Source organism: Pelodiscus sinensis, chromosome 1 (genome assembly GCF_049634645.1).
Source record: "Pelodiscus sinensis isolate JC-2024 chromosome 1, ASM4963464v1, whole genome shotgun sequence".
Classification (NCBI taxonomy): Eukaryota; Metazoa; Chordata; order Testudines; family Trionychidae; genus Pelodiscus; species Pelodiscus sinensis.
The window spans coordinates 167,944,693-168,088,871 of record NC_134711.1 but is presented as its reverse complement, the minus strand read 5'-3'; positions in this window follow the sequence as shown (position 1 = coordinate 168,088,871).

Here is a 144,179-nt window from a genome sequence, read left to right as displayed (position 1 = left end):
GAACACCCAGCCCCCTAAGCTGCCACACAGAAGCTGGCTTCAGCTCTGGCAGCCGCCACATGGCAGCTGGATGCCACAGCTGAAGCCAGCTGTTCACAGTGGCTCTGAGTGGTGAGGCTGGGGTACACCTCAATCCACTGAGCTGCCACACAGCAGACGGCTTCAGCTCCACATGGCAGGCGGCTGTGGGAGCTGATGCTGGTTGTTTGCAGTGGTTCTGGAGGCTGAGGCTTTTGGTGTATAAGTAACATTGTATTTGCATATTTGTGTATTCGTTATTTGCATAATAAATATGTAAATAAAATGTTACCAGTATACCAAAAGTCTATGAATTGGTTTGCCAGTCTACAGTATAAAAAACGTTGGGAACCAATGATTTAAAGGATCCAGGACTCTGGTCACTGCCACATCTGCTGCAGTGGCGGCTGAGAGACCTGACCCTTTTGAATAGCCGGGCCCTTGGGCAACTGCCTCCTTTGCCCCCCTGTGTTGGTGGGCCTGGTCAATACTTTGCAAGGCCTGCTACAAAAGTACCATGCAATGCCTGTTCTCTCTTTCAGGGGACATTATAAATAAGAAGAGGACAGCCGTACCTCCCATCAATGAAATAAACTTGTTTGACTTAGCGTTTGACAGACTATGAAGTAGGGATGACTGGACCTATAGACTTTAAAATTTTATATTGTTTTGTTTTTTAGTGCAGTTATCTAACCGAGTTACATAAGCATTCTTTTTAACAGCAATTATTTTATGAGTTAATCATGTGCGTTAACTGCAATTAATTGACAGCCCTAGCATTTACAGAAATTTTGATATCATTCACTGTGACGGGGACATGTATTGCTCAGACCCTCAGATGGTGTTAATTGGCTTAGTTTCAATGATGCTACTATGATTTACATCAGCTGAGGATCTGGCAGTATCTTTTTTTTCTAATTTACCTGTTTTATGAAGAGCTTATCACTATAGAATATATATGCTAGAAATCAGGATAGCTGAAGTTCTTATCTCTCATGATATGCAAGAGATAACTGACCCATACTTGTTAATATTTCAAATGGCTACAAATATAGAATTTTGCCTGGTTTTGAACCTTACAAAAATGATTCGGGAGGTCTATAGAAAAAATACTTTTATAGTCCATCCCTAAAAAACGGAGCTGAAAGCACCAAAACTAATCACAGTTTAGTTTTTCATAAAATATAAAATGTAAATGTTTACCAATAGCTTATGACTCCTTACTCTACATTTTGTGGGCCAAACTTTAATGTCACCTTTCTCCATGAATTGGTCATGCAGCAAGGTGCTATTAAATGTGAGCAAGAGAATCAGAATTTAGCCCTACCCATAGTGGTGCCAATTTTCACATGACAGTTTGGCATGCTCATAATTTCCAAAATGTATGTGCAAGTCAGGTTGCATATGAATATATCTGGTGTGTGTACACATATAAATAGGAAGTATGAAAAGCTGCGCAGGCACTTCTGAAGATTCAGACCAGGAACTAGTCTTTTACCAAGTTGAAAGCATGGTTTATCTTCTTGAATTTGGAAAGACATTGGCCACATGAAAAGTTAAAAGCTTTCACTATTAAATCCCACATCTTTTTGTCAGTATGCTTCATCTTCCTTCTATTTAGCAGAAATCAGGTTTTTTTCTTTGGTCTAAATGACAACACTCACCTGCATTTAACTGCACTTGATATCTACTTCATTAACTCACCGAAAAGGAGGATCTCTCTAGTTCTCTTATCTGCTTGAACTGTTCTGTAGCATTGCCATTATTTCCAGGCTAGTTTCATCTGTGACTTTTCAGGGATTTGTTCAGGTTGTATGCTCAATTCATAAATAATAAAAAAATCTGATTTAAACATGAACTCTTCCAGTGGCTCTGTATTTCCACCCAGAAAATGTTTTATTGATTACTATGCTCTTTATCTCTTACCCTTTAGCTACTTGTCTCCTATCTTATCATTACTCCTATCCCTTGACAATAATACTTTTGAAAAATGTTAGCATTCTCTGTTAGCTCACTGGCACTATTCTTCTTTAGGATGTTGCCTATCAAACAAAACCATTCTCTACCTGTGGTAAAATGGGTGTATCTCCCATTCTAGGTCATTTACAGAGGTGTATTATGTCCTTTGTTGAATTGATAGTGTAATTTGTGGAATGTTTTACGAGACTTTAAATATGCTAAATTGTATCATCCTTCTCTTCCACAGCAATCAGATTCTCTCTATAAAATATTCCTAAGGAAATGAATGAGGCATAATAATTCATTGTGATTTCTTTTTTAACTTCCTACCTATTCATTCCATTCACTGAACAAAAAGATCTACTCGCCCTGCAAACCCAGCAAAGCAATATCATAGTGTGGTGATGCCTGCTGAAAAGGAACCAAGTCATTCATTTTCAATTCAAATTTCTATCAACTTTCCTACACAGATGCAAGTCCCAAGTTACTCTTCTATGAATGATACTATATGGCTAAAAGACAGATATACTTTTTTCTTGTCAGTTCAGAAATGTTATGTTACCTTGGTGGCACATGTATAGTTTGATTCTGGAAGATGCTGACCAAACTCGACAAACCAATTAACTTCAGTAGGAGATGTGGAGGATCAGATTCATTCATGGTATGTGAATTACCCACTAGTCCCCACCCCCAGCCCTGCTGCCTCAGGCTCCACCCCAGCTTCCAGATCCTGCCCCAGAGGCTTGTCCCCCTTAGCCCTGGGGCACTGCACTATGATGGTGGGCTGCCCTGGAGCATAGCAGGGTAGGCTGCATAGCCTCAGCCTTCTCAGCCCTGGAGTGCTAGCATGGGCAGCATGGCCCCAGCCCCAGAGCACTAGGAGTCTGGATGGTGTGGACCTGCCCACCCCTAGCCCTGGATACCGGGAGGGTAGGCTACGTAGTACCAGCCTGAGCTGTAGATAATGCACAGAAGGAGCTGCAGAGAGAGATGTGGAGGTGGAACATAGACAAGACCATGCCTGGCTGTTTGGGGAGGCATAGCCAAAATCCATGACAAAATTCATACCTGGTTTACCTCTATTGAATATAATAAGATTACACCAGGGAAATTTTATCTCAGTATTTCTCACCTATTGAAAGTCATTCCTGTTCATAGAACTCATAATTGTAAGCTACTAGGTGAACAGGATTTGACCCCCCCAAAACATAACCTTCAAAATACTTAGTCCAACTACAACTGGTCACCTCGTTGGTGAACCCAGCAATGTAGGAGCCTGATATGAAAGGTTGTAACTAGTTTTTCTTTGGGGCTAAATGGTCTGAAAAACCTGTGGCCCGGCATTGCTTCATACAAACTAACTGAGGCCTAGAACTGCAGCTCCACGGGGATTGTGTCCTAGGCAGGCACAATTCTGCCTATTGAGTCCCAATTAACGGGATATTGAAAATGTGTATGGCAATAGTGTGGGATGGGTAAAGAAAATCTGAGCCACGAGCTACCCTGCTCCAGCCCACACCATTAACACAAATGGCACCTGAGGCTGTTTAAAGAGGCAGTTAAGGAGTCCCTCTGGCCATGTGGGAATCCTCAGACGGAGTGTACCCAGAGTAGATTGCTCCATCCCCCTACACTTAGCCCTCTTTGTTGATGGTGAGTCTAGGGGAAGGGGCCATAACGGTATTGGTGTGGTCCACTGGCAACAGCTGCAATCCGTGCAACTTTACAGGGTGCTTTAAGATGCATCAGTGATCAAACTGGAAGCCTGATAGCTCCAGAATCGGGGATCCACAAAGTTAATTTGCCTGTCTTCTCCCTAGAAGTGCTGGATGGAATTCAGTTTCAGTGGAGGACTGAGTCCAGTACTGTAATGCATCAGTAGGTTAGAAGACTGAGTCCAGTTCTTGTGGGCATAATTCAAGAAGGCTGTTGATAAATTAGGGAGGTTTCAGAGAGGAGCCATGAAACTGTTTAAAGGCTTGGAAAATATGCCTTATTATTGATAGTCAAGAAGCTCAATCTATTTAGCTTAAAAGAGAGAAGGGCATAGGGGTTACTTGATCATAGTGTATAGTAATGCATAGAGGGCTACGTCTACACTGGCCCCTTTTTCGGAAGGGGCATGCTAATTTTGAAAGTGGGAATAGGGAAATCTGCGGGGGATTTAAATATCCCCCGCGGATTTAAATAAACATGTCCACCACTTTTTTTCCAGCTTTTCCCCAAAGTAGGGAAAAGAGATCCTCCGGAAGAGGGCTTTATTCCGGAGGATCGGGCCAGTCTAGACGCTTTTTTTCCGGCTTTTCCCCAAGCCGGAAAAAAAACGGCGGACATGTTTATTTAAATCCGTGGGGGATATTTAAATCCCCCGCGGATTTCCCTATTCCCACTTTCAAAATTAGCATGCCCCTTCTGAAAAAGGGGCCAGTGTAGACGTAGCCGAGGGGTTAGTAATGGGCTCTTTAATATAGGAGAGAAAAGGTATAACAGGATCCAATAGCTGCAAGCTGGAGCTAGACAAATTTGGCTGGAAATAAAACAAACATTTTTAATAGGGAGGGTAATTATCCACTGCAATAATTTACTCGGTGTAATTGTGGATTGTCCATCACTGGCAAGATTTACATCAAGACCGGATGTTTTGCTGATAAAGGTATGTGTTTCTATGGTCTATGATATAGAAGAGGCCTTAGTAGGTGATCACAATTATCCCTTCTGGCTTCAGAATCAATGAATGTATGAAAAGATGACATATATCAATAGGCCATTTTCTCGCACACTTTAGAGTGTTCACCACGGAACCTTAATGTTCTGCTTGTCATGCATTTGTAATATTTCTCATCAGAAACACTGAATCCGTTTTGATGAAACTGTAGAGAATGGATGAGATCCTGATTGACTTGCTCACATGAATGTTATTTGTTAGTACAGTACCTGCATAATATTTCTGCACTATGTATGGGGTTCTTAGGCACTCCTAGAATAAAAAAACTTTAATAATAATAATAATAATAATAATAATAATGCTTTCATTTACCTGAGTTTACTTCCCCCGTATTTGCAAGATAACTACTTTTTTTCATGTGTTTCTCAGGTTTACACAATGTGTCAAACACTATAAGTCTTTGGAGGTATGCTTATGACATATCATATCAAAAAGCTATACAATAATATTTTATTACAGATTAGAACATTTTATTGAGTACCCTTGTGCCTATGACCTTGAACAGCAACATACCATGTTCTCTAATACTGACAATAAAATCTGGAAACTACGTATCCATCTTTGTGTTTAAATCAAAGGATAATAGAAAGCAGACCTGGTTTGCTCATTCAGTTTCTCTCTGCAAGTACAGCATTGTTTCCTGTAGTTTGTTTTGTTATTTTTTATAGTCTAATATTACAAATCCAAAGTGAAGTGATTTCATTTTCTTATTTTGTATAGAGGCACTGCCTGAGTTACAAGCGTCCGACTTACAAACATCTACACAAACAAAGGCTCATCTGAAAACTTAGGCGGAGATGGCCTTAGGATTTATAGGGCCCTCCACAGTATTACAGGTTGGATGTCCCTGGTCCAGCACCCTCAGAACTTGAACTGGTCCTGAAAGAAGGGGTATGTGGACCTTGGAAGGTCCATTTCACCCTTTTGCTGATGGACTCCATGCTCTATTGAGCTCCGACAACAGACCTGCCCAGACTCCTCTCCTGGCTGCCAGACTCCCTTTCCCCTGCCAGCTGATGCTTCCAGCTCCACAGCTAGCCCCAGGTCTGCCAGGGCTCCATTGTGGCTCTGTTGTCTGTCTGCTAAGGCTCTCCTGCCTCCAGGATCTGCTGTAGCTGCCAGTGCGCCACTGTGGCTCCACTGCTCTATGGCCCTAGAGCCAAGAGGGCTCTGTGGCCTGCCCTAGAGCTGACAGGCCTCCGGACTCCTGGCTCCGCTCTCTGCCACTGGGCTCCACGGGCTTTTAAGTCCTGGGGTTCCCTGATTGGGCAACATCTGTGGTCCTGCTGGAGCACGGATGTTGCCAGAACAGAGAGTCCTGGTTCAGAGAGCATTAAAATACTGCCCCTATGCTCAATGGCAGCCCAGGAGGGATAATGATTTTATAATATTCAGCAACACACTAATGAAATATTTTTAAAACAAATTTTAAACAAAGGTTCTATGGATAAATATAGAAAATTCAGAAACTGACAGTATATACCTGGGGTTGGCAAATGCCTGTTAAATGGCTTCATTACCATGTCTATGTCTCTTTCACAGGCTCAGTGTGCTGCTAATAAGTCTAACAGGCTTTTTCACTTTTAAGTAGGAAGTAGAGCTGCTTTTTCACTACTCAGAGGAAGTAGAGTTGCCGGAAAAAGATAGGAAGATCTATAAAGATCCAGGGTGCCCCAAATTTTTTGATGCCCTGTGCAGCTGCATATTCTCCGTATGAGTAAGGATGGCTCTGGCAGCTCTTTGAAGGGGAAACCACAGCTTCTCTTAAGTCACCAGCTGCACAGCCACCTCGTGCTCCTCCACAGTCCTTTGGCTTGTGTTTACACTGCTTACTGCCTCCAAGTGACTATGTACTAGGTACAGTCCGTAGAGAGGGGATGGCTGGGGAGTGGGGCTAGTGGCAGGAGCTGGAACAGAACTGTGGGTGTGTGTGCGTATACATGCACATACACACCAGAGGGGGTAATGCCCAGGAATCCTCTTCAGAATTTACACCTACTTCTTCATTCTCTAATTAAACCTGCCTTTCTGAAAACACCAGCATTCAAAGATAAATACTAAACTATTTCTACGATTTTTCATGGCAAATATATAGTATTTTAGCTACATTCTGGGTTAAACAGGCTTTTATGGGCTAGCCTTGGAACCCAACTCCTATTTATCATGTTATTTCTGTGGGAAAATGCATCCCAAGTTCCAAACAACTGACTCCACTTTTGGAACACAACCCATTCACAAGTTGCGGACTTCCTGTAGTTTAGTTTAAAAAATCTCAAGTGAAGATAATTTTGTGTGTGACTATTCCACAGCCTATTGCAGATCCTTCTGAATGTTATTAATCTTCATAACTTCTTTCCCTTCCCTTAGTTATTCCTCCAGATAATACACTAGGAGCTCATATACACAATGCAGAAGATTGATGCTGCTGCAGTTGATCTTCTGAGGTTCGAATTAGTGGAACAAGAAGTAAGGGAAGTCAACGGGAGCATTTGCTCCTGTCAATCTCCTGCTGTGTGAATGGCACAAAAACACAATTTAAGATACTTTGACTCCAGCTACATAATTAACGTAGCTGGAGTTGCGTATCTTAAGTCAATTTTCCCCTTTCATGTAGACCAAGACTCGATAGTTTCTCTTTCCTTGGTGGAAAAACCTTGAAATATGTATGTTGTTTTCCCCCTTACATTGCTCTCCTCCTTTTGTTGTCATTTAACCAGATTATAGTTTTCATTTGAGATTCTCAGCTTGGACAGAATTCTGCCCATTACGATGTAGAAGTTATTGTCCTATGAGTTTTGTACCTCCCAAAATACAGAAAACTAGAACGTGATCATTTTTTTTCAAAGATTCATTTCAGTGACTCAGGTCTGCATCCTACAGAGACTTATATATATGTTTAATTTTACATTCTGTGAGTAGTCCCATTGACTTCTATGGAAATACAGTGTGTAAAGTTCAGGGGAGCTGACAGTCTTTCAGAGTCCTTGGGCAATGTGTGTGTGTGGGGAGGGAGGGAGGTTGGATACCTGCTCCTGAAAAGAGTTAGAACTATTCTGGAAAGGGAGAGGGATAGGACAGCCAATCCCCATTGCCCCCTGGATGCCCACCAATGCCAGCCTTCAGAGCGGTGATTCTAAAGGGCCCAGGGCTTCCAACCACTTCTGTAGCAGCAGTGGCAGCCAGGAGCCTCAGGCTCTATAGAATAGCTGGTCCCCAGGGTACTTGCCCCTCCTCTCCCTTCTCCTTTCCATTGGCAGGCCTAGTAAAGATAAGCATATGCATAAATATCTGCAGAATCAGGGCCTTAGCCACAGATTCTCAAAGGAATTTAGGCATCTAATTTGTTCTGAAATTCATACCTTTGAGAACCTAAGGTCTTAGGCTATGTCTACATTGGTGGCTTCTTGAGCAAGAACTGCTACTCTTGCGCAAAAACTACACTGCATGCGTGGTCTTGAGCAAATAAATTTACAGTACTGCGTTGGAAAACAGGGCTTCTTCCAGAAGAGTTATTCCTCTCCCCAAGAGGAATAAGCCCTCTTGCACAAGAGCTCTTGCTCAAGAGGGCAGTGTAGACAGGCAACATGAATATATTGCGCAAGAAACATCTATGGCTAAAATGGCCATCAGACCTTTCTTGCGCAAGAGAGTGTCCGCACTGCCATAGACGTTCTTGCACAAAAGCACATCTCTTGCGCAAAAGCACATGCCAGTATAGACGCACTCTTGTGGAAGACTTTTTGCACAAGAACTCTTGTGCAAGAAGCTGCCAGTGTAGACGTAGCCTTAGTGTATAACCCTCAAGACAGGCTCTACAGATCTTTGAGGAATCATAATATGTGATGAATGGCACAAAATTAAGTGTGACCAAAACAGAATGCACTACATAGCCAAGAATTGATGAAATCAAGAGCAAAAGGTTATGAATCAGGACATTACTGTGAAGCTATAATGAGCCAGAGTTCATTAATTTAGCAATTAATTAATTTACTTAAAATCCACAAAAACAAAACCTGTTTGACATAGCTGTGAAATATTTTATCTCAAAGTTGTTGTAGTGACAGGGTTAAAGACGCCAATGCAAGGTGAGCCCTAAAAAAGAAAAATGGCCTGACACGATATAGGGCCAGGTTCTCAGTTGGTGTAAATCAATGTAGCTCCATCAAAGTCAATAAAGCCAGGTGAATTTATACCAGCTAAGGATATCACCTGTAGTGTGTAAAGCATCATTTTCTAATATAAAAATGTAAATAGTTGTCTCTATCTTCTATTATTTGACTTTTATTAAGAATTTATTTCATGGTTACAAAACAGTTTTCTTTTGGCATGTATTCTCTATCATTTTTTCTCTCTAAATCAATGCACCATCAGTATATGCTTTTCTAACACTGGTCAAAAAATCTGTTATATGCAATTGAATACTAAATCCATTCAAGTGCTGAAAAGCCAAAATGCTGAAGCGATTGAAGTAAGTTGAAATGTTTTGAATTATTTCTGCTATTGAAATAAGTGCACTGTATCTGTGAAAAAAACAGCACCCATTTTTCTCACTGTCAGTCTTGTATATGATTTGTGTGTGTGTGTGTGTGCACACTCACAAATTTCAGATCGGACAGAAATAAATTTCCTACTTGGGTAGTCCCTAATAATTCAATCTCCTTCTAATATTTAGGAGTTTTAGTCATGGTCATGTTAATACAAACTTGAAAATTTAGATTAAAACGTATTTTAGTGCATGTTTTATGGTTCATAACTGACCAAGTATCCTGTTTTATATACATCCACTCTGTGTGTGTGTGTGTGTGTGTGTGTGTGTGTGTGTGTGTGTGTGTGTGTGTGCGCGCGCGCCAAACAGGGAATTTAGTGGTTTAAGGGGAAGAATTTAATCTGCATTTAAGATTTCACAGACATTTAAGACAGGAAACCATAGACATTCTCTCTCACTTAAATTAAAAATCCTGGGTCAGATCATTCAATCTTCATTTAAGCAAAAATCCCCATTGCTTTCAATTAAATGTTTATGTGCATATGAGTCTACAGGGATGGAAAGAGGAATTGCAGAGAAATAGAAGGTACTTGGAAAAGGAGCTATTCTTTCATTGTCACTTGAAAATAAGCTAATTTTAAAAACCAAAATGATGAGCACAGGTTATGTTTTGCTGTAATTCTGACCTAAAATTATAGCTCTAACCCTCAACTAATTTTGTTCTTCCTTAAACCATTTAGCCACATTATATTTTAATTATTTAAATTACACTCCTTTTAGTATGACCTAAATTAGGTCCCAATTTATCGCAGAACTTGAAAACATTAACTCTGACTATATGAATAGATCCATTAAAGTCAATGAGCATTTGTTTAAAGTGAAAAAAGGGGCTTATGTGTTTTCCTTAATCAGGGTCATAAATGGAAACACACTCAACTAACATGAATTAAAGTCTAAAATTTTGACCCTTACTTTCTCCTCCCAAGAACTTGGACATCCCAGAACTATCTACTCCCAACAAATTGCTAGACTTGGAATTTCACAGCTCCAGCTGAAAGGGAAGAAAAGAGCATGAATAGGCCCCTATGTTGTATTTGAGGGGCAAGGATTGTTGCTAGGCATAGGTGTTTGATCTAAGGGTGCTGCCACAGCTGTGGTTTTCATCATAAAAAGGGTTTACAGTTTGGCAATATGATTCTGAGTGCTCCCACTAGACAAATTGCTCTAGCATTCCTATTACTAGAAGCTCTTTACCTATTCAGACTTATGTCGGCCTTGAGTCCCATCTTGGGTCCCTGATTAACAGCACCTTTTGAAAGGGCAAAACTGTATTTACACATGAACGATTTCGAATTCTATTGGTATAATCTGCATAAAATAGTGGCAGGACAAGGCTCTGCATGTACTCCAGAAAAGGTGACACACACAGGAGTTGCCATGTATAGTTTGACTTTAAAAGCTGTCAATGTCAATTTAAGCCACAAATTCAGATTTTACAAACCTTACATTGGATAGAAATGTTTATATGCAGGCATGCCTTCTCTCCCTTATAATTGAAATAATTTGGATTTTAGTATAAATATGCACTGTTGCAGACCAAATATATGTGCTTGTCAGGTAGCAGATGGAACAGACTGAAGACTAAGAAAAATTATATTGGACTACTTTTTGTCTTCTTTCTTTAACATGGGAAAATGCAAAAGAGGAGCTAATAACAATAATAAGGAAAATAGATGTTTAATATTGGTCAGTTTTAATAATCTAAGACAGTGTTAATATCATTATGGATTTTTTAAAAAATATATATAGTTGCATTGTGCCATCAACCTTAGTGCAGAATTTTCCATTGAAAATCAATAGCATGATATGGCCCATAATTTGCAACCTGCCAGACTCCTTTTAAATCAGAGAGTCAGTTGTATAAGTTGGGGATAAGGGAGGGAGGAAAAGAGGAAGAGAAGAGAGAAAATTCATACCAAAAAACACAACAAGTTTTCTTTAATATTTTGTATAGCACCAAGCACAAAAGGTCTATGACCAGGGCTCGTAGGTCATACACTATCATAATATAAATGAATAGCAATAATGTATATTTAGTATGCAAATGAATATTTAAATAGAATGCATTTTATAATTTGAATTTAATTTTCTTTATTTCTGTTGTATGTTTAATTTTACATTTTACTTAGAAGTAATTTTACTTTTATTTATGACCACTTTCAAATTCTCATGTTACTGTATCAGGATTTTTCAGAACACATATTCCTGCTCATCCAGAAATGTAATTTATGCTATCATGTGCTGAAAGTGTCCATCTGCTATGTACATTGAGCAAACGTCTCAGACACTTTGCCAAAGAGTCAATGCCCACAAAACAGATATTAGACAGGATCACAAAGAAAAAAGTTTTTTGCCATTTCAACCAGAAAGGACATTGTCTCAACGACTTGATTACCTGCATCCTGCTTCAAAGACCTTTTAAGACCACACTGGAAAGAGAATCCTCTGAACTGACATTCATGCTTAAATTCGACACTTTACGCCTAAGTTTAAACAAAGACATTATCTTACCATTACAAAGATAGCTTCCCCAATTATCACCTCTAATATCATTAGCTCACAGACATTTACCTTCCCCCTTCCATCCCCCTTCTGTTCTGAACTTTGATTTGTCCTTTTCATATGTGTTCACTTTTTTTTAATTGTATCCTTTGGTATATATGGTTGTGACAATTTTCTTCCACTAAAGGCAGTCCCCGACTTACGCGGATCCGACTTATGTCGGATCCGCACTTACGAACGGGGCTTTTCTCGCCCCGGAGCTCACGGGCGGCGGGTCGCCACCCATGTCCTCCAGGGCGAGAAAAGCTTCTCCCGGTCTCCCTGGTCTGCTGGGGGGGGGTCCAGAAAAGCCACTGGACCCCACCCCCAGCAGACCTGGGACACCCGAGCAAAGCCGCCGCCTGGGCGGCTTTGCTCGTTTGCCCGGAAGCTAAGCCGCCCAGGCGACGGTTTTGCTCTGGTGTCCCTGGTCTGCTGGGGGGATCCAGCGGGTTGGCTGGACCCCCCCAGCAGACCAGGGGGACAGGAGCAAAGCCGCGGAGCACACCCACAGTGGGACAGCCCGAGCGCGCCTGGGCTGTCCCGCTGCGGGCGTGCTCCGCGGCTTTGCTCTCCGTCTCCCTGGTCTGCACCAGGGAGGAGCTCTCCGTCTCCCTGGTCTGGACCAGGGAGGAGCCGCGCTACTGGAGCAACCCAGCAGCACCCCAGCTGCTCTGCCCCAGGCATCCCCAAGTCAGCCGCTGCTGAAACTGACCAGCGGCTGACTACAGGAAGCCCGAGGCAGAGTTGCTCTGCCCCAGGCTTCCTGGAATCAGCCGCTGATCAGTTTCAGCAGCAGCTGACTTGGGGACGCCTGGGTTTCTTAAGTTGAATCTTTATGTAAGTCGGAACTGGCATCCAGATTCAGCCGCGGTTGAAACTGATCAGTCCCTATCTTGTACGTAACCCGGGGACTGCCTGTATTTGATCTGAGGAAGTGGGTCTGGCCCATGAAAGCTCATCACCTAATAAACCATCTTATTAGTCTTTAAAGTGCTACATAGTCCTGTTTTTTGTTTCAGCTACACCAGACTAACATGGCTACATTTCTATCAGGATTTTTCAGTGTTAATGTTGGAAAGACTAGAGGAAATGTTATTACTCTAAATTACACTATTTCTCATTGATGTTTTGTTAAAAATATTAAGAAACATTTTATTGATCTTAAGGTTTGTTTCTTTATTTTTTTTAAATCTTTTTTTGCCCAAGATAAATTGGTAGTGTCACAATAGATATTTGCAATTTAAAACAGCATGAGAATGATGGAATATAGAAAAGAAACAGACTTAGACACAAAGAAAGAAAAATTGTATATAGTGTTCTGTTGAATGAAATGTCTATTACAAAGTTTGGTACCTGCAAAATGTCGAGGACTCATTTATTACATACATAAGAGCATAGCAAATTTTGCAATTTTTTTATGTCTTATAACCATCAATCAGAATTTTACTGTTTAGAATGAATTGATTGGATTCTGTCATGCTAGCGTTATTAAAAGAGAGTGTGGAAATATAAGACCAAAGTGACTCTTCTCAAGAGCCTGAACAACTGGATCACTTACCTTTCCCTTGATGGAAGTTTAAAAAAAATTGTGTTACATTTTCACAAAGTGCAGTGTTTCATTTTTTAAACATAAGCCAATTACCCAGCCAATGATAAAACTTAACATAATAATAGTAGTAATAATATTAAGGTTGATAGCCAAGACAGAATACAGCAACATCTTTTACAGCTCAATTATTCTATAAATGTCTTCTACTTGCACAGTATTATACATTGAAACAATCTTGGACTTTATTCCACAGCACCATAAACATATATTTTTATATCCAAGTTCACAGCAAAATGATGTTCATCCAAATGGGTCCTGCTTCACCAACTTCAAGACTAGAGAATATTTATTTAGTCCTGCAACAGCCTCTGCTAATGGCCCCTTATTATAGTTTCAGTGATCCGAGCTTTAGCATAACATCTTATTACCATCATCCACTCTCAGCATTTTAGGCCCCCAGTCTCACAACATATAATGTGCAGATGGACTTGTGTACCTGTCTGGAACACAGATTACTTCCCTGGTGCACTGCATGGAGGCATCGGTCTGCCCATGTGTTTTATAGTGGAGGATGAGAGTCTAAGGCCTCAGGCTGACATAAAAGCTGTTACAGGTTCAACCCTCTCAAACAGGGCTGGATTTAGGGGGGGGAGGCTAGCTGGGCAGCTGCCCAGGGCGCTAACCTCCGGGGGGTGCCTGATGGCAGCTGTAAGAGGTGCTGCGCACCTTGCCACACAGCACCCCTTAGAGCTGCCATCAGGCGCCTCGCGCCCGATAGCAGCTGTAAGGTGCACAGCGCAACAGGGGCGGGGCCGTGCATGCGTCGCACGCCCGCTGCCTGGGGCGCAGGAATGGCTTGAGCCGGCCCTGCTCTCAAATCCAGGACTCTGCTCTGGGAATATCTGTGGTCTGGGAGGTCCAAAAAGCTCTGGCCCTTGGCCAACTTCTCAATAGAAATGCTGCACTGGGGTGGTTTAAATGTAAAACATAACAAAGAGAGAGAGGTTTAAAGTAAACTCATGTAAAAGGGATAGAGACAAAATGAAAACCAGAAAATAAAAATAAAATAAACTTTCTAATGACTAACATTTATTTCAACAAACTGCAGCCTGAGTTAAAGATAGATTTTTAACCAATCTTTCTACTTCCAAGCTGTGGCTGACTTTCTCTCAATAAAGACCATCTATAGAAATACAAGGAGCTGTTTTCCCCTCTCTTCTCAGATAAAAGATATGTTCCTAAGAAGATTTTCACTTATATTCAATTCCAAAAGTCTCCTTAGGTTGAGACACAGTCTTTGCAGCTTGCAAGGGCTTTGCCCCCTTATGTCTGCCCATAATGGATTTTTTTCACAAAAGTCACTGTTTTGCCACCTGAATCAGGATGACCTCATTCTGTTCTTCCCTTCCTGTGGTCTTTCCATTCCCATGATGATTTGCATGTAAATAGAGTTTCCTTTAAAAAAAATCTTAATTTACATCGGAAACAAGTGATAGCTAGCTTCCCTCCTATTTGGGAGGAAACAATTTCGCTCCCTTTGATCACAGACTTTAGAGTATAATATTAATGTGCATCTGTAATTGCTTGTATAGTGTTAATACATACATTTCACAGTTATAACACTCACCAGCATGTCACCATTTTGCATGTGATATCTTACATATTCCATTTTAGCTACAGATTATAAAATGAGTTGGGGTACACAGGGCTGGCCAGGTCCTCTACATACCTGGGACTCCCTTGCCATCTAGCACTGGGGTGCTTTTTGGGTCACATATCCCCCTCCCTTACAAACTGACCTTCAGCCAGCCTAGAGACTGGAGTCAATAAAATGGCCATTGCACTCAGAGCAGTGTGGCCTAATGGCCAGAGTCAATAGTGTTGTCCACCTCTATTGGCCAGTTGGGTAAGCGGAGCACTACATAGAGGTGTGTGGCACTAAGGGGAAGGGGATTCACCCTCCCTGTTTCTTCTGAGTCACATACAGAGCCCTTGTGTCTGCTGCGGAGTGCTCACCATCGACTCTGCAAGGATCCTCCCGAAACATGCTGTCTGGTTTCCTAGTTCATGCACTGGAGAAGCATTTGATTCTTGGCTGGTTCTGACCCTTCCTCTCTAAGTCATGCTCCACATTTCCCTGGGTCTCTTAGATCCTCAAGTGGTATAGCTCCTGCTGGCAAGGTATCTTCCCCAGGCTGATCAGGCAGCCTTGAGTCCATGTGCGTGCCATGGCCCTACAGTCAGAAAAGAGCATGTAGTCTGTGTCCTTCAGCAGCCTGCCCAGACTGACTTGGGCTGCTTTCTTTCATACTGTACTGTGTACGGCCAGCCTGGAGGCAGAGGCAGAGGAGCAGGACTTCCTCAGTCTGCAAAGAACAGTTAACCCGTATAGGCCTGAGTCAGCTAATTTGGGTTCACAGGGCTCAGGCTATGGGGTAAAAAATTGTTGTGTGGAGGTTCAGGCTTGGGCAATTTTTTCAGCCCAGAACCCAAGTCCAGTGACCCTGAGTCAATTGATTTGGGCCACTCATGGGACTTTTTGTCCCTGTATACCTTAAATGTTGTTAGGAAATATTGCATATCTAACATGCATTTGTAGACTGGAGAATTTTGCAACATCAATGAAATGTATTGCATGCATATTTGGACTTTATACTGCATCAGGTACTGAGCTCAGAAGCATTTATTTATATGTAAATGTGCATATTACAATGGAGGACTTAATTGACTTGAGGAGGAATCTGTACATTATGTAACAATCAGTTAAACATTTTGGCTACGCCTTCACTGAGTATCGTTGTGCAAGAAGATATGCAAATGAGGCATGGTGATGAATATCATTATGCCTCATTTGCATACCTAATAAGCCACCATTTTGTGGAAGGGGCTTTTGCGCAAGAAGGAGCTGTCTACACTGCTCCTTCTTGCTCAAAAAACCCCTCTTGTGCAGGAGCCATTCTGCTGCTTATTTACAGGAAGAACGGCTCCTGCACAAGAGGGTTTTTTTGCAAAAGAAGGAGCAGTGTAGACAGTTCCTTTTTGCACAAAAGACTCTCCTGCAAAAATGGCTGTTCATCAGGTATGCAAATGAGGATATTCATCACCACACCGCATTTGCATATCTTTTTGCATAACAATGTACAGTGTAGACGTAGCCTTTGTATACCTAAAAAAAGGAAAGGTGAAGTAAGCAACTTAACATCTGTAACTTTGGAAAATTTCTGCTAATGACTGAGATCCAGATTTTTCAAGCAATAAACTAGTTAGATCAGTGTTTCTCTAACTGTGCTCTGCGGAGCCCCAGGGTTTCACGAAACATCTCCAGGGGCTCCGCGAGGTTGACAAACTGGAAACATCAATACATACACATACAATCAGTGGACCGCTGAGGCTCCACATAAATTTTTTACACAAGTAAAGGGCTCCAGAGCCGAAAAAGTTTGAGAATCGCTGGGTTAGATTATCCATGAACAAAAATAGGATCCTCTTTGTTCTAACTGTAGAATAGATTCAGGGGTTCGGGTCTCTTCCTGTATTTTGTCATGAAATAATGAGATATACTGCTTCATAAATTATAAACTAAGCACTGGTTTTTAAGTGACATGAATTTTGAAATATTTCTGTTGCTTGTATACTGTCAGAGAAAAACCCAGTGTATTCATTTACCTGCAAAGAATGTACTGGGGATTTTGTACTCAGAACAGCCTCAGTTATTAATGTAGCTTGCTGTGTTTGTACTTCTTTTCCCCTTTGCTTTCTCCCTGAACCTATTGCAATGAGGGCATAATCCTGCATGGTGTCAAGCATCTTGTAGGTTTAAATTCTGAAAAAGAATTCCACAGACCTTGACAGTCTAAGAAAGGGTTTATTTCTTCCTTTTCCCTGACTTGCTTTATACAATTAAGTTGATTTGGGAACCATATTGATCCAAAAAAAAAAAAACCTTGATCAAACTAAAATTAAGATGGAACTGGAAAGGGATTGGTTCTTATTTCCTTCTTCAGATTGTTTGGTATCTAAAGATGAAAGGTTAGGGAAATATTTCCAATACATAGTGCTTTTTGATAGTAGATGAAGCGAGCTAGTTTTGAGGTGTTTATGCTGCAACTAAAAGTTACCAGGATTGAAGCTGGACATAGTAACAACTGGATGGAAAACAGCAAAAGACTTTGGCACTGGAGAAGAGACTTAATGCAGTCTAGTTAAAGAAGGTTCTGGATATTTCTGTTAAAATATTCAGCTGTGAAATAATTGTGGCATTAAAATGGCGGTATGTAAATTTCAAAGTTTACCTATTGAAATGAATGACACGTCTCATGGCTCAGAACCATTGTTTAGTTGGTGTGCTTATCCAGAATGGCAACACCGAATCAATTTGTGCTTTTTTCATATGTTGGGTTTGTCAGTAATGTTGATAGAGCTAGCTCCATACCTTTTTTCAATTTACACTTGAGATTCTGGAGCACAGATCTGTGACAAAGGGAGAATTCCACAGTATGTTTGGTGGCTGAGAAATACAGCCTAGGCTATGTCTACACTACAAGGTTTTTGCACAAAAAACGGCAGAGTATCCTCACCTTGATCACGTTTTTGTGCAAGAACATCAACAGAACAGAGGGCTTTTGCTGGTAGAATTATTCCTTTTCCCATGAGGAATAACTCCTTTTTGTGCTATAGCTCTTGTGCAAAAGGGCAGGTGTGGATGCTCCGGAGGGGTTTTTGCGCAAGAAACCCCTATATGAAAAAGCACAGGTGCTCTGATGGCCTTTTGTGATGTGCTTGGAGGTCTGGATGCGCTTTTGCACAAGAAGTTTTTGCACAAGAACTCTTCTGCAAAAGGCTTCTTGCGCAAAAGCCCTGCAGGGTAGACTAAGCCCTAGTAGATGTTGAAAGAATATAAAATGAATGTCTCTGTGCACATGAGCAGTTGTATCTGTGAGTGAATAACAGAGAAGGAGATTAATATGTATGTGACTTTAAATAAAGGGTATTTGGCCTAACTGCTGCACACACGTAAGTGCAAAGAAAAGGCAGAACTGGTAATTAGAGAGGAGGGCAGGATATGAAGGAACATTTTTATGTGATGAACTGGCTTATGTCAGTGGTGTTTTGTGCTACAGCATCACACCTACAAGGAATAAATTAGTTACTTTTCACTTACCTTGTACAGAGTTGTGATTTATTTGCTTTGCATTAAATTGAGAAGCGGTTTTCATTGACTCCTAACCAGGCACTGTAATTCAAGAATGCTGAAAAAGGGCCATCTCATGCTGTTATGTCTCTATTCCATGGAGGGTGAGAATAACTCACTTAATAGTCTAATTCCATGGTCACATAACGCCTCATTCCTTCTTACTTCATTACTGCAGAATACATTTATTTTCATGGAAAACTACTTACACTGCTAGCTCTAATGCAATATGAACATTTAGTTCCAAGTATGCTTCCTTCCATTTCCTTTTAAAATAAATCCCCATACAGAGTAGCATTCCCTTTTCTGGGGGCTTTCAATTTATTGGTTAACAGAACATTCAGAATAGTTTAGCTTACTCTGCCACATAGTATAAAAGCTCTTTACCAATTACAACTACAATACAGTCTCAATAAGAGCTTATAGTCAGTTATCCTCTTTAACAGAATCCTCTTGTTGTATATTAAGAAACATCAGACTGAATGCCAGTCTTAGATTACGGGGAACAGTGTATGCTTTAATTTAACCAGAAAATAAATGTGTGGTATAACAATTATCTGAGAAATAAAATTATGCTATGCATTCACATAATTAAAGACTGTGGGCTAGAGCTCTTTTGGCAGTATAAATCAGCATAACTCCACTGAAGCTGATGAAGCAATATTGTTTCACAACTTCTTAAAAATCTGTCTCCCTGTCCTTCATTTATACCATATTAAGTGCTTTTCTTGACACACTCCCACCCTGTATGTAAATGTCAGCCCTCCCCCCCTCCTTCCATGCCCCTAGGATGCCACACTTGGGGAAGATTTAACTATTCTACCATGATATTTATACATCACAAACCTGATTCTCTTCTTAGTTAGACTGGTTTTAATTTAGTGGAGTTTTCCATGATTTTTGTATGTCTGTGAGAATGGAGAATCAAGGCCATTGTGTCTAATTTACAGTACTGTTAAATCACTCAACATGTGGCACCATTTCTGTGTACTTCAGATTACTTTATTCTATTATGTTGTTGCCATAGCACAAGGGGGAAAATATGTTAGTACCAAAAAGATTAAAAAGAAGAGACATAATAGAAAGGAGCTTGTCTCTATGTCAAGTTTTGTACGGAGCCTCCATTTAGACTTTGAAGTAATTTAATAAAAAAAGAAACAAGACATAATCACTTTCTCTCCTCCTCTCTTTTCAAAGGACTTCAAACAATATTTACATCAAGGTTTGCTTACAATGAGTTCCTGCATACTTTCTATTGTCTATCTGAAAATAACTAGTTGTATGCATCCCTTTGGAGTTGTTGTTACTGATGTACACTGTTACAGAGGAAGAAATACATAGAGGCAGAGAAAGAGAATACACAAATGACAAAATGCTTTTGAAAGCACAGATTCAATATGTGTAACCACAAATGGAAAATATTCTTCTAGACACCTATTGGAATTGGGTGCCAATGACCTCCTAACACCTTCAGTCTCAGAATAATACAGTACCAGTAAAAGAATATAATTTCACACATATGTTTGTGTGTTTGTATAGTGTATACATCTTATCTTAGCAGTGTAATATCCTTTTTTTTTTTTGAAGTGTGAGAAAAATGTAATACAACAGAAATAACATTCCACCTATTAGGACTGTGGTTTAAAAAGTAATCAAGTGCAGGGCAGGAAGACTGGAAGTACTATCAGTACCGTTAGCTGCAAGTATTCAAAATTCATGAGGCAGGCTTCATAAAATCATAAGATAAAAAATGGGTGTTCTTTGATCTTCTGGGTTTTTTGTGCCTTTCAGGAACACTCGGGTCACATTTTCAGATTTTTCTCTGCCACACTGAGGGCAAGAGACTCACTTAAAAAAACCCCTGAAAAGATGAGATAGTCAGCTTGGTCTAGGCTTTAATATCATGAGAGCTGGCAACACTGGTTTCCATCTACCTACCATGACTTGTTGATAGCTGTCTTAAAATGGAATTGTAAGTTGAAATGATGTTATATTTTTGTTGTGTTTTTCTTGATTAACTAACAAACATATTGTTACAACAAAAATCACAGTGTAGCAGGGCAAAAATGCATTTTGCATATTATGCTAGTTAAACAATTTTCTATGAAATGCTTATCTTTTTATATGGTGTTATACTAATTAAATGCCTAAATATAACTCAGGACCCCTGACTATTAAATACATACATCTCAGACACCTGAGGACCTTAACAGTTGGCAAAGCTTTATATTGATAGTTACCATAAAGTCTTCTGAACTGTGTTTACAGCTCATGCCTCTGAAGCTGCCAAAGCCCTTCTGTGGGATGAAATGTGAGACAAAGACCTGAGATGAGGCACTCTAACAAACTGATATGTGCAGGAAAGTTAAAAGGAAGTGCTATGGAATTCAATATCTTACTGCAAATATCTTACTATGATCTCAGTTTCATGATTCTCTATTTCTGATGTAAGTTATTTCCAATATCAGAAGTGAGGGGGCACCAAATTTGTGCAGAACGCGGGTAATGGTGAGTGATGAATATAATGAATTAACCCCCTTAAAATGACAGTGCTGGAAAATATCCATGAGTGGCTGGAAATGCTACAAATGTTCCTTCTTCAGGGATGGAACTTGGCCTCTAATTATTTCCAGCTAGTTGGTTCACATCCCAATTCCCATGGATCTTGAGGCATCCACAAAAGGCTGTGTGCCTTTGAGGTTCCTTTCATTGACCCACTAACGTAGCTGGCAGAGTAGCACACAACCCAGGATGTCCAAACCCAATGAAAGTGAGACTGATGCAGAATCAGTTTCGTCTACTTCCTTAAGCTAGAAATAACCCAAATTAAAATCTGCCATTTGATTCTATATCTGATACCAACTGTGCAATCCTCATCTTTACCTTAGAAAATGTCCCTCGATTACTATATGCTTTCGAGCAACATATTTCAAACTTGTGTCACGGGGCCGCCATGATAAACCTCTGGTGGGCCCACCCCACATTGTTTACTTAATGTGTCCATAGCCACAGAGTCTTGCAGCTCCCATTGTCTGCAGTTCGCTATTTCCAGCTATCCCTTGGCTAATGGGAGCTGCGAGGCAGTATGGCTATGGACATGTTAAGTAAACAAAGCAGCACAGGCCCACTAGCTGCTTACCCTAGTGGCCCCACAACTCAAGTTTGAAAAATGCTGCTTTAGAGCTCCAAATAAAATACTGACCATGCAAACTCCATTTCAATAAGTGGCTATAAGAACATAGTAGTTAATCAATGTGCATTGGCAGAAGGAGGGTACAGGGAGAGACTGGGACAGGCCTGCCATAGACAGGGACTGCTCCAGCTAGCTGCAGCAATGGTTGGGAGGCCTAGGCCCTATTAAACTGCCAGGTCTTGGGGCAGCTGTTCCTTATATCCCCTGCCCCTGTTGGCAAGTCTGTCTGAGACTACCTAGCAGATAAATGTGCACAGGTCAGGCATCTCCATATTCACCCAATAACTATTCAGGGCTTTCACCTGTTCCCCATCTTTTTCTGTCCAGGTCCCCCAGCCAACCCATTGCTAGGTCCTTACCATGTACCCCCTCTCACAGAAGAGTTAACATGAGCTATAACTAGGGGGGTCGACTCCCTGTCATACCAGTCATAAGAGCCTCAACCACCCCATTCTATTATTTTAACCAGCACTTTCTTTTTTAGTTCCTTTATCAGGCCATTTATCTGGTAAAAGTGTCCCTAGCCTCTCTTTGTCAGAAGCTGGGAATGAGCAACAAGGAATGGCTCACTTGATGACTGCATGTTCTGTTCATTTCCTCTGGGACACCTGGCATTGGCCACTGTTGGAAGATAGGCTCCTGACTCAGTATGGCCTTTCTTATGAATTATGGTCACTGGATGCCTTCCCTCTGGAGTACCTGCTCTTGACATCCACCCCACATTTACAAATTAGGTTATGACATATAATTTACTCCCTTTCCTCCTCAACACAATAGGCCCTCTCTGGTACCATGGTGTAGAATGCAAAATGAACAAACAAACAACTCCCGAAAAGCAAAAACAAAACCACTCCAGCTAAGCCAATATGAGGGAAAAATATTCATTCCCAGCTCCCCCTAAAAAGGAGCAAGTAGCATATTTCCCATAACAGTCCTAATCAATCCTGATATTCACACCTCAAGGGGAGGGAGGGTGGGTTCTGCCTTGCTTTCTGCCTAAAGAAAGGGCTTCTAATGTTAGGGCTTGCACCTGTTTGAAACTTTCTGCTGTTATGTTCCCAGGGTATGAATCAGAATTACCAGGCTGACCCTCACCCAAGGTTTGGAAGCAGCTTCTGACTTCCTTCCTTATCCTTCCAACTCAAACTGTTACTGCTACTTTCCTTGGTCAAGACTAGACAATACCCCTGCTTCAGGTGCAGTGAAGTCAAATCCTATTGTTCAAACAGCATCCAAGGAAATGTAGAAAGCAAATCATTATTGTAGATAACAAGCAAGAAGAACAAATCTATCTTGGAGGGGTACCAGAGTAGATATATTTTGATACCAGAGAGAGAGAGAGAGACAGAAAGAATATATGTGTGTGTGTATATATGTGTGAATACACACACATAATTATATAAAGCCATATCTCCATTCAATTTCATTGCAAAATTGCAATCAAGTTAATTATTTAGCTCAAAGTAGATATAAATTATAATAATTCAGTTACACACATGCAAAACCTGAATCTATTTGAAGTCAATGGAGTTAGATTTTACACCAGCATTAGTGAGGTCAGAATCTCTCTGAATTAAGACACAAGGGAGTTTGTACTCTATAATTATGCATATTATAAATGCCTTCCTTGACTGACTGTAACAGGTTCGGTCCTGTGTGCGAGCACCCTTTGGTGGCTGAAAGAGGGTCTTGCAATATTTACTCATCTATCTGTGGGTAAGTCAATGTCCAGTCCGTGGCTGGGGTTCTGGCCTCTTCTTTTATCCTCCCCCCCATTGATCGGGTGTGGTTTGCAGGGAGCTGGGGGGGGGGGCAGGGAGGGAACCCAGGCCCACCCACTCCTCCAGGTCCCAGTCCAGGAACCCTATACGCAGCAGTTATCTGCCAAGTTTCAAAGTCTGTAATTATGGTGATGTCACTGGGCCACTTCCCCGGGATGCCATTTCATCCAGCCCTTCTCTAGTGCCTTGTTGCTGAATTCCTCTTGTCTGGGGTGCTGCAGAGTTGTCATTGGCTAGCCTTTAGCTGCACGATCTCAGTTACAAGGCCCAGCTCCCATTTAGAGCTGTTCAAGGTTCTGGTGTTCCCCAGTCAGCCCAGAGGTCTGCTTAGGTTGAGCTCCAGGAAGAAACTGACAGGCCTTACCTAGCAGCTCCTTATATAGCAACCTGCCACATCCTGATTGGCTGTTGTGAAGACTGCCCCTCTACCCTGCTCAGAGGACCTCTCCATTGCTCCTGATCCACTGCTCCTGGACAGGGTGCTGAAAGGCCTCCAGCAGGGAGGTAGGGTTTTGTCTGCCCCATCACACTGACATTATCCTCATTTTCTGCACAAGAGAATTTTACGTCTAGAATAGTGGTGGGTAAGTAGTGTGGTAGGTGACAGTGTTCTTGTCATGTACGTACAAAGTCCGTTTCACTTACGAGTGACTTTTCTGAAAAGTATCCCATAACAACAAGATTTTTATTTTATTGCAGATAACTTCATAAGTATTTGGTAGCCTGGTGTAGGTATCAAAATATTTTGTAAACAGAGATTAAAATCATTACTATTGCTGCTTTCTGCACTGCCTTCAGTGGTACACAAATTCCTTATTACTATGGATTTCATAAAATTGGATATTATGTTTTTCCTATGAATGTGCAAAGCTAAGTTTCCATGATCTATCTCTACAGAGCATTTGTCTGGGCCAGCTTTTATCACAACATATTGTACATGCTGTTTCTTATGTCTCAAAGGGAAGGTTTATTCCATCCCCAAAATAGTAACAAAGCTCTTTTCTTCTGGTATTATGAAAGGAGTACCAAACTTTCAAAAGCCAATGTTCATAGAAAGGAAACATGCTCACTGAGCCCTTGGAGATTATGCTTCATTCGATCAGAGACATTTAGGTATGCTGTCATTTTGTTCCGGCATGTTTTGCAAGCCAGAAAACCCAAGAGTCACCAATCATCCTGATAAATCTCTTTCCTGGACACTTCATTGTGAACACAAATAAAGAATGAACTGATCTGATATACAACAGCACAAGAAGTTGCATAGATGCACTGTTGAGCCTTACAAGGGGATTCTGTCCATATCTAATCTAATTCTCATTAGATACAGCTACTTCACAGTCTGCAGACAAGCTCTGGAGAAAGATACTGAAATCATTGGACAGTTTTGCTGAAAAAGGATTATAATTGTTGGCTTAAGGAGACAAAAAATAAAAAATGGACAGTTTTTCTTTAGACATTTATTTAGAAATCTGTTTTCTTCCCTTGATGTACAAGCATGTAAATCTTGTAAAGGATGTGTCTACATGGGAGAGAATATGGACACACAGGGTATTTTCTCTAGACCATCTGCATGCTTCATGTGGTACAGGAGAACACACCTGAAATTAGAAAAATGCTGTCAAATAGAATATTTTGATTTTAATACCACATGCCTAAATAAGGTGGAAAAATATTACAGTGCATGATTCTCAATAGTATTTCTTCTGGTTTAAATTTCCATGAAAGGAAAAAGCATGTATAAAGATGCCATTATTTAAACCCTCGCCCACACACTTTTCATTTGATGTTTGTGGGAGCCAAAAATTATAGTTAAACCAAAGAAATGGGCATGTACACTACAGTCAAATTGTGTAAATGCATGTGTGGAAAATATGAGATTGAAATGTACAGATCTTGAAACAAACAGCAATGTGCCTGCAATCCCCAGGGATTGGCCAGGCTTACAGTATTTTGAATCAGAAATATAATGCTCTGAAGGCATTACAAATCTGTGATTTTTACATTCAAAACTTATAAATAAAATTTAACATCATTAATAAAAGAAGCAACTTTTTAAAAAGTATAAAAAACCTTTAAAGTGAAAGTTAAAAGCAAAGGTGGCTTTATTGAACGAGATGCACAGGAGTGGAAATGGAGGGCTAGATCCTCAGTATAAATTGTTTTAGCTTCACTGACTTTTTCTTTGCCCTTGATTTTGTCACATGTATGATCTTTTATTTGTTCTTTTCTAGGCATTTCAACTCTGCTACAAATGAGCCTGTAGGATTTAGAACTCAAACACATGGAATTTGGCACTTAGCTCCCTTAGATTTTTTTTAATATACCAGCTCAATTTTAATATTTCCATCAAACTAATTACACCTCTACAGCACTTGACATTTTTGGCTTACTTCTTTCAGAGACTCTACAGCATAGTCTTTCTCCCCTACAATTTGGCTGTACCAAGCAGTACCACAGAAATCAGTTCCATTGTCTTCAAAGTGAGGTTCTTGTAATGCAGTGCTAGAACCAACAGATCAAATACTGCTGTCAGTGAAAATCTGAAATAAGCCCATGAAAGTGACTGTCCAGCAAAGAAGAAACAGTTGGGGAAGAAATAGTCCAAAAAGAAAATGCTTGGATGTAGAAAGAGGAGAAATAGCATAATATGCTATAGAAACAAGTCAGCAATAGAATTTATTTGTTTAAATGTGATTAACTGTAATAGCAAAGTTAGAGCTATTGCTATGCTCATAGTTACAGCCAAAAGTAATTCATTTGGGAGGGACTTCAGTTTCTTGAATAAAAACCCAAATACATTAAAGAAAAATGTTGACTTTTGTTTTAAAGTTGACATTTTTCACTGATATAAAATAATTTCCTGACCTTTTATGCAGAAATATATATTTTTCCATTTAAACAAATGATACTACATTGATTTATGCAAGATGAAGATCTGTCCTAGTTTTTTTCAGTCCTCCTTCACCTTGGGGAAGCTTCCTGGTCCTTTATAAGAATAGCTGAAGAGTGTGAAGGTTACAGGGAGAGACAAACACAGAGCACAGAAAAATATATTTAGAGCTGACTGAAAAATTTCAGATGGAACTAAAAATATTGATTTGATAGAATCAATGCATTTAACAGTTGTTGGTAAGACTTTCAAAACTTTTGATGGAAACCAAGTGAATCTAGTTACCTGCCTGCTACATCAGAGCTCTTATCAGATGAGCCTAGTTACCTATTACATCACAGCTCTTAAAATAGGGCTTCAGATTGTGTAAGCCCTTGAGATATTATGGCAAATCTAGTTCTATGAGGAAAAAGGGATGTTCTGAAAGAGGCTTTTTTTCCCCAACAATCGGCCCAGTGTAGATGGGCCAATTGTTAGAAAAGTCTCTTTCAGAAGAATAGCAGGAAAAGATATGCAAATTGCAGTTTACAATTTGCGTATCTTTTTCCGATAGAACTTTGTAGTCTAGACTTGGACTGAGAGAAGAGCATCCTCCCAAATATTTGCCCCTCAGTCCTGACCTGACATACCTCTACCCTTTCAGTATTAGTGTCCCTTGATTTAGCTATCAATCATGCAAATGAAGGTCTGAAAAGAGATTAGTACATATTTTTACATTGAGACTCAATTAGGATTTGAACTTGAATGTCCAGTGGTGAAATACTAGTATATTAACACATCTTGGCCCCTCATAAAAAAACAACAACAAACCCCTTTGCCAGTTTCTCCTTAAACTATATAAAATTTGATCTGGGTTATTCATCTGATCCTTAATCTCTATTTACCCATTCTATGAGAAAGTAGACTCTTCACACAAACAGACCAAGTTGATATTTATTGATTCTGATAATGTGAAAAAAGAGCCCATATTAGAAAAGATGTATAAAGGACTAAGCTGTTGTTTATTAGTAATACACCACACATTGTCAAAGCACAAATCAAATATCACGCATGTGTAACAGATGACAAAGCCAATACCGTTACAATATCCCAAAATGTGTTCAATTGTTTTTTCCCAAAAATGCCTAATTTAGAGTGCTCCCAATAAACATATCAATAAAGGTGGAACTGAAAATTAGGGGCTAGGAATATTGCAGAAGAGTTAAGATTTATGTTAGTGTGATATTTCTTTAACAATATATAAATATACACGAGGGGCAATCTGGTTAGTTTGGTATCTTACCTTCCAGATCAGCCATGATTTCATAAACCCTGACAAGAGAGCTCTAATCAGTGGCCCAGCTTTCAAAATGAAGTGCCTAAACTAAAGTTATTAGGCTGAAAGCTATATTTAGCAGGAGGAGGAAAATCCTATTGACTAGAAGATTGGGTTCAAGTACAAGTGCTATCTGGGTAAGTAAACAGACAAAGAGAACTGGGAAGGCTGGGTGTTATCAGGCAACACAACCACACTGAGATGTCAGTCAGAGAAGAAGGAGTGGACAAGGGGGAATGAATCAAAGAGAAGAGAGCAGCTTAGGGGATTTGGAAAAAAAAATAAAAAAAAGGGCATTGAACAGGGCAACAGAATTGAGCTGTCAATCAAGCAGTTAGAAACAGACCTAGCTGATGTATGCCACATTAATGATGCTTTTGGAGAAGAGCAATTTAGGGTGCCCGAAACAGAGTCTCAGTTTGAATTAGCTGACTTTTACTTCTGTGACTACAGGTGTATGGTGACTGTTCAGGAGAGAGATGGGCTCTCATCTATCTTGCTGTGCTCAGGTAAAGTACTTTAATAGTTGATTTTCCACAGATGTAAGTAGGTTGTGTAGCAACTTTCTGAACATTGCAAATTTAGCATCTGTTACTATTGAGGACACAACTAGATTTGATTTTTAAGTAGATAATATGGTTTGCACTGCCAAAGTCAGAGGAAGGTGAGACAATGACTGGTCTTGAAGATTTAAGATGCAGTACTCACACTTGAGTATCTACATAAATAGAGCAAGAATGTCTTAGTGTGGAAAGAAAAGCACTGAAAGGAAAACTCCTGAATGCTAACACCAATGACATATTGGAATAACCAAAGGAGGAAAACAAGAGAGCAGAGGAAGCGGACAAAAACAGTGCAATGAAAGACCTTAAGAAGAGTTCTGTGCAGCTTAAAAGATTGTCTCTCTTAGAAACAAAAGTTGCTCCAACAAAAGATATTATCTCACCTATCTTGTCTCTCTAATATATCCTGGGCTCAGCATGGCTACAACCATACTGTATACAACAAGGAAAGATTAACAGAAGAAAGTTGAAGACCTAGCTACTGAAGCTGAAACAGCTGCTATAATAGGCACTACAGAGACATTTATGAATTGAATAAAACTCGGTGTGGAAACTTCAGAAGACAAAATGGCCAATGAAAAGTAACATATGGAAAAAATGCTCACAGCTGAGGTAAAACAGAATAACAGATGGATAAAAATAATTTCACAGAAGTCCTCAAAAACCTGAGCCCTACCTCAACACACACATTTGATGAAACAATGTGAATTTGATCATTGTGTTATCAACGCTGGTCCAATAGAGACATTGGAATTAGAGGCTAGACTCAAGAAGCTGAAAAACAACTAAGCAGAGGAAGATGATCAAAGTACACTGGGAATGCTTAAGACATTTGATACCACCACCTAATGAAAATGACAGAGCTATTCAATGAAATCTGGAAAGAAGACACCCTCCTATCAAACCCATGGAAACATGGCAGAACTATCAGAATACCAAAAATTGGTATTTTGTAGTATTCTGTTGTGTGTTCTAAACAAGTTAAAAGAGGCATCAGCTGCAAACTTAGGGAAGAAAAGACTGGATTCAGGTCCAGAAGATCTTGTATTTTAGATAGTTGAACTATGTACTATCATAGAAGAATATTCAGAATAGCTGGCTCACCTTATAATCAAGTTCATTGAATTCCAAAATATATTTGATAGCCTACATAGGCATTCAGTGTCTAATAGAATTTCAGCTACATTAGCATCTTCAGGGTTATGTACAGCAATGCAAAATGTTCTGGCAGGGTGAACAACCAGACACCAGAGTGGCTCAATTGGCATGAAACAGAGCCACATTATATGTCTGCTATGGTTTGGCAATGCTATAAATGGGATAATAAAGAAGAATCTTAAAACCTAAACACTAATGTAACATGGATAGATCACAAATGCCTTAGAAGATCTAACTTTTATAGAAGTTGTAGACCTAGACAGTGAAGTTGACAAAAACAGCAGGCCAAGCAGGGCTCAAAATCAGTTACACCAGAACAAATACCCTAGAAACCAAGACAATAATCTGTAATATTCCTCTAGAATACAGTGGTGCCAGCTGCCTCCTTTCCCTTGAAATGCTGAAGCTCAGCTCCACTCCAGGGCCAACCACCACTTGACCTCTTTCCCCTAAGTCCCATTCCCACCCTGCCTCTTCTTTCCCTATCCCACCCTATCTTTTCCTATCTTTTTCCAACCTTTCCCTACCCTCACTCACTCACTTCTCTCCAGCGTTTCCTGCATGCCACTGAACAGCTGATCCTCAATGGGTAGGAGGCATGGAAGGATGGAGCAGAGCTGATCTGGGTGGCCACTGGTCAGCAGGAGGTGCTGACACTTTAAATCTAGATAGCATAAGTGGAATTGGGCTTGTTCTGTTCTTTAGCCACTTGAAATGGTTTACAGTTCCAGGTTGCTTCCATTTACCTCTCCACCCCCCATCCTTTAAAAAAAAATCCAGGTTTTCACTTGCACTGCTGATTGGTCATCTTGTCTCACTCTATGCAAGTATAGTGAGGAGGATGCTACAGCCGCAGCCAGGTGCATGTGCATTCACACACGCATGCACACGGTGGGGAGACGATGAGCGTGCACATGCCACCTGTAGCATGGAGCCACCAAATGGTGGGCTGGAGAGGAAAAAGAACAAAATCACAAAGTCAAAAGTGGGGGGAAGAGGAGCTGATTGCTGTTTGATGCTGAGCACCCACTATTTTTTTTTTCAGCCTCGGAGCACCTGTGGCGTTGACACCTATGCATTAGAAGACAAAAACATGAATAACACAGAACTATTTATGTATCTGGGTAGCACCATATGATCCAATACAGCCCTCAAGAAAGAATCTACATCATGAATAGGAGAGGCACACCTACCTAAACTCAACAACAATGAGTGCCGGAATTAGTGATTCAGAGAATGCTATAGCAACCCTTGGCTTGAAGTGGTTTCCAATATATACAGGGTTTATAGTTTGATTCATTGGCTCTTTCAACCCTTTTGTAAATCAAGACAAAGTACCAAAATGAAACAGAATTTTTGACTCAGATGTAATCACAGCACTAATACGTGAAAGATGTATTAAAATGTTGGTGGAAAACCAAACATCTTGGGGAAAAAAGAGTAGGAATTTGATAGAGACACTGTCACCAATTGAGAGATCCAAGAAATTACTGACAGTGTGTCTCCACTAGAATCAGAAGGAAATGCTGGATATATCTGGGACACATACTCAGTTGCCAACAAACAGATTCCCACATGAAGCTGTCAAGTGAAAACCAGTTGTGAAGAAATGAGAATATCCGAAGAGAACACTAAGAAGAACTGTTAGCAGGGCAGGCATGACAGCCTCTCTCAGCACCAAGGAGCAGATGGGAGCAGCAGTTAATCACAGAGAGAGAAGGACAAAATTAGTTTCCACCCTGTGCAACAACATTGATGAAAGAAGGCTGTAACTATAATAATAGTAACAAGGACTTCAGGCTATAAGCCATGTGAGGCACATAACTAAAAAGCAAACAACAGTTGTTTATTTTTCCAGCCAAGGTAGAGTAGAAGGCTAGTTTCTATTTGCTTGAAGGGGATCAGGAATAAAATCAATTTTGAGGCACAATCACAGGGAACACTCAATGAATCACAGGAGAAGAATATGAAATTAGTGGTGTTCAATATAACCAGTTCTAGATTTCAAACCAGAAAGGATTAGACGTAATATTATTAGAACCTTAGCCTGAGACCTGGATTTGAGACCCTGCTTTGCCACATATTTCCTATGTGATCTTGTTTCCATCTGAATATGGGGATAACTGCACTTCTCTACTGCACATAGGTGTTACAAGGAGATTATGAGGCATTCAGGTACTACTGTAATAGCAGCATAAGTACTGAAGATAAATGGATATTCAGTTGTGTGGTGGAATTTTTTTTCTTACTTTATAATAATTTATTTCAATCTCAGTTCTGGCTCAGTATCTCAGGCTGGTGGTGACAGTGACAATAGTCACTGTCAACCCAGTGACAAATCTTAATGTTATAAAGCCCCGTGAAGACAAAAGTCCTTAACTCAAGAGAATAAAAATAAGGATCCTCTAACAAGGATCCAAACCAAAACAGCCAAAGTGTAGAGAAATCCCTCTGAATAGCCAAAACATCAATAACATTTCATTTTAATTAATTAGAGAAATTGTGACTATAGCCCCAAGACAATTAAGTTTTCTTGAGTAACAGTCAAACAGAAGTCTTAGTCACTCACAGAACCTAGACCAAGATGTGTTGGAGCTGGAGACAAAGCATTGCTAAGGAATCTGATCCAGCCATGGCATAAACTTTCAAAGGAAATAGATTAATTCAGTGTCCTACTCTTCAGTAAAACCTCTCTGATAAAGCTTTTCTACCATCATCAGAACACTACTCAAAGTATTAACCATATGCTTTTGTCCGCAGTTCCCTGAAACCACCTAACCCACAAACCTCAAACTCAGAGCTGTTTATAACACAAAAAAGAAGAGCAGAGAACCTGTTAAATTCATTCGGGATTTTGACATTGCCATCCTATTTTATATTGAAGGAATTCAGATACAATGGTCATGGGCAGCAGTACAAAAACATAAGACAGATAAATATTCTCCTTCCACACTCCCAAATCTAGTATTCAGGCACTCAAGTGCTGATCATTTTCATAAATTAGCAATTAGATGTTTAAATATAGATTTAATTGCCTAACATTATGTAAGCAAATTTGAAAAGTTGTCCTCAATTTAGTATTAATTGGTCAACTTGGACATTCAAGTCTACTCTTTCGAGCTTGGCTGTTTTTCTATCATATATTTGCACAGAAGAAACAGCTTTTGTTTTATATGAGAAATTATTGTGGCTCTAATACTAAATTCAACTCATTTTTGTGAGCTATTGCTCTTCTGGACATTTAATAGAGCTCTATTTCTCAATGTTGACATATATATTTTCCTTGTATTAGTTAGTGATAACTCTTTGTCATGTAGTTTAACATTATATGTAGCAACACTATTAATGACAGAGTAAATAGTTTCTCATATTATATTGATTATACAGGTTGAACCTCTGTTAATCTGGACTCCCCTGTGCAGCAACATAAGTGGTCCGGCAGGAGCACGGATGTTCTAGGACCAGAAAGTCCCTGTGGAAGGCTAGAGGCTGGGCTCCTCACAGCTGGGCTGCTACGTTCAACCCATCAGGGATGCCCGGCACATCCAGGAGCCCGGTGCACTGTAGCATGGCTGTCCGGCACATCCAGGGCAGGGAAGGAGGGGAGGAGGGAGGAGAAACTGGCAAGGGGGGACAGCTAGGATGTTGGCAGCCAGCCCAAAGCTAGGGGGCCAGTAGCAAAGGTGCAGATATGACCTCCTCTGCAAAATCCCTCCTGTAGGATTGGTCAGGTCCCAAGAGTTCCAAACCAGGGATGTCCAACCCTGTATTAAGATATAAAAGTATGATTGAAGACATGTTTGGAAAGAGGTTTTTCCTGGTACATAGAACATAATATATCATTAGTTATTAATTCAAAAGATTCAATTTAGATATCTATCCACTAATTAAATGACAGAGTATTTATTTATTATATCCATTAATGGTTTAAATGGTCCTTACTTAATTTTGGCTACTTGATCATTTTTCAAAGTGAATGAAAATGAAGTAGGAGTAAAAGGCTAAGCTAAATAAAAAGGAAAAAATTAGAAGTAAAGGGCAAAAAAAATCACACTTCAACCAATGCTGTTTTGTGATTTATGTTTACATCAAAAAGCAATTTTCTTCAGTAAATCAAAGGGAAAGGAGAAAAGACAGTTTAAATCCAGCTTTCTGTGCCACTCAGTCTTAATCTGAGTTTTGTCCGCCTAGTTCCCTGTGCTCAGAGCCAGAACGCTATGACCATGGAAAGTAAAGAAGGCAGCATGAGTCCTAGAGAAAAATCAGAAGAATATTTTTTATTATTACCTTTGTTCAAAAAAGGTCAAACATTCTTAATGTCTGTGGGTCTGTGCTATATTTTTATACTGTTATTTAGCAATTTCGAAGAGAGACTGTCCTGTCTTTGTCTAGTGATCAAGGAAATGGAGTCTCCATCTCAGCTATTATAATAAAGAAGAAGAATTGTAACGCTTATAGTTATTTGGAGTCTCCACCTCTTGCATGAAACACACACACACAACTTATTTGGTAGAGAAGAACATTTGAAAGACATGTGGACCATAGAGTTTTAAATGAAATAGGCAAATAAAGGAGCTGAAATTTTTAGCTTGAGGAAATTAGGCTATGTCTACACTATGAGATTATTTTGAAACAATTTATTTCTAAATAATAACTCCTGAAATAACAGTTTTGAAATGGGTGTTATTTCTCATCAGAAGAAGGGGTTGTGGATGATCACCTTCTTAAAAAAAAAGGGGGAGTTATTTTGAAATAACGTCCCAGTGTAGACATGACCTTAGTGTAGAAACATTGACTTGATAAAAGAAGGGTTTTAAAACTAATTTTCATTAGACATACTGCCCTTCACTTTCCAGGAACTTTGTCTCATGTCTCTGAAGTAAATAAAATAGTCAAATAATCTGAATAAAACTCAGATTAAAATTGAGTGAAACCATCAAGTCTTTGACAAAAAAATGTAGGCTGAAGTCAATGGAGCTATGTCGATTTACACCAGTGCAAGCTGTGCACAGGCTGAAAAGGAGAAGAACAATGGCAAGAATACTGCTGAAAATACCCAGCACATAAATCAAAACACACATTATTTGCTACCTGTTGTACTAGCTTTACGTGCTGTTATTCTGTAATGCCACAATGAAAGTACTTTAACTGACAAAAATAGAGGACATGAAGGAACAGAGAAAATGGAGGAAAACATATTTGCCTTTACCAGTACACATGCTGACAAAATTTTAACCAAATGGTATAATGACAATTGTAGAAATGTTGCTATAACATAATCCGTTATGTATTATGAATAAGAAACTTGGGGTATGTCTACACAAGCTCGTTAATTCAAGTTAGGTAGGCAAATCAGGCAACCGAAGTGGCAAATGAAGCCCAGCATTTAAATATCCAGGCTTTATTTGCATGTTTCCGTCTGGCTGCCATTTTTAAATCCCCCTTAGTTAGAACAAACTGCCTGTGACTACACACGGCAGTTTAAAGTTAATCCGAACTAAATCTTTAGTTCGGATTAACTGTTACTCCTTGTGGAATAATACATATTTAAATCCCGGGCTTCATTTGCAACTCCGGTTGCCTGATTTGCCTACTTAGCTCGAATTAACGAGCTAATGTAGACATACCCTCGGGGTGCTTCCTGTGACTCCTTTCAAGACTCCTTACTGAGTCATTCATTAAAACAAATTATTTTAGGTTCGGATGCATTTCCTGTCTCCTTTGCATGAAGTTAGGAGGATATTGATGAGACTGCTTTTTATTTAATACATAGAAATTATAATGGTAAAAAGGAGACTTCTCTTGCTTGCTATTAACATATAATCCATCATTTTAACATGTATTTGTTCCAAAAGTAATGTGCATGTTGTCAGCCTTTGCCAATTTCTAACACCAGAGCTCTCCTCAGTTGGGTACCTGTCTGTTTCTTAAGGTGCTTAAGTACCTTTAATAGCTTGACCATTAATTCCTCCGTGCCTCAGTTTCTTCATCTACTATATATTTTTGAAACTTGTGTGTATGTCTGCCTACCCATCTGAGAGTCTAAGAACTCCTCTCAAACAGTAAGAGTTAGGACCACCAAATTTGGCATGAAGCTTCCTTTTATCATAACTTAAAGCAAGGTAAGGGTTTTGTTATTCCAGGACAATGGGATTTGCCTGGAATTTGAGCGTTTCTCATAAAATGGAAAGGGAGGGGTCTGGTAGGAGGGACAGTTATACTAAAAATGACCACATGGGGGCAGCAAGTGGCCTAGACTAGCAGGGGCAGGGATGGAGAAAGGAACAGCTATTTACTATGTATTTCAGAGAGTTTGTCTGTGTATTTGTCTGTTCCCACCAGCCAGGAGACATGCATCCCTCCCCCGACTGTGCCTGCTGCAGCGGCCATGGACAGACACTTCTCACCTGGCCCTAAACTGCTGCAGCAAAGGAGATCTGGGGATATCCTTTCTCCATGGGGCAGCCTGCATGATGATCCTCTCATCCCCATCCCCACCCAAGAGTAATGATTGAAATGAAGAAAAAAAGTATTTGAGTTAGGGACCCAAGTAACGCCGGGTGAATCTTCTAATCCATATAATAAAGACAGTAATATACAAGAATAGCAGTGGACATCTTTTTGAAAAATTGCAGAAGGAGAAACTAGAGGTCAGAGAGGTTAAGGATGAAATTTTCCAAATTGGCTATTGATTCTTCAGTTTCATTGTCACTTAAAATAAAGCAGGAAGATTCTGAACTACTCTCAAAAGATTTGTGGTCTACATAGTGTCACCCTTCAGTTATTGTATGCCCTGATATTATACATATAATACGACCATAGCTGAGCCTAATATTATTTGAATCATGTATATGTCTATCCTGAAAGACCAGGTTCAGTACAGATAATCTGAAAGTTCCCTTTATCGAATAATATCTTACAATGTTATATCAAAAAGACATATAAAAGGCCAAAGAGCACGCAACTCCTATATTCAGTGTTGTGTCAAATCTATCACCAAGTAGTTACACTCCAAAGGAAAGCAGAATGGTTTGCAAAATTGTGTGCACTGGTATCCATGGTAGTAAAGTAAAAGCTTGTCACACACCTGCTTTTCAGATATGACATGCTTTTGTATAGCCTGAAACTGTGTCATGTTGCTTCTTACTTGTGAAACATGCAGCCTGCAATAGCCAAACTGACAGATTTTATGGACAGAAGAGACTGTTACAATCACCTAATCGCATGCCTGTTTAACACAAGCCATAGAATTACACCCACTGGTTTCTGAATCATGCTCAACCTTAAGCTCAGAAGTTCTCTTTTCTAAAAGCATAATTTAATTTAGAAAGATTTAAAGATTTTGGAGGAAATCCTGACTTCGTTGGGTGTATGTCTACACGACAGAATTAATTCGAAATAAGAGCCCTTATTTTGAATTATCTGTAATAGCTGTCTACATATACAAACCGCTATTTCAAAATTAATTTGAAATAGAGGAGCGCTTATTTCGAATTAGGTAAACCTCATTCTAGGCAGAATAACACCTAATTCGAAATAGCTAATTCGAAATAAGTCCTCTGTAGACACTTATTTCAAATTAGCTGGCTTCCAGCCCTTCCTGGGAGCCCTGGTGGCCACTCTGGGTACAACCAGGAAAACTTGTCTGCTGCCCACCCCCCCCCCCCCCCCAGCCCCAGAGCCCTTAAAGGGACAGACTCTGGCCACAGTGCCTGTGCCAGTTGCCATCCTACCAGCACCCAGCCGGCAGACCGTGTACCTGGCACAGGATGAGCCAGCCACCCGCTGCCACCCAGCCCTCCACCTCTCCCCAGGACCAGGCTGGTGGCTCCCAGGAGCCTGCCAGGGGCCACAAAAGGTGGGCGCCTTCCTAGTCAAGTGTGGAGATCGTGGGCCTCATTGAGATTTGGGGGAGGCCTCCAATACCCACAATCTCCACACTAGGCACACGAATGCGGCCGTCTACAGCTGCATGGCTGCCAGCCTGGCCACTAGAGGCCACATGCGGACCCAAGAGCAGTTGCAGAGCAAAATTAAAGAGCTGCGGCAGGCCTATACCAGGGCCTCCCAACCAGGGGTTGACCTGGAGGTCTGCCCTCACTTTGAGGCACTGGACTGTATCCTGGGGGTTCAGACGGTCTGTGCCCCCCTGGTCATCATTGACCCCGGGGCAAAGGGCCCTGCCCCTGACACAGGGGAAGAGGAGGAGGAGGACGACAGCAGCCAGGCACCTGCAGGGAGCCTGCCCTGCATCCAGGAACCCCAAGCCATCAGCAGCCTCATCTGAGGCCAGAGAGGCCTCCACATGTGAGTGACATCACGGTCCCCTTATGTGGGGTAGGGGGCAGTGGGAGCACAGGGACCTTACCCCGGGGAGACACTCTGCACACTTCTCTCCCTCCAGATGTCCCCTCTACACAGAGGCAGGGCACAGCTTCCCTTCCCCCTCCCCACCACACTATAGGCAGTACAGGGGCTGGGGTGCAGTCCTTGGCCAGCTCACACTCCCGGAGATAGCAGGACATGATGGTGCGGACAACTGCCATTCTCACCTTGCAGAGGTGGGCTGGGTTTCACCCACTGTGTCCAACAGGAGAACTGACCACTTCTCTTGTTTCACCACAGCCACAGCCCCTGCGAGAGCAGGATGCACCAACCCACCTGGACCATCCACCCGCACCATTGAAGGCCTGCCAGGATAGGCTGAGGTGTCCCGTGTAGGGCTTCATCAGCCAGGATAGTAGGGGGTAGGCTGCATCCCCCACCAGGCACACTGGCATGTCCACGTCCCCGACCCTGATGTGGCAGTGGGGGAAGAAAGTCCCGGCATGCAGCCTATGGTACACGGAGGAGCTGCGGTGTCGTGTGCCTTGCCGGACCAGCCCACATTGATGTCCATGAACTGGCCCCGGTGGCCAGACATGGCCTGAAGGATCACCGAGAAGTACCCCTTCCTGTTTATGAAGAAGGAGGCCTGGTATTCCGGGGCACAGCTGGGGATGTGCGTCCCATCGATTGCCCCCCCCCACAGTTGGGGAAGTCGAGGGTGTCCAACCCCTGGATGACCGTGTCCAGGTGAGTGAGGCGGATGACTGTGCAGAGCAGCACCCTGTTGATGGCCTTGACCACCTGCAGAGACACACAAAACTGAGGGTCACTGGGGCACCCAGGTGGTTGGGAGTGTTCGTTCCCTGCCACTGCCCTGCGCCCCACTCCCAGGAGCACCCCCCGCTGTAATACTGGCTACCGTGAGCGGTCTGTAGCATGGCCAGGATGGATTGACCCCTTCCGGAGAAGACAATTACACCACCTCCCCCCCATTTTCCCTGGGGCAGCCCACATCCTCCTTTCAGCCCCGCCTCCTGGCCCAGTGGCCGGTAAGTGCCGTATCTGCATGAGCACCGCTCTGACAGTGGATCTCCCCATGCCAAATCCCGATGGATCAGTAGCTATCCGGCATGGAAAGCTTACAGAGGGCGATGGCCACCCGCTTGTGGAGGGGAAAGGCGGGCCTCATGCCTTTGTCCCGTTGCTGCAGAGCAGGGGCGGGCCACTCACAGAGCTCAAGGAAGATGTCCTTCTTCATCCTGAAGTTCTGGGTCCACTGTTGGTCTCCCCAGCACTCCATGACAATGTGGTCCCACCAGTTGCTGCTGGTGTCCAGACGCCAGATGCAGTGGGGCATGCTGGCATCCAGGCACCGCTCCTCCAGGGCCCCCGGGGGGACAGAGGAAGGCCAGGGGACTGTCCTGCAGAAGAAGGTGCCAGGCAGCCTCCCGCAATTGCTTCCAGGCTTGCAGCAAGACGTTCAGCATGAGCACCAGAGTGCTCCATGGTGCCGAGTGCTGTGGTGTCCCAAAGGAGAGTGACCAATACAGACAGGCAGAGAGGAAAACGCTTTGCTGTCCCTTGGCGAGGTAGGCAAGTGAGCGGGAAAGCTGAAAACTGGCTGTCCGGGGGGGTGTCCCTTTAAGCACGAGCCTCAGATAGCCTCAGACAGCAGCCACACAAAGCAACTACTGACCTGATGCCCTGCTGGAACCAGTTTCAGCTGCCCTTAAATGTGATCCAGCATCCAATCAGTGTGGCCGCGCTATTTCGAAATAGCAAAATGCTATTTTGAATTAGTTTTTGTGTCTAGATGCATTATTTCAATTTAGCTTATTTCGAATTAACTAATTCGAAATAAGTTAATTCAAAATAGCGCTGTAGTGTAGACATACCCTGGGAGATTTAATATTCACATTTGTGGACCTATGATTTAACCCTAGACTTGTTACTTTACTGCAGTATAATATGCTACAAAGTGATGCAAGTGATTTTCAAATTTTGACAAAAATATTTTCTATACTAGAGTGAGTGCTTTGTGTTCAGAATGAGTGTGATAAAGAAAAAGAACCCTTTTGTTCAGCTCAAATGATTCAAAGGATGATTTTAAATTAATTTTCTTATACTTGATGTTGCTATTAAAGGCCAAGGTGTACAAATTTTACACACGGTTGATGAGCACCTACATGTTAGAACAGTTGCACTGAACTTCATACAGTTTCACTTTAGATAGCGTGGACAATCTAGAAATAGGAACGCATCAGTTGGAATGGCTAGATTATCTGTTTCATTACAGAAACACACTTTCAATTAATTCACTGTCAAGACATAAGAATTTAATTTGATTGTTTTTTAAGGGAAAAAAATATTTTTTGTTTTGAAAAATCCTTAACCTCAATGTAAAAATGGTGCAAAGCTGAACTACAATGCTATATTGTCATATAGAAGGAGTTTTAGGATTTCACTTACGTGCTGAAGCTGTGATTAATCTGCTTATCTGAAGCCTGCACTGCAGAACTGATTTATGTGTAAGGTTGAATTTATAGGTTTGTGAGTTTTCTTAAGAACAGCATCTTTGCAGAAAAAAAATTCCATGACCCCCTTTCCTTATTTCTATTAGACGAAGAGTGTAGTCTAATATGTTCATTACTCACAGATAAAATTACTATATCATAGAAGGAGGAATTCTATATAAGGTATGATTTGATTTATAAAAAAATCTCATCCAAGTAATAGGCATGCTTCTACCCATGAAATATTCCTGCAATCTGACATACATCTGTGGTTTATGTATGACTTACATGGATTCTGCTGGGTCATCAGCACTTTTGAAAACCAGGTGACTTTTTTACATATCTTAGTATGAATTTAACAATATTAACTTTCGTTTCCTATTTGGAGAATCTTAGCCAACTTGTATCCATCTATAACAAATTAATATTAAACCTGCACGATACATTTCTTGTTACTTATCTAAAATGATTTATTTTGTGTTACTTTTATCCAGGCATATATGAAAGTATCCTGCACTAATGGATTATCCTGGAAAGTTTTGCCAAAGTAAGTATTAAAAAGGCATGTTAATAAGTAGAGTATAATCAAGAGACTGGAGGTCATGAGCTGGGGACACTTAGATGGTAGGCTTCCGAAAATCAAAGTAGAGAGTAGGAAGAAATACGAGAAGGGAAGGCTGTGACAACCAAGCCATTTGGAAATTTTTCAACAATTTTTTTCTTGGAAAATACTCATTTGTCAAAACTGAAACTGTTTGCAGAAGAAACTGGTATTAATGGATTTCCTGGTTTCAAAGAAAAGGACTTTTTAAAAAATTCAATATTGTTGTAACCTAATATTTTGACCATTTCTGAAATGATAAAAGTTCTGAGTTTTGGATGGATATTACCTTTTATTTCATAATTTAGGTTCATTTATAATTTTAAAAAAATCAAATCTTCTGAAATGCTAAAAAAATGGGTTTGATCCGATCTGAATTTTGCCTACATTTTCCTTTCACAAAAATTATAAATTTTGACTTATTGTCCTGATTTAGGACAAAGCCTTTTTTTTAAATCACAAAAAATTTTCATGGATGTGGAAAAAGAAAACCTGTTTCTCACCTAACTCAGGTTAAGAAACTTAGCAAAGAGTAGATGTTGCCTTTATCTGAATATATGAGTAATCTGGACTGAACAATGAGATAGGGTGGGATTTTAAAAAGCTGTCAGTCAACACAAGACTAATTCTTCTGCCAGATAAATCAGTGTTAAAATTTGCATTGGGGGCTTTACTGACAGCATGGTTTGAATAAAGTCCAGTGCTTTATAAAATCTGATTCTTAAAATTTCTACTTTTTGTAATTTTATTAAAAACTCGAGAGACTTATTGGCTGTGTCTACACTGGCATGAATTTCCGGAAATGCTTAAAACGGAATACTATTCCGTTTTCAGTTTTTCCGGAAAAGGAGCGTCTACATTGGCAGGCTGCTTTTCTGGAAAAGCCCTTTTTCCGGAAAAGCGTCTGTGGCCAATGTAGACACGCTTTTCCGGAAAAGAGCCCCGATCACCATTTTCGCGATTGGGGCTTTTTTCCGTAAAAGACTACTGGGATGTCTACACTGGCCCTTTTCCGGAACAGTGTTCCTGAATAAGGACTTATGCCTGAGCGGGAGCAGAATAGTTTTTCCGGAATAGCGGCTGATTTTGTACAGTAGAGCGTTGTTGCTTTTCCGGATATTCAAGGGCCAGTGTAGACAGCTCGCAGCTTATTCCGGAAAAGCGGCTGATTTTCCAGAATAAGTGGCCCAGTGTAGACACAGCCATTGGTTATTTCCAGTATTTTCATTAGGTTACCATGTCTGCATACGGGTTACCATGGTTCCTGACCCTACTGGAAGACAAAACAAGATTTTCCATTGACATAAAAAAGGCTAGGCTTTTATATTTGAGTTTTAAGGGTGGTAAAATTTGTAAGAATGCTAGAATTAAGCAGTTGTATGTCAGTGTAAATCCATTGATTATTGTAGTGTAAGTGAAAAAGAGACCTACACAGTTTTCAGAGTTTACTGAAACTAAATCTCTGAATGCTTTTAGCCTATTGAGTATCTTAAGGATATTGGCAATTAATTTATGAATGAATTGTTGTAGTTACTTTTTGTACAGGGCTTAAAAGAGCAAAGTGTATTATAAATGCAGTAAAGTGTTATCATTTTGAAACAGTGACTTTTAGAATCCATATGCTTTATTCAGCAGCTGAGGGAATCTCCAAATTTAGCAAAACATATGTTTGACATCAAAACAGAATCTTATAATTTTCAGTTTTTCTATTTAAAATCAGATGAACATGAAAATAATTTACTAATTAAAAATGTTTACATGCCAAAATTTGCAAACCAATTATTTTGTATCTGGTTACTAAACTTGGTTAAATATGAAGTATTTTTTATATTGTTTCCTGAGCCATTTTGATCTTGTATCCCTTCCAGTTATTAGGTATGACATATGTGCATATCTTATTTCATACACTAGCAGAACCAAAAGGGCACTGAAAGGTTTTAGTTTTTCCAATTCCATGAAAAAAGCTCAAAGGATGATAGATTTTCATTTCCTTATTAACAAGCAACTTTCACATTCCACTGGAGTCACAAAATGTGTGGCATTTTAATGTTGGCTATGTATTGTAACAGTCATGAATTTTCATGACTAGTTCTTAAGCCAATATCCCAAGAGAATAACAGAGCAAAGCTGTGAGATAAAGCAGTAGAATAAGGAAGTATTCATAGAGTTGCATCTCCCCACAGCAAAGATTAGCTTCATTCTTTTGGCTGCAAGCTGAAGAACCAGAGCTGGTCAAAAAATAAAAACTCATTTTTAATAAATATGCAATTTAGAAATTGCCATATTGATATGTACAAAATGGATTCTTTTTTCTTTAAAAAAAATGTCAAGCATTACACATAAATGTTAACTATTTTGATAACATTTTCAATAATGTTTTCAATAAACACCTGAAAACACCAAAAAAGAGATACAGCATTTGTTACAATTTTTGACAACACAGACAATTTTTCCTGAATTTTCTGAAAGGGTCATTTTTTTCGATTAAAATATTGTTACTTGATTTTTTTAAATTGGTTTTTTAAATTATCCTTAATATAAGACACTAACATTTCATTTCTGGAAATCTATTGTTCCAATTCTGTTTAAGTAAAAAGCACAGTAAAATAATGGTGTAGAATAATGCTGTAGAATAATTAAATTTTTGTTAGTTTGTTTTTAGGAGATAAGTGAAGTGAAAATGTGTTTGGACTTATTCTATTTCATAGAAAATATATGTTCACATCATAAAACCCACAGCATAATTCAACACTTCTTAAAGATTCTGTTCAATAGGTGTCCATCTTAAACGGCAGGACTTAGGTGAATTGCCAGGGATGTAAGGAAACTCGCATACTGACTGCCTATACTATTCCAGAGTTTAACAAGCAATAATAGCCCCACTATGTAATGAGCAGTAAGTTCACATGTATACAATTTTTAAAGAGCATAAGAATTGGAGCATAATTGGTTTCTCTCTCATTATTTACCATCACTTATAAGTTTCTCCCTGAGCTGCATGGTAAATACCACATCATTATCCTAATTTGATCATTTAAATAATCAAAAAATGACAGGAAATTTGCAGAAAAACAAACTGATTTATTGTTAATTATTGACTGTTGTTAATAAAAACCATATTTTGACAGCAATATCACAAGCTAGACTAACACATTTTAATGTTTTTTCAACATATATGGATTGACTTTCCCACACATGTATACAGTAGTTAAAATAGAAAGGAAGGGCTCAAATCCCTGCTATATTCTTGGTTCACTTTTCTGCTACCAAGAGAGTTTTGCATATTGGAGGTGTTTGAACTCAATGCAACAGGGGCCAGGTTTTTAATCAGTGGGCCTCAGGTGCCTAAAATATTTAAAAAACTGTTACTTGGTGCTCTCAACTCCCATGGAAGACAACAGAGATAAAGGAAACTTGACTCATTACACTGCTGGGCCTCTTAGCAATCAGTGATAAATTTATTTCCTGATAAAACCACAAAATTGAACTTACTCTTATTACTGGATTCTCATTTCTAAAACCACCCTACAGGGAACACCATGCGAGCAACATAAACATGAAAATAATTGCAGCACAGAGAGAGACTTCCAGTCACCAGCTTCATGAATATTTAGCATTCACATCAGTGCTATAATCACACATGCAATTACAAACATTCCCAGTCATTCTAGAAGAATAAATGACAGGCATAGATTGCCCTTTATCCTTCAAAACAATGCTGTAAAGACTGCAAGGTATTCTGAGGGTCCCATAATTTCTGATCATCCCATGCTACAATTGTCAATCCTCCCACTTTTGCTAGGAGTCTCCTGAAATTGGGCTTAATCTCCCAAAGACCACTAAGCCAATCTAGGACATTTGAACTTCTAAAAGTCCAGCAGTGCAGATGGGCTAAGGCCTCATGCACTCGTTGCCTGCCCTGGTTTCACACACTCTGGGAAGTGTCTGGCACATCTGTGCAGTCCATAAGACTGAAATGTGCTAGGCGATGATGAATGCCTCACTCTTATCAAGGAAAATGAGAATTTAGGCACTCAGCACCTTGCAGGATCAGACCCACTCTATGTAAAAATAACAATCAATTCAATACAAAATGAGAACCATGCCACATAAGGTTTTTAAGACACTTCATATGATTTAATTGCGTACAATCGGCATATTCCTAGGCCTTACTATACTCATAGTCAATTCAGCTGAAATTAGGGATGCAAAAACATTCTAAGCTACCTATCTGCCTCCCTCAGTTGTGCAGCAAGTGCAGTGCCAAGCCTGACCTTTGTGTTAGTTAAAGCAGCCGCCATACTTGTATAAATTACACTGGCTAGAAAAGTCCCAAGAAACCATGCATCAACCAGGACCTGACATAGTTCAATGACCTTTATACTTCCAGCACCCAACCAGCCCCAATTCCTAACATGCCTCCTGCACCAGAGGGAGATTTAGACAGGAGAGGGTTGGCATAAAATGGGCTATGACAGGTTTTCACTAGCCAGGCATTTCTGCACACTGAATAAATCTTTAAGGTCATTTTTAACAGTTGCAACAGTGCAAAAAATGACGTGAATGGCACTGAGCTTTCAACCCTATATCATGGAATTGTATAGATTGCCTCAGAACTTACAGAAAGGGTGTCATTCCAACTCTCTATTAGGTTTTGATAATACTTTCCAGAGAATTCCATTTGATTCTATAGAAACCTGTTGTCTTTATTTATATTAAATTCTACAGTAATTTCTTGCAGGTGCAGACTAATTCCCCAGCATGCATATGAAATTCTCATTTCTATTCAGGCACAGGAGTGGAAAGCAGAAATGTGGCAGTTGCAGCAGCTCCTTTAGGTTTTGGGCAACCTGACCTTGCAGCCCAGCCTCCTAACATCCCAACAGCCAGGCTTGCTGTTACCCAGGGATTCTGCTGCCGGTCTTGGGTCCCGCTCAGCTGCAGGCCCAAGGGTCCCACTCTCCAACCCCACATGCAAGGTCACAGTCACCGGCTCCAGTTCCAGAGAGTGGTGAGGGCTCAGACTGGCATAAGGGGGGAAAAGCTCAGTATCCCCACTCCGTAAACTTTTCCAGCACCACTGTATTAATGGGGGTTTTGCAGGTGGCATTTGTATTTCTTTTCACTTATCCTTGTTGTGTTGTACTGAGATTGTTATTCAAAGAAGAATTAAAATCTTTGTTTCACACACAAAAAAAGATTGAATGTGGGGCAAAATTTGTGGTAAATCAGAACTACTTCATTGGCATCAATAGCCTTGGGGGTTTGCAGTCCTGCTACAAAGGCAGCTACTTCCTCTTTTGCACCTCATGTAGTGTGCCAGTGGGAGCCCAAGGCTGACAGAATTTAATGCCTAATTGTCTTGCTTTGTGTAGTTTGCATTGGTGGGATATAATTAAAGTTGCTGAGCATGAGAAGTAAATGTAGTGTTTGTTGAGTATAGTAAATTGTAGGTGCTGGTTATGCAACAAATATTACTTCCTACAAGCAGGTGAAAATATATATGTTATACTTTACATTATAATCACCTGTTCTTATTACCAGTAGTCAAACCTCCACTCAGGGGCAAACATTATAATATATGCAGTATAATATAAGCATTATTCTTTATATTACTTTACATTTACATTATAATCACCTGTTCTCATTTCCAGTAGTCAAACCATGCCTGTGATTTGTTTCTAGTCTCTCCCCTGCAACTCAGAAGTTTGTTTCTCTTTATACAGGGTCCCCTGGTCACATTACCCCCTATTCACACCATATTGTCCTGACTACAAAGCAAAAGGTGTTTTACAGCCCTTTAAAGTACCTCATCAGTGCATCACTCAGGTAACAGGTTTTACTGCCTTCATGTTCCTCAGGTCAAAATCTTGCTATTCTACCTCTGCCTGGATCATGGGTTGTCATCCCCCTTATTTTCAACCATATTATCCTGGTAGGCCAAACTGCAACTAGTACCAGAAAGATACTTCTCTCCAGCTGTCTGTGACCAGTAGTTGATTAAATCAGTGGCTCTCTACCTTTCCAGACTACTACACCCCTTTCAGGAATCTGATTTGTTTTGTTTTCCCCATTTAAAAACTACTTGTTTACACAGTTGAACTTAAAAATACAAAAGTGACAGAGCACTCTACTACTAAAAAAGTGTTTACTTTCTCATTTTAACCACATAATTATAAAATAAATCAACTGAAATATAAATATTGTATTTTCATTCCAGTATGTAGTACATAGAGCAGTGCAAACAAGCTCTTGTCTGTATTAAACTTTATCCTGTGTTGACTTTGGTGGTGCTTCTTATGTAGCTTACTGTAAAACTAAGCAAATATCTATATGAGTTGATGTAACCCGTAAAAGACTTCTGGGTACCTCCATGGGTATGTGTACCCCAGGTTCAAAACTGCTGGGTTAAAATGACTCAAAGCAGCTCCCTCCAGATTAATGTCATGTCCATTCTACCAAAGACAAACAAAAAGCAGTGTTCCAAACTCTCATGATTTTATCCTGAGTCTCATGATTATTGTTTTCCTTAAAGTCCCAGCTTCTTGTGATGGGACTTTAGATGGGAAGTGGATATGTGATTATTTCAGCCTTCATTCTTAAAGAAAAAGTAAGTTTCTAGTTTTTGTGGCTGAAAAGGAAACTTCAAATTGACCACAATATACCCTAAAGTCTCAACAAACTAAAAGCAAATAAAAAAATCTCTTATTTTCACATAATTTTGTGGCCCGTCTCCTGATTTGTGATTATTCTGGCTCCTGGTTTTTGAACAGCTGGGGTTGACAATACTAGAGCAGGGAGAAAGGGTTAAAACTCCATGATGCTCCCTACTTAGACGTCTGAGTTCTGCCTATAGCATATCACAGTTCAGGCCAGCTCAGTTGCCTCACACATATGATGTGTGGACCCTGGATTCAGGTTCACAGCCCTCCTGCCTTCTTTGCTCAGCACTGGGAAGGGAGATAAACTGCAGATGGAGATTATCTCCCTGAGCATTTACTACCCACTTCCTGCTTCTCCCTTCTCCATTTCCTCTAGACTTAAGAAAATTGGTCTGCTCACCTCTCTGGATAAAGAAATGTAGTTATTTCCCAATGACCAGCTTGCACATTGTTCCTTTAAGGTTAGCATTCACCCTGGGGAGAATCCTCATCTCTATCATTGTTTGGTTTCCTGCTTGTTTTCCACCTTACAGCCTCCTTGGAATTAACTCGAGTCAGTCAGATAATAACATCAAGCAGATAAATTGAAGTACATACAATATTCCACAATAATTATGCATGAAAATAAGAACATACATAAGAACAGTCAATCTAGACCAGTATCCTGTCTGCCAAAAGGGGCCAATAGCAGAACCAAAGTCACCTCACTGCCTAGTTGCTGGGAGCCTTAGCCTATCTTCAGTGTCTTAATGGGGGCCTGATGTTTGCATTTCTCACATCATATCCTTCTGAGTCCCATGATCCACTCTTCCTTGGGTTTCTAAGCAGGGTGGATCATCACTTCCCCCAGCTGGGTCTTTTACACATTGGCTCATATGGGTCACTGACCTATAATCTAAACCTCCACCCCATAGAACAGCTAGAACATTTTATATAATTAATGCATTATTTGCAAGGAAGGATGATTTTCAAAGTTTGCAAGGGGTTCTGCTCCCACTGAATCTCTCCTAAGCCTACATGCTGCATCACCCTGCCCTATTTTCATCCCCTCCTCCACTTGATGAGACACTGTTCCCCCATAATATCAGATCTGAGGGGCAGAAGGGAAGGTTAATATCAAATCACTTCAGCCAGGTTGTGTTTTATTTTTCTCGTTCTTATTTAAAGTGCTTAGCAAGGGCAGCATAGTTTGCAAAGATTGCTTTGATGGGCTTTTGTTTAATTCTTTATTTATCTCACTGTGATCATGGAATTAGCCAGGATCTTAAACTGACCTTCAGGCTGCTGTCTGCTATCTGCCTAGAACTCAGATATTGATTGATATTTGACATTTGTGACCTGCTGTCTCTATTGACCACTCATTATATTGCTATGTTAAATCATGCTTAAAAAAAAGATTGTTACAGTATCCCACTCTTACTAGGTCACTAATTTTTTAGGGTTTTTTTTCCCAGGATTGTGTTTAAAGCTCTACTCTTGACTCCTGGCTTTTAAAGCTCTCTATAGGCCAGCCACCTCCTATCTGCCAGATCATTTTTCAAATCCCCTAGTCCCACTAGACGCCATCTCAGCCTTTTGTTCTCAGTCAGCAAGTCCTAAAGCATGAGTTAGATATCATGGGGATAGAATTTTCTCCATGATAATTACCTCCTTTACTTTCTTGCTCAGCTACCACCTTAATAAGTTGAGTTCAGCCTTTAGCATGCACACAATTCTTTTCCTTTGTACCTGATGGAGTGTGCCATCTTGTATTTGACTCTTTTCTGGATGATTGACACTGACAACTTGTCCAAGGTTCAATATAAATCAAATAATTTGCAATTTCCCAAAAATATATTATGACTTCACAGGATACATATAGATGACATCCTGATACAGATAAATTCTTGGAATTTTAAGGGCTGAATTACAGCACCTCCAACTCTTAAACGTACAAGAAATATGGAACAAGACATAATGGACCAGCTCACGTACACGAACACAGTTCCTTTGACATCTCAAGAAAAGATTAGTGACACACAATTATTATAGCATTTTGTGCTGGCATTTCAGCATCATAAATATTGTATCCAAAATATTATTGACCTCATTTGGAACACTTTCTTAGATGGAGCAAACAGTACCAGATTTTACAAGCCATCTCATTGAAATCAGAGGGAATACTGGTGGAATAAGGTACTATTCAACATGGTTAAGATGGCATAATTAAACTATATATAACTCAGGGGTAGATTCTTCCACTCATTTGGACACAAAGTAATACTTTCCCTGTGAGAATTCCATTGTAACTGAATATGACTGACAAACTGAATAGTCATGCTAGTTTTGGTCCTAAATTAATCATACAATGCTACACAAGGTAGAAAAATATTTTACTGAGACATCTAGGAAACTCTTCAATTTTTTTCCTGATCTTACACCACAGACAGAGCTGGTGTGTACCTATGCTGAGACTCAACTGTTTATTGCAGCTCTACACTTGTTTTCTAAAATGCGTATGGCCGTTTTTTTGGGACACCTGCCAGATAAGCAATATTGTGAAACTTCAGTATCAGCCCAATGAAGTGTTGCTGGCACAAGTGTTGAAGGCACTTAATTTAATTAGATGAGCCTGCCATATTTGAAACTGCTGAATATAGTATTTTTGACTGAGCCAAGGAAAAACTAATTTATTAGACCTTTGAAACTGTGCTGCACTATTGTTATTGTGTTTTCTCACAGCAACTGCAACATTCTGAATATAACTTCTGAGTCCCATTGAAAGCAGTATTTCACTTTTCTGATCTTATACATGTTGCTAATGAGCCAAGCGTGTTGGGATATTTTTTTGTTTCTCATGTCATGAGAATGTATTATCTTCCTGGCTACCACAGCATGGCATATGATTTTACACCTGATGCCCTGTAAGCCAATAGCAAAAACCCACAGTTATTATTTTATAACAGCTGCATCCTGTAGGGACAAATTACTCTCTGCTTTTGCAGGGCAGTGGCATTGTCTCTCCTGCTAAGATAAAGACTAATGTATTATCTCTAGGGATAGAAAGGAAGAAAAAGAGAGGGAAAAAAAGAAAAAAAAAACCTGTGTGACCATTATTAATAATATGAAACAAGGAAAGGAAAATTAAATCAGAACTTTCAGAAAGTTCTCAGTTCCACAGCATATGTGAGAAACGTACATTAATGAAATATTATGACTGCGGAATAAAGGTCTCAAAAATCAGAATTCCTGAAGTTAAACTCTGATCTGTTGTTCATATCCTTAATATCTAATCGTGCATATGCCTTAAAATGTGGTATCTCTATAAAACCGCAAAAGATATTATCAGTCAAATAGCCCAAACGATAATAACAACAAATTGTCTGATAGCACTTTATAGACTAACAAACCATGTAGAGCTACATGTTTTGTTAGTCTATAAAGTGCTACCAGACCTTTTTTTTTCTGTAACAGACTAACTTAGCTACCCCTTGAAGCTTCCAAATGATAATGTAACTGGATTCCATCGCAATAAACACTGGAGTTTCTTAAAAAGCCAATACTGATATAGTAGGCTTCATTCTGATTTCAACTGCAGCAGCTTTGCAGCAGAATGACTCTACTGGGGGAGGGCGATTTTGATCTGAATTACTTCTGTCAGTTAGGTATTATCCATGAATAAATTGAACCGGAGAGATTAAGTGATTTCTCTGAGGTCATACAGGAATTCTATTACCCAGACAGTAAATCTAGGGGTGAAATCCTAGCAACATTGAAGTCAATGGCAAAACTTCCATTGATTTCAAGAGGGCCAGGATTTTACCCAGATATCCATGTCCTAGTTTCTGTGAATCAACTACATGAATATCTTCTTCCTCTCAGAAGACATGGAAGGATGACAGGACACTGACATTTTTTTCCCTGGATGTTCAGATAGCAGAAACAGAACTGACTGGGAAACAGTTTTTCCATCCCACTAACATTATAGAGATTTTGAATTTTCTTACCCATCTCAAATAAAACCAAAAAAAGTTAACAGCTCAACAGTATTTGTAAACTGAAAAACATTTTATTTCAGTTTTGATCTTTTTAAACCACCTTCAAACTCATTAGTTTAACTTACAAAATGAAAAGTTGTTTCAAACACAAACTGGAATTTTCCATTGCAGAAATGTTGAAACAAAGCATTTCAACAATTTTGATTTCATTTTTAGTTGGGAAATGTATAAAACCTAACTCTCTGTCACAAGAAGTTTTGGTTTCAATGAATCCATATTTTTGATTAAAAACAATCTAAACATTCTCTTGTAGTTCAAAGCACAAACATCTGAGAACTGTGCAATAGTAAGAATTTTGCCTTTTGCAATTTTTCACAAACCATTCCTGGTTTCTAAATATTTAGCAATTACTTATCATAAATTTCAACCTACCGATTTTTTTCGGACTATTAACTTCAGTTATGCCTTTGATTCTTCACAATTCATGGTATATATTTTATCACCTTAAATCATGACATGTTTTCTTTTCAGTGACCAGACAATATTTTGTAAACAACGCACAAACTTCTGTGACTTGTATGAGACATAGAATGTAAAAGCCAGAAGGAATAATTATAATAGTCTAGTCTGACCTTATGCATAATACAAGCCATAGACTGCTGACTTCAACTTTCAACTATTGTCTCTTATAACACCTTTGCTGGCTAGATTAAAGAGCCCTCTAGAATCAGTAGATGTCTTCATGAATAAACCAGTGGTTATCCTAATTCTTGCAAATGAATAAATTATATGACCCTTGAAGAGCACTATGGTGAACACTCACATTTATCGATGAATCATTTATTATACTATTTAAACAAGTCTTGTTAATTAAGTGTAAAAGGATTTGGGGCACAACCACTGTGTACTTTTCTGCTATCTAGAGTTGTCATAATCAAAATTCTTACATTTGCATTACTCCCTTTTGTGGCTTTGTCAGGGTTAGTATTAATCCAGTTTTACACAGGAAAGAACTATAAACACAATAGTAACATTACTTACAAAGAGAAATTTTAATTATGAATGGTAAAGTGTACAAATTAAAAAAACATATTATTTCTTATCTGCAGAAACTAGGAAAATGATTATTTTTTACTTTCTTGAAAGTTTGCTTTCCAGGTTGACAGACCAAAAAGATATATAATACAAACATAGGAAGAAGCATTGTGGGTATGGTTAGTGTTTTTAATTTGGGTAGATGAAGAAACCACTGGAGTATTATCATCATTCATTTTTGTCCCTGAGCATAACATTTCATAATTATATTGTTATTCATCCACCTATACAATTTTAGCCACACATAATCCTTCTTTATGTTTTGAATCTTGGGATCTACGTTTTATTTTAATTTCTGAGAGAAGTGTGTTTAAAATGGACTGTGGTAGATTATGGAGGCCAGAGTTGAACTGCCTTACAGACTTCTAATGAGATTTCAGCAGTAATTATTGTAATTCCCTTCCATCTCATTAGATTACCAGGATGTCAGTTATGCCATCTATAACATGGCTACGTCTACATTGGCATCCCTTTCTGGAAAAGGGATGCTAATGAGACGAGTCAGAATTGCAAATCCACGGGGAATTTAAATATTCCCCGCGGCATTTGCATTTACATGGCTGCTGCTTTTTTCCGGCTTGGGGATAAGCCGGAGAAAAGCGCCAGTCTAGACGTGATTCTCCGGAAAAGGGCTTTCAAGTTGGAATAAGAAATCCTCCAGAAAAAGGCTTATTTTCTGGAGAATCGCGTCTAGACTTGTGCTTTTCTCCGGCTTATCCCCAAGCCAGAAAAAAAGCGGCAGCCATGTAAATGCAAATGCCACGGGGGATATTTAAATCCCCCACGGATTTGCAATTCCAAAGTGTCTAATCTGCATCCCTTTTCTGGAAAAGGGGTGCAGTGTAGACACAGCCCATATGTTTATCTACAAACACCAACGAACAGGCAGCCCACGCAGTAAAACGTGAAAATGATCCACTATGGATGTGTCTACACTGAACTGTAACTTGGAATAAGATACACAATTTAAGCTACTCAAATTGCATATCTTACTTCAATGCTATTTAGAATTAGCTTATTTTGTCATTTGGTGCTGTCTACACAGCACCAAATTTCAAAATAAAGTGCTATTCCAAAGAGTCCCTTTCTCCTTGTAGAATGAGGTCTCCAGGGACTTTGAAAAAGCCAGGCCAAAATAATGGGCTTGCTGTGAAGTCATGGGGTAGCTATTTTGGGATACTCCGCTATCCTGAAACAGCATTGCAGTGTAGGCATGTGTTATGTTAATGGATTTGTATAGGTGGAGCATGATTCTGATCTCACAGTGGAATACATCTAGGCCGTGGTGTCCAACCAATCCTATAGTAGTTACTGTTATAGTGAGCTAGCCTCACTCAACTGGCCAAATAGCCACATGTGGCTAGCGGCTAGCATGTTGGACACCATGGAAAGTAATTCAACTCACATCGTTGGATCAGATCATACTATCAGTTTATAGCCCACTTTGTCACACACTCTTTTTTGTAAGCCACCTTGAATATTTTAAATAGAGAGGCAGGGTAAAATATTTTAAATAAATAAAATAAATTATACATAAGAGCTTGCTTTAGAAATTGCAATTTTACTTCAATTTCTCTTCTATTTATATACAGGATTTCAAGGGGAGACTGTCAAGATAGGAAATTTCCTGAAGATCTCCCTGTATCCATTGTTTCTACCACTGTTTTTTCTCAGTTGTTCCTTAAAACAGTCTTACCCCTAAAAGAGGTTTGTTCCCCTACATGATTGGGATAGAGACAGCTTTAAAAAGCTAGACTTGGTCAATCACATTAGAGCACCTTCATATATTTAACTATGTGACTGCTATATTCCAGGAGCTGAAATTGAGCAGTAATTCGGAATGGAAGCCAATCAGAAAAGAGAATACAAAATTGTATTTATGAAAGGAATACACCATTACAAAGATCACCTACTTAATGAAAAGGCAATCTCTTCTCATTTCACTGTGAAATAATTCTTTCCTGCATTATCATGCTTTTTTATTACATGCAAATCCTAGATTTGCTAATAAGAACAAAAATGAATCAATCTTTTAAAATCTATTGCAGAAACTGCTATCAGCTATGGAGAACAAAATGGAATACATTTGGTATCCCCTATGGATTTTCATTTTGGGTGATCTAAAATACAGAAGCATTAACTGAGGATGCTGCTTATGTGCTCAAAAGATGCGTAGAAAATGTTAAAGTGTATAGCAACATGTGACAGACACAAACGTCCACCATTTATAGATAGTTTATTTCATCATTATTTAATTTATTTGTGTGAGTGTCCATGATCTCCATGTGCTCTTTACTGTAATTTTGTCCCCCTCTTTCTGTCAGTTGATAAAACAATGTCACAATATCCAAAGCTTTTGGAAGAAGATTTTGTAGAATGCTGAACACAACATCATATTGCCTCTTTTCATGTTTTTTTCTTTAAGGTGGATCCCAAGTTTTATCATCAGGTAAATGTCTGTGCAAGTGATCTGAAGTGCTGATGAAAAATGTCATTACATTTTATTATACTCACTAATAGCTGTATTCTCAAAAGTTGAATACCAGCAGGTAGTCCAACCATAGAGCAATTGTTTCTGTTAATTAAAGAATTTCTACTACTTACACCATTTCCTGAATGCTTTGCCTAAGGCAGCAATATCATCAAAAATAAATGGCTTCCAGTTTAGCTATAATTTAGAAGAAATAAAACCACTAGCAACGGTATTATGAATTAGAGGATTCTTTGCTGTGTTCGAATTTCTCAAAATTGGACTGGTTAGAAGAGTTTAAAATTAATTTGCGATTCTGGGGGCCCCTTTAACACCCAGGTGTGTTCTGGGAGACACCTTAAACACGTCAAAGTGATTAGGAAGTTGAGCAGCTATCTGCTGGTAATCAAACCCTTCTGAGGTGTCTCAAGTTCAGCACCCAGACTCATGAGGCAGTCTTAAAAATCGTGACCTGAAAATCACTCTGGATATTTGGCAAAGTCTGAACTTCCATACTTCCTTTTGGTACTCATGGAATTTTTGTCTGTGTATTTTGTTTTTGCATCAATACTTCTAAAGTTTTTATTAAAACAAAAACATCTTCTAACATTCTGTATTAGCATTACATGTATCCCAATTAAATGGATTTAAAGCCAGCTTAATTCAATACCCAAAATAGTTTTTTTAACTGATGTTCTGATGGGATCTATCCCATATTATCTACAGGCTCAATTAGATGCTGCTGATTTGACTATATTTTTAAGGAAACAATTTTATTACCAGTGTTCACATAGCAGGGACCAGCAAAGGCAACAGAAAAGAATCAAGGTCTATGATGTTCCATGGGACCAAGAAGGCTTCAAAAACAAACATCTAATTGAAAGAGATTTTACCTAATAAATAATCAGTTAAATATAAACACTGTGTCTCCAAAATAGAACAGACCACATAAATACTTTACCTTGATATAAGGTTTGGATGAATGATGGTACAAGTTAGCTATTTGCCCAAGCAAAGGACAGACTATGTCACCAGGCTAGTATTCTTAAGGCATAGAAATTGTGACAAATCTCATCCATAGATCAGTGATGAATCAAGTTAAAAGAAATGTTAAAAGACTCTTAAAACCAATCATATAAAGAAACTTACCTAAAAATGACAGGAAGTTTAAAAGAAATAGGGTTAACATGAGACATAAGTTAGGAGATCATAAAGACTTGGTTGGGTTATACATTGCGAAGAGTTCATAAAATGTTACAAATGTTACTATACAAAGAGGTTTAGGTGATGTTGCATTAATCATTGTAAGTTTCATAGTTCAAGCACAATCCTTTCCTTGCAAACATACACTTTTTTTCGGTTATTACCTTTCAATTGTGTCAGGACTTTCTGTATCAGCACAGTGTGAACTCATCAGTGGATAAGCTTGTAATGGATAATCTTATTTACTTTACTACCTCTCTGCAGAATAATCACATTATGGTCCTCTCAAGGGCTTATCACCTTGAATCCATCCAGTACCTGAATTGTTTATATATACAGAATGAAGAGCCTATCTAATCTATAGTTCTTTCTTCATTCTCATGGTTGTACAGAGATGTCTAACAATTTCCTCAAAATGAAAACCTTCTAGATGCAGCACACATTTAAATTAAGATAATATCAGATTAAATAAACTAAATTGGGATCAACCTAAGGAAATTAAAAAATAAACAGATAAATAACTATATATTTGAGAGTGTTTGTGTGTGTCTGTGTGTTTCTTTGTTTTCATGGAGCCCTCCTAAACAGTAACAGCTAGGACCACCAAATTTGGCATGCAGCTTCCTCTTATCATAACTGAAAGCAAGGTAAGGGTTTGGCTATGCTAGGAAAAAAGCAAATACCCAGAATGGAATTGTTTCTCAGAAAACCATACAGAAAAGAGACAGAATCACCAGGTAGTTGAAAGGGGCTGAGTTTCACATCCATTAGGTGCCCTTTAGTGAAGGGAAGGACTGAAGCTCCCCCCAAGCCTGATTCCTACAGGAACATTGCTGCTGTTCTCCTTTGTCAGGGAATGAGGGAAAAGTTTGCTGCATTTCTCAGTCTGGCCTGGGAAGCACAGGGGACAAGCAAACCTGGACCTGAGACATACATCCCTTCCTGGCTGTGCCCATTGGAGCTACATGGAGAGGCACTTCTCACATGGCCCCAAGCTGCTAGGGTAATCCTCTCTCTCTGGGGCAGCCTACCTACTGAACCCTACATCCCCAGCCCCACCCCAGAGCAATGATTTAAATGAGGCATGTACATCTTCATTTTAGTTTCCAAAAAAAATGTTTAGTTCAAGACCTGTAAATCTTCTAGTAAGAAATAACTTTAAAATATATCGGTGATTTTTTTGCAAAGATACAGACAGAAATTATCTTCCAATTATATATTTCTAAAATCTACTGCAAGCTTAAAAAAACCACCCTACCCTGCTTGTTTATTACTGGCACATACACTGATTTCTCTTGAAAAACAAAGATCAGTTTTTTTCAGATGCCTTTTAATAAGTAACAGTAAGAATTTCCCTCGTTACATTACACAAATGGGAGAAAATAATTTGGCTTGTTTGAATAATGTGCAACCTAGGCCAGAAGAGGAAAGGGCTACTGGGACCTTCTGAACCACTGATAATTATTTATTAGGGAAAAAGGACAATGTGAGAGGAAACATAAAAATGCAGGGGTACAAATGTGATACCAATTTATAAACAGGGAAAGATGTGTGAACCTGTAAATTATTGTCCTGCAAATCTAACTTCTTTCCCTAGCCAAACCACAATATGAATATTAATATAAAAACCACTAAACATCTAGACGATAGAGGCACCAGAAGTTATAGGCAGCATGGGTTTATAAATAATTTATGAAATAGTGTCCCAAAAGGGAAACCTCCATCTGTTGGGAGTTTCAAAACCAGCTTGGACAAAACACTAGAAAATGCATCACATGGAATCCTTCTTTGGCAGGGAGGTGAAGTAGACTGACTGTAAGTCCTTTCCATCTCTGTGATTACACTTCAAACACATATGGTAAATTAAAAGACTTTTAAATTTGATTACTTCTCATTTTACAACCCTAACTTTTAATCAAAACTAAAGGCTAAATTATAACACAGACATCTTTTCTATTCCTTACAAAGCAAACTTAATTAAAAGCCGAGAGCTCAAGAAGCTATTGATTCTGATGAACGGATCTCTAGTTTCTTTAAGAAACTTTGCCATTCACATGTCTAGTCCTCAGAGTCTGCAATGAACATAGCTTCTTTTTATATTAACACAATATTAATAAATAAAATGATAATAATGTCCATGCAGCAGTGTATTTTTGTGATTTTGCTGAGACATGAAATGACATATTCTGTTTCCTGGACCACTGCCAAGTTGCTTTCCTTTAAGTGAATACCCTACTTCTTAATAATGATTAAATTTATTCAGCTAAAACAATTGACCATTGTAGCAAACAAACTGTGAAATATGAACAAAAACAAGTATATTTCTATGTTGGAGTAAGGTATCACAATATACAAGTGAAGTTAAACGTGAGTTGACTACCTTGTAATTTAAATATTTTAGAGCAACTTCTGATCACAGCTACACCAATATAATTCAAGAGTAAATTCTTTTACTTTTGTTGAAGTTCTCCAGATTAATAATGCTGCAAATGAAGTCAGAATCCAACTCTTAGTAATCTCTGGTAATAGTTTCAATTACTGAGCCAAATTTATTTATGCCCAAGAAATGCACTGAATTGAGTGGTATTGAACAAGTCCAACTGAGGCCCTGATACAACATGACTGAAGTCAGTGGAATTGTAGGGATAACATATTAACGTATTAAAAATGTGATTCCCCCAAATGGAAGTGACTCCCCATAATTTGTTCCCCACAACTTAAAGTGTTTAGATTTATTAAGATTCTTCTTCTTATTATTATTATTTGTTAAGATTGTTAAATGTTTAGATTTATGATTATTATTGTCCCTTTAGAATATAATGTATTAGGTAATGTAACTTAGAACTGTTAAAAATATAATCCTATGTAACCAGAAACAGCCCCCCCCTCTGTGCTCCAGGGCATACTCAAGCTTGTGCAAGGGGCTGCTTGAAATTGACATTGCAGAGATACATTGTAACAATGCATTGTCAAGCCACTAACTCTGCTATGGGAGCCAAGCCCTGTAATTGACTAAGGCCATTGTTACTTAATTGAGGCCTGTTCTCTTTAAAACATTGTAACTTTATTCAGCACTCAGAGAATGTTTTAAGCAATACCACCCAGAAACTTTCTGTAACTACAACTCTGATATATGTAAAGTTATTATTACCAGAAACTTTTTGTAACTACAACTCTGATATATGTAAAGTTATTATTATACAAAAACATTGTATGGGAAACATTAAGGAATGTATGTAAGAGAGAGAGAGTGCTTGGATGATGAGTGAATGGTTCTAAGAGGTGCCAGCCTGAGAATACAGCAACAAAGGGCTGAAGAAGGCGTCAGGTGCCAGGGCAACCAAAAGGTGTCAAGTGGAGAAACTGGAGGTCCACCCGATGAGATCACTGATGAGCACCTGGCAGCCACCCTGGAGACATCAGCATGATGCAGCAATTTCCATAGACTGGCATAGGAAGAAATTCCTATAAGAACTGGACTAAAAAACAATGGAATCAGAGTCCAAGGTTCTGCTGCCAGCCTACCAGGAGCTTCAGATGCGCATCTGATCAGGACTTCGCTCCCCACTACCATCACTTGTGTACAGAGTACCTGGCCAGTATCCTGTCACAAGCAACTTCCAGGCTGGTAACTATACACAGAACTTGAATGAATGGATGTATGAATGAATGGTTTATATATATATATAAGTGTATAAGGGTTAAGTAGTGTTAGGAATAAGTAGTTAAACAACGTTGTTTGCTTCTATCTTTTCTTTATTTTTTTATTATCTTTACAATAAATGTGGCTTTTTGCCTTATCCCCCTCATAAGATCCTGCTTGCTTTTATTTGGTACAACAGAATTATACAGTGGCTGAATTTGGTTCAGTATTCTTGAGGGTTTGATTTTCCTCTCTTTCTCATTTATTTAACTAAGAAGTAATTTAACTGGTATCTTTTTAGTTATTCTAGACTAACCTGGTTTTTGTCCAGGATGGACTTCCCTGCTCCAGCACCTCAGGATCTAATTGGTCCCAGAGGAGGGAATTTGCTAGTCCAGGGTGGCCCAACCAACCACCAGCACCTCAGTCTTGGCTTGGCTGCTGGCCTCCTGGATGACTTCCTCCACTGCCAGCCCTGCTGCCCTTCTGGCTCCACCGAGCTTCCCGGCCCTGCTGGAGAGCCCCGCTGCCATGCGCTTAGCTCCTGGTGCTGCTAGGATACTCTAGCCCAGCCCACAGAGCTCCTAGCCATCAGCCATCCACTAGGTCTCTCTGGTCCTGGAACATCTGTGGTCCTGGTTTAGAGAGGTTCAACCTGTGATAAATAGGTGGACCTAGGATACTAATTTCACAGAAAATAGAGAAGATTTGACCCGAGATATAAACTGCACATCAATAGACGTTCCATGTGCATATTGGAAGGCATAATTTTGTCCCATTTTATTTTTTCCAGAAGTCTTTTATGACCGGTAGATATTAATTTGTATTACCAAGAATCCATTAATTCTTCACTCCCATTTGTAAATATTCCATGTAAGCATGAAAGTTAGTAGACCCCATGTGGATGATTAACCATGGGTATTATTTTGAATTTCAGTTGGATCCTTAGGCACAAAGTTCAACATACTGTGAAAACTAAAATATTCAAGTAGTTTGATTTGGTATTCATTTCTTTTTTTCCATAGATTAAAAAAAAATCATTCTTGTTTAACTTTGGGCATAGAAAGTACTCATTTTTCTTGGATCTGAAATGTACTCATGTTACAGAATAAAAAGAAACTTCTAATTCTGTGGATTCCATTTCTTTAAATACTTATTACCACTGGCATTCTCTGGTGGCACATTTCAGCTGCAATAGTGCAGCAGAATACCTACACTATTAAGATGAGATTGGAGATATCTGCCCCGACAGAACTCACCCTGTTCTAGGCAGTTTCTAAACAGCGAAGGAGGCATGGCTCCTGTATTAAGGATCTGAAGACACCAAAAAAAGGGGGGGGGGAAGTGTGTTTTATATATATATCACATTAATATAGAGCTACTGAACACAGAATAACTACCTTAAAAGATCACTGAAGTTTAATCACTAAAAAATTAGGGAATGCTAGAATGAAGTTTGTCTGTGCAGCCTTAATTTGTATGCTTTATGTGAATGCATTATGAAACAGTATTTAATTATATGAACATGAGGTATCTTTAACAGAAAGCCTTTAGGGCTTCAACCAAAAACTACAGCTGAAGGGAAAATATGTATTTGGTCCTGGGTTGGAGCATATTCAGTTGCTCTGGGGGCATAGCATGTGTAGTCTGGTCAGCACTAGGAGCTGTGAAGGAATAGAATATACTCAGTAAACATGTAATATCTGGAGATTTTAGATGCTAAATTCAAAAGAAGGCTGTATAGAGAGTTATTATTGTAATTTCATTTTCTTTCAAAGTAGTATCAAAACCCATATTCACTTGCATATTATTAAAATACAGTTCTTAGCCTTCATAACACATTTGCCATCATTCAAGATTATTGAACTTTTTAACATGTTAGCAATATTTCTAAATGTCTTATTTGGACCAATCTACAGAAGAAGGGTGTGTGTGTGTGGGGGGGGGGGGGGCAGCCTCAAGGCTTACATTGCAGAGACCTCCTCATTTTCCCCTTAAGGTAGAGGAATCACTGGCCTATGTTTAGGGTTTTTTCTGGAAAATCCCAGAGCCTAAGGCCACATGAGGAAATGAGGCTGCATCTTTGAGGATCAAAATGGTAGCAAAAGGTGCCACTGCATTCCCTATCCTCTGAAGTACCTTACTGATAAGCAGACTCCAGTTCCAAGGCAACTCTTTATTGCAAACAGAAACTATGTACAGCAATGAGGTAACACTATTTCCACGGCTTTGTTAGTTTCTGCGTACAACTAGGGTGACCAAATAGCAAGTGTGAAAAATCAGGACAGGGAAGGGAGCTAGTACCTATATAAGACAAAGTCTGACACATTGGAACTGTCCCTATAAAATCAAGACATCTGGTCCCCTTAACTGCAACTGTCAGGTTGTGGTTTTTTACCCCAGCAGGAAAATGTCCCAGGAAACCAAAGACTATGTCTAGAGGGTACAAGAAGCATTGCATTTCCACCCTTCATGGAGGACTTATTCTAAAGCACATCTTTCCTTTCTGAGAACCCTATTTTATGTTTTCTGATTAAGATAAATACTATTAAATTAAACTCACAAACTTGCAACTACAATAGCAAACTTACCTCAACTCTAACATGCTTTGGTAAATCTCTGACAGCATTTCACCAGTCTTCCTGATCTGCTGTATGGCAAACTCTTTGGTCGAATCCTTGTCTGTAACTGACAGTTTACTCTCAATGTCACCTTCTGAATTGTTTTCTGAACAGTTCGGTAGGTGACTTTCCACATTGCAGCACTATAGCTGAGTAGAACTAAATATAGGTTTTCTCTTGCATCTTTAAAATCTTTACATGCAGCCAATCCATTAGCTTGAGTCTACCTGGGGTTCCATGTCTCATGATAAAAGCTGTACAATATAGTAAAGTCAATGAATTCTCAATTCTTTAACTATATTATGTTTTCAACCATTCTTGAAATTCCATGACATGCAAATGCAGATTTAATGTGCCTGATAGCTGAACTGCAGTGGTATCTTCAAGAGTAAATACTTCTGGGAAATTGGTTAATTTGCCCTTTATAATAACCCGGCAATCATGTCTTATGAAGCTGAACATGAACTTTGTCCCTTAAAACTGTGCAAGGTCTTATTGTTTTTTATTTTTCCTGCTGGAAATCTCCCTAATGTGTTCACCATTTCTATGATTCTGCTATTCATCTGTAACCATAATACAAGTTCTCTAGCTTTCCTTTTGTTAATTGTCCTTCTCATCACTGAGGGAACCATGCTATGTGTTCCCTTAAGAGCACTTAAAAACACTGTTAGCTATTTCTATAGTGGAAATATGCAGGTAGAAAATTTTGATTTTCCCCTCCTTTTCTTATTAGTTGTATCAATGCTGTATGATGTTATAATATTTCCATACCCGTTTCTTCATGGTCTTCCAGCTTTGCTGTGGCGTACACTGTCTTAATGAGACCAGGCCCCTCATATGTGTAGACCAAAGATTAATTGCTTGTCTTTCTGTACAACCACAACTTCTTATTTTATCATTTCCCTTTTGTATTTCAGTGTTACTATGCATTTTTCCAACTCAGGAATTGTCCCTCAAGCATAGTCTTTTGAAGATTCTTGACTCTTCCTCTTTTATGTACTTCTTCCAGTCTGTTACTACATCTACTTATAGCCTAGTATCTATTTTGGATGTCATGCAAGTGCCATTTATGCATATTTTTATTAGCTAATCTTTTCAGTTTTCAGCCTTCTCCATTATTGATCTTATGAATAACCTTCCTCTTCACCTGAGGAATCCATTTCTTCACTCAATATGTGCACTTTCCTGCTTTTTCTGTATACTTCATCATAATAGTTTGGTTTATTACATTTTACCACATATGTGCCTGAATACTGCACATTCCCTATACTGAGTCAGGTTGCCACACTGCTGGCATTGTTTCCTGCTTTTCTTGTTTCTGTACTTTGCCAGTATAATTTCCACTAACTTTTCCCTTGCTCATTTAGCTGTAGTACTCACAGTTATGAGCTCTGTATTTTTTTCTAGATTTTTATTTATTTTCTATTTGTGCTGCTGCTCGGCATAAACATGTTGCCCTTTCAAGCATCCACTTCATCTCCCTGAACAATCATTCAGAGCCTGGTTTATTGTTACTCCAGCACAATCTGATCTTTAATGAAAATCTTTTAATACTCCATATTTTGAGGACTGACTTTTTGTTTTTTAAATCTCTGGTAAGAGCCAATTCAATGTCATCTCTCACTAGGTCTTCTAGCACACTGTATCTTCCACTTAGGGTACCACATAGTATCTTATTGACAAGCAGACTGGATCAAGATAAATCCTTTTTTTAATAAACAGATAACTATGGGTAACCCTTCCACCACATGGAGCCAGCAGTAAGCAAGCAGGGGTCAATATCCATCTAATTTTCCATCAGGTCAAACCCACACCCAGTAACTTGGGAAATGCAACCACCCTTGAGAGGTAGAACTTCCCCACTCACAAGCACAGAATCTGAAGGTAGAAAAGAAACTTTTAATAACAGGAGGGAAGCCAACAGGATTCATAAACATAAACATGAGTAAAAGTCCAACCCCTTTTCCCCTCATGTTCTTAACACAGAAGCATCTTTCATAACCCCAACCCTTTTCTGCACCCACTCACAAGTGCTGTCTTTGGTCAGTGCAGATTCCTTGTTCTGACTTGCATCTACAGAAAGCACTCCCATCCTCACGGTGGGATTAAAGAGGCACCTTACGCATTCCACTGTTCAGGCCCACACTTGCCACCCCTCCAGGCCAGCTACTCTGCAAGGGGCTTGCTGCACCTCTCTGCCTCATCATCCACTTGTTCACCAGCTGGCTTTCAGTTGCCTTCTGCTGCCACCTGCCTCTCTGCTGTGACCTCTGCACATCTGTCTCAGTAATTTTCAGCTCTTTGCTGGCTGACCAGAAACACTGCACCATCTCAAGTGATTTCTGCTCTAAGTGATACTGAGTTTTTAGCAGGAAGGGCAGAAACACAGTTCTACAAGATGGGTTTTCAGCTCTGACTGAGCATTTAACTTTACAAAGGGGCTTAATGAAGCCTATTAGTTCTATTCTTTGCACAGTGGGAATAGAGTCTAGGGAGTCTAGAGTCTCAGTCTAGGGAGGACCCATTGTTAGGCCGTGCAGCCTGTTTGTTGGGATAATTGTCCCAGCCTGTCTTACTTTCACAGGGCTCTGACTTTCAAGCCCTTGGCTTAAGAAACGTCTTTCAAATAAGAGTGGCCCCTTTGCTTTGGGACAGGTTAAGCACAGTTCTGCTTTTTTGAATTCCTACAATAATTACAATATTAGCAAACACATTTTATGACCCCTGCATTCAGTACTAAGGTAATTTGTACTCAGGAAGAGCCAAAGTTGATCATTTTGTCGCTGCTGCATCTGCTGAATATGTAAGCAGAGCAGGAGCAAACTGAATTTACATAATCACACCCAAGTCTCTCTCCCCCGGAGCTAGCTGTGAGGGAAGCATATATTCAGACCCTGCTTAGATCTGTATAGGAAAGAAATAACAAAATGGCCGACTGTTCTGTGTAACTGTAGCCTACAACTCCACAGTGCTGGGCTCGAATCATAGAAATATAGGCCTGGAAGGGACCTCAAAAAGTCATCTGTCCAGCTCCCTGAACTGAGGCAGGATCAAGTAAACCTAGAGCACCCTGGACAGGTGTCTGTCCAACTTGTTTTTAAAAACTTTAATGATAGGTTAGGCAGGAAAACTCAAATGCACCTCTACAAAAAGGGGAGCAACAGTCTAAATCAGTGGTGTGTAACTTGGGGATGGCGTGCAGGTCATCAGGGTAACCTGACTGTGGGTTACTAGACATTTTGGTAACATTGACCATCCTCAGGCAGCACCTACCAGACACAATTCTCTGTTCCCAGCCATTGGGAGCTGTGGGAAGTGGCAGCCAGCATGTCCTTGAGGTATCTTCACCTGCAGGTGCCGTTCCCACAGCTCCCATTGTCTGGGAGCAGAGAACCATAGCCACTGGAAGCTGCAGGGGGTGGTACCTGAGGACAGTCAATGTCAACAAAATGTCTCATGGCCCACAGTCAGACTGCCTTGATGATCCACAGATCGCCCACCACTGGTCCAGGTGGCAGAACTGCTGAAAAAGAATATGGGAATTATAATGGACCACAAATGGAATATGAGTTGATTTGTTTCTGGCACAATGAGTAAGTGGCCCAAAGACTGTTTCTAGAGCATAAAATAAGTGTGGCCTCTCTACCCTTCCTGGAGGTCCTATGCTACAGCACACACCCTAACTCTCATTTACAGTGTCTTTCTTTTTGCTTCCCTTTTGGAAATGGAAAAACCTCATCTAACTCTGAAGCTTTAATAGTACTAATTGAAAGACCTCTCTTCCCCCACTCCTTGCCAATACACCATAGTTCTACAGTTTAAATTACCAACCCCCCTTTTTTAAATTGACGAATCTTTGCCTAAATCCCAGATTTATACTTTAGAAGTCATATCCAGAAACAAGTTGGACAGACACCTGTCCAGGATGCTCTAAGTTTACTTGGTAATATTCACAAATAATCCCTATAGATCAAGACTTAAGATTTTCAAATAACACTGACAACTTCCGTAATGCTCTTCAGCAGGCATCAAACAGCAGTATCCCCCCCTGCTGCTCTGGTATCACTTGATGCTATAAAGGCATAGTTACTGGCACTGTCTCTTTTTTTATATCAAAATGGCTTAGCTCTAAATTAATAGAATCTTTTTGCCAACTTTGCTCCAGTCTGGTTACTAAATTATACATAAATGGTATTACATGCCCCTGGTTCCTTCTCAGCAGACACACGGAAGGAAGTTGCTATACATTTGTTTTAACTGTTATGCCTACCTCCTCCACAGTTTATTATAACTACTGAACCTCTAGCTGTTACTGTGAGGAGCAGAAATCTGCTCCAGGGTATTAATGGTGATAATAGGTGCTATAAGATTTAGTCTGTTACTGAGGACACTTTCTTGTTTATCTTGAAAGCAATAGCCTTCTGATCTTTCACATAAAGATAATTGCTCAGTTTTTCCAAGTTGCAATATAATATGGCAAAAATATGAAATATTACACTCAGTACCATCTACTTCGTTAATAAAAGATGAGTGTCAAATAGAATAAAATATCTTCACTTACAATAGCCCCATCTAGTTCAGCTAAATAAATGAAAAATGTCCTGAAGGGTTTCAGTGATAAGTTTTTTTCCTAAACTTGGGAGGAAGTTTTAAACTACAATATTAGTTCTAGTGTATATTTTCCAGCATTTAACATTTTAACCATACTCCCCTTGGAATCAGCCATGAAATTCTTTACTTGCTGACTAATCATTTACAGTATAAAGGCTAGATTTTCAGCTGATGTGACTCAGCTTAGGTTCTGCTCACTTTAGTGGAAGCAGGGCTGGCAACAGACTTTGCCCTGGGTTTGACATCAGAACCCCTAGAAGGGATGGATCTAAGGCACAAGAGATATGGTCTGTGGCAGCTAGCCCTCATGTTGCCCAGACCATGCTGTGCCTCCCTCATACATCTCTCAGTGCCATCCAGACAGGGGAGATTTAAAGGACACCAGGCTCCACGGACCACTGCTGCTGCAGTAGCAATGGCAACCCAGAATCCCAGGCCATTACCTATATAAAACTAATTAAATTCACAATGTTCTAAATCTGGCCCTTCCTCTAGGACCTGCTAAAGTTTGTCATTTGCATTACACACAGCTTCTTTCCTGTTTGATGAGTTATTTAGTTACAGTGTAAATATTTGCCATTACATTCTACCAGGCTACAGATACGAGAATACATTGTAGTGTTTCATTAATTTCAAACACCAAATCCGTTCTTTATAATTTAGCACTCACATTGATCTACACAAATACACAAGTGAATTGGCCTGACTTCCAGCTGTGAGTTTGTCAGTTCTCAGCTGACATCTAATTCCCCAGTGCTATCCATGTGCTAGAAGGACACAAATGGGTTCTGTTTTGAATTCACAGACTGAAATAAAATCCAGGACACTGAAGTTGAAGCAATCATGTGTATACTATACTGTATTAAATCCTTAGCTGGTGTAAATTTCAATAGTTCCATTGAGCAGAGTGGAGAAATAGCAGTTTCTGTCAGATCCATTGAGTTTACAAGAGCAAGCATTCTGTTACTGTTGGGGTTATTTTAAAAGGTATGATGTAAGCAAGCTTATTTCTGCTGAATAGCAAATGGTATAATTCACTCAAAATCGATTTTTTAAATATATTTCTTTTGTCAATATGTAAATGTTATAATAATAAGCCTTTTGTACAAAGCCCTAATAGCAAAAATCCACACATCATTTAACATGTGAAGCCTCATTCATACGAATAGGGCACTTACTATATTAAAATGGTCTTTTAAGACATTACTCAATTAAAAAAATTGAAGGTAGAAAGAAACCTATATCCAGCACTTTAATTTTATTGTAACACAAAATGCTATATTAACACTGGGCCTTTGAGAAACACAGAACCAGAAGAAAAATATTACCACTCAATAAAAGTCTTGGCAGCTTCCCACTGAGTCCTAAAACACAATACACACACATCAAACAATCACTAATTTATGGGATCATTAAGTAAAGAGCTGGACCTATTTGAAGAGAGTGGCACTTATTCTCGTTACAGTTGAAACACTGTGCTGGAATAAAGCAACAGCAAATAATTCCAGCTAATAAGAATCTGCTAAATGTTCCTGGCTTCCCCTGATGTATAGTGAATGGAAGTTCCATTTCTCTTCTTGATGGTGAAACCACATTGATCCAGAGACTTCTACTTTCCTCTCCTTTTTTCAAAATTTTATGGAAATGAGATAAAAATCTCCCCTCCAGGGGAAATGGGAAAGTTTTTCCAAAATAAATATACGTTGAACCTCTCTTAACCAGGACTCTCTGGTCCAGCAACAGCTGTTTCAGAAATAGGGAGTCATGATGGAGGGCTGGTTGCTGGGTGCCCTGCATAGGGGCTAGAGCCCAGTAGTTGCGGGGATGCCCTGTGGCAGTGAAATCAGGAGCCCAACACTGCAGGGAGCGGAGGATGGGGGAGCAAGAAGCAGCGGGGCTGGAGTCCAGCAACAAAACTGCCCAGCACAACCAGAAGCCCGGCAGCCCTGCTACTGCCCAACGGCTCAGCTGAACAGCCTGACCACAGGGCTGCCTAGCGGTGGGGCCAGAAACCCAGGAGTGGGGCTGTTACCCAGCGGCACAGCAAAGAGCTTGGCAGCCCTGCTAGCACCTGGTGGAGCTGCCTGATGAGGATGGGAGGCACCAGGGCTGCTGAGTGAGGCTGAAACTTAGCAGGGGGGCTGTCGCCTTGCGGAGCACCTGGACCCTAGCAGGGGGGCTGCCTCATGGGGCTGGGGGCTTGGCAATGGGTTATCCATGCTGGTGGTGAGGCTTCTATGGTGGGGCCAGGAGCCCTGCGTGTGAAGGGGTTGGCAGCAGGGGGGAAGGTGGCTGGGAGGTTGGCAGCAAGGTCATGACTGGGGGGGGGGGCTGGTGACAGGGAGGGCCAAGAAATGACCTTCCCTGGCCTGGTAAAATTCCTCATTCAGGACTGTTCAGGTCCCAAGGGTACTGGAAAAATAATAAATAATAATAATAATAATTTTCATGCATGCATTCAATAAAGCCTTGTGTACTCAGTGGAATTTGAAGTCTCCTTTAAATTTGTATTTTGTGTCCCTTTGTATCGATGATTTCTTTGGTTCAGAAAAAGGAACTAATCCTATGAGTATATAACCAACAGATTATGTCAAAAACCCATTTTCTCAAGCCAAGAGCTGTCACAGACTTGTATCAGGGGGAGACATGACCATCACTAATTAATGTGTTATAAGTACTTATGAGAACGTGATTGTGCCTAAGCAGTTTGTGTCATCACCCAGATATTTCTTTAATTTTCCTTTGCCAGAGGATGAGGCTCTGTCTACATTAAGGAAATTCATTGTGGAGTAACTACACAGAAGGGGCTATGCCAGTGCAAACCCCTACTGTAATCATGCTTCAAAGAGTTTATTTTGGGTTAGCTTACTTGTTGTTTCCCAACACATCACACATATTCACTAAGCTGCCTTTCTTTAGCAGCAATAGCAGTTGTATAAATTTAGAAGAAAGAATCCCAATCATCATCTAGTCTGACCTGTACACTGCAGCACTTAGAATTTCTGACCCTGGTCACATGGTTTGATGCTTAATCTGCTAGGCATGATCTTAAGGACAAGTATGGAACATGGGACATCTGATAATCAGGGTTTTCTAATAAACCTGGGTATGGATCTAATCAAGTACCTCAATACTGCATCATGCCATCGGAGGGGGTAGCTTCACATGGTGGGAAAAGTGGCAGCACTCCAACTTCCATCAGGAAGTGCTACAAACTCTCCCTATTGCTCATCAGCCACACCACCAGCCACTGCTCCCAGCTAATGCCTTCCTCTCCCCTCCATTTAGGCATGGATTGCTTTTGTTCTATCCCATCACCTCCTGAATTCTTTATATTGTTACATCTTTTCCTCGTGTTTCTAGATCCAGGCTCTTATCTTGGTTCCTCTCACCATAGTCCTTCCTAAATCCCTGTATTTCCTGAACAGAATTCTAGTCCTTTCCAACTTGTTTCTGCTCTTTCCCATCCCAAACCACTATTTCTTCCTTCCTCCTAATCTGATGGTCCTACTCAATCCATCTCTTCTCTAACTCCCTTCCAGATGTTTCAGGCCCCCATTAAGACCAAATAAGTGTCATGCATCTCATATAATACTTACCCTTGCCACTTTCCGATGCTTCTGCCTCCCATCTGAGCTCTGCTCTTGCTAATTTTGCGCCCATGCTAGCTAATCCCTCAGTTACGTTACATTTGCATTTACTTGCATTGCTGACTTCTGCTCCAGTCCTTTACTGGTGGGAACCTCCCACATGCCCCAGATGCTTCCTCCCTCCTTTTCTTGTGAGTATCCTTGAGATCGTTTCAGATCAGGATTATCTCCACTCCCTTAGGAAGATGACTCTGAGGATCCTCTCCAAAACAGTCTGATAAACCCAAAAGATATCTCACAGGGGAAGAGAGGTATTATGTTATAGAGTTCTGTATTATGTTACAGAGTTTACTATGATGGTTTTATGTTGTTTTTGCTGGAGTTTTACACATACAGCTCCTACCCCACACTCAAACACTACAATATATATATAGAGAGAAAGAGATAGGGACAGATTATGGGTTGTTTATGGGAAGGGTGAGGTGGCTTGAAATATAGAAGGGCCTTTACGAGTCATAGGATAGGCCGGATCCTAACTGAGGAAAAGTGGTATAGCTCTGTTGGGTCTTAATGAAGCTATGTCAGTGTGCACCAGCTGAAGATCTCATCCTGTAATTAATATAACATAAGATATTAGAGCACACAAGGCCCATCAATATAAAGCCAAAGTCAGCTGAAGAACTCATTTTCAGCATCCCCAGTTTATTGCTATTTTGGAGTGCAGCTAGGGTGACCAGATGTCCCAATTTGATGGGGGACAGTACCAGTACTGAGAGATGTGTCTTATATTAATGTATATTTTCTTACAGCCATTTTCCCAATTTTTTATATTTGCTATGTAGTCACTGTGAGTACAAAAGTCTCTGAGTTTATAATATACCGTATTTTCCAGCGTATAAGATGACTTTTTATACTAAAAAACATCCCCCAAAAATCGGGGGTCGTCTTATACGCCGGGTATAAACATACAGGCAGTCCCCGACTTGCAGGTACGAACGGGGCTTTTCTCGCCCCAGAGGACACGGACTGCGGGACCTCGCGGTCCCGCCGCCCGTGTATTCCGGGGCGAGAAAAGCTGCTCCGCATCTCCCTGGTCTGCAGACCAGGAAGACGCGGAGCAAAGCCGCGGAGGGGCTCTGGCAGCATTTCTATCATCTGTCATCTCTTTGAGAGTCAAGGCAGGTGAGGTAAAACCTTTTATTGGACCAGCTTCTGTTGGTAAGAGAGAGAATCATTTGAGCTTACACAGAGCTCTTTCTGAGGTCCCCTCTCAGTAGCCATGATGAAAAATTATGCTTGTTTGCAGGCTTATACATGCACAATTTTTCAGGTAACAAGACTTTTATATATGTATAAAAGTCTCACAAATGGCACTGAGGAGAGGGAAAGTGGTGCTGAATACAGATGTGCAGTCTTATGCAATGTCATATTAAGCTGCAGACATATTTCTTGCAGTGTTGTATGCGATGTATGTCTATTAATGTGGACCTGTGTTACAAAATCTTCTTGCTTTGAAAGGAAAACAGTCTGAGTGGGTGCATCCTCGAATGCCAAAATAGCTCTTTAAGTACTATTTTCCTTTCTCAGTCTGTCCCTCCTTGCATCCTTTTTACCTCTTTGCTTCCACTGTTTTCTTCTGAATAATTCTCTTTCCCTCTTGGTTGCATCCATTCACTGTTTCTGCAGCTATCTCTGTAATTGTCCCAACTTACACCTTGCTTGCCCTTCTCTCTCTAAACACATGTACATATTCATCTTATTTTAATGTTCTGTGGAACATTTTGAATAGTATTGTTATCTACTTATTGCTCTTAATATAAACCTAGAGATACAACAGTGGATACAATTCTTTAAAACTTAAGTCATTCCAAAAAGTTTCCAAAGATCAAATACACCCTAGTTTCCTAGTTTCATATTTTCTAACTTTCCTTTGCATATTTAGTTAAGATGGTGGTTACACCCAAAAATCAGACTGAAGTCTGCACTTCATATGCATTTATGTGCAAAATGTGGCATCAGTCCATAAAGATTTCCAGGCTGGTGTGCTGAATTCAGCACGTACAACTCCTTTAGCCAAGTCTACAATTAAATGATTTCATGTCCACCTTTGGTAATTACATTCATGATTCTACTAATGACCAGTAGAATAACTGTATCAGTATGAAAAGGTTCCCATAGGACTATCACAGGCCAGAAAAAGTCTTGTGCTCAAATCTTGACTAAAATCTGACAGACATTTTTCTTGAATAACTACATCACTCTTTTCAGCAGAAGCCACGCCTTTGATCCTTTATTCAGTTTGACACCCTGTCTTTGATCAATTATTCTCTTAGGAAACCTCCACATAAATGGGAAGAACAAACAGATCAGATTCTCATGATGCCTTTTGTAAAAATATTCCTTTGAAACTAGTAATATACTATGAGGAGGTGAGTTTCAGATATAGTAAATGGATATGTTTCACATCAGTGTTTACCTGACCTAACATTAATTAATTTGAATAAAACTCAGCAGCATCACTTTACCTGACTACATTACATGAGAACATTTTATGCAGATTTGATTTACATGGGTTGTGACATTATTTGAAGTACATAAAAATAGAAAACAGATTCACACTATAATTAGATTTGAACTTTGAATTAATTATGAAACCTGAAATCAGATGACCTTCATGTTCTTCTAAATTCCCTTAAAAATGTTCACATAAGTATGGTTTATTTCTGTGTAGTCATATTAAAACGGTTTAAATAATTATTGATTCACTATATCTATGACCTTAAGATTGGTTCTGCGCTCTGTTACACTAATATTTGTATATGATGATTCTACTGAAAATCAAGTCCTTAAGGTGAAAGCCACACAAGTGTACCAGAAGGTTTATATATTACTTAAGACTGACTGAGAAAGTTTAAGTGGGATTAATGTGTTGTGCAGTCTTAAGGTGTGTCTACACAGCAAAGTTATTTCGGAATAACAGCCATTATTCTGAAATAACTACGCAAGCATCTACACAGCAATTCCATTATTTTGAAATAATTTTGAAATAATGGACAGCTTATTCTGACTTCTGTAAGCCTCATTCTACAAAGAATAACACCTATTCCAAAATAGCTATTTCAAAAAAGACTTGTAGAGCTGGTCCACTTCTGCTGTTTCAAAATAGCCCCTCACCAGGGCCATTCTAGGTTATTCCTCCTGTGGCTTTCAATCAAGATAGCATGACTACATTAAGGTAGCCTGCCCCGGACTAATTTTGAGGCTTCCCTGCAGTATAGATGTTCTATTTTGAAATAAGGTATCATGGAATAACTATTCCGGAATAGTTTATTTTGAAATAACTGTGCAGTGTAGACATAGCGTTATGGGCCTTCTGCACAAGGGGTGAATGCCATCCCTAATTTGTTTAATCTCTGCAAGTCTTTAAAGGAAAGAGTTATTGTAACTTTAGTAGTTCTACTCTGTAATGCAAAGGATACAGCAAATTTGCCAGGACTCTTCTGCTCTGCAAAAATATGGGGGGTTACATAACAAAAAGTCAGTATGTAACTGTAAAAACAACAGGGAGTCTCGTGGAATCTTAAAGACTAACAGATTTACTTGGGATAAGCTTTTGTGGGCAAAAACATGCATCTAATGCTTATGCCCACGTCTACACTGAAGGCTTCTTGCGTAAGAACTTTTTGCGCAAGTGTTCTTGCACAAAAGTTCTTGTGCAGGAGCGCGTCCTCATTGCCACGTGCCTTTGCTCAAGAGATGTGCTTTTGCGCAAGAGCATCCATGGCAATGTGGACACTCTCTCGTGCAAGAAAGCTTTGATGGCCATTTTAGCCATAGGGATTTCTTGGGCAAGAAACCCCTATTCCCGTTCACACTACCTTCTTGCGCAAGAGGGCTTATTTCTCGTGGGGAGAGGAATAACTCTTGCACAAGAAGCCCTGTGTTCTTACGCTTTACTGTAGTTTTTCTTGCGCAAGAACGAGCTTGTGGACACACTGCTTGTGGACACTCTGCAAGTTTTTGCACAAAAACAATTGTTTTTGCACAAAAACTCTGCAGTGTAGATGTAGCCCCTGTCTTTAAGGTGCCACAGGACTCCTCATTGCTTTTGCAGATATACTACAGAGGCATAAATACCAGAGGGGTAGCCATGTTAGTCTGTATCTGCATTAAGTCACTGCTATTCCCTTTGTCTTGCATTTTTGAAACTATTATAAGTTAAAACTTAACAACTGAAATAATGCTGTATTTAATCTTAATCAAATAGATTACAAACTTGAGTAATAACCCATTTGCAGAAACCTATTTTATACCTACATCTGGTAATTTGTGACGGAAAAATCCTCCAAATAGTCTCAGATATGATTGATGAGTTAAATTATGTTGTATTACAATACCATGTTACTAAATCATAATTTATGGGACATAATAGCTTACCCTGGCAATCTTACTCTCCTTCCAATGGATGCTCCTTTGACCTTTTCCCAGATTTGCAAAACCTGTGCACAGTTTCAAACTTCCATTGTATCTCACTGTGCATATTTTATTCTGTTATAAATTGCTTTGCTTACATAAATCATTCTCCTTGGCTTGTATATTAGTCGTTTCATAAATGACAAGAGCAATTTGATGGGTAATATAATCCTATTTTGCAAGGATAAGAAAGGCAGGTATCTCTGAAACCTGCCTGACCTAATTTAATCTGTCTCATCTCAAATTTGACCTAATCAAACATTCTTTATGCAACTAAGTATCCAATTGCAACACGTAATAGTTGTTCTGATCATGTAAACATTTGGAGCTGTTTTATGGGATGATCTGCTAAACAGTGTACTTTTTATCCTTGTGATTACCATTCAACAAATTCTACTCACAAAGGCTGAATAAGAATGTGGTCATTTCTTGTGCAATCCCTGATGTTCTAACACAGAATATTTAAAGTTTTCTTTAAACGCTTTTGTTGAGTATCAGGTTGCAACCTCCTTACTCACACAAGGGAGCTTTTACAAAAGTAATCCTACTGAAGCCAATGGTTGAGCAAGGCTGCTCAGAGTCTGGCCTTTCAGAATTCTCTATGGCTGCATCTAGATTGGCAAGTTTTTCCGCAAAAGCAGCTGCTTTTGTGGAAAAACTTGCCAGCTGTCTACACTGGCCGCCTGAATTGCGCAAAAAAGCCCCAATGGCGAAAATGGCGATCGAGGCTTTCTTGCGCAAAACCACGTCTAGATTGTCACGGACGCTTTTCTGCAAAAAGTGCTTTTGCGCAAAAGCATCCGTACCAATCTAGATGCTCTTTTCTGCAAATGCTTTTAACGAAAAACTTTTCCATTAAAAGCATTTGCGGAAAATCATGGCAGTCTAGACGCAGCCTATGAGTTGATCTATACAGTTGCATGTATAAAGCCACAGAGAAACCTCTTCCTACCTACAGATGATCCTCAACTATTCAGTAATAACTACCTTTAAAAAAATTCTAAGCTATTTTAATAGAAACTTTTTCTTTTTTTCCCATTAAAAGTGGAAAATTACCCCTCATTTCTTTTAGAAGAAAATGGGAAATACCCAGAAAACTTCAAAGCTGCTTCTGTGAGAATATAATATTTATCAAGAACAAGATTGAAAAACTAATTTAAGTCTTTTTTGTCTTTTGTTTTGTTATTGTTGTTTAAATCACTGCTGCTGGAGCTCTGGACCCTATCAGGAGAGAGCCTGACAGCACAGTGATGGCAGCTAAAGGGGAAAAAACCCTCGAAAACAAAATACCTATCTGCAGTGAATGATTTTATTTAAGGTTGACAATGATGAAATAGTAGGGGCCAGGCAATAATTTCTGCCCCTTCATTTGTCTTTGTTGATAAAATGAGGACTGTCACACAGGCTGGAAAGGTTGAACTCCCAGCAAATTTAATGTGACTCTGTTTATCTGAACACTGAACAAGTCTGCACATGATCAAATGATAAATGCAGAAAGCCTGGTGACTTCTTGTCCTCCTCTTTAATAAAAAGAGCTTGGTACTTCCTAGCTTTTTTTTTAAAGGCCTGCATGATGAACCTCCTAGGAAAATCTTCCCAAAATACCATATATAACTTAGGGCTAGATTATGTCTTGTAGAAGCAGGGGCCTTAAGAATTTCTTTATGTGCCCCTTCTTTTACCAGCTATCCAAAGCTACTAGTAGGTGAGGGGTAGGCACAGCAGTGGCTCCACTGCCTCAATGTACCTTCCAGTGCAGTTGTGCTAGCACATTGGAGGATATATGCTGTGTCCCGTGTAAGGCTGGCCACTCTGAGAAGATGGAAAACTAGGAGACAGACAATGCAGACTATGATACTGAGACAGAGTGGCCAAACCACAGTGGAGCAGTAACTGCAGAAAGGGATCTAGGGAGTCATAGTGGACCACAAGCTAAATATGAGTCAACCGTGTGATGCTGTTGCGAAAAAAGCAAACAAGATTCTGGGATGCATTAACAGGTGTGTTGTGAGCAAGACACAAGAAGTCATTCTTCTGCTCTACTCTGCTGATTAGGCTTCTGTTGGAGTATTGTGTCCAGTTCTAGGTATCACATTTCAAGACAGATGTGGAGAAATTGAAAAAGGTGCAGAGAAGAGCAACAGAAATGATTAAAGGTCTAGAAAACATGAGCTATGAGGGATGTGAGAGAAATATCAATTAAATCCAACTGTGTTAAAGGGGGGACAGTGGAGGAAATCAAAACTCTCTAAAAGAAAACTGCTATAAGGGTTAAAAGTTTTCCAGGCCTCTCTCCCTGTAACAGAGAGAAATCATCTTAACTCTAATCAAGACCCTTACAATGCCTCCTATCTCAAGTTCATGGAGACTCCTAGTCTGTCACAAATTGCCATGTAAACTCTTATCTTTGTCACAGTTTGCCTTGTAGTCTCCTCACTCAGGTTATCATGTGCCTTTGTACTGTAAAACTTACTTCTAGCACTTCTGGTGTGAACAGAAACCTCTCAGAGTACTTCTGCTGAGACTTTGATATGTTAAAGAAAACAATCAACAACTAAGCTGTCTGAACATAATGTATAAAGGATCCCTGAAACTCTCTCTAGGGGATGCTGCTGCTCTCACTCTGGTAGCTGTCAGCCTGTATGCATGCATAATAAAGTTTTCCTTCTAGATTTCTCTCCTTCTTCACTGCTTTGACCTCCAGCCTCGGATCCTTCTGGGGACTCTGTACCCCAGGGGAGAGAGATTTCCCCAACAGGGAAGACTGAAATAATTTTGTTTGTTTAGTTTAGAAAAGAGACGACTGAGAGAGGACATGATAGGTGTTTTAAAGTATCTAAAAGGGTGTTACAAAGAGGAGGGAGAAAAATTGTTCTCCTTGGTCTCCGAGGATAGGACAAGAAGCAACGGGCTTAAATTGCAGAATGGGAGGTTTAGGTTGGACATTAGGGAAGACTTCCTAACTGTCAGGGTGGTTAAACACTGGAATGAATTACCTAAGGAACTTCCATCATTAGAGATATTTAAGAGCAGTTACATAGACATCTATCAAAGATGATCTTGATGGTGCTTGGTCCTGCTGTGGGGGGAAGGGACTGGATTGATGACCTCTCGAGGTCCCTTCCAGTTCTAGTATTCTATGAAAACAAAAACAAAACAAAAAAACAACCCTGAAGACAATTTCCTCCAGCCACTCCCATCACTTTCCATACATTCTTTGCAGATGAACAATATGTTAGTATACATCTATAATTTTATGCCTTTTAAGTAATTGCCATCCTAATGCTCTTAACTATGAAAAATTCTATACAGGACCCAATGTATGAAGATGTATGGGGTAAATCCTTCCCTCAACTGAGCTTTATCTCTAATGAGTCCTGGCCCACCCTCCAAGTGCAACCAGGTAGGTCAATTGGCTTTTCAAGCTCACACAAAACCTTTCATGGCACACATGAGGTAAATATCTTATCACAGAAACCCAGGCAGCAGGCTCTGAAGAATCTGTCTTCCTAATACCCAAAATGACAGCATGGTGAAGACACCTGGGAAGCTTTAGAAAGCCTGGCCTTTTTCAAGGAACTTGCAACCCAGATAGTAAAGAAAATGCCAGCCTACAGTACAAGATGGTGGTCTTTAAAGGGGCTATAAAGGGAATATGGCTCCTGTAAAATCATTCAGTTGACAAGTCTGCTTACTATTGTAATCAATGCCATGGGGTATAATCAAAAGTGACTCTGTGAGGTGTTTCAGTTAACAAAAAAATCTGTCCCTAAGAGTTATCATACTATATTTCAATTGAATCTATCATTTAAATCAGAATCAACGTATGTAGCTCGTAAAACTTCAGAGCACAGGATTGTTCCCCCTTCTTTTTGAAAACATGCAGTGGATTACTACAGTTTTTTTGTCTGCTTATTTTCCTATTAGGTAGTCAATGGTCCCATTCTGCAACACTGCAAAATAACAAATTTGCAAAATTAAAAAAAAAGTGTAAAATATATTGAATATTTATTTATGATGAGGGAAGTAAGGTATCAAGCATAAGAACAGTTTTTTCAATATTTCACTCCTCTGATACATCCAAATGCTTGTGGTACATTTTAAAACATTGAGGCTGCATTGGCTAATAAAAATTGGTCAATACCATCAAACCTCTCACCAGCTTATCAGAATAATGCCAATTCTAAGTATGCCTTGACTAGGATACATATTCATCATTTGAGGGTATGTTTATTGGAAAAACGGCCATTTTTCCAACAAAACTTGAAGACATCCACACTGCAATTGAGTTCTTCCACAAGAAAATTGAAAGAACAGAGGGATTTTTCCGACATTGGTAATCCTCATTCTACGAGGAAAAAGCCTTTTTGTAAAAGAGCTCTTTCGCAAAAAGGCATATGTGGACGGGGAAGAGGGAGTTCTTTCAGAAGAAGAGGAAAGAGGTAAAAAGCACAGGTGCCCTGGTGGCCGTTCCATCCATAGCAATCACAGCTTACGTGTTAGAGAGTGTCCATTCAGTCTGGATACTCTTTCGAAAAAGCAGCTCATTTTTTCAATGTACTTTTGCAGTGTGGACACTCTCTTTCAGAAGAAGTTTTTTCAGAAGATCTTTCCAAAAACAGCTTCTTCCAAAAGAAGCCTGTAGTCTAATCGTAGCCTGAGAGAGTCTTGTGCATATGGTCTTTTTCTCAATATAAATAAAGATGTGATTTGAAGCCATATAATTATGCTAGTAGAACCCTGTGTGGATACTTTTACTGTGATATGGATGACAATGAAGTCAGTCTTGCACTGAAATCAGATTATCCACATAGAAGGTTATATTAATATAATTATATCTATTTATATCTTCCTATTTCTAGTCAGACTACAAACACACCATGGCTGTGTCTACACTGGCATGAATTTCCAGAAATGCTGAAGACAGAATAGTTTTCGTTATAAGTATTTCCGGAAAAAGAGCGTCTACATTGGCAGGCTGCTTTTCCGGAAAAGCCCTTTTTCCGGAAAAGCATCTGTGGCCAATGTAGACGCGCTTTTCCGGAAAAGAGCCCCGATCGTCATTTTCGCGATCGGGGCTGTTTTCCTGAAAAGACTACTGGGATGTCTGCACTGGCCCTTTTCCAGAACAGTGTTCCGGAATAAGGACTTATGCCCGAGCGGGAGCAGCGTAGCTTTTCCGGAATAGCAGCTGATTTTGTACAGTAGAGCATCGTTGCTTTTCCGGATATTCAAGGGCCAGTGTAGACAGCTCGCAGCTTATTCTGGAAAAGCGGCTGATTTTCCGGAATAAGTGGCCCAGTGTAGACACAGCCCATTAGTCCAGCCTTTTATGTTATTTCTGAGGTTTCAGTTCTAGCCACAGGCAGAATCAGGAATGCTAAGAATTTAAGTAAAAAAATGAGGGGAAAAGTTAGCCAATCTTTTTTAATACTAAAAATTGATTAATTTTTCGTTGTAGGTTGTTTAGTCAGTTCTTATTTTATTCAAAAGTGCTAATCCACCACAAAAAATAGGGCTCACAGCCAAAAAGGGAGATATAGAGGTAGCCTAACACTGGGTAAGATTCAAAAGGCTATATCCAGACATTCAGGCTCAACACATGTAAAAATGAAAATAAAAATAAAAACAGGGTATTTCTACACTACAGGACAAAGTCAAAATAAGGTATGCAACTTCAGCTGATTAATTTTGCAGCTGAAGCTGAAGTAGCTTAACTCAGCTTTTGGTGCTGTCTACACTGCAGGAGGACAAAGGAAGAACACTCTTCCTTTGACTTACCTTAATCCCCATGAAAGAAGGGTTATTGGCATTGACTGTAGTGCCCCTCTCATTTTGAATAAGCTGTCTTAACTAGACTGCTAATTTGAACCTGGAAAATCGACAGCAGCAGATACAATCTTCCTCTGTAGTGTAGATGTACCCTAACAGAGAACTAAAAGAGATACCAATTAGAAGAGTATAGATGCAAAGCTGGAAGTATGATACTTATTTCAGATGTTTACATGGTTCCTTAAACTATATATGAAAATCCATCTTATATGAAAGAAAAAGGTTTTACACTTAAGAAATATGAAATAACCTTAATTCACCTTGGTCTTTTCCTGAAATGCTAGATGACCTTTCTATATGCGACCTCTATTTCCTCACCATTTGTTGCTTGATACTCCCTCTTATCTAACTTTTGCATTCCTCATAGCATAATCCAAGGAAATCCAAAATTATTAGTTTATTCATGGAATGTCATTTCTTTCAGAGAGAAAAGGTTGATGATACACTTTATGTGTGTTATAATTTGTCATTGCAGACTATAAAGCAAACACTGAAATTAGTAAAAATAACAAATAGTCCGGTGGCACCTTAAGGTATGTCTAGACTGCATCCCTCTGTCGGCAGAGGGATGCAAATTAGGCAGGTCAACATTGCAAATGAGGCAGGGATTTAAATATCCCACACCTAATTTGCATAAAATGGCCGCCTCATTTTGCCGACTCAGCACTTTGTCAGCAGAAAGTGACAGTCTAGAGGGGGATCTGTCGAGAAAGAAAGTCTTTTTCAACAGATCCCTTATGCCTCCTGCAAAGAGGTTTCCAGGATCTGTCGAAAAAGGTTTTCTTTCTTGACAGATCCCCTGCTAGACTGCCACTTTTTGCCGACAAAGTGCGGAGTCGGCAAAATGCGGTGCCCATTTTTATGCAAATTAGGTGTGGGATATTTAACTCCCTTCTTCATTTGCAATGTAGACCTGCCTAATCTGCATCCCTCTGCCGACAGAGGGATGCAGTCTAGACATACCCTATGGGACTAAGCCAAAAATTATAGAATCATGAGCTTTCGTGGGCAAAACCAACTTTATCAGAATGGAATGAAAATAACAGAAACCAAGAAATCTATATAACAGCAGAAGAAATACCCTGTCAATTGTAGGACCCATGCTAATGAGGCTAATTAAGTGGGATTTCACGTGGAAATACAAATATCAGAAGGCATGAGACACTGGCTTTATAATGTGCCATCCAGTTAATGTCTTTGTTCAAACACAGGATAACGGTGTCAAATCTGTAGATCAATTCCAGTTCATCAGTCTCTCTCTGTAATTGATTAGTGAAATTCCTTACTTTGCTATATTCAAAAGGTTCAGAGGGGTAGCCGAGTTAGTCTGTACAGGATCATGTACATGTACATTCCAGTCATCTGAAGAAGCGGGCTGTGCCCACGAAAGCTCATGATACCATCTACATGTTTTGTTAGTCTTTAAAGAGCGACCAGACTTTTTATTGTTTTTAAAGTTTTTGCTATATTTGTTTGCTATACTGCAAAGTTTTCATTTTCAGATCAGCACTGACATATAGTAAAATACATGACAAATATATATGTCAGATGACATCCACTGGTTATATCCCAGGATGGATAAGGGAAAATGTCCTCTTTCAGCTTACTGTTAAGGCTGTAGCCATGTAAATAAGAAATATGTTTGTACTGGGACATCATTGGAAGTGTGGCATCTTCTTAATCCTTATATCAGAAAATCAATTCATAGAAATTACTTCAGTTAGTTTTGTTAAAAGAGTTAATGTTGCTACAGTGGGAAAAGGAAATACCTCCCTCTTTAGTATGAGTTCTCTAGACTACCACTTCTCAGGCTATATTTTCTAGCTTCACTACTGCTCTACCAATCTCCTTGATGTATAACCCCTCAGGATAAAAGTGTCTGTCACTGTCTTTAATTTTAATGGGTATTCTTGAGGATTCTTAGTAATCCTCTTGACCCTGAAAAGCCTGCTATATGGCAGACTATTAATTAGTAGGTTGGAGTGGAAATAAGTGGCACTTAGAGCATTGTTCCTGTCTGATTTAAGGAATATTCTCACACTTAGTTGTCCATTTACATTTCTTGGTATTAAATCCAGACAATTCACTTGAATGGGATTAAATGAGATAGCAAATGTGATTGATGGATATTATTTAAATTAACTATTTGGTTTGGAGAATTTTGACTTCTTTCTATGAAAAAAATAATAGTTTCTACCTTTGATCCAAACCAAATTAGAGTAGAAATGATTCCATGTTCAGAGAAGTAAGTGCCTTTTCCTTGTTTCATGTATAAATTCACATACATCTGGACTAAATCACAACCTATCTTTGGTACCATTTTTCTGTAAGTAAAAAGTATCTGCATAATAACAGTAAATAGAGTCCTCTAATACTGTATTAATAGTATCATTCAGCTAATACATTTTATGAGGGAACTCACAAATTCTGGATCCAAGAAATAAGGTCAAATTCACTGACAGCATAAGTGGGTGTAGCTACATTTACTTCAGCAGAATTTAACTTATTCATGCAAGGTGAAATTCTTCTGGTGCTAAGGACAGAACAAGGTGTGTAAGTTCTAGTTAAATCTTCAAAACATGATATAAATGAAATAAAAGTGATGCATAGGTCTGGTTCTGTCCTATTGTACAGGAATATATTCCATCCAGGATTAATTTACCCCAAATGTGGCTGTCTTCTCATCCACCTTAAAACCAGAGGAGGGGAGGGGAGAAGAAACCAGAGCATTACACAAATTGAGAGACACAAGTAAAAGGATCCCTTAATCCACTAAATACAAGCACCACTCAGATGAAACATAAAAGCACTTCAGCAGTGTGCAGCAACACTACACCAAAAATGTAAAGAAGAAAGTAAAGAGCAGTTTAATCAAATTAAATTAAATAGTCAATTTTAAGTAAGCAAAGTATAATTAAAGAAGTAGGAATTATCATTATAAAAAATACCCTGGGGTCTTCAGTGATTACAAGTAGTCAAGTCCTTTTTTTACTGTGAAAAAATATTACACCATACCAAGGCACTGACTCAAACAGAATCACAATCAATACAAACAAGTAAAAAAAGGCTTTTCCTCAGAGGTCTCCCATTCAAATACTACCACAATTTGGCCCTGCTTGCCCTTAAGGTCTGACAGGATCATTGCCAAAGCTGGCATAGCTGCAAGCCACTGTTTTATAATCACACTCATTTAGGTAATTTCCATTCCTTAAAAAAGATCGATCATCAAATTCCTTTATTTTTTATATTTAGAGACCTCATTAATCTCTTTTCCAACCACCCAAGTGATAAACATCTCCACTGATGAATTAACCTAATGTACTTCTTCATTTTTTAAAATAAAGCGTTATCTGAATGCACAGATGGCTCATTATCTCATTCCACTGTGTCCTTCAGATATATTGAATGAAATATCTTTAATATGACAATCAAAGGGCTGAAAGAATTTGTTATTATTCATTAAAAACATACATCCAGCACTGTTCACAGACTCTATGCTTTGCAAACTTATCCCATAGCAAGACATAGTCTCTCTAAGATTGGAAATTTAAAAGCCATCTGAGTCTTACCTGGGGGTGCATAAGAGAGTTGTGGAAGGAAGTCATTTCAGAAATCCTATTCAACCCATGCTCTTTGGATTGCACAGAAATCTTCTCAAGTTCAACAGGAAGGATATGACAGGAAGCTCGAGTCGTCACTCCCTTCACTCCATTGCTTCTAAAAACCCTGTGAAGATCTAATCACGCATTAAAGGGACTTTTTTAGAATACTTGGCAGAAGGAGACAGTGGACCAGGCACTCGCTTTTCCGTATGCCCCTCAGGTAGAATCCAGACAATCACTGTTCCTTCTACACATAGAAGCAGAAGTGAATACTGTGATCATAAGCAATAAACACCAATAACCTAAGAACAGAGCAAACATCAGGGGAGCTGAGAGCCTGCATGGACCCTTGGGCAAGGTGCATATAGAGTGGCTCCATGCTCCCAGAAAGGGTGGAGCTCTATCATCAATTTAAAAGGCTATGGTGGCTGGGAGCCCCAACCCTCTTTGGCTGTGTCCAGACTCAGGGTTTTTTTCGAAAAAAGTAGCCTTTTTTCGAAAAAACTTCCCCTGTGTCCAGACTCAAGCCGCGTTCTTTCGAAATTAATTCGAAAGAACGCGGCTTTTCTTTCGATGGCGGTAAACCTCAATTTATGAGGAAGAACGCCTTCTTTCGAAAGTTCCTCTTTCGAAAGAAGGCGTTCTTCAATGTAAATAGGGCTTCTTCGAAAGAGAGCATCCAGACTCACTGGATGCTTTCTTTCGAAAAAGCAAGCCGCTTTTTCGAAATTTCTCCGTGCAGTCTAGACGCTCTCTTTCGAAAGAGGCTCTTTCGAAAGATGCTTTCGAAAGAGCCTCTTTCGAAAGAGGCTTGCAGTCTAGACATAGCCTTTGAATCACCTTCTTTTTCCCCAACCCCTCCATTGGCAACCCTGGCAAACTTCCAAAGTTACGTGCAATGGGAGAATCTGGGCTAAGAGGTGTTAACTGTAGCCATTTAGAACTTCCCCAAAGGAGCATAGTCCAAGGAAGTGAGAGTCTGTGGGCTTCTACACTTAAAAATGATATAGTAGTGTAACTGCTCCTGTGATAAATGGGAGGGCTATTACCCTTTTCTAGACATCCCAGCCTTTTGGTGAACTAAATTGCCTGCAAAGGGTTAGGCTCAGAGACAGTGAGTCCTTAAAAATCTCCAGGAAGTATTGACAGGGAGCCAGGAGAGTCAATGGGAAGAGAATGTGAGTATCTGAACTTGAAGAAAAAAGCAGTTATCTGCCTGCTGTAATCAGCGTGTGGCTTAGAAGAGATACAGAGATGAAGTGAGCAAGAAACCAGGTATGGAATTTTCAGTGATATCCATGCCTAGAAAGTATTGAACATTGGAACAACAGATATGTAGGTGAACAGGGAATGCTAAGTTAAACATGATCAGTTTTTATTAATTATTATTATTACTGTATTATTTTCTTGGTTTGTGGGAATTCTGTGCTGATTTATGTACACTTCCCTATACCTTGTAACTTTTAAACTGAATCCCAGGGAAGCAATTATTTACCTTTAATCTACCTTTAAATCTACCTTTTTTCAGTTGCTCTGTAACACCTAGCCACCAAGTATGTTTTACCAAATATGTCTTCTTTGTTTTGTTAATAAAATCATTTTTAAGACTATGACCTGATTCCTTTGTCTTAGAAGGCAGGAGGTTCTGTGTGCATGTGCCTGAGACTGAGGGTCAGGTATTAGGAATTACAGTTTGTTTTCAGGCTCTCTCCTGAGGGAGAGTTAAAGAGTTTAGGGGTACCTCACAGGAAGAAATTCCCAAGTGCATCATCCTGAGTTCTCAAAGGGGTTTTTGCATTTGGGTGGTGGCAGTCTTATGGAATCTGTGAGATTGGGGAGTTTTAAGCAGAGGCTTTAGAGGTAGATTTTTTTAAAGTCTCTTATGGGCCCCCACCTTCTGCACTTGAAGTGTCAGAGTGGGGAACAGCCTTGACAACTCCACTGAAGTGATAGATGGGAGCGCTTCTCCCATCAGCTTAGGAAATCCAACTCTGAGGCATGGTAGACAGAAGAAGTATTCCATCAACCTAATTCTGTCTACACAGACTAAAGTCAGCTTAACAACACTCCTCAGATGGGTGGATTTTTCACACACATTAGTGATATAGCTATGCTAACCTAATTTTTAAGTGCAGACCAGACATGTGCAAAAAGGCAATAAAACCATCCTTGCATTTTCCCTAAACAATATGTATCTCATCTCTATATGGTATCAGACTGGAACTGAATAAACATATAACCAATCATAGAAAACCACTGTGAAAAGAGAAAAGGGGGGGGGGGAGGAGGAAAACAGGCAAGCAAGCCTCCAACCCAATCAGAACAGCCAAAAAGCCACAAAGAGCTTTAAAAAAGCCAGAGGAAAAGGCCTGAAAACAGAAATCCCAGAGAGAAAGGCCATGGTGAAAAGCTATAGCTAAGCCCACAACAATGATAGTTTGCTTCCATAGACAAGAACAACATCACCTAACCACACAGAAAAAACAACAAAAAGGGGCAGGGGAGATCTGCAGTCCAGTAAAACAGCAGAGATAGCTACATCTGAATCAGGTTTTTCCCTCATAACCCTGTGTAATTTAACAGGTTCTTTCAACATCTTTGAGAGCACCAAATAAGAACAAATTGCTTAGAAATAGGGCTTCTTATAGCCCAAAATACCAAACAAGTCACAAAGAGCACTTCTGTTTGCCACACTGGATAGCAAGAAGTCACCCAACCAACCCCCTTAACATTCCAGATTCTCCTGTGCCACAACCAGTGCCACATCTTACACAGATGAGAGGTTATGAAAAATTGATCTTACCAAACCTGAACAGGATGACCAGCCACATTCCCAGGTCAATTCATACCTCAGATCTTACCCAAAAGAGCATGCTGTGCCAGTCTTTTAGAATCTAACATCTAAAGATTTACTAATAAAGAAAGAAAAGGATGGAAGTAAAATTGGATGTCCTCTGTGTTTTGACAGATGCCACTTACTGCAGAGTCTCCCGTATTATTGAACTTCATCATAGAGTTTAGTATATTTAGTCTCAATATTCTAACATTTGGTATATCATTTGCTCCAGAACACTTCCAGTGGAAAATGCAAGCGTGGGCCTGAAAGGGTTCTCCTGCTCTACAGATCAACTCAAACCCAACATCTCTTAGCAGTCCTGCAAAGGGTGGAGAAAGCAGCAATTAATGATTCTTTCAGAAGACAGAATCAAATTGCTAAGCCAGATCAATGATGAGCAGGGGTTACAGCAGATCCCGAGAAAGTCTGAGTAATTATCTGGTGAATGAGCCTCACAGTGTCAGTGAAGTATATTGATTTATAGGTATGGTGACATACCTGGGAAAATCTCTGCCAAGTGATGTAGACAAGTCAAAGCCACTACAAAATCTCTTGAGCCCACAACATTCCTACTCTAGGGAAACTAAATAGTCAGGTATTCAGAAGACTAAAGTAAGACCTGAGGTCTCCAACAGTTTTGGTCCTTTATAAGTCAAATAAAACCATCACTGTTTCACCTGATGCCTCAGTCTATATAATAGGAACTGTCCTGCTTCAGGAACAATCAACATCACTGTTGCACACAATAACCTCACGAGCACTCACCAATGCAGAGCAAGGTTGCTCAAAGAAATAAAAAGTCCTACCCAAATATATAGGCTTATGAACATTTCAGAGACTTTCTAATGGGTATCAAATTTCATGTTGAAACTGACCGCAAATCATTAGTTGCTCTTGTACGATCAAAACATCTCGTTAACAGGTATGATGTAACACTTTAAAATGAGACTCATAAGGTTTCAGTTCTTAACTGAATAGGTGCCTTGGAAGAATCTTGCCACAGCTGATATTCTCAAGGACCCCAATCCCAGACACACTACAACAAAAGTATATATAGGATAATCTGTTTAGAACTTTTCATAGATGCAGTTCTGGGCCCCCAAATACAAAAAGGATGTGGACATATTGGAGAGGGTCCAGTGGAGGGCAACGAAAATGATTAGGGGGCTAGAGCATATGACCTACGAGGAGAGGCTGAGGGAGTTGGGTCTGTTTAGTCTGCAGAAGCGAAGAGTGAGGGGGGATTTGATAGCAGCCTTCAACTTCCTGAAGGGAGGTTCCAAAGAGGCTGGAGAAATGCTGTTCACATTAGTGATGGTTGGCAGAACAAGGAACAATGGTCTCAAGTTGCGGTGGGAGAGGTCCAGGTTGGATATTAGGAAAAACTATTTTACTAGGAGGGTGGTGAAGTACTGGAATGGGTTACCTAGGGAAGCAGTGGAGTCTCCATCCCTTGAGATTTTTAAGTCTCAGCTTGACAAAGACCTGGCTGGGTTGATTTAGTTCGGATTGGTCCTGCCAACGGCAGGGGGCTGGACTTGATGACCTTCTGAGGTCTCTTCCAGCTTTATGGTTCTATGATTCTATGATTTTATATTTAGTACTTTACCAATAACAGAAAAATGCCTGCAAAGAATTGGAAAAGAACCAAGAGACAGATAAGATGTGATTCACTGCAAAAGGGACAAAACAGATAAAGTCAGAAACAATATTTGGGTAATTTCCAATTTCCAATTGTTGAAGGAATGCAGTCTAGTTACCCCTACATCAGTGCAATGGAACATCCTTGACAGACTGCATGGAGGAATTATAAAATTCAGGGAGAAAGCCAAATTGTCTGCTTGGGCATGGACAAAGTTGAGAAATGTGATAATTTGTGCTCACATGTATAACTGTGTATTTAATAGTTGCCAAGGAGTGCCTAAAGAAAGAGTTGGGCATTCCACTTGAATTAATGTTCATGTATGTCTAAAGAAAATACATAAAAAACATTTATATCCTACAACAGACAAAACATCTACTGTGAAAACAATATAAATGAAAAAAAATCTGTTATGCATTTCACACAATGATTGTCATATCTTTACCATATTTTAAAGGAATTTTTAGATGTAGATGCAATGTGTGCCTAGATAATTATAACTTATCTATTAGATTTCAACTCCACACGTACCACATTTCATTTCAATCAAGACTAAAGGAAATATTTTCTGATTGAGTTCTCTCTATTTTTAATACTGATGATGACTTTTAACTATGAGGATAGTATGATGTTTGACTGCAAAAAGCAAACATGAGCAATACTCAGTGTTAAACAACATACACTAAAGCAAATATGAGCCAACCAGAACAAATAGCTTCAGGGATCTAGTAAACAACAAAAAGCAAAGCAAACTAGAGGAGCCCTGGGATAGGCTGTGTTCGTTTTGTAGAAGAAGAGGGATTTCAAGAGTTTCAGTGAAATTTTTTACAGGAAACTATCCCTTGCTAATGGCACAGGCAACTTTAAAATTCTGCTTTGTGTCTAATACAGGAAAGGAAAAGGACAACAGTGTAGCATAAATTCCCTATTTTTCCTTCCGACAAAGAACACAGCATCAAAATATTTTGATACAATACACAATTGTCCATGTTTTATCTATTAGCACTTAAAGTCTGAGTCTACAAACTGGTCCTACTATCTTCAGCAGAAGTCTGTGCAGATGTAAGTGTCTGTCCACATGAATCAGACTCCAAGATCAGATGGGCAGCAAGGGGCTGCGTGCTCCTAACCCAGCCCTCTCGGCCTGGGAATTGCACAGCAGCATTTTCATGTGGGTGCACATGGAGCGCTAGTCTGGAGCACTAGTCTGGACCCTGATGGTCAATCTTCCCCGACATAATGAACTTCCAAGGTGGTGGCAATTCGCTTTTGGAGGGGGAAGTTAGGTCGCATGTGTGTGTCCCATCACCTGAGGGCAGAGGCAAGCCACTCGTACAGGTCTAGGAAGGTGTCCTTCCACATGAAAAAGTTCTGGAGCCCCTGCTGGTCATCCCACCATTCCATGATGATCTCATCAGTCGGAACTGGTGTCCTGATGCCAGAAGTGGTGGTGCATGGTGTGCAGGGGAGGGAGGGAAGGATTGTGCTCATGGTCAGCATGTGGAGAGATGTAAGGAGGTGCCCCAGTGAGCTGCGGGTCCTGTTCCTACAGTGCCGCATGGGCAGCATGCAATAACTGCATAAAGAGGTGCAGTAGGAAGTCTGAGAGCCGGTGAATGCTTTGCAGCAGGTCTGGCTCCATGGCAGAAGTGCCATAGCGTCAGAAAGGGCAACGAGAATGCACAATGTGCTGCTGTCCCTTGAGGAGATAGGCAAAGATGAACAGACGGAGACACAGCCATAGAAGGTAACCCCTTTAAGCATGAGCCTCAAACATACCTAGACTGCAGCTACAGGAAGTGACTGCTCTCCTGATGCCCTGCCCAAAGTGTTCCAGGGGGCTTTAAAAATGATTCAGCCTCCAATCAGTGTGGATGTGCTACTTTGATTTTGCTCTGCACTAATTCAATGGGGATTTGTAGTGTGCGAATGGTATTTTGAAATAGCTGTCGAAATAGGGAGTTTTTATTCGGAAATGGATTATTTCAAAATAAACACATAGTGTAGACGTACCCTTAGGCTACGTCTAGACTACATCCCTTTTTTGGAAAAGGGATGTAAATTAGACGTATCGCAATTGCTAATGAAGCGGGGATTTAAATCTCCCACACTTCATTAGCATAAAAATGGCTGACGCTTTTTTTGGCACAGAGCTTTGCCAGAGAAAAGCACCAGTCTAGATGCTGATCTTTCAGAAAATAAAGCCTTTTTTTCTTTTGGTTATATAAGGCAATTACTACATTTTAAAGAAGGAGCCCATATATATCCAAGCCTTTTATCTAGAGCACTTCACTTTCAATCCTAAAAATCTGCAAGAGTCTCAAACTGGAATAAAATGGAAATCATGCTGATGGTGGATACTGCATCGCATTTACTAGAATCTGGAGCTATGTAAACCCCAGTATATATTCAGTGGCAGATATTCTAATTTCAATTGTAAAACGTGATTGTTAGACATTTCAGAGGATTTAGCCATACCGAGGTCATCATCAATTTACCTGCTACAGTTTGAGGGAATAAGGGCAAAGAAAAATAACTTTATCCTTGACACTGCACCATCTCCTCTCATAAGCCTAAATTCACAAAAACATCTTTGAAAGGGTGACAGCAAGATTTGGGGAGCAATGAAGTAGAGATGGCACTCTCCACTTCTTCACTTCCTGGTTTAGTTCTACTAAGATTTAGTCCTGTCAACCAAGAGAAAAATTGTTGGCCTCCTACTCAGTAAAGTCTTGATTCAGAAATATTTTTGGCAGGATGTGATAAACATTTTGTAATAGTTACTTACAGTATGCTTGATCATTTCAAAGTAGAGCTAGGAGAACTGGTTCCCATAAAGTTTCCCTGAAACGTCAGCCAGATCGTCCAATCAAAACTGAAAGAACTTTTTCTGAAATTCAAAAATCACATTACTTTTAATTAACTAGTTAATTAATAATCAAACATTAAGTTTTCATTCATTTTGCAGCCCTCTCCATTCTTCAGTTCAGACCCGAGTAGAGCTGAAATGCTGAAAAATCCTGAAAGGATTTTCTGATTCAATTTCTAATACAGGTAGATTCCAGAAGCACTGGAAAATTCACAACAAAGCCTTTTGTAAAATGATCAATCCCAAGAGGGTTTGAGAATTTGGATGTGCTTCACTTAAAAATTGAGATTTAGCCACAACTATTATTTATGGTTTCAAAATGAATTATTGCAAAAGCAGCAAGGAGTCCTGTGGCACCTTAGGGTATGTCTACATTAGCCACCCTAGTTTGAACTAGGGTGGCTAATGTAGTCATTCGAACTTGCAAATGAAGCCCGGGATTAAAATATCCCGGGCTTTATTTACATGTTCCTGGGCACCGTCATTTTTAAATGGCCGGTAGTTCGAACCCCCTGCCCACGGCTACACGCAGCACGGGCTAGGTAGTTATAATTAAAGCTCCTAATTCGAACTACCGTTACTCCTCCTGCAATGAGGAGTAATGGTAGTCCAAATTAGGAGCTTTAATTTGAACTACCTAGCCCGTGCCACGTGTAGCTGCAGGCAGGGGGTTCGAAATACCCGCCATTTGAAAATGGCGGCGCCTGGGAACATGGAAATAAAGCCCAGGATATTTTAATCCTGGGCTTCATTTGAAAGTTCGAATGACTACATTAGCCACCCTAGTTAGAACTATGGACTAAGTGTTGGAGCATAAGCTTTTGTGGGCAAAGACCCACTTTGTCAGATGATGAAGTGGGTCTTTGCCCACAAAAGCTTATGCTCCAACACTTCTGTTAGTCTATAAGGTGCCACAGGACTCCTCGCCGCTTTTGCAGATTCATTTTTACATTACTACCCCTCTGAAAAATGCATTATTGTTAATGAGTTCTATAGTACTCATTTAAGTCTTCTGAGATATAATAGAATGAAATTTTTCAATTAATTGTTTACCTTGTTAGAAGTACTGCTGAGATTAACATGTGTATTTGTACACAGAGATGTTATTGGTAAAATGTCAGCATTTGCTATCAGTTTTCATAAAATGGTATCAAATATAAGAATACATTTAACTTAGAATAGGAAATATCTATGGTAGGCATAGTAAGAGCTAACATTTTAATGGCAACTGTCATGTGTGTGATTTAAAGATCTATCTATACACACACAATTTTCTATATACCAATATATTCAGTGTATGTCTGGAAAAGCCAATGTGATTGTTTCTTTAAAATTGTGGTATATTTTTTCTGCAGTTTTTCTAACGGGAAATAGTACTTCTGTAGTAAGTTTGTTAATATATCCTATCAGTTCTGGTTTATGAACAAAATAAAATGACAAGCTTTTGACCAGGGGGACCATTAGAGGCACATGCACCTTAACATTTCCAGCTGCATTTTATATATGTGCACTGATTGGTCACAGAACTAAAACACTGAGGAAATGAATCAATGGAAACGGGGAATAACACCAGAGCAGAACTATTATAGGAAGTAGCACTGGTCAGGGGCAAAGATAATTTTAGTCATAATTCCAGCACTGCAAATACAGAGTGCTATGTAATAAGCCTCAACAAAATATACTTCAATTTTCATTATATATTTCATTATATTATATAGAACTAAATATTACTGTTCACATTTCCCACTTAAAAGCCTGGTAATTGTATCAACAGGTCATTGAATTTCCAAGTTAAGCAGTTTCCTAAATACATGATGAGTTAGATTTAGCCCTGGGTTACAAATGCAACCCTGACAGCGAGTTAAAGCCACCACATCCCATACTAAGTGCCAATCATGCAAATGACTCTTTGTATCTTTCAGTTAAACTCAACTTAGGGTGCCCTGCTTTCCTTGGCAAGATGCACTCATGAGACATGATTTTTGTCCATAGCTTTGATAGGAGATTTTGGCTGACAAGACAACAATAGTTACTCCAGGACAATTAAATCTGTTGTCTGCAGTCATAGAATCACAGCACACTAGAACTGGAAGGGACCTCTAGAGGTCATTGAGTCCAGTCCTTTGCCCCCACAGCAAGACCGAGCACCTTCTAGATCATCCCCGACAGATGTCTAACTTGCTCTTAAATATCTCCAGTGATGGAGATTCCACATCCTCCCTTGGCAGTTTATTCCAGTGTTTAACCATTCTGACAGTCGGGAAGTATTTTTTCCTAATGTCCAACCTAAACCTCCTATGCTGCAATTTAAGCCCATTGTTTCTTGTCCTATCCTCAGAGGTTAAGGAAAACATTTTTTCTCCCTTCTCTTTGTAACACTCTTTTAGGGTATGTCTACACTACCCTCCTAGTTCGAACTAGGAGGGTAATGTAGGCATACCACACTTGCAAATGAAGCCCGGGGTTTGAATTTCCCGGGCTTCATTTGCATAAACTGGGCGCCGCCATTTTTAAATCCCTGCTCGTTCGAACCCTGTGTCGCGCGGCTACACGCGGCACGAACTAGGTAGTTCGGACTAGTCTTCCTAGTCCGAACTACCGTTACTCCTCGTGGAATGAGGAGTAACGGTAGTTTGGACTAGGACGCCTAGTCCGAACTACCTAGTTCGTGCCGCATGTAGCCGCACGGCACGGGGTTCGAACGAGCAGGGATTTAAAAATGGCGGTGCCCAGTTTATGCAAATGAAGCCCGGGAAATTCAAATCCCGAGCTTCATTTGCAAGTGCGGTATGCCTACATTACCCCGCTAATTCGAACTAGCGGGGTAGTGTAGACATACCCTAAGATACTTGAAAACTGCTATCATGTCCCCTCAGTTTTCTCTTTTCTAAACTAAACAAGCCTAACTGTTTCAGCCTTCCCTCATAGGTCATGTTTTCTAGACCTTTAATCTCTTTTGTTGCTCTTCTCTGGGCCTTCTCCAATTTCTCCACAACTTTCTTGAAATGTGGTGCCCAGAACTGGACACAATATCCTCTAAAGCACTTGCAACCCCTCCCAGCTTGGAATCATCTGCAAACTTAATAAGCATACAATGTTAAGTCTGGACAAAGAATTAAACCAAGGTGCTATTGAATTGTAAGAGAACTAGAGGGTAGCATTGTATGGTATGGTAGAAACAATCACAACCAGGATGCTTCTCAACTACTGTTTACATACCTGTTAAGTTTCAGAAAGAAAACCATTATGAATCTTTGATTTCCATGACAACCTAATGAAAACAAACAAGAGACATGATAAAGAATTACATTGAAAGTATCTAACATATAGTGTCAATTATAGAACCAAGGGATTCTTGGACGGAAGCATTAAGCTACATGAAAGCTACCATCCTGTTAGTATTCCTCAATATAAACTCTGTGCCAAGGAAAGGAAATACATCTACAGCTTTGACAGCAGAATTATCTCTGACAAGAGACTTGAACAAGGCTTGTTGTGAGTTGAAATGCTCAACTTCCAGGCTCCCAAATGCATTTAACTCCAGATGCACCATTCAGATGGTGTCTCTGGGGGGATGTAATTTGAGTAAAAAGGGGCTGATCTTAGCACAATTCATTTTATTTCTACCATCTGCTTTCCCTTCATCCCTAGAAGAGTAGTTTTCTCACGGAATGAAGGTGGACTTTCAATAGTCTACAGTGCATTTTAAGACAGAAACTCCATCTTGTTTATCTTTGTAAGGTGACAAAGCACTGAAATGTTGCAGGGGGCTAGACATTCCCAATCTACCCCAAAACAGGCTGACACATACTCTGACTGACCCCATATGTTGATGACATCTGAGTAGAGTGGGTGGGGAGAGGATTGGGACATGTCAGTTTAATGGATTGTGTGATAAAGCGCAATAACTTAATTGAAGAATTTAGTTTTAATGTGCTGCCTATTTATAGGCAGTATAAAGCTTTATGGGAACCAGACTGAGAGCAGGTTCTGTTAAGGATGGATTTCATAGGGGAAAACATATTCAGGACTACATATATTACAAACCAGAAGATTCAGTTAGAGATCCCTAGAATCCTGTATCTTGGGAGTTTTCAGATACCCAGTTCTGATTTATACCATTATGAATATAGGGTGCATAATATAGGAATCTGAATCTGAAGTTAGATATCTGAACTCAGACTTTTCCCACACCCCAAAGATGTTTAGATATAAAGTTTTGGGTTGAACCCAAATCCAGTGTGGAAACTAGCCACTGATACCCTTGGTCTCAAAAGATAAAAATAAAATCTTCATAATTTACTCTTCTAATATACCATGGTTGAAAGCAGAAGCAAACAAACTAGTTAAAAATCACAATATCATATCAATAACCTATGGTGGAACTAAAACATAGCTCAAAATATTGAACCATTACTAATGAAATCTCTCTTTTCCCCTTAGAAGGGAAGGTGTTTAAATCAACTATTAAACAACAAATGTCCTCATTCAATGACCACAGTCTCTCCCACCTTTTGCAACTGAACTGTAATTTTATCAGGTTTAGAAATGATATTTATTTCAGTAGCTAACATGCAGTATGAATCATGATAAATTCAGGGGAACCCAGATATTAAAACATTGTATGTACTTGCCATATGGGCAGCTCTGATAGAACCAGTTAAAGTAATGAACTGCTTGCTGCTGTTCCAAAGTTCCTCTGTGAAGTATATACAGGAAATAAGTTCTGTGATTGAGGAAGCCAGACATATGTTAATTCCCATACAATGGCGAAATCAATATTAAAATTAGGATTACACCGCTTCTGAAGCTCTGTTCAAGAGATAGCAAAATATTGACTTAATCTCAGCCTGGAGCACAAAACTCAGACCATTTGAACTTTAATTAATACACATATAATGCAGCTGCAGCTTACACTGACTCTGAATTTATAAAAGCTTTGCCATATGGTGACCCTGATTTGAACTTTGGGAGAATATTCAATTAAGATGGAAGCTCCTTGGGGCCAGACCTTGTCTTATCTTCTGTCTATGAAGTGTCATGAGCACTTATGGCACTGTTTAACTAACAATATTATTATATGTAGAGATGAACTCTACTTCAGAGTGTTAGTACCATAAAAATGGTTCAGTAGATCAGATATTTTGAATAACTTACTTTCTAACTCCAGTTGTGCTTCTATCTGTACTTATATCCTTTGGGAACTACAGTCCTAATATCACAAATGCATACCTTCCTTTAATGCCTTCTTTTCTCCACCTTTCCCTCCACAAACACACTCACTTCATCTAAAAGTGATATCTCTACACTTAGGCTACATCTAGACTGGCATGATTTTCCGGAAATGCTTTTAACGGAAAAGTTTTCCGTTAGAGGTATTTTCGGAAAAGAGCATCTAGATTGGCACGGACGCTTTTCCGCAAAAGCACTTTTTGCGGAAAAGTGTCCGTGGCCAATCTAGACGTGCTTTTGCGCAAAAAAGCCCTGATCGCCATTTTCGCAATCGGGGCTTTTTTGCGCAAAACAAATTTCACCTGTCTACACTGGCCCTTTTGCGCAAAACTTTTGCGCAAAAGGGACTTTTGCCCGAACTGGAGCAGCACAGTATTTCCACAAAAAGCACTGATTTCTTACAGTAGGAGGACAGTGCTTTTGCAGAAATTCAAGCAGCCAGTGTAGACAGCTGGCAAGTTTTTCCGGAATAGCGGCTGATTTTCTGGAAAAACTGGCCAGTCTAGACACAGCATTAGTGTTTCTACTGTGCATATTTCTGGAGACATTTAGAATGTATGCTTACGGTTAGAGATTCAGGAACATGACAGCTCTTAAATGCGTCCAAGAAGGAATCAGTCTGTAAGGGTCACTTTGGGCACCTGTGAAGGTTGGATCATAAAATGGAGCTGGGGAATAATGTGTAGCTAATAATGCAGTCAAAAATTTCACTCAGCCTTCCCACTGGAAGAATAACTGCAATCAAATTATGATTTCTGCAAGTTTGTTTATTAGTTTTAGTTTAACAGGTTTAATACTCCATAGTTTGATCATAAACAGTTCACTCTCGCCACCATTTAAAATAGGAATTGATTAGTTAGGGTTATTGTTTATATAAACCCTATTGTATCTTTTCTCTATTCTGATTGGTTGAATGTGACTCAGGAAGAAGTTGCAGGTAAAGAAAAGATTTTAAAATACTTGGTTTATGAACCACATAGACTGTACCTATCAAAATCAGACAACTCTAAATTACATTGGCAGGGTTCAGAGTTTAAAATTAATATTCTCTTGTTTCCTATTTACAGAAAAAAACTATATTGATATAAATATATATTCAGCGCTATAGCTACAAGTAAAGTTGGAGGATTGTACAACTTCAACTACATCTGTTTCTATACCTATATATTTAAAGCAATAAAAAAAGTGTGTAGAGGCAGTCAGATACAAATGATTAAATTCATCCCTAGTTTAACCCTAATTGCTGGGATTACCCCGCAGGTGAAATTTGCACATACACAACCATGATTAGGAAGGTGTAGTCTGACCCTGTCTGACTCACGTCCTTTAAGCAGATATCTTGAGAACTTTTTCCCTGGTTCTCTGAGGAATTCTCCTATCCCAACTAGGATATGCCATTTCCAGAATAAATACTCTGGAAATGGCCCACTCGTTATAGCACACTTTTTATAGCACACTCTTTTGCAAATTTACATTTACTTTGTCCTTTTTTCTTTTGCTGAAAATGGGTCATAAATCGTGTACCTTTACAAATCTATTTCTGACTTTGGGGTTGTAAAATTTGATAACTCAAATATTAGTTGAAAACAAACACAAAAAGAGCATAAGCAAGGCTTTAATCAATTCAGATCTACAGTTAAAAGAACACTCATGAATTCTTTTTTTAAGATTTACCACATTTTTTAAAGATTTCTTTAAAGATTTACCTCTAGTTATTTGGCTCCTTTATGATCACTCATCTCGAACTGTAGGTTCTGGAAATGAATGCAAACAAAACATATTTCACCAATAGCAATAAAATTCTTCTGTAGGGGGAGCCTTTCGTGTCTCACTTCCAAAGTTGTCTTCCCCATAGACGCTGAGATTCTTCACCCTTTGTGCCTATACAGCATTAAACTTTTCGCTTCCCTCCACATAAATTTTCCTCAATCTCCCATGCATGATATCTGCCCTCTGACATTGTCCTAGTCCCTCCCACTGGTGTCACATTAAAGTTGTCCTGGCTCCTCCTCCTCTTCGCTCCAACTACCCAATTCCATTACTGAACTCTTCCCTCAACAACCCTCATCCTCCTGATTTCAGCTCCTCAACCTCCCCACACAGTCCTGGTTGACACCCAGATGAGAGCTCCGTGTTTGGAATAGGTGGACCATGCAATACAGTTTGTATCTTGATTTGTTTATTTTTTATTCTTTGCCGTTCTGTTTATACTGCACATTGGAACAGTTCTGAAAAGCAGACAGAAATTCATTGTGTATACATCCTCTCAAGAGCCGGAAGTGGATTGATACTGACCACAACACATCTGGTTGCCATAAAAAAGATGATGCAACAAACTATGTCAGCACCACTCCAAACACATGCACCTTTGACATATCCATTAAATGATGACTAAGGATGAAAACAACCAGGAGAAAGTGAATGATTTAGCTTGATAAATCAGGGTATATTGGGACTAACTTAAGAGATGGCAAATTTAGGATAAATATAATGAAAAATCCTTAAAAGCTAGGGCTGTGTCTACACTGGCATGAATTTCCAGAAATGCTTAAAACGGAATACTATTTTAATTAATAGTATTTTTAATACTATTAATACTATTTTTATTTAAATGCCGCGGGGGATATTTAAATCCCCCGCGGATTTCCCTACGACGACTGCTGAAATTTACATGCCCCTTCCGGAAGAGGGGCCAGTGTAGACGTAGCCTAGATGTATAAGTAGGGAAAAGGCAACTTCTCCCTAACCAGGGACTTCTAAACTAAATCAGATTCAAGCCACTAGAAAATATATTTCAGGGAACAATCCTTCATTGTCAGAGGAAAGGATCTTCATGGCACCTGTTTTTCATGAAAAAGCATTTATTGCTGGTAGAGAGAAGGAAAAATCCTGATACCCCATTCCAGTCCTACAGTCTCACTTCAAGTCCTGACTGAAAGACCAGGGACCTGATTATCCAATGAACTACAACTTGTATTATATGAACCCATATAATGTGAGTATAGAGCAGTTACACTATGCTACCAAATTTTACACTCACTTTGCTATAGTGTAAATGACTACATAAGGTGCAGGACATCAGATTTCCAGACACTCATCTAAAATCTCTCTCATGGTGTTGGACAATATTTTTTAAAAAGTCAGATATTACAAATAGGTAAAGTATGTTATCTCAGTGTCCAGAAAAAGTGCTACGGTTGCGTTGAACCTTTTCACAAAACATAGCATTAAAATTGAGCATTTGGAAGTAGAAGATGTAATGTTAATAAACAGTTGGAAGAAAGCTGCAACTGTGTTTCTTAGAGCCGAAATCTGAAATTTCAGAAGATAATGCCAGGTTTTTTTCATACATTTTGGAATGTATTCCTTGGACCTGACTTTCCTGTCATTTATACTAACATAAATCAGTCAAGTTATTTACTCCACAGTCAGACTGTGGTAAGTGAAAGAAGAATCAGGTTCCTTGTTGGATGATATAAAAGATTTATAAAAGCTCATGCTGTTATTCATCTTCCACTTCAGAGAAGGCTGCAAAGTCAAGGTCAGAAATAGCTTTTTTTCTTAAATGAATTTCAGAAATATAATTTCAGGTGGTAGAAAATGAATGTAAGATGCATTATGGTAAGCATACCACTTGTGGCCAAACTAAACCCCCCATTTGGAGCTTGACCATCTGTAGTAAGATTGTAGATCTGGAGCAAAGCACATTTTGGATCATGGAAAAAAGCCCATAAAACATCAATTAGACATTTTGGCCCACAATATATTTCCTTTAAATTAATTTTCAGAGTGTGGCATGTGTGGTTTTGACAGTAGAATTTTGCCCATATGGTTTAACATTTGGGTATCTCAAACAGCTTAGAAAATTTAAATTATTTGTTAATTCTTCATCAGCCTTATCTCTCTTTCTGACTTGACCTTTATATCTGAGGATTAAGATAGTTAAACTTTTCCATTTCTAGTTTCTTGAAATAATTCAAGACACCCTTAGCAAACAACCCACATATCTTTATGGATATTGAGTGTATATTAACACTTAGTTAACATGATAGCTGTGTGATATCATAAGGTCTTTTCACTGACACACTTTAGAAAAATAATCTCTCTCTCGATGTTTAGAACAGAGAGGAAACCCACACTGAAACATCTATTGTTACCTTAACTCCTACATAACACCCACACTCACTGAAACTTTGGTGTTTCAGATGACTGACAATATTTTGCTAAACCAAATTCTAGCCCGCTAGAATTCTAACCCATGTTTGCTTTGTAATGCTATCGAATACAGTATTATTACATGTTCTCACACTTTTATCTGAAATTTTATTTAAAAAAATGTGGCAGACTATAGTCTATGGCTCTAGCTTTTTAAACGATGTCATTTTTCATAAAACAGTAAGTATTATCATTCCAAACTAGCAGCAAATTTACTCTTGAACCATATTTCTCAGAGCATTCATTTTGCTGCAACTACAAATTCAAAGAGATACACACTTTTAAAATAAACTTGAAACTGAAGTAATATACCAGCAATAACATGAATTAGAGATCCACTCCAATTGTTAGATTCAACACTTGACCTCTTTCTTTCATATTTGTTTGCGAAAGCCTGTAGGACTACTCGTTGTTTTTAAAGTTACAAACTAACATAGCTGCCCTTCTGAGACTTTTATTTCTACAATATTAACCCACACGTTTTGTAGATTTACGTTGCTAAGATTTGTACAACACAAGTGTTCTAGAGAGGGTTTTGAATAGAGAGAGGGTAATTCTTCCCCACTAAATAAGGAACAAGCTTCCAAGAGGGATGAATAAAGTTGTATAATTTCTTGGACACATCAACATTGGAGCTGGTATGTATAATAACTTCCAGTCAGAGCAGATAGCTAGTATGCTATAAAACATACAGGTAACTTCAGCCACATGAGAGGTAAGGGCTCATACCCAGAGCAGCTAGACTCCAGAGCATATACCTAGGGTCTCAACAGGATTGTAATTCAGGCAGCTATCATGAGTGTAGCTACTTGTCTATTTTAATGCAGTAATTTTAAGCAAAGCTAGTACAGGTTGATCTTCTGTGGCCTGGGACTCTCTGGTCTGGAAGAATCATAGCTGTTGCTGGATTAGAGAGCAACAGCACAGAGGCAGCCGGAGGCTGCAAGCAGAGATATCCAGCAGGGTAGCGGAGCCCCTAGGGGACCAGAGCCCACAGCTGGTGGGACCAGGAAGCCAGCAGGGCCACTGAAATTCACAGGGAAGGAGGGGCACCAAGCCCACAGCTGACAGGGCCAAGAAGTGGGAGGGAGCTGCAGAACCCACAGCAGGGGTATGTCTACACTACCCCGCTAGTTCGAACTAGCGGGGTAATGTAGGCATACCGCACTTGCAAATGAAGCCCAGGATTTGAATTTCCCGGGCTTCATTTGCATAAGCGTGGAGCCGCCATTTTTAAATCCCCGCTGGTTCGAACCCCGTGTAGCGCGGCTACACGGGGCTCGAACTAGGTAGTTCGAACTAGGTTCCTATTACGAACTACCTAGTTCGAGCCCCGTTTAGCCGCGCTACACGGGGTTCGAACCAGCGGGGATTTAAAAATGGCGGCTCCCCGCTTATGCAAATGAAGCCCGGGAAATTCAAATCCCGGGCTTCATTTGCAAGTGCGGTATGCCTACATTACCCTCCTAGTTTGAACTAGGAGGGTAGTGTAGACATACCCCAGGTGAGTCTATGAGCACCCACAGGGTCACTGCCAGAGCTTGCAGGACCACAGACCATGCAGGGCTGCTGCAGCCAGGGTTCAAGGGTAGTGGTGCCAGGTAGCTGGGGAGAAGAGCCCAGTGGAGAGGCTATCACCCCCCTGCCTTCCAACCTTCCTTGGTCTGGAAAACTCCCTTCTCTAGAGCAGGGCAGATCCCAAGGGAGCCAGACCAGGGAGGTCCAACCTGTACTAATATGTCTCCTCCAGCTGAAAATTAATTATCCACTGTAGACATATCTCCTTTATGGCATGGAGCTCTACTATGCATTGGTCCCTGGATGACAGTATGAAGGAGTGGTGAGACAAGGACCGGATAGGACAAGAAGTAATGGTGCTATGTGGATATTCTTGTACCCCCCTGTCCTTCTCAGGGATAATTTGGGAGCCATAGAAGCCTTAGAAGCAGTTATGAGGAATTTAATTATTCTAGAATGGGAGGATTCTACATGGGGAATTGAAGAATAAGAAGGGGGAACAAGTACTCTCTTTGTCATCATGTAAATCATTGATAAAGATATTGAGCAGAACTGGTCCCAAAACTGATCCCTGAGGAACCCCACTCAATATGCCATTCTAGCATGACTGTGAACCGTTGATTACTCTCTGGGAATTGTAATCCAACCAATTAGGCACTCACCTCATAGTAGCTTCATCTAGTTTGTATTTTCCTAATTTGTTAATGACAAGGTCATGGGAGACTCACGGGGTTCGAACCAGCGGGGATTTAAAAATGGCGGCTCCCCGCTTATGCAAATGAAGCCCGGGAAATTCAAATCCCGGGCTTCATTTGCAAGTGCGGTATGCCTACATTACCCTCCTAGTTCGAACTAGGAGGGTAGTGTAGACATACCCCAGGTGAGTCTACACGCGGCACGGGGTTCGAACAAGCCGGCATTTAAAAATGGCGCCGGCCGGCTTATGCAAATGAAGCCCGGGAAATTCAAATCCCGGGCTTCATTTGCAAGTGCGGTATGCCTACATTACCCCGCTAGTTCGAACTAGCGGGGTAGTGTAGACATACCCTCTTCCCTCAAAATCCTGGTGTTTCTCTCAGTCTCCCTCCTATTGTCTATCCCTTTCCTTAACTGGTAGAACCGGTTCGGTCACTTTCATGGGAGCCCTCAAGATGTCCCCTGCTGGGCAGTGCTTACAGACAGAGGCCAATAGGGGTCATCTACAGCCCACAGTCCAAGCACAGCAACCAGTAACCCTGCTTTTATGAGAAGTAAGGGAAGTCGAAGGAAGAGTATTCTTCCTTCAATTTCCTGCAGTGCAAACAGTGCCAAAAGCTGAGTTAAGGTACTTTGACTTCAGCTACACAATTTACGTAGCTGAAGTTGTGTATCTTATTTTGACTTTGTCCTGTAGTGTAGACATACCCTAAGGTGCCATAGACTGCTCATTGTTTTTAAAGTTATAGACTAACATAGTTAACCCTCTGACAGTTTCAATAAATGGAAAAGTATACTTTAATAATGATCACCACTAGTGTGCTATGTAGCCTCCCTTAAATAGACCTGTGTTCAGAGGTACTCAAATTACCAAGAATTAGTTCATTGCAACTCTACTAATGTGACAGAAAATACACTATTTCTTTTTCCTCCTGGAATTTGCTTTCCTTGGTAAGAGAAAAATGTCAGCAGATAGAGCAAGAACTATGAAAAAAGATTTTGTGTGTCTGGTGGCTTCACAGAAGGAATATTATAATATTGCTTTCTTGTTGCTATGCTGCAGTTAATAAGTGACACAAACTTGAGACGGGAGAACTAATTAAATTCTTAGTGATAAAATCCAAATTCAGCCTTGCTGTGGGAATAGGCAAGGTGTAATTGACTGTGAAAAGTGTGTTCAACTTATAAATTTTTATTTTTTTAAAAGTGAGAATTCTAAAATTTAAACACATAACATTCAATATTCAATTAAGAAACAGTTCTCTTTGATGGGTGGCATACTCTACTAAGCCAGCTGCTTCCATTTGTAACTCTAGATGGTTTACTTTCCACAAAGAGGTATCAGTCCCCAAGAAGTTCACACTGCTGAACACTTTTTATTTGTTAACATTTATAGGCTGCCAACAACAACAACAACAAAAACGGGAAGAGAGAGAAATAGTAAAATGTAACATTTAAAACAATAAGGTAGCCAGAAGTAGTGTGTTAACTCAGTTACGTATAAGGGCAGGGGAAAGGAGTATTTCCTAACTAGGGAAATCTGAACCACACTTGACACACACTGTACTTCTGGAACACATTATGCAGACATTGCATTAAGATGTCTCCTGTCACAGCATATGATGATTGATAAAAATGATTCAGGGTCCAGACAGCCATGGTACAGTGCACAAAAGGGGGAGGGCAGGAACCCTTTTAGACTGACCTTTAACTGATAAATTGATGATGCCCTCATTAGCAGCTACCCTGCTGCTTGCCCTCAATAAAAGATAATGTCCTGCTGTTAACACTATTCCCATTTCTGTGATTTAACGCTACTATTATAGTGCAGATACTATTTAAATGGATTAAGGTTTAAATTAAGATAACATATTGTTGTGGTCTGCAATGTTTACCTCTAAACCAAACATCATCCTTTCATTGCATGTGGTTGGTGAGAGGGGAACTATGGTTGGTGGTGAGGGGACATCAGTGATATCATTTCTAAAGGTTTGTGCCTACAGAGTTCTTGAAATATTAATCATTTTTCAATAACATTTCATAAGAGGTTAATTTTGGGTGACTTTTTTTAAATGTACCCATACTATCTTCTGTCTAAAGAAAAACAATATTTTTTGGTAGACAATGTGGCTATGTCTACACTGCTGTTTTTTTGCGGATGAGGATATGTAAATGCACTCATTTGCATACCTTCTTCTGATTCTTTTTGCAGAAGAGGTTTTGCTGCTAAAAAGCCCCGGGTAAACGGGGCCATTTTGTTGGGAAAAAAAACCTTTTTTGCAAGACTCCTTATTCCTCAAAAATCGAGGTTTACAGGATCTTGTGAAAAGGTTTTTTTTTTTACGATAAATGGCCCCATCTACATGGGGCTTTTTAGCCTCAAAACTTCTTCCGCAAAAAGAATCAGAAGAAGATATGCAAATGAGTGTGCCATTTGCATATCCTCTTCTGCAAAAAAACCCGCAGTGTAGACATAGCCTGTTATTGTTGGATGTTACACTTGTAGGGCTTATACTATAGGAGGGAGACTAACCTAATGAATCAGATTAACTTGATCTCATATGCCATACTACTTACAGTATAATACCTGACATTAGCAGCAACAGTTCTTTCTTTCTGCAATTTTGGTCAATTAACTGCTTTCACTCGTCATGTGTTTATTTATGAAGGATTTTTAACAAGGGAGTCTGAGAATTCAAGTTCAAACCCGAGGTGTGCTTAACGTATAAAACTATTTCATATTAGTCCATTTGTACTTCCCAATAAAGACATTTTCTGCTGTAGAACAATGATATTTAGGGACATAGCCCATTAATCATACTTATATAGTTCTTTCCATTTACTTAAGGGATAAACAATATCCCAGATCCCAGACTCACATTTCTTTTGTTAAAAGATAGACATCTAAGAGAACCGCGGTGATTGACATGACCTTCACTTAATTCTCTGGTTACTGAGGCAGCACAGAGAATAATGCAAAATAATCACAGAAAGAAAAGAAAAAGCCTGCATGGGGGAAAAAGACATGATTGGAAAAACAAAATAACAAAAAAACAACAACTTAGCCTTATATTCCTCAAAAGCTGTTTATTCTTACCACATGTAACAAAACAAAACAAAACAAAACAAATGCACAAACTGCTATACTATGCAAATCACATGCAAACACATGTATGCACGTTTCTGCAAACTACTCTACTTTGCTCAAATATCTGTCTGGAACTACTAATACAACCATAAGAACCAGAAGAAGGATGGTCTAGAAATCAGAATAATCTCCAGAATTAATTTCCAATCTGGAGAAATATAACCAGGAGTAAACACGGTTCATTTCCTTTGTAAGATTATTTTCAGGTCAGTGAAATACTTCAGGAACATCAGTCTCAGAACATTTGTGTCTAGTAGTGTGGAGAAGTTGGGTGCTTTCCTAATGTAGTAAAACTTTATGTTTTGGAACCTCTGGGCATCACATCGTTACTTGGACTGCTGGAAGCAAGAATGGAAAGATTTACCAGCATTGTCCCAAATCAGCCACAGGGTGAAAACACATCTTTGGTACCTAGTCTAGCTGGAAAATAATTTACACAAGTCTGTGGCCATGGGATACAGAGAGAAAACCTCAGTGGGAAACAGAATAAGTTGTCAGTGGCAGAGGAGAGAGGAAGAAGAGACTAAAAATAATTTTGCTCTCCCTCTTCTCATCTCCTCAGTGTTCTTCTCTTGCACTTTCTGATCCTGAGTTTGCTAAACAGAATCTTATTCCTGTGATTCATTGTATCATTCTAGATTCTTTCCAGATAAATAATTATGTTTTTATTTATATGTTGTAATTAATACCTATTACTATTCTGCGAGAGAGATGGTCAAACAGTGCAAGAAATTACCTGAACAATCACCCGGAGTTAAATCTAATTCAGACTGGGCCTCTTCAGTTTGAAAATTTGGTGATTTCTTCCCCATTGTAATTCAGTAGAACTAAAAACGTTTGTGTTTGCTGGTCAAACCAGGGGGAGATCAACTGGACATAACAATTTTTCTATTTTCTTGGCAAAACAAATAGAAAATAATGTTGTCAATATTTCAGGTATGTTCAACTGATTTTTAGAATTAAAAACAAAGGAAGTCTAGAAATCTCACAAGATAGAGTCTGGTAGAAACCCTTTTTCATGCTGGAACCTTATAGTTAGCACACTTGCCAAGAATAATGTCGAGCAAGGTTTGAACCCCCATTCTGCCTGATGCAGGCAAGGGATTTGAACTTGGGTCATTCACAGTGCTGGGATGTACTCTGACCTATGCACTACAGGACATTCTTAGGCAGGCTTTCCCTGCTGAAGCAGTGCCCCCTCCTCCAGTGGGTGGGTTTTTTTTTTCAGTATCACCCAAACTCCCTTACATATCTAGCTTGAATTCACCAAAGAGTCTCATCAAAAATTATCTTTCGTCTCAAATTTGAAAATAGTTTTGGTCATCCTGAAACTGTGGTATTTTCTCAAAGTAAATTGCCTCAAATGTTTTGCCCTTTTCAATACTTTATTCTTAAGTAGTCTTCCTCTTCTGGTTCCAGAGGGGACAGGTGGCAGAAAATGCCATTTTACCCCTAGAAAGACCAATATCTTGGATCACCTTAAACCTGGCCAGAGGTCAAATCACTGGAAATTTCATGACAAAGTTTCATCAGATTAGCAGCTCCAAATCAAAAGTGTAGTTTGCCTCTCCTTCTAGTGGCTAAGTCTAGACTCCAGGCTTTTTTACATGAAAAGCTTTTTTCTGAAGAGATCTTCCGAAAAAACTTGCAAAAGAGCATGTCCACACACAAAAATGCATCGAAAAAGCAATGTGCTTTTTCAAAAGAGAGTGTCCAGACTGATTGGATGCTCTCTTGTATAAAAGGCCACAAGGAACCACTTCAGCATGTCTTTATGTCACCAGCTGCTTCCAAGTGCTGGTGCTGGAGTCTTGCAGAGACACACACTTAAAGGGAACTCCCTGGACAGCCGTGTCTCTGCTTCTGCTGCGTTCTTGATACCTCTTCGAGGGGCAGCAAAGCTCTTGCAGTGCCTGCTGTGGTTGCCCTGTTATTTTTTGGATGCCACAGCTTTTTGCTTTCAGCCATGGAGCCAGAGCTGCCCCATGACATGCGATGACCCCACACGGATATGCTACAGTTTTTGCAGAACTTTGTGCCAGCTGCCTTCCTGGTCCTGTGCAAGCTGAACCCTGAGCTCATTCTGGGGACTTTCTCCCTGGGTGTAGGTGCTATACTCTTGCAACTGCACCCCAATGTGGAGAGGCATTTTTGGAGGTTCAACACCAGTTCAGACTGAAGGAATGACCAGCAGAGGCTCCAAAACTTCCACATGTGGAAAGCCATCCATTTTGGAGCTAAGCTGTGTGCCTGGCTCACCCCTGCCCTCTGGAGATGCGGCACCCTCCTGAGGCCTGTCATCCCCTTGGGGAAGCGGGTTGTTATTGTCCTCTGGAAGCTCACTACCCCAGACAGCTACCAGTTGGTAGGCAACCAGTTCAGCGTGGGGAGGTCATAATTTGGGCCCTCCTCATGGAGGTAAGGCACTCTGAGGCTGCAGTCCATTTGGGGGGGGGAGTCCTGGATAAGGGGGACCCTTGAGAAAGGGAGGTTAGGGGCTGTGGGAGGTGGAGAGGGGTGGTAGGTAAGCCCCATCCCCAAGGGGTTGTGCCATGCCACCCACACACAGACCTGCTGCTGGGGGTGGGGCAGTCTCATAGGGGGTGGCTCCTGGGATGTTTGAGAGGGGAGTTGGGGAAGGGAGCAGGGTGGGCACCTCCTAAGGGCGCATGCACCCCCTCTCTCATTCTCTGTGTTGTGCGTTTCTTTGTCTCCTTCTGCAGCGGGTGAGGGTGATCAACTCTGTCCTGCTGCAGAGGGTCATCCGTCTGGGGAATCTGGATGTAGCTGTGGTCAGATTTGCTGCCCTAGGGTTCCCTAACTTAGGTGGAGCCATATATGGGACCCACATCCCGATCCAAGCACACATGACTCTGTACTGTGTGTGGTACTCCTCAGTCTGTGTTGGGTCATGCCTGCGCCCTTATGGCTAGCCTGCTTTCAGATGGGATGCTCTCCTGCCTCCCCCATGGCAGGACGTGTGTGGCCTCCCCTGAGTCTGGGAGCAGGATCCCACCCATGCTCAGGGGCTGCCTGCTGTGTCCATGTGTCACACAGTAATGCATCACATGGTTGGTCACACACAGACTGCAGCATGATGTCCAGCCCAAGTAGCCTGAGGGACACTTGCCCCCTGTTCCCTGTGTATTCATCTCTCCCCTGCCCTGTGTGTGTGAAAGTGAGACCACTCACCTGAAGATCCCTCCCAGGTGTCCAAGGAGGCCTGAGAGATGACCTGGCTTACTTGCACCAGCTCCAGGGAGAGGGTCACAGTGCCTATCTCCTCCTCATCTGCCTCCGCCTCCAGCTGTCCCTGGTCCTCCGGTTCCTCCTCCATGGAGGCCTCTGGCCAGGCGATAACGGGGGTCTTGAAGCCGAAGGTCTTCCCACTCCACACACTCCCAGGATTTGGTGCAGCTCCTGGTAATAGGGGCAGGTGTGTGTCCTACCCCTGAGCGTGAGCTGCGCTCTCTGGCCCAGACATATCCCTGACGGAGCTCTTTGATTTTACTCCGGACCTGCTCCAAGGTCCAGGGAGGGTGTCTACACTCTGCCAGGGACTTGGCCATCCAGCCATAAATGTCAGCATTGAGGCATTTGGCCTGGGGATCCTGTAATGTCTCCTCCTAGCCCCACAGTTGGAGGAGGGACTGGATCTCTGAGCTGGCCCAGGATGAGGCACAGCTCTTCATCCCCCTGGGTAGGTCCTGGGACCCCTGAGGATACTCCTGGCAAGGATCAGGAAGGTTGCGGGGGGCTTGAGACTCAGCCATCAGAGCAGGCCTGTGGCAGGGAACACCGCACACTGAAGTGCTGCTCTCTGGCCAGCTTCCTGCCATAAGGCTTGTCCAGGGTGCCTGCAGCTTTAAGAGGGGCCAGGACACAGGAACTATAGAGTTGTGATTACTTTATATGGAGTGGCCACCAGGGTACCTGTGCTTTAACCTGGAGGCCTCTTCTTCCAAAAAAAAAAAAAAAACCCACACCCTCCTTCTCCTCCTCTTTTGCAAAAAGGCTTCTTCCTCATAGAATGAGGATTACTGCTGTCAGAAAAAGCCCTCTGTTTTTTTGATTTACTTGCGACAGAATGCAATTGCAGTGTAGACATTCCTCAAGTTTTGTTGGGAAAACAGCTGTTTTTCCAACAAAACTCTGTAGTGTAGATATACCCAGAGATAACAGCCTACTCCTGCTTCCCACTGTGGCGTTTCTCATTTAGCAGAATTGGTAGCAGTTTGGGTTCATCTACACTGCACCCTTAGCTCAAAATAAACTATGCAATTTGATCTATGCAAATTGCATAGCTTATTTCAATATCTGAAATAGCTTATTTCAAAATTTGGCACTGTCTACACAGCACCAAATTCCAAACGTCCCTTAATCCTTGTGGAACAAGGTTTACAGAGATGCCAGAATTGTGCGCCCGCTATTTTAAAATAATGTGTGTGCTATTCTGAAATCTATTCTGAGATAACTGGCACACTCAAAAGACATGGAATAGCTATTTCAGGATATTTTCAGTATCCCAAAATAGTGCTATAATCTATATGTAGCCTATGGCTACATCTAGACTGGCATGATTTTCCGCAAATGCTTTTAACGGAAAAAGCACTTTTTGCGGAAAAGCGTCCGTGCCAATCTAGATGCGCTTTTGCACAAAAAAGTCCCGATCACCATTTTTGCTATCGGGGCTTTTTTGCTCAAAACAAATCTGAGCTGTCTACACTGTCCCTTTTGTGCAAAAGCTTTTGCGCAAAAGGACTTTTGCCCGAATGGGAGCAGCACAGTATTTCCGCAAGAAGCACTGATTTCTTACATGAGATCGTCAGTGTTCTTGTGGAAATTCAAGTGGCCAGTGTAGACAGCTGGCAAGTTTTTCCACAAAAGCAGCTACTTTTGCGGAAAAACTTGCCAGTCTAGACACAGCCTTTGTGTTTTGGTGCTCAAGATCCCAGGCTTAAACCCTGCTGTGAATCTTCAGAGGAAACTTTTAACAAGTGAATGGTTTACTTAGGCTTTGGAGACAATTAATTGTTTATCTAAACTTTACTCAGTGAAATTTTACTTCGGTGCAAAATTTTTTGACATCTTGATTTCCATTATTAGAAACCAATCCCTGCTGAGTCAAGACTGAATTTTTACAGCTGTCCATTTGTCAAGCCATAGATTCATTCATATTTGAAAAACAATTACTGGTACTCTGCTCTGTAGTTCCACTAAAAGAAATAATTCCCCCTCTCTGTCATTTAAATCTATAATTATTTAGTAAAGACATAGTTTATTAAAATAAAAATACTCATAGCTGGTTTTACATGGGAAAATGTGTGTTTAATTATTCAGTGTGCTCTGATGATTTCTTTCATACCATATTTAATAGTAGGGGGTTATTTTGTAATTTTATGAGCTTAGCAGGAATGAGAAAAACATTTTCTCTTTAGATTAATAATGTTATTACTAATGCTCTCATATTTTGCTGTAGTTACTCATGTTATTTTTTTCTTCTCTCCATAAAAGCACAAGTGTTTTAAAGTTATGCATCTATGAGAGTAACTGAAAGTTGTGAAAAGAAGAATTATTTTGCAATGTAAATGTCAAGCAATTTTGAATCATAGGAAATGAAGAACTTGAAGAAAATCAGTTTTGCATTTTTAAACTAGTGTTCTGGGGTACATTGTTAAAACTTCACTTGGGAATGTATTAATATTGTCATTAGCAATGATTTGTGCACATAAATCCCTATGCACACCTTTGAAAAATAGCCACTCTGAATTAAACTGTTAAGGTATTATTGTTCCTATATATAATAAAATATTAAACCTAAATATTGTATTACTTTGTTTTAACAAAGAAAACAGGTAGTGTACCTGTTGGCAGATTGCAATACTGTACTTCATGTCCAAGGATACCTAGTAAAACAAACAGAATATGTACACACAAAAATCACAATTTGTGCTACTGAAAATTATCTTCGTTATACAGTACTGCACCATTTGTTGTGTCCACTCTCTTAAAAAAATATTTTTAGGGGTTTCAGTGAAGTATGAAAATGGCACTTAATAAAAATGAAAAAGAAAGGAATATTCTGTAGCCAAGGCCGAAGTTTTTAAAATACAAGAAGAAAAATAGAGGGCACAGTAGTAATTCAAGTTGCCTCTCAAACATAGATTAATTTTTATTTTGCATGGATTTAATTATTACCATTAATATTTTAAATTATTTTATAACAAAAATTGCTTCACATATGTCTGAAATGCAGTCACTACTGCGATAAAAGATGAATGTTACCTAGCAAAGCTATTTGAAAGTTTGAGACAAAATGTTAAAATGAGTACTACACCAAGTGTCAAATCCTGTTCACAGCTCCCTTGAGCAATTCCTGAATTTTACTCCACTTTTTGGGGGAGATTACGCAAAGAAAGTCTGAGCGAAAATGGAATCAAAGTTTCAGGATTTGGCTATTTGCTTCAATGATAATAATTGCTTAAATAAGGTGAGCAGTATTTGGTCCCAGATTGGAATTACTGAGGAAATATTTGTAGAGAAATCACACAGTAATTACCCCCCAGTTGGAACTGAACAAGGGCACTGGCACTAATTCACATTTAACTGTCTCATATGGTAGTAGAAATTGGGCAATCATAAATTACTTGTTGAAGTCCTGTGTAAGACTGTTCTGATACAGAGCACTTGGAAGTTTTAAAAGCTTCATTGATCACTTGCCACAGAGTGTTTTTTTCTTGAATCACTAATACCAGTCAGAGCATATTCCAGCATCTAAAGAGGGCAGTATTAAATGTTCACAGTGGTATTACATCTCATGGTTCAATTAACTGACAACTGGTCATGTTTCCATGGTTTCTAGGCCAGAACAGATCAAAAATTCTGAAAGCTAATCCCAATTCTTCAAAGGGATTTTTTTAATTGCCTCCTTTTGGCAGATGTGCAAAGATAGATCAACCTGTTTGCACAGCTGGCTCTTGACAGTAATATCAGGGGAACCACTAACCATATTCAAGGAGAACTCTGACGTATTGATATGGACCTTTTTCTGAAACCAACCTCTCTTCTCTAACATAGCAGAGGTAGAAAGAATGGCAGAGTACACTCAATTGCTCCTGTTGAAATTTAGAATCAGGTGTCCACTCACTCAAGGCAAAACAAAAGGGGACCACAGCCAAAAGAATAAACAATAACATTTTGTCAATTGATGAGCATAAAATCTTCCAATAGATCCTCCAGTAAAACAATTTTTATCTTCTATTTTCTGTGCATAAATAACACAGGATAAATAAAATGCAGTATTATTGAAGTCAGAAGGGTCCCAGGATATTAGAGAAAAGGGGGTAAGGGAATCTATTTTATTAGATCAACTCCTGATTGGGCAGGCTTTGGAGCTTACACATACCTGAAGAAGAGCTCTGTATGAGCTCAAAAGATATCTCTCATACCAACAGAAGCTGGTCCAACACAAGATATTACCTCACCCACCTTGTCTTTCAGATGATTAATTGCACTATCTAGAGCAAACATACTCTGCAAGCTGTTCCTCCCATGCATGACTCCAATGGGACTTCTCACATGCATCATTTTAAGCATGTGTTTAAATGCACAAATTGCTCAGTCCAGGCTCATGTCCACAGTACCTCCCAGAAGTGAGTGCACTGTGCCTAATAGAGTGATGTTGTTCTCCATTGCTCAGATCAGGATAGATATGCCTAGTTAAAAATTTGTGGGGTAGCTGGTATGACTGCTATCCGTGTGATGGACACAAGCAAGCAAACAGTTCTTATCCGGATTACACCCCAGTTCATGAGAGCATCTCTATTCTGGACACCACCCAAGCACAAGTTTTAAATCCCATTGGCTCTAGTTATTTATAACATGTTTAAAAGAAATAACTCTTCCACGTCTGTAATTTGGGCTTTGTGACATCACTCATGGGAGTAAGTCCTAAATCCAATAAAAGTGATTTAGGACTTACTTTGTGTCCTAATTGTGTCCAGTCCTGGGCACCACATTTCAAGAAGGATGTGGAGAAATTGGAGATGGTCCAGAGAAGAGCAACAAGAATGATTAAAGGTCTAGAGAACATGACCTATGAAGGAAGGCTGAAAGAATTGGGTTTGTTTAGTTTAGAAAAGAGAAGATTGAGGGGGGACATGATAGCCGTTTTCAGGTATCTAAAAGGAGGAGGGAGAAAATTTGTTCATCTTGGCCTCTGAGGATAGAACAAGAAGCAATGGGCTTAAACTGCAACAAGGGAGGTTTAGGTTGGACATTAGGAAAAATTTCCTGTCAGGGTGGTCAAACACTGGAATAAATTGCCCAGGGAGGTTGTGGAATCTCTGGAGATATTTAAGAGTAGGTTAGAGAAATGTCTATCATGGATGGTCTAGACAGTATTTGGTCCTGCCATGATGGCAGGGGCCTGGATTCGATGACCTCTCAAGGGCCCTTCCAGTCTAGTGTTCTATGATTCTATGATTACAGAATGACAGCGATTGCACATGAGCTTCCTCACAACACACTGTCCAGACATGTGAACATCAGAGTGAAAAATGGAAGACTAGACTGAAACCACTTAGGTGGAAGTTTGGCCAACTATTTGAATCCAAGAAGGCTTGTGTTCTAAATTTGATAGTGAACTTCATACCCATCGAGTAAACTGAACACATATGTATGAAATCTTCCCCTCATGTAGAATTCAAAATGCTTTTGCTTCTTTTAGGAGTGAGGAAATGAAGGCAACTGTTTCTTCTTTTGTTGTTATTTTTGATTTTTCTAGGAACTGCCCACAGATTGCCTGAGGTGTTTTCCACTATCCTCTTCTGTACCTTAGGACAGAAGGATGGAGCCATGTGTTTTCTGGCTGTGTAATGTTTATGAGAGTAATTTTGACTTCTCATACTTGACTACCTTGTATAACTTGTTTGTTATCATCTTTCTCCAACAATAATACAGATGAATACATAATTTTTTTGTTTCACTGGTCATTTCTGTGGTGAGAGGAGGGTTGGAAACCTGGTTCAAACCAAACCAAATTTGATCATTCTGAGGTGGGGGTTGTTTGTTTGGCAAATTGAGTAATTCAGTTTCAGGCTGAAAGAAACACTTTGTTTGACCTGCAACACTTTGCTTCCAGCTGTTTTTCAAAGGATAGATTCACAACACAAGAAGAGATAAGGTGGTGTTGACAGTTAGTGATGGCTCCTCAATAAGCTTTAACCCTATGATTAAGACAAAAGTCTGGGTTCAAATCCCTTCTCCACCTTTCCTGGTATAGAGAGAATTTTAACTTGGGTTTCCTACACAATAGCCTCCTTAGATATATGGTAGTCTGAGTTTGAGTTTTCTCAATCTCTCCTTTTAAAGTTATTACGCCCTAAATAAGCAATTAAATTGGGCCACAGAAAGAGATTATGTTTCTTCTCAGTCTTTACCCTCCTTTGAAATAGAGTACAGTCAAGAGTTCCATAAAGTTTGTTTCCTGTTATAACTCATGTGTGTGCGGAGCATACCATTTTGTGTATAATGTGCACATGTCTAAGGTGAAGTAATGAATTCTAGCAATTTCTTCCAATGACAATTTTTAAAGCCAAGAAGGGTGAAGAAAGACCTGAAATCTAATAAACTCCACATCCATCAATTACAAGTGTAGTTCTCTGCACAGTCAGGTTATTGCAATGTATGTATTTAATCATTCCATCTTGAGTGCACAGTTGCTCTGTTTCTATTAGGTCTTTAACTGTTAACCGTTTGCTGTTCTTGATGTTACTATATATCAGGGCAGGTCCCCAGCTACTATCACTGTCTCTCCTTTGTCATGATATTGTACCAAATGCATGGAAACATCAGGAACTCCTTTATCTCAGTAACCCGATGCCCTCTTTGTGTAACTCTCTGTTCAGACATATGTCCAAAAAGGAGCTCTGTGAGCAGTTGTATGATGTGAGCCAAAATAAATTATGCAGTTTTCATATATGTGAGCATTCTTGATTCTCTGTACTCCTGAAATCTCTCAACACACATATCTTGTCTACCCAGTTCATAGTGATAATCTGTTTTTTGCTCTTATGATAGGATTCCTCATGGGAGGGGAATCTCTTTAGGGGTCTGACATTTTCTGTAGTCTCTTGGAAACTTGAAACTTTCTGCAAGTGTTGAAATCTTCCATCCCAGCCAATGCAATTTTCCATGTTTGTACAGTTTAATTACCAGGGACACTCTTGCTATAGTTGTTTTTCTCCTTTTTCCTCTAGGTCCTTTCCAATTTTGTTGTAGTAGAAGTAGTAGTATCATCACAGATCAGCTTCTGGAATGTTTCTTCTCTTTTCTACTACTTTTGAGATGCTTCCAGTAATTCCAGTCTGCATCTGCACTTTGTCTTCTGTTTTCCCTTTTTAACTTTTTCTTTTTCATTTGCCACTTCTGTTATTTCTTTGTGTAACCCATGCTTGCTTGGTATGCTGCTATCTACCTCTCTAGTGGCACCTAGAGAATCAGGAGACTAATGAGCCTGCTATAGCCTTGGTTGAAAGACATATTTTAAGCTACAGAAATTGCAGGTTTGATCCCAAACGATCACAACAAGGTTTTATTGGTGTTACATTTTCTCTTCCTTTTCATGTGGAACAGGCTAGTGTTTCTTGCGCTCTACATTTTTGCTTCAAACGTTCTCAAGCAACTGGCTGTAGCACTCCTGGCCTACAATCACACTTTTGGCTCCCTTTGCCTTCCTATCCTCTCTCCCTTGACTCACTTCCATAACTATCTGGTATTTTGTCAGTTGGCCTACCTAGAAAATGGGGTTCTCAGCCATGCAAGGTTACCTGTGACTCTGCTATTGTCCCCCACAATCTTCACCAGCTCACTCCTTCCCCCATTTAACATCTCCCTCTTCCTCCCACACTTACTCCAGGCTCCCTCAATTAGCTGTAGACAACCACTTGGAGCACACAGCAAAGGGACCCGGAACCCTGGCTTGATGCCTCCCTCTCTACTCCTGCATCCTAGGAGAAGGAAATAAATCATCTGTCTCAATTTTGTTTCCCTACAACTTCTCCTCCTGCTCTTTGTTCTGCGGGAAGGGAATGAAGAAACTTTAGTTTTCACCTTGCTTACTGGAGTAGGAGAGAAATGAGCAGACTCTTCTCAGGTTCCCTACAGAAGATCCCTTACATACTACACAAAGGCATGTTCCCCCATTCACCTCCAGCAGCCACTCATTCTACCTGACAGAGGGGACCAATAATGCCTTCCCTGATACTCAGACCCCACCATGGGGAGAGGGGAGGTTGTAGCCAGGGAACCCGACGCGTGGCTAAGATAAGCTGGGAAGAGGGGGACCTGGGAAGGCCAGCATGTGATCCAGCTGGGCTTCCTGGGAGAGATAGGAAGCCCAGTGGGGTTGCAGGACAAGCTGTAGGGCCAACAGCAGGGGGACCAGAAATGACCTCCCCTGGTCTGGCATAATCCCTAATCTGAGACCAGTCAGGTCCCGAGCGTGCCAGACCAAGGAGGTCCAACCTGTATGTATATTATTTCATTACTGATGCCATTCAGGACAAAAAAAATATCTCCAAATCTATAATTTTTAGTTAATGTTATCTCAAATTAACTAATACATTTATCTGGAGAGTCTCTGAAAATTCATTTCATGCGCATAGAGCATATATTGTAACTATGAAATGAATGTATGCTATTATTCCTAATTAATATTGAGAATTAAAGACCTGCATTGATGATAAAACTCAGATAGGTCTTAACCAAAAAGTTATGACAAGAAAGGCTTGAGGAGAGTGAGTGCAATGAAGAGTAACTGTTTGCAAAATAAATTATAGACATTATAGAGTGACAGAGATTATGACAGGCTGGTCAAGTCTAGAACAGTATTTAGAAGCTTGAGGAGGGAGACTGGGAGTATGTAGGCAAGGAGAATGGGATTGCGTAGGGCAGAGTAGACAAAATCTATCTCTGAAGTGTTCATCCATAAAGAGGAAGACAACCTACTACTACTGTCAATTACTCCATTAGCACAAGTTGCAGAGATCTGCACTGTGGATCTAAAGATTCCAGACCTAGGTACGTCTAAACTACGTTCTTTTCAAAATTTGCATATCTTCCTCTGATCTCACTTTTGAAAGTGGATCTTTCAAAAGTGAAAGTAGTCTGGATACAGGGGGTTTCGGGAAAAATCCCCTTTTATGGAAAAAAACCACGTATTCCTCATTTTTTAAGGAAGAACAGGTTTTTTTGAAAAAGGGTTTTTTTTAAAGAAAAATACATCCAGACTACTTCCACTTTTGAAAGATCCACTTTCAAAAGTGATATTGGAAGAAGATATGCAAAATCCTGCAGAATGTGCATATCCTCTTTCGAAAATAGAATGTAGTCTAAACGTAGCCCTACTGATGACAATATGATACTGTATAGTAGAACTTCTTTTTGTTTTTATTTTCAATGTCTTGTTTAAAAAGCACAGGAAACCTAAGTTTATAGGATATTATTAAGTTTGCAAAGTTAAAAAATGTCAGAATTAAGATTCCCAGTTCAAGTTTAATTCAGTCCCCACAAGTGTAGTCAGTATGATACAATCTTCAATTATTACCTTTCAGCAGTGTATCCACCAGGCTAATTTTGCCCTTCTTCCCTCAGTGCTTATGTCACTCTCCCATAGGCCAGATTCTGGTAACAGAGCAGAGGGATACTGCAGCAGATGAGAGGTGAGCTGGCTATAACCTGAGTGGTAGGGGAACATGGTTATCAGCCTCATTTTACTATATTAAGCCAGCCTTGGGCATTCTGGGAAAGCTCCTTATGTTCTATGTGTATTGACGGACTTCTCTGAGTCATTGTCTGGTAGGTGTCACAGTTGCTCCTCTTTCTTCCAGGAACCTGCTGAAGTGGATTAACGATGCATCCTAGACCTGGGACAAGTGTTTTTACCAACCACAATAGAAAATTATGTGTGATATGATTTGTGTTTAGGAAAATGCACCAAGACTCAGGCAACATCCTTGATGTTATTTCCTTTTTCAGTGGCAACTGTCCTTCTTAAATAGCCTTGGTTTTAGAGGTATATCTGTATTTGTCTACAAGTTACAAATCTATCTGAAAATGGAGAACCTGCTGCATTGGGAAAGCATACTAGGAATCAGATATACTGGGAAACTTGTTCTGTAAAGTTTTATGGTGCATTTCTCCATAGTACTGGAACAAAGAAAATATTATTTTAGTTCATGTGTAAAGTTAGAATTTTGAGAACGAAGTATATCAATTAAGCATCATAAAGTACTGGTTAACTTGCCAGATTTCCTTCCAACTTCATCATGAGATCTATTTTTCTCCACATATCTGTTTCAAAGAACTTGGGGATTTGGCTCATTAGGAAAATGGAATTGCTTTCTGCTAAATATATACAAAATGTTTGTGTGAAGGAAAGTACTACCCAAGTCAGGGACAACGAGGCAATCACAAGCAAAATAGCCCATGGGTAATTAAGGAGTATAGGTGCTCTGCTCTGGGCTTAGGCTATGCACTGAGTGATTGTCTGTCTCAGGCCCCAGGACCTTAGCCAGATTGGATCCAGAGACTTTGTGGACTTTCAGTATTAGAAGCTCTGAACCAGGCCTTAAGGTGAAAGCCTTATGGATAGCCATTACAACTGCTCCTTCTCTGAGACATTATTAAGGGGGACATACTTAATTTGTCTTTTCTTTTCTCCTTACTCAACTCTTTTACAGTTATTGTAAACTTGTAGTAGAACTCTGTTTGAAATCCATGTTTAGAGAAATATGAGCAGCAGGACATCACACAAGAAATATTAGGTAAATTAGTTGATTGTGGGAAACAAGTCATTGAATTAGACTCAAAATCATGCTTATAATATTCAGGTAGTCACAGCTTTGCATAATGAGGGACTTCCATCTCTTCTTAAAAAGTTATGTTTAGATTCCCCAGTGATTAGGTGAACTAATACACGTAGCACAGAAAAATGGAAACTTTAGGAGTTGGTCTGATGCCCACTGAAATCAATAGGAAGATTTCAGGTCCAAAAACCCAAATAGGATTAGTTGGTTGTGATGTATTGTAATATGTTTGGAGACTATGATCAGCCTGAGTGAGCTATGGGAGTCTGCTATATAGTCTGATGGTTTCATTTTCTATTCTCATTCTCAGAAAGGTGTTTAAATCAATCCTCCTTGGATGTACTGCTAAATTTATTGGAAGATCAATAGAATATATTGCTTCAGCTACTGCTAAAGAGAACAGTACTCTTTAAACAGCACTGGAAAGGTTTTCTCTTTCAGTTGCAGAAAAAGAAACTGTACAATATTAGCTCAGAGTTAGACAAAAAATTGTCTACTATAACGGTAAAAAGCACTAATATGTTTCGCGATATACCTCAAACAACAGAGAACAAATACTGAACTGACTGAAGACTGAAAAGACTGAAAAAGAGTAAAAAACAACAATTTAAAAGCCTGAGCATGTTTATGTAGTCCATTACTTCTCCGTGGGAGCTTTTGCTCAGCAGGTTTTGTGTGTCCATTTAAAAAAAATCATGATATCTGATTCCTTCTGTGTGAAACTCTTTTAAAAAATGTATTGGCCTAAAACATCTGACTACAAAGAGCTTATGGAAAATGTAAATTCTTGTGAATATGGAGTTTATTGAATAATACCTCTGAAAACTGGTACTCTCCAGTCTGGCGACACCCGTGGTCTGGCAGGACCACAAATGCTCCTGGACCAGAGAGCCTGAGAGCCTAAGAGTAGAAGGGCCAGCAGCCCAGCTCGGGGGGAGCAGGACCGGAGCCCCACAAAAGTGCTAGGAATGGAATGGAAAATCCCAGTAGCCTGCGACAGGATGGGACCAGAGGAAGAAGCTTAGCAGCCCGCAGCAGTATGGAGTACCCTGACAGTATGTGGCAGCATGGAGACAGAGAAATGGGGCCAGGGAACTGCAGCAGCACAGGGCTGGGGGCTCGAGAACCCCAGACACCCATGGCAGGGTGACCGGTGGCAGCAGGGCTGACGACCTGGCTCGGGGAAGGGGGAATAGAAGGGCCAAAGGCAGAAGGCTGGCTGGTTTGGGGCTGGTTTCAAAGTACACCTCCCCCAGTCCAGAAAATTTTCCCATTCAGGACTGCTCAGGTCTTGATGCTGCTGGACCAGGGAAGTCCAATCTATATTTGGGGATAAATCATCAAGGAATATGTAATGTGCTATATAGTTCAGCATGAAGTTTCAGCCTAATGGCTATCCTCTGGCTGTTATATTACCTTATTTCTAAGCAAATCATATCAAAATACAGTAAACTGCTATTTCTTTAACTCATCTTTATATTAATATAGGAAACATAAGCATCACAAGAGATTTATATTAAATATGAATGATTAGGTTGAATCCATATCATGCTGGTTCCAGATTAATTAAATGTATTTGCCATGTAAGAGTTTTATATTGGGTATGTAAGCAGCAAAAATCTTTCCACAGAATGTCACAAATCCCATTCCTGGAGAAAACTAAACTGTTTAGTATGGTAGCCTGAGACAGAAGGCTATTAGAAAGAGAGCAAAAATATCTTTTTTTGTCTAAAAGTTACAAATTATTTGAAAGAAGGGGAACTTGTGTAAATGAGTTTCTCTATAACCATAATCCACAATTCATAATTGATTGAAAATTGCAAACCTCCCAACTTTGACTGTTTAGTTGGTGTTAACGATCTAAGAATCACTGTACTATGAAGTTGGAATCAGTCATCTACGTCACTCAAAAAATGAGGACAATTTATCTTATCAGGTTTATATAATCCCTTATTTTTGCTTTAGAAGAGGGGTGGGTGGGACAGGAGGATTATGGTATCTCATCACACATCTACAAACTTGGGTTTAGTATTTATTATTGTTTATTATTTATTTTCATTGTGATACCTTTGAGGAACCCTAGTCATGGATGAGAACCCCATTGTGTTAAGGTGCACTATAAAGACACAACAAAAATTGTCCCTGTTCCAGGTCACTGGGTGGGGGCTCGAGCCAGTGTTGCATTACGTTGTTAGGAGGGGACCCCTAGGTACTGAACACGGCCCTTGCTGCTATTAACTCAGCCTGACAGAAGGGTTACATTTAAACCCCATTACAGACACCTATAATTGCACCTACAAAACTACAAGTCCCAAAAAATGTGCTCATTAGAGTAACTGCTCTTTCAGAGGCAGAACAGGACTTTGAGAAGTGAGTCCAAGTACGCACAGATGCTGAACCTAAGGGTTATGGGGGTACTGCTGCATCACCTGGCTTAAAATGATTTCCAGCCTATACAAGTTTAGAGTTTCACTTACTGATTCTCAGTGCACAATCCATACAACTTGTTCCACTGGTAGGGTCTGACCAGGTAATTTTCTATAGAACTCCAAGTTCCTGCCCAAAGTGGAATCTATAAAACTTTGGACACAAGTTGTCTCTTGGTCTTTTCCTGGTATGTCACTCCCAAGAGAATGAACCGGAGACCCCAGAGAAAAATGTTCTCCCTAGTTTGGCAGTTTAGCTGAAATAAGAACAGTTTCTGGGTAAGTTTGTACTGAGCTTTTAGTGTTAGAACTAGCTATGTGTTTTCTCTTATTTTAACTTTATAATCCGTTTTGCTTTGCCTGTTTTCACTTGCAACCATTTAAATCCTACTGTTTGTACTTAATACAGTCACATTTATTTACTATCAAGCCTAGCGTAAATATTTTTTTCCCTGTACATTCCCCTTTCATTGTTAAAGGGGGCTTACCTGAATGATCTATTCAGGGTTCTGATCCAATTTGGGAGTGGTTTCCCTGGAGGCTGGGCCCAAAACTGCATTTTCCTTGGACTTGAAGAGTTTCACTGTCCATATTGCTCCTCGGGGTGGGGAGAGCCTTGGCTGAGGGAGACCAGGAGATGTGGCCCAACAGGACAGGTTGGTGAGATGCTCCAGAGAGTGAAGAAGAGCATGTCAGTGGCTTTTTCAGCACACTGGGAACCACCCCCAGGGGGTTTTCTGTGACTGTATCCCATCACTGTATCTCCAAAACACCACCCAACCATACTTCACAGTAGCAGGGCAGTATATACATCTTCATGTCCCACCGGTCCTTGCAAAACAGAATAGGGGCAAAGGACAGAACTATTTGTTGAGTTTATTTTTATTGGAAGGAATATAGAAATGGCAGGTAGGCTGTTGCTAATTCAACACCACATGAAATATCATAGGGTTTTCTTAAAAGCTATTATTGGAAACTGACAAGGAATTACAACACATGAAGAAGTGTGGTATATGAGCTCTTCATCTGACCACTTTCACAAAAGGAAAATAAAAACAGATTCAGTAAGAAGCAGGAATCTGATACAGACCAGAATGAAAAGAAACTAAACAAAATGTGGCCAGAGATTTTGTAAGACAGGTATTTTTGAAGGAGGAAGATCAGCCCCCGCACTCTTCTCCCCAAGGTTAAAGCAGGCCCTGAGGCCTAGTCCAAGGCTAAAGCCAGCCCTGAGGCCTAGTCCAACACAATTGCAGGCCCTGAGGCCTAGTCCACACCCTGAGGGGATGGGATAGGGGGGGTCCGGGCCCTCCTTCTCCACCAGACCCCACCCCAGGGCCCTATTAATGGTGGGTGGTTCCCACCACTGGCTCGATGGGGAGTTCTCTCTGAAACACGCCGAGGCCACTGGGGGGTTCCCTGCCCCTTGCCCTGGGTTGCTTCCTACCCCAGCCCTGTGGCCGACAGAGACCCCACCTGACGAAGCTGGCCTGGCGGTGGCCGCAATGTTAGCAGGTCCCGTGTCTGGGGCAGCAGCAAAGGGGTTGTCCACAACAGTGGGGCGGGCAGCCCCCCGGAGTCGGCATTGCGGGCGTGCTTGACTCGGGGATGGTAGCAGCAATGGCGGCTGTGGCTCTGGGGGTTGGGCTGGAGCTCCTTCCTCCCCAGAGGTCAGCCGCAACTGAGCAGCCCGGCAGCCTTTTATACTGGGGCTGCACTGCGAGCATGCCCAGCAGGACTGTGGGGGAGGGGCATATTCTACCCAATAGATGGGCTCTCCGCCTCCCTGTTCAGTGCAGGGCAGGCCAGCCCTGTCACACATCCTTAAATAATTATATATTCACTCAGAAAATTTATGACTCTATCTGCTCCTCCATAATACTCAAGGCTCAGAAGATGGCTGAGGCAGGTAGTGTTCCTTCAGTATCTAGTGGTGCAGTACCAGCTGAGCTCCAGGACTCTCCTCATAGCCTTTCTGCCCTTCCCCAGTTCTTCCAAGAGGAAGAAGGGGAAGAGGAGTGATCCCCTCTCCATCCATTCTGGAAGGAGGCCACTCTGCCTTGTTGTATGCTAGGGCACTTTTTAATCAACTTCAACAAGAGAGAGGGAGAGAGTTTCCTTCCTTTCCTAAAGTCTAATCAGAAGCCAAGCAGTAGTGGATGCACATTAGTGTTTAACCTGGGATGGCTATGGGGCTTTTAATTAGACCTTCTTTCATCAAAATGGCTAGATGATAATGTGCCTCGTCACCAAAAATGACACCATTTATCAACAAAAACAATGTGTTCCCAGAGAGAAACTAGCAATAGAGTATCCCTGTTTAGATCTCTTTATCTGGTCTTTGTCAATGGTATAGCAAGAATTTGACAAGTGACTCAGTGCTTGTTCACTTATGTTTCAGTAAATATTCCAACATCTAACAAATAATAGCACTGCCAAAACCTTCGTCAGCAGCAGTGTTGAAAATTAACTAAGGTCACCAGCGTATAAACAGCTGTCATACAACAGCCCTTCACATGGTAGTTCAATGTGCATATAAAAATAGTTGGAAAATGCAATATCCTGCAACCTTAACTGCCAAAAACATTGATGTCAGCATCTTCTACAGAGACTTTGCAGCCTGTCACATTTTCCAGAGCAAGAACACTTGTAACAAAGTTTTTCTCCCCATATAATGGAATGGCCAAATTGAAGGAAACAGTTCCCTTTTGAGTACATCATCTAAAGTAAACCAACACTTCAGTTGTCTTTTGCATCTTTTGCTGATTTTCCAAAAGCTTTGATTTCAATCATGACCAAGTTTTCTCATAGTCAGAGGAAAGAACAGTGAGAATGTTAAACAACTTTTTTAAAAGTTCCAAGAAAACCCAAAGAGCATAATTTTGACATGTCATTTGCATCATTGGCTTTGGGAATTCCTGTAGCATAATCCCTAACAGTAGTTAAGTGACCTAAATTAGCATCCTTCATACATGTGATTTATAAAAATAAAATATGGGCAGGTTTTGGTCTTCCCTCTGAATTTTTCATGTTCCTAGAGGAAGCCACCCACCTTCCAGTTTGTGTGCAGCCATTTCAGGTTTGATATTTAACATTACATGTATGAACAAAAGAAAGGAAATATTGCTGGATGCTTGGTGAGTCATTTTATTTACCATTTCCTAAACCTTGAATAGGGAGCTGCCACCCTATTCCTCTCCATCCTCTCCCCATATCCTAGCCTGATATAGTGCCTTCCTAGCTCATCTCCTGCCCCACTAATTTTCCCTCTATATTTCCACAGTTTTTTCTACTTAATATGACCCCTACATTAATTTTCTCTGTTATTTCCCTTCTTTTCTCAGTATCTAACTCCTCGCATTCTCCCTGTGTAGCATCCATTATTCCTCTACTTGCATTAATCTCCCCATTACCCTAATCTTCCTTCAGTGATTGTACACACCAGTGCTGACTTTGGTAGAACATAAATTGCTCAGGGGTATGTAAAAAACATCCCCAAACGATGTAAGTTATACCAACCTAAGCCTCAATGTGGCAGCACAATTGGTGACAGAAGCTCTTCCTCCAACATTGCTACTAACATTTGGGGAGATGGAGTACAGGTAATTATGACATAAACCATCTACACTAGCAGCAGCATAGCTATACAGTTACAGTGAGATCTAGTCTATACTAGAAATGCTACAGTGCGACAGTATACTGATGTAATTGTATAGCTAAGCTGCTGCTAGTGTAGATGGTTTATGTCATAATTACTCCATTATCCCTTCTGATCCCCAATGTTGCTTTCCTCCTGCTAAGTCTCTTCCTGCATCCAACATTTCCCTGGCGCCCATCTTTCCCTCTTGTACCTCATAATCCAAAGGACACCAGATTATTAAAATGAAAAGGACAATATTACTCTCCCACCTTTCCTGAGCTGGTAATCATGATCCACACCTTTATCCTCTCTTATTCCCCTTCCCCCACATTGATGCCACCCCCAGCACTAACCCACACATACATGCCTAGAGTGTTCATGCTGCTTCTGCTGGCCAAACCCCAAACCTGTCAGCCTGCTGCTGCTGCTGCTCCTCCCTGTCCACTCCTGCTGTGACACTGCTGGCTGGGACCTACTCCTGGAATCCAGGGGTGTGTCTAGACTACATGCCTCCTTCGACGGAGGCATGTAGATTAGCCAGATCGGAAGAGGGAAATGAAGCCGCGATTAAAATAATCGCGGCTTCATTTAAATTTAAATGGCTGCCCCGATCTGCCGATCAGCTGTTTGTCGGCAGATTGGGGGAGTCTGGACGCGATGCCCCGACAAAGAAGCCTTTCTTCATCGACACAGGTAAGCCTCGTGAAACCAGGCTTACCTGTGTCGATGAAGAAAGGCTTCTTTGTCGGGGCATCGCGTCCAGACTCCCCCGATCTGCCGACAAACAGCTGATCGGCAGATCGGGGCAGCCATTTAAATTTAAATGAAGCCGCGATTATTTTAATCGCGGCTTCATTTCCCTCTTCCGATCTGGCTAATCTACATGCCTCCGTCGAAGGAGGCATGTAGTCTAGACACACCCTTAGAGTGTTAAAAAATAGATACAAGTCCTATTTCAGAAATAGTTGCTATCAGTTATCAGTCCAATTTCTGAACTTTTAAACCCTTTCCAGAGGGCAACCTGGCTTCAGTCCTACCAGAGAAAATGGAAGAACGTAGCCACCTTTATCAGGTACACTCTCAATTCCACAAATAAAAGGTAGTGAGGAAATGCTGGACATCTTGACTGATAGCAATCCTACGGTAAGTAATCAGAAATAGGGACCATTTTTTAATAAAGACAAAAGTTTGCAAGTTTCATGCCAGAAATGGATTGCCAGAAACAAAGCCTAATATCACTAGATATTGAACACACATTTAGAATGCCAATAAATTAAATTCAGGAATAGCCAAATACAAAACTGATTCATAATGTTTCAAACACTCGGGGAGTCTGTCTGGCTCTTGTTCTTGGAACCTCATAGTGGGGGATGTCAACATTAATATGGAAAAAAGAAGAATGTGTTTTGGCATCATATTCCAGCTTTCATCATTAAGTTCAACCCTTTTTTAATTGGACTTAAAGCTCCAACAAAATCAAATAGGTTTTGAAAATCAAAATCTCATTCATAACGTGAGCAGAGATATTTTAAACCTTGGGCAGCTCACATAAATATTGTAATACGTTGGTGACACAAGTTAATTGCACTGTTATATTATAATGTGACATGATTAATGAAACTTGCCATACTATTACTTTTGCTTTCCACCAGACTTACTGAACCATTACTGCTTCTTAACAGTCTCAAGATGGTTACTCCTAAAACTGAGGCTCCCAATTATTGGCCTCTTTTTAACTTTTAGCCATGTATAGCATACAGTTTCCATTATAAACACCTGGGAGGAGATGAATGATTACCTAAAAAAAAGCAGCCCCAATCTAGTCATCTCACAGGGAGTTCTGGGCATATCTGATTTGGCTTAGCGGCAAGTTCAGATGCACTGGATGAGGTTCTCAGTCTGTGTGGCTCAGTGTAATAGGGCACTAACAGCTTCCTAGCCATCTAAAGCAGAATTTCCCTTGTGTACACACTGTGGCAGCCACAGTATAGGGGTCTGCCAAGAGGCTGGAGGGAGCATAACCGTATGAGTCAGCTCAAAGGCAGGTTGGTATGGTTTGTTGCAACTTGGAGTAGCTCCCCCAGCTCAAGGGTGTTGTCTGCACTTTCCCACTTCCATCTTGCTGTGGGACCACAAAGGTAGCTTATACAACCTTTGCCCCCTCTCTCCCAGGGCTAGAAGAGTTTCACCCATCATATTCTGACTCCTCTAGTCACAAGACATAAAGACTGTCCCTTCTTGCTCTTACATGCTGCATTTCTCCACAAGAAGAGTAATCTTGTTTCTCCTTTATGTAGCCAAAGAACTGCTCCACAGGCAAGGGTGGGGGGAAGGAGGGCAGGGTGAGAGTATTTTAACTAGCTACAGCTGTTAAATTTTTTTACAAAAAATTAAAGACATTCCCTTACTCCCCTTAGCAGAAATGCTAAGCTGATGGTGCTGGAAAATAATTTCCGAAATATCTCTTCCTTGGTCGGAGACTTCTAAAATATCAGACTTCATATCAGCAAGAAGCAAGATTTATTTGTTACTTATCGCTTATATTTGTAATAAGTATATTCCTCTCATATGACACAAATTCAGTAATTGTCAGAAGTCGAGCAAATAAATGTATGGTATGTTGCAAAGTGGCAACATAATTCTCAGGAATCCGATCAAACATAGCTAGATTAATTATTTTGTAACCTGCATTGCAAATGAAGCCCTTTTTAAATTGTTCACAAACCAGTTTTGATTTTTGTTTAATATTTGCTGACTATTTTTGGCAAATAATTTTCAGACAATAGAGCGTTCAAATTATTTGCTCTAATGATTCATGGTCCTGGATGGATCCCCTGAATTATGACTGGGATGCCTGTTTAATATTTTTATCAGGAAAATAAACTATAAACAGCAAATAATGTCTTTCCAGTACATTTTTAGACAAATAATTTAAAGTTGTGCTTTAAAATTGGAACATCCAAGATTTACAAATATTTGAAAGGCTATCCAGTGGTTGTAGTAATGCTTATTAATAGTGAATCATGCAGCACTTAGCACGTGTATTAATAAATATATTTATGACTGAGGCTTTCTGTTTTTGTCTTTTTTTTTAAACCAGTATTGTGACCAGAACTACTCATAGATATGCATTCACTCAGGCTGTGCCATGCAAAATTCATCCAGTGTGTTCAGAATACATGTCACTTATTGTAATTATTTCACTATTTCGAAAGTGTGACTTCTGAGCCAGTAAGTCATGACCCACAGATGAGTCAAGATGGGGGTATGTGTTGAGGAAGGAAAAAAAAAGCAGAGCTCAACCCTCTAGGCAGCAGTGAAAGAGAAAAGGAGAAAAGCAATTAGTTCTCTTTCTTCTTCTTTCATTGCAGCCTTTTCTCCATCCATTTCATCCCAACTCGACCACACTGCAATGCCTCTCCACAGTATAACACATATTCCTCAACCCTTAGTTCCAGCAACAACAAGAGACAACGACAATATTGTGGTTAAAACACTAAACTGGGAGGCAGGAGATTTGGGTTCAGTTCCTGACTGTCTCACCGAAAGTAAGTAATTTAATTTCTTGGTATCCCAATTTCCCATCTGTAAAATGGGGGTAATTAATTATACTTCCTATCTCCAACTTTTGTGAATTCACCACGGTAGGGACTGTAGGGCTATGTCTACACAACAAGATTTTTGTGCAAAAATGGCCGTTTTTGAACAAAAAATGGTGGAGCGTCCACACCTCAAGTGCATTTTTGTGCAAATAAATTGACAAAACAGAGGGCTTTTTCTGGTAGAGTTATTCCTCTCCCCATGAGGAATAACTCCTTTTTGTGCTACAGCTCTTGCGCAAAAAGGCAGGTGTGGACGCTCCAGAGGGGTTTTTGCTCAAGAAACCCCTTTCTGAAAAAGTAGAAGTGCTCTGATGGACATTCTGCAAATGGCCATCACAGCTTTCATGTGCAAGAGTGTCCATGCAGTTTGGGCGCTCTCTTCCGCAAAAGGCTTCTTGCGCAAAACCCCTGAAGTGTAGACAAAGCCTCGGTGTACAGAAACATTACAGAAGTGAGAGAGCTATTGAAGGAAGGCTTTTGTGAAATCACCTGAGTCTTAAATCTTTCTTCCAAAGAATGTATCCCCATTTTGGAATGTTAAGTAATAGAATGATTATGCCTCATCTTTAACTATCTGTCTTATTTGTCTCGTCCTTGTATACAAGGTATTTTCAGTTTAAAATCAATATTTTAAAGAAAACAAAGAGAAAGAAAGAAAAAGAAAGACTCCATTAGAGAGCACGCATGGGTTTTGTTGCCACAGCTCCAAAAGAGAAAAGCCTGATGAATTATACTCACAGGGTAAGTATTTAAAAAAAATAAAAAGTGAAGTACACAGAATGAAAATAAAAAAAGGCAATGGTCACTTAGGCTGTGTCCAGACTTGAGGGTTTTTTTTTAAAAAAAAGTAGCCTTTTTTCGAAAAAAACTTCACCTGTGTCTAGGCTACAGCCACGTTCTTTCGAAATTAAATCGAAAGAACGCGGCTTTTCTTTTGACGGCGGAAAACCTCATTTCACGAGGAAGAAGTGCTCTTTCGAAAAAAGGCATTGTTGAATGCAAACAGGGCTTTTTCAAAATTGAGCATCCAGACTGCCTGGGTGCTCTCTTTTGAAAAAGCGGCTTGCTTTTTCGAAAGTACTGCTTGCAGTCTAGATGCTCTTTTTCGAAACAGGCTTTTTCAAAAGTATCTTTCGAAGAAGCCTCTTTCGAAAGAGGCTTGCAGTCTAGACGTAGCCAGAGATACCCTTTGTGTGAGCTGTTGAGATGGACCAAGTCTTCTACTTCCAAATATAGTATTAGTTTGGCTTCAACTCCTTTGAAATAGGAAACATTTTATAGTTGCACAATCCAGGAAACCCAATGAGGTTCTCTAGGAAAACATATATGATGATTAATTTAGGCTGGAGAATCTCCAAATTGTAACACTGATTCCATGATGCTGTAATAATTGTGGATTAAAAGTCATCAATCATTCACCTCTCCTCAAGGCACCAAATCCCCAGTATGAATAACAGATAAAAGTTATTTAGGAAAGCTATGTCTCTTTTGTGTCATATTATGCTAAGAATTAAAATCTTATAATAATTATAAAAATTGAGAAAAATATTGGTTGAGCCCTACACCAATGAGCCATAACAAATGTCAAACCTTTACTCATTTCACAATGAACAAATAAACAATAATGGTAACACAGAGTGTTTTACATTATTAAGAGAGGTATTAAATAAATTAAAATTAATTATTACAAGGTGTAAACAAATTCCAGCCAGAGCATAATTTGTATTTAATCTGTTGATTTTAAAATATATGTAATTATGGTAAGTTTTTATAGCAGCTGTAGCATACTTCAACAGTAATTCTAATTTTATTAGTAGCCTATAAAAATCAAATGAATCCAACTGCCTTCATTTGAAAAAAAAATCTATCTTCATTATTAGTTTTTTCTTTTCTCCATTTATGAAATTAACGCTAGCCCATATTATACTTACAATGTCAAGCCACCCATTATTGAGCACTGTGCTTGTTTTATGCTGATTATTTTTTATTCCATTTGTTTATTTCCAAGAAAGAGACAAATGGCTCTATTTTAAATATACATTCCCTCATCTATACGGAATATTTTGTTATCAGAGAAAAATGCACTGAATACATTAAGCCCAATAAAAAATTTGTCTTCATATATACCTAGCTACATTCCTTTCAAATGAAAAGAGTAATGAAAATAATCTAATGCTAAAGAACAAAGTCTTAAAGATTGGACAGCTGTTCTTGATAGAACAGTGATTATAAATTATTACTATCAATCAAGTGTATGATTTCTATCAGAGGATTAAATCTATACAAAAGATCTTGAAATATAGTTAAGCTGCCACCAAATGATAAATCAATCAAAAGAGACAATACAAATGAGAGCTCAAGCTGCAGGCAGAAGACAATAGAATGTGGGTGGCATTTTTGTCTTATTCAAAGACTGATAGTTGAATTATTAAAAAAAAACCTGACCATTAATTCTACTTACTAATATTGTAATTAGAGAGGTTTGAATGTTAGCAGCCTTTATCATATAAAAGCCTTGAGATAAGAAGCAAAACATCAGCACTTTCAATACATTTTCCAAAGAGAAAATGCTATAGTGTGAGCTGGTTTAGTATGTGGGCGGGGGAAAGATGGGATATGCTTAATCAACTCAATGTGCATTTCTGACTGACCAGGTAAACAGTCTAACAAGCCAGGAGACTATATCTACATCCAACTATTCAAAAGAATCATTCTATTTGCTTAAAAGACAAGGAAAGAGTGTGTGATGATACTCCCCTCACACTGGTATGAAGCAGTAATAATGGTACTGAGGGCAATGGTGTTGGAGAAGTGGCTAAAGATCAGGGTGACTGAAAGTTGATAGTCTTGAATGGAGCTAGTTAAAAAATAAAAGAGGAAACTTTGGGAATGCTGAAGATTTCAAAAGCAATTTAATTTTATTGTTAGTTTTTTAAACAGAATTTTAAACAAATTTCCAAAAGAATTCCATCAACATTTTTCTTTCTAAAGCATTGATTTTCAAAAACGAAAAAGAAATTCTGTATCTGACTATGTTCACCAATAAAAACCTGAACTAAAACAGGAAAACATTAAAACACAACCAAAAAGCTACATTTCTCAATTGTTTCTTAAACAAAAATTAAGAAAAAAAATCCCACCACTAAGGATTTTGGCTAAGTCACTTAAGACAAAATTATCACAAAATAGTCACTATACAAGGGTCCCACAGTGCTTGGTGGACCCAAAATGAGGTTATTTAGGTCTGATATTCATGAGTGCTGAATCTCATGATGCACCTCTCACAAGAGGTAAATTACATTTATTGGTGCTTAGTGTCTTTGAAAATCACATCCAAAGTGTCTGAAAGTTGGGCACCCATAAATTGATGCAAGCTATATCAGTGGCCATTTTAAAAAAATTTGGCTGAACTATCTGTGCACTTCAGTTTACTAGTTTACAATGAATAGAATACCTACCTCAAGGGACAATATGAAGCATTATGAATATACATAAAATGTTTTAAAATCCACAGTTGAAGGGTGATATTTAAATGAAAAGTATACTTATTGTGACCTCTTACAATCAAATATTTATTATCATTGTTAGAAGAAGATATTCCAAAGCCTGAATATTTCTAAAAGCGAGTGGAAGGAATTCATATGGCTTACTTACAGATCTGGTTTGTCACTTATTAGGACAATTTTTATTGGCCAGTGCCCCAATTCTTCAAGCTGCTCCATACAGGAAGAACATGGGAGTAATTTGTAGGTTGGAACTTTAATTTATGTGGATTGCTTGTGACAAAATGTAAAACTTATTATTGCTACACACAAGTTTGAAACAATGCAAGAATTATATGACAATACTTACAAAATAAAAACAAGAAACATTGTTATAAAATAAAATTAAAGAAAAAAGTCAGTCAACAACATTCTTATCCTTTATAAAATCTCTCTCTCTATTAGTAATTTTTTTTCTTATGGGCCAACAGCGTGACATCATCACGTCACTCTGTTTTCCACTGCCCCCAGCCGTGTGGCCTCCTCCCTCCCTCCCCCATGGGAGCCATGTTGCCTCTTCCTGCCCCACTACCCTAGGGAGGCCTGACCCGCGTGGCCTCCTTCCGCCCTGGTGCTCGGGGGGGGGGGGAGAGGAGGTGGGAGCCATGTGGCCTCCTCCTCCCCAGTGCTCTGGGGTGGCGGAAGCCATGTGTCCTCTCCCCTCCCCAGTTCTCCAGTGGGTGAGGGAGGCCTCCCCTTTCCTCTCCCCCTGGTGTCCCTTTCTCTGTCCCTTCTTTCCTTTCCCAGGTCTCCTGCAGCCCTAGTTCATTTCCCCTGAATCCCTGCTCTCCCCTTCTGTTCCTGCTTCTCAACAACCCTGTGCTCTTTCAGCTCAGGGTGTGCACCTCTTCTGGCAGTCCTCTGCAGAGTGGATGGGCTTGACACTAGCAGCGCCTACTGGCTTCCTCCTGCGGGATCCCACACTGCAGCTTTCGGGGTGGTGGCACCTCTGCCTGGTTCTCTCCCATCCAAGATGGCGGAGAGCCTTGTTGAGCATGAGCAAGATCAAGAGCATGGACACTGCCTGTATGGTGCCCACACTGCAGTGAAGAGCTGGGGATGAGGGTCTACAGACAGCAAGGGGCTTCCCTCTCAGCCACACCCAGGGACTGGACAGAGTCCATGCACTGACAACTCCCCCCGACACCTAGACTCTAGTAAATGCTGTGGAGGTGCAACCCCTTGGGGGGTTTGCCCCCACTGCCCTCTGAGGGTGCCTTCTTTGCCCCTCTGTCCACAGAACACTGCCCCCTTTCTGCTGGGGCCCTCTCTCCCCCTCTTACTCTCCCCTCTTTCCCTCTCCTACTCTTGGTGGGGCCTTGCAGGGCAGGGGTGCATCCACTGGAGCATCAAAGCCAGTCCCTTGGCTCAGGCGGCCTTCAATTGCGTCCACACTGCTATTGCAAAATAAAATCAAAAGAACAGAGGGGTTGTTCCAACACTGGTAAACCTCATTCTATGAGGAAGAATGCCTGTTCCAAAAGAGCCCTTTCGGAAAAAGGCATGTATGGGCGTGGAAGAGGGAGTTTTTTCAAAAAAAGAGGTTTCTGGGAAAAAGCACGTGTGCCCTGGTGGCCACTCCAACAATAGTAATCACATCTTAAATGCAAGATAGAGCCCATTCAGTGTAGACGCTATTTTTCAAAAAATCGGATAGCTTTTTTGATGCGCTTTGGCCGTGTGGATGCTCTCTTTTGTAAGAAGTTTGCAGTCTAGACATACCTTGGCTTAGGGCTTTTAATCCCCTTCCTCTGTGTCTTAATCAGGAAAGCAAGAGATGGTATAATAATGTAGCTAGGGACTAACTTGTTGCTCTCTTTACACTTGAAAGTCAATTATTTAATTCATAGTGTCACAGATTGAGTCAATAGTAATTAGCAGCATTTTTATAGATCTCAATAGAGAAGGTGAGGAAATGGTCCTTGAAGCAGTTCCCTTATGGGAAAGTAAAGGGCATATCCCCTGGTTATGTTTTCATTGACATGTCATCTGTACTACAGGCAGCGGAGGATATTTTTTCTTTTAAGTGAAATAACTGTAAAGGGCAAGAGGGATTTTATTAACTACAGATTGGTCCCCTCCGGTCCCACACCCTTGGGATCTGACTGGTCCCAAATGTGGGGATTTGCTGGGCCAGAGGAGACCCTCTGCTACCGGCTCCCAAGCCCACCTTCCCTTCCTGCTGGTAGGCTGTCGTGCTGCTGTGGCGTCAGGAGCCTGGACTGCTCTGGCTGCAGCTGCTGCTGTGTCTCTGGCCTCGGCCCCGCTATCAGGGCTGCCATGACTTGCAGTGAGTCATTCTGCTTGACAAGTGGCCTGTGTTTTACACCAACTTCAATTTCTGATTTAAGATGCATCTCCAAGTAGAGTGCATTACAGTACTCTAGGCATGAGGGAACAAAGGCATTGAATTATACTAGTGACCTCCATGTGAAGAAGAAAAGATTGCAACCTTCGAGCCAGACACAAATGAAAAAAGGTTGTCCAGGCTAAATTGATTATTGAACAATAATTAGGATTCAACAAGATTCTAAGTTGTGACAACAGAAATAGATGACAAACACCTTTACATCCAAGGTACAGGTAATTTGGTGAATAATTTTGAACAGAAAACATAGTTAAGAAAATAATGAACTTCTCAGGAAAATTCAGAGAGAGAGAAACATTTTAACGATTTGTAGTCAGTTATTTACTCGTCTGTAGTATATCAAGATTCAGTATAACCTTCTTACCTAGTCCATGAATGACTGATGCCTCAGCAGTCAGATCAACTAGGTGTAATATTAGAAGCTCAACAAAAGCATTAGGAGTCTAAAGAAGAGAGGAGGAAAGACAACATACCATCTTGATAGAACCAACAGGGATGTCCATTTAACCAGATCTTCACTAGTGGTTGATTTCGAAAAGATTTCACCAGATTGGCAGCCTTGAAATTTTTCAGATCAGTTTACTGCACAATGGGCATCCATATTACAAAGATACTGGGATTAATGGGCAGATTGAAAGCAAAGTACCAAGCAAAGATGCCAAAGACTGAAGAGCACTTGGATTAAACTACTTTCTCAAATTTGAAGATAATCCCTCTAGAACAGAGTTGAGGAATATTGTCTGGGTGGAATGGGAATGTTTGTATCACCATTTTCTGAGCCGTACAATTTTATGGAGAGAAGGCTTCATTCTCCAGAGTTTCATTCTTTTCCTTTCACTTAGCAATATGCTCAGTCCTAAATTTCAGGGTTTTTTTTTAATCTACAGACAACTCTAGCTACAAAGAGAGCACAAAAAGATCATAAAGATCATATAAGCAAGGGAAGACTAAGTTTCATTTCATTTACACTGGCAAAAGAAAAAAAATGCCTAAAGCCAAAAAGCATTTAAACTGCTCTTGATCTTATTGTCAAGAATTAATGAAAAATGACTGCCTAAGAAAGCAAAACAGCTTACATTTGCAAAAATCACATTATGAAATGGACTTTCTTTTACCTTCAGCTACTTATAACGAATGTCATGGGCGCTGAAGGTCATTCTACTCTTATGTAAAAATGTTGAACTAACTTAAGCTTAAGATAGCAACATGTTCCCTGTAGCCTTTTTTAATAAATGGATTTTGATCTATTTATAGTTCCGGGAACAAGGCAAGGGAGTGGTCTTAGTGACTGGCAACACTTTGTTGATTGGACAAAAGAGAAACTGTTGATAGGAAGGGCCATTTATTATAGACAGACAGGTAGGTAGGTAGGTAGGAAGGATATATCCTATTGATGGATAATAGCTTTGTTACTATGCTACTACCACCTGGAGAGGGGAGGGAAACTATTTAATATAGTAAAGCTTTGTATAGCCTTAAACAGAAACAATATGAAAAATGGAATTAGCCTAATAACCAATATACACTATATAACTTATACGGTATTGCTTAGAGGCAGAATTCATGGTTCAATCTGCATGTTTTACTATACTGCTGGCATTTTGCAAATAACGTTAGTGGAAGTACTTTGTATAAAACAAAAAAGTGAAAAATCTAAAAAAAAAAAGTAGCATTTAGGTTTGAACTGATACAATTTTTTTTCTTCCTCAATGAAATGAAAAAAATAATTTCAAGTAAAACTACATGTTTTATTTGATATAAAATGAATGATTTTTCAGCTTTTTTTTAGGTTTTTATGGAATGGGTTTTTTCACTTCACCTCTTTTTTTTTTTTTGCTAAATTTCGAAATGAAACATTTGTTTTTACTATAACTGTTTGCTGAATTTTTTGACCCAATTTTTTGAATCGTTTCAGAATACTGAAAAAATGCAGTGAATGTATTATTTGCAAAATTACGTGCAAGGCTATAGTCAGGAATACTTTCTGATCTCACCCACAACTGCTCCTGCCTCCTACCTTCCTGTGCCTCCAAATTTTTTAAGCTTCCACCTATTGTTATGATAAAAATTTGACACTAGCTCTTAGTGGTCGTTTCACAATTTATCACACTAAAATCCTTTGGTGTTATCATTCACCCTTACTATTACTGCCTCCCTGTGAACTACAATAACAGAACAGACACTAAAAGCTTCCCTGCAGAGCAGGTAGTGAGGTCTGCTTCTTGTGCTGACTCCATACTTACTGGTGACAGCCAATTGTCCTGCAGCAGCTCCTGCCCATAGGGATGAAGACATTCTGCCACCTTCTGTTTTCAGTACATTGAGAAGTTTCTCTTAGGCCATATCCACACTAGGAAAGTATTTCAAAATTAGTAAATTTGACTTAACTCTCGATTTAACAAATTTGAACTAGTGTGTCCACGCTACAAGAAGCATAGAAATTAGTCCGAGGTAAGCTCTGTTAATGTGGACATGCTACTTCAGACGTAGAGCCCCAGAATGCACTAGTGAGTAATTAGTTTGAATTGCTCTGGGGAACAATTATTTTGAAATAGCGGTGCCAGAATGTCCATACTACCATTTTTTTTAAATAACTATTTCAGAATGAGTGTAATTCCTGATGAAAAGCAGGAGTATAGATTTCAAAATCCATGGCCAGTTATTTCACAATAATGGGCTTGCTAGTGTGGATTCTCTGCTTATAAATTTGATCTTGGTTGGTTATTTCAAAATAAAGTACTAATGTAGACCAGGGCTTAGTCACCAATACAAACTACTTTTCAGAGGGAAGCCAGAAACTTTCCCCAGAAACCAATAACAAAGGATGAGCTAAACTGCATTTCAGGCAGGGCTCAAAACTCCAAATTGATAGCACATACACCATTCTCTCTCATTCTTTGTGCTTAGATCCCTTGTTCAAAGCTGCAATTTGAAGCCACCCTGTCAAGGCTGTTTCCCACTCTGGCATTTTGAGTGTAGAGACTTCAAGAGACTTTAAAAATACCTTGCCACTAAAAGCTTTTGCTTAAAAACTCCCCACCAAGGGCACAGATTCTCAGACCTGGGTGTTATGCTGCTACTACCCAAAGGCAAAAAACAAAAAGCTTTTGAAAACCCAGGAAGATGCAGTTATGAATTTCTTCCTGTAAGGTACCCCCCAAGCTCTTGGACAGAGTTTGAAAACAAACAAATTTCTAAATAGCTGACCTTTCAGTTTCAGGCACATGCACACAGAACCTCCTACTTTCTAGGACACCGAATCAGATCAGAGTCTTAAAAAGGTGATGTTTTATTAATAAATTAAAGAAGACATACTTGGTAAATCATACTTGGCTGCTAGGTGTTACAGAGCAACTGAAAAAGGCAGATTAAAAGCACAGAATTGCTTCCCTGGGATTCGGTTTAAAAGTTACGGGGGAGGGGAATACTTAGGCTCAACAAACTCAAAAATAAAGAAAATAATCTGATTGAATCTAACTGAAACATTCCCTGGCCTATTTACATATCTTTTGTTCTAAAGTTTAGTCTTTCCCTAGTCATGGATATCATTGGAAATCCCATGCTTTGTTCCTGGCCTAACTCTTCTCTCCCACCTTTTGCTGTGATCACATACACAAGGAGAGTCCTGCTTTAATTCATTGGTTCTCCTGATAACACTTCCTGGAGACTTTCAAGGACCCACTGTCTCTGGGTTGAACCTTTACATGCAATTTAGTTAACTGAATAGCTGGGATGTCAGGAAAAGGGTGGTATCCCTCCCATCTATAACCCACCCATTTGATGCAAAGTTGTCTGAATTCACATGTGAATATATACACCCATTTATACACAAAGGCCAATTACGCATGCAATTTTGCAAGTAGGCTTTGGGGAACCTTTTCAAAATCTGACTTTCAATGTCTGTTCCCTGAACTGAGTTTACAGGGAGGCAAAATGGAAGCGTATGTTTTTAATACTACAATTATCAATACTAAAAGCATAGAAGTTGATGAGGATTTCTAGGTAAAAAATATGAAGCTTGATATACAGCTTTAGCTAAATATATAGCAGGCTATAATGCAAGTGCCTCTTCACAAATATATAGTCAATTTCCTGGAACAAACAGGACGAAATAAGTTAGCCACCAGAAGTAAGGAAATGAAAAAATTCAAAACATTTCATTCTTGCTTTCCAAATTTGGATACTATTTTAATTGAAATTGTCATGGATACTTGAACAAAGAGAAGATGAAATGATATATATTCTCTTTTAGTATGAAATCTTGTTACTAGGGAACCATAATTGCACGACACTACATGTCACAATACAAATCAATTAAATGGTAATTAATTTGTTCCAAGAGTAAAAAATGATAGAAATCAGAAATCAGTAAACAAATGTGTTTTTACTTTATTAGTGATCATATTAAATATTCAGAGTATATGCTATAATAAAATATGCTGATGAATCAGTAACACATTATATGCTGCAAAAGAGAAGTAAAAATCTCCATGTAAACCTAATCAAAATTAATTATAGCTATGCTGCTATTTACATATATTTAATACGTTCCAAGTTTAGAAGGGACCACTGAGATCATCTAAGTCTGGCCATCTGAATAATACAGACAATAAAAATTCTGCAAAGATAATTCCTAGAGCATATCTTTTAGAAAAAAAAATATTTAAAACTTGTAAGTGATGAAGAATCCGCTATGGCCTAGGGAAATTGTCCCAACAATTAATTACCACACTATTAAAGACATATGCAGTTTTTTCCAGTCTGAATTTGTCTAGCTTCAATTTTTAGCCTTTGGATCATGTTATACCTTTCTCTGCTAGACTGATTAGCTCATTATTAAATATTTGTTCCCCATATAGGTACTTATAGAGTAATCAAGTAATCCCTTAACCATATCTATGTTAAGCTAAATAGATTGAGTTCCTGGAGTCTATCATTATAAAGCAAGTTTTCCAATCCTTTAATCATTCTCGTGGGTTTTCTCTGATCCCCCTCCAATTTATCAACATCCTTTCAAATTATTGACACCTAAACTGGACACAGTATTCCAGTGCTAAATAGAGAGTAAAATAACCTCACTACTTCTTATTGACTTATTACTGTTTGTGTGTCCAAGGATTGCATTAGCCCTTATGGCCACAATTTCACACTGAGAGATCTAGGTCAGATTTATTCACCCTCTCAATATTTTTCAGGGTAAATGTTTCTCAGGACAAAATCCTCCATCCTGTAAGTATAGCCTATATATTCTTTGCTCGTGGATGAAAGGAATTATATTTAGTCATATTAAATTGCATATTGCTTTTTTGTACCCTGCTTACAAAGTTGTCTGGATCACTTGGAATTATTGACATGTCTTCTTCATTATTTACCACTCGTCCAATGTGTACTATTTGCAAACTTCATCAGTGATAATTTTATTAGGTAAACAAAAAGAAAATGATAAAAATATTAAATGGTGTAGGGCTAAGATCCAACCTCTGTGAGATTCCAATGAAAACACATTTGATTCCTTCGCAATTACATTTTGAGACCAATCAGTGGGTAAATTTTTACTCCATTTGCACTGAGGTAATTGACTATTTTCTACTTTTTAAATCAAAATATCATATGGTACCAAGTCAAATCATTTATGGAAGTCTAAGATATTACATAAACATTATTACCTTTATCAACCATAATTATAATCACATCAAAAATGTGTGTCTCATTCTGTTCATAGGAGGAGGTTCTTAAAGGTACAAATGTCAGGCACCCTATTCCAAATTATATTTAATAGGACTTCAGTGACCAAGCCACTTAGATGCTTTTGTAAAACCCATTCCATATTTAGGAACTAAACAAGTGATCTGAGTTTCAGAAGTATTGAACTTCCAGCACATCCCCCCTAAAGTCAGGGGAAGTTGTTGGGTGCTCAACACTATTGAAAATCAGGACACTTATTTAGGTGACTATTAATGATCCAATCTGGACTGATGGACAGCTATTAGGTTGGACATTAGGAAAAACGTCCTAACTGTCAGGGTGGTTACACACTGGAATAAGTTGCCTAGGGAGGTTGTGGAATCTCCATATCTGGAGATACTTAAGAGCTGTTAGATAGACATCTATCAGGGATGGTCTAGATGGTACTGGGTCCTGACATGAGGGCAAGGGACTGGATTCAATGACCTCTCAAGATTCCTTCCAATTCTAGTGTTCTATGATTCCATGATCCCTCAATTCTCTAATCTGGGATGCCTATTATGCTGCTTTGCTGTGAGATCAACAACTTCTGTGTGCTTACACAGAGCCTTCAGCACAGAAACCACTCATAGATATACAGGTTGGATCTCCCTGGTTTCGCACCCTGGCCAGTCCCAGATGAGAGATTTTGCCAAACCACGGGCATACCCTAAGTTTCCCAAACACACTAGTTTAGATTATTTTTTTAAATTTTATTAACTACTAGAGAAAGGTAGAGTTTAAGTGACCACAAGTAATGAGGCATGTAAATCAGAATTGATCACAAGGAAATGAAAAGTAAAATGTGACTAATACCTAACTTAACAAGAAAAGTGAATACAAAGCAAAGGTCTCTCTTACCACATGTTGCTGCAGTTTTACTGGTTGGACCTTCCAGTCAGGATCTTCCCCCATTCCAATGTTGGTTCCTTTGTTCTTCAGGTATTGATGATGTCAAGAGAGAGATGATTTGGAGAATCTGCCTTCTCCTCCTTTGTCTTGAGCAAGAGTCATCTCCAGCCAGGCCTACAATGTGGGGGTAGGGAGAAGAAGAAGTAGAGCTCAAGCTCCTGGACATCACTGTTGCTACTGTGATACCAGTGGCAGTCAGAGTCCAGGGCCCTTTAAATCACTGCTGGAGCCTGGGTAGAGCTGCAGGACTGGTGAGGGGAGGCTAGCCTGCAGGCCTGCTGCTTTTGCTTGAGACCCCACCCCGTCTGGGAGCATGGAGCTTCTCTCTCCCCTGGCACACATACCTTGCCCAGGGGCCTGGCAACACTGTTGACCACCCTGTTTCCAACTGATATTCAGGAGAGAAAGTCAGTGTGGATTGCAAGCTGCTTCTTATGGAAGAGAAGCCACTTAATCAGTTGATGGTCTCTCTGATTCTGTTGACACTTAGCTGGGGTGTTAGCTGGTTATCCTGGTGTTACACCTGTACATCCCTGTTACTCCAGTGGAGCAACTCCTGATTTACAAAAACACCCTGGTGTAAGGGAGAGATGGGGAGTCTTCCCTCTCAATGAAGCCAGTAGCCTGTGCTCCTCACTGCTGTGATGGAGCATATACATTTAATTACTGAAACATAAAATTTTCAGAAGTTTCCAGAATTTAAAAATGTTGTCTGTAGAATTTTTTAATATTTTTGGCATAGCTTTCCCTCACAAGTAATATATTCACTTTCCCACAGGTGATGACTTGATTATATCTTTAGATAATCACTTCTCTAAAAATTTACATGTGAATCGCGAGAAAATAAAGTGGACTGAAGATTTGCAGTTATTTGTAGTGTACTTTAAATTTATCACTAAGTACTTAAAAAGTTGTCAGGATTATTGGGACTTTTAAACCCTCTATAACATGAAAATTGCTCACTACTTTCAAATATCATTATTCTGCATATAGTTTAAAATAGAATTTAAGTTAGCACGTGTGTTTATATGAGAATGTAAAGTCTTTATATGGTTATTTAAATAATGCATAACTGAGATAGGATATGAAATAGTCAGCTTTTCATCTAGTGAATCAATAGCTGGTATTAATGAATTAAGTTTCTGTTTCTTACATTGGTTTAAAATAAAGTAAAACAACAGAAGGCTATAGGAAACTAAAAGGATTAGGGTTATGTGTCACATAGGATTTTGTAGATTACAAAGCTCACAACAAACCATGTGAGAGCTGTGGTAAAAGCATTCTCTGT